At 44.8% G+C, this 144,179-nt stretch overlaps 1 protein-coding gene across 10 annotated transcripts; it reads right to left on the reverse strand.

The window, feature by feature from the left end:
- Positions 1-48,513: 48,513 nt before the first annotated feature.
- On the reverse strand, positions 48,514-103,197 carry LOC125449150 (gastrula zinc finger protein XlCGF7.1-like). Of its 10 annotated transcripts, none has more exons than XM_048524807.2 (5): positions 103,096-103,197; positions 101,463-101,592; positions 61,612-61,766; positions 54,026-54,166; positions 48,514-50,437 (listed from the first exon to the last, which is right to left on the reverse strand). In XM_048524807.2, exon 5 carries the CDS (start codon positions 50,031-50,033, stop codon positions 49,272-49,274), a length of 762 nt encoding a protein of 253 aa, XP_048380764.1. In that variant the 5' UTR covers positions 50,034-50,437; positions 54,026-54,166; positions 61,612-61,766; positions 101,463-101,592; positions 103,096-103,197; the 3' UTR covers positions 48,514-49,271. The 10 variants fall into 10 exon arrangements, 9 of the variants coding, with proteins under 9 accessions (XP_048380764.1, XP_059497718.1, XP_048380770.1 ...); XM_059641735.1 differs by lacking the exon at positions 103,096-103,197 and adding an exon at positions 102,644-102,867 and having other exon boundaries at positions 61,618-61,766; XM_048524813.2 differs by lacking the exon at positions 103,096-103,197 and adding an exon at positions 102,644-102,867.
- Positions 103,198-144,179: the final 40,982 nt, after the last annotated feature.

Below are 144,179 nucleotides of genomic sequence, written 5' to 3' on the forward strand. Positions count from 1 at the left end.
CCTACTTTCTGCATCTATCTCTTAAGCAGTCTTCAATACATGCTAGGATATTACTCTCATTCTGGGCACTTTAATTTTATTTCCTTTCTGAAAAATAAATACACCACATCCACTGGTTCCCACTTCTAGACTCTGCTGATAACACCCTGAATGAACACATGTAATATCTCTCAAACATGACTTTCCCTTAATAAATCTGTCCACTTTATCCAAACAGATCTTTGTTTTCTAAATATCTGGTGATCACACCCTATGTAATAGGTTCTGGTATTTTTCTTCTACTAATCCCAGGTTGCAGTTCCCTATTTTCCCTCTCCCTCCTTTTACATTGTAGTGATGTTTATAATCACTCAGTCTGAAGGCTCCATTGCAGAACTAATTGGATTTTCAAAGATGGTGACTAATGTATCCAGTATCTCTGTAGCCATATCTGTCCACACTTCAGGATGGAGGTCATTGTCTCTTGCAAATTTCTCAACTCTGTACCATTGATTTCTCCAATTCTACATTTTATGAATACTAGAACATTCCATTTTCCTTTCAAGGAGATCACTTGTATCTTCTTCTGTGAAGGCAGAGACAAGTGCTCATTTAGATTCTTTGCCATTTCTCTATTTTGGATTACAAATTATCCTGTCTTTGTGTGGAGTGAACCCACAATTGTCTCTGCTAAAGTTTTCATTTTTGCATATTTACCTAAGGTTGACAATTTTTTTGTTTTGTATTCACATTACATTCTCAATTCATCGATTTAATTGTCCTCCTTGTGTGACAATATTGTGCCTTTAAGACAGGTTTGTTCTTTGCCGTTTCTCTTGCAGAGAGGTGTTGCAAAAATGGTACCAGAATGTCTGCTTCAGAAGTAAAGGGTTGAGCTCTCAGAATGTTCACTGTTTCTGAAAGTTTTTTTTTCATCACAATAAGGTTATTAATTAGTCCTTTCCCATTCTCTAATAGGAGATCTGAAGTATTCTGTACCCTAGCTGAATTCTTGACATATGGCTCCAGAAAATTATCAGTCACAAATTCTTCCTCCACAGCGTTGTATTATGCCTCATCAGGGTCTTGCACTGGAAATCGAGCCCAACTATTCCCACAGTCAGCACAGAAGGAAAAGATTTTGAGAAGAATGCATTTTTTTCCAAAATTGATTCTTTTCTGTCTTTTAGACCCACATTAACAGAAAGTATTCACCGGGTTTCTGGATTTGACAAGAATGGTGGCGTGGTGGCCCAATGGTTAGTGCTGCTGCCTCACAGCACCAGGGACCTGGGCTTGATTCCAGCCTTGGGCAACTGTCTGTATGGAGTTAACATATTCTTCCTGAGTCTGTGTGGGTTTCCTCCACAGTCCATAGGTGTGTAGGGTAGGTGGATTGGCCATGCTAAATTGCCCACTGTACCTAGGGATGTTGAGGTTAGACGTGGGAACTTAGCGGAATGAATCTGGGTGGGATGCTCTTCGGAGGGGCGGTATCAGAATGTAGCTTCTCGATCTGCCTTGTACAGGTACTTTCATTTGTTTGCATGAGGCACAGAGTAACTGCTTCACACTTACAGAGGTCTTTGACTTATCAAATTAAAACTTACAATCTACAACAACTTGACGTGGGAAGTAAACTACTGTCTTCAGGGTGGACTTCGTTTTTCTCACTGAGGAAATGCAGCTCCTTCTCCTTCAGAGATCCAATAGCTTCTTCCAAAATACTAACATCCCAAGATATTCAGCTTCCTGGGCTCCAGTCACAGAGTTTGTGGCAGGCTTTGTCATTGATAACTGGTCATAAAGAGCAGAACTTAACACATGAAGGGAATGAAGCTTTTCTTTGGGAATTTTCTTAATGCACTGAAAACACAGAGTTAGCATCATTCTGTATCTAGAGAATTGATGACTGAGTGAATCTACTCTCATGCACAGAGCCAGTTTTCTGAATTTTCCTTCACGTGAAAGATCTGTTTTTCTCTGGAAGCTAAATAACTTGCTGTATCCCTTCCCATACAGATGGAGCAGGTGAAAAATCTCTCTCCATTGTGACTGTGCTGATGAGCTTCTTGCTGGGATGGGAAACTGAATCCCTTCCCACAGCCCCCACATTTGCCCTTTATCTTCTTATCGTGGACGTCCTTGTATTTATCCAGCTTGGTCTACCAGTTGAAGCCTTGGATGAGACACAGAACAGAATCTGCCCATTCAGCCCACCAAGTCCATGTTATTATTTTCCTAATCACACATGCCCAATGGAACAGATCCTACCTTCTAACAAGAGGAAGAGATCATGAAGGTGTGGCAGTAGATGAAACTTTCTGTTCTGTTTGAGCAGTTCAGCTCTGATTCTATCCCTGCCAGGAACCTTTCTGCTCACTGATGATGTTACCTAGAATGGTGACGAAACGTCTGAAAACTAACCTTCCAGCTCAGCGAGCAAACTCACATCCAGAACCTATCTGCTAGCTCCACAGTCAACGGCCTATTCAGGGTAGGTCATGAGGGTACCACAACCAACACAACAGCAAGTTGCAGGAGCGCATCAAATGGGAACTGGCCATGTCCATCTCACGGGTGTAAAGTTCAGAGTAATGTTCAACCCGGGGGTATCTGTTTATTTCTGTCCCTGTGTACTTCACCACCTGTCAATTTCTGACAGAGGTAATGTTGGCGATGGTTGTACTGAGTTCTCTCTCGATTATATCACACACAGCGTGTAGATTTCAATCAGTGAAGGTAGTTTGGATTTCCTTGCTCAGATTGACCCAGTGTTCATTTGCAGTGTTTATTTCCTCCAGTATACATGGCTGTCTTGCATCCTTTCAATGAAACTGTTTGGTTTATGTTGTACATCAGGAGGCTTTAGTATTTGCTTCAATGACAGATGCTACCTGTGCTGAACGGGTCTGAAATCAGTCTTTATTGTAAGTTCCACCTTTATCAAATATTGATAAATTGTTATAAATCATTGAACCCAGCAACTTCCAAACTTCATCAAGATCAATGTCAATTAATGAAGCATTTATTGGTGGGCCCGAAAAATCTATCAATATTCTGCTTCATGTTCCTCGATAAATTTCAGCCCATAATGAAGGGGTCACCGTGAAGAATGCACATGTCATTAAGAATTGTCAGCAATGATTAATCAGTACTTTCTCCTTGGTGATGTGTGGAATGTCTCAGAAATTTAATTGGTGATTTAGCATGAAAGATCAACTGAAGCAAAGGTTCAAAACCGTGGTCTGATTGAGTTCAGGGAAATGACCGTAATCAGGGAAAGATCCATAGATGGTGTTTTTAACAAGAAACACTGAAACACCAAAGAGCTGAGACACATCCAGAATATTAAACTCCAATCAGTTACAGGAGATGTTAACAAACTAAACATTGTCCGACTAACAGTTCTGGGTGTGATTAACAGCAGCAGTAACAGCAAAATCTAAACGCTGCACTAATACGTGAACACACTGTTGCGTTAGCAAGTGGGATGACCCAGTGTATCCCTTCCCACACTTGGAGGAGGGGAATGGTGTCTCTCGAGGTGAGAGTGTTCATGTAAATGCAGGCTACAGGATTGAGTGCATCCATTTCCTCACCCTGATCAGTTGAATGGTTTCTCTCGGTGTGGACTAGTAAGTGTACAATGAGGTTGGAGGAGCACGGTAAGCTTTCTACAGTGAGTGAAACTGAAAGGCCTCAATGTGAACTCAGTGATGTAAGAGCAGAATAAATTCCTTGCTATATTCTGAACAGATGAACAGCTTACAGGGTGTCCAAGATAACAAAGTGTGGGGCTGGATGAACACAGCAGGCCAAGCAGCATCTTAGGAGCTCAAAAGCTGATGTTTCGGGCCTAGACCCTTCATCAGAAAAGCATTTTTTTGAGAAATTTCTCATCCTCCACGTTCACCACACCAAATATTGATGAGATCACGTGTCTACCACAAGGCATACATGATGAGGTGGTTGAGAAGTTAAGGTGATAGGCTGCTAATCCATTGTGCATGGCACGATGAGTTTAAATCACACTCTTGTTGCTGTTCCAACTGATTACCACTATTGCCAGATTCGATAGCTGGAGAAGCACAGCAGTTCAGGCAGCATCAGGGGACCAGGAAAGTTGATGTTTCGTGTCATGTGTAGAAATTGGAACTGAAATCCTCTTCTCGTCAATTTATCTCACTGGAGATTCTTGAATTGTGGACACTGCAGTCAAGTCTAAATCAAAAATTAGAACCTGTCACCTAAGCTTTATTGACAAATTGAAGTGTGGTGATGAAAAGGAATGCCATTTTCTCTCCCATCTTTCACTTTCTATGAATTCACATTGAGTATAAAAGAAAACAGAAAAGCAAATAATGTTAGATCGGAAGCACAGGTTTATCCAGGGGAATTGTTGATGAGTATTTTAAACAAACACTCGATGCAAGATTCTATTCAATATTTCAAACAGTATTTATGAAACCAAAGTAAGAAATCAACCACAACTGGAACAGCAGAATACTTCTCCAACAGAACAAAGGAAACAGATACCTTATACACCTTTCATTCAGTGACACTCCTTTTTGTTGTGCTTCAGTCATACCGTGATCCATCATCCTGCATGATCAGTGAACTGCCAACTGTATAAGGTTCATCAGTTGTCTTGAACAATCACAGCTTGTGCACATATCCATTGCACAGGATATCTGTGGCAGGCAAAGTGCCGTTCATTGTCTCCATGTCACAGCACTTGAGCTGATGAGCCTCGTTACTGATCTGTTTGCTCAGTTAAGGACAACTTTTGTATCACTTTTTGCAAAACCCTCAAAATTTTGAATGTATCAATCAAGAAGACCATAGACTGGATGACGTAGCACCAGAAGTAGGCCATTCGACTCATCGAGTTTGCTCTACTCTTCAGTGGGGTAATGGCTCAACAATAATCTTCAACTCCATTCTCCTGCCTTACCTGAATAGGCTGAATTGTCTCACTGATTCAACATCTGTCCAGCTCAGCTTGAAAATACCGACCAACACATCCTCAACAGCCATCTGTGGGAAATAATTCAACAGATTCATTGGCCCCTGAGCAACAGAATTCCTCCTAATTTCAGAATTAAATGGGCAACATCTTCATCTAAGATCATGTCCTCTGCTTCTCAACTCACATGCTAAGGGAAATCGCCTGTCCATATTTATCCCGTCATTATATGATTCTAAATGTCTCCTCAGTCTCCTTTGTTCTAAGGAGAATAATCCCAGCCTAACAAAACATGTCTCCATTTCATTTAATCCATTGCAAAATCTTTGTAAATCTCTGCTGCAACTTGCAGAGTGCTTGAATACTTTTAAGGCAGTTGGTGAAAGGTTGTGTTAAGCAAGGGGTTTAAAGTTTGTCAGGCAGAGGTGGAAATGGCGATTCAGCATCAGAATCAGATTGGCCCTGACCATATAGATTAGTTAAGCAAATTTTCTCCGATTCTGGTGCTGGGAGCTGGGATCATCTACAGCAGCAGTGACTTCATTGTGTGAGGGAGCTGATGTAGAGACCAGCGTTAAATTAGATTGCTAATTGAAAAATACATCCATGATTATACCCCAGCAAAAGGCTGTCATTTCCACCTATATATCAATTATAATCACCAAGCGAATATAAGAAAAAATGTTTTAATTTTAGAATGTAAGAAATAGGAGTGTGATGCAGCGCTTCACCCTTCAAACACCCCTTGCCTTTCAACAAGATCATGGACAACCTTCTACTTCAACACCATTTTTTCTGCACTACTGCTTGAGCTTGTGATGGTTTAATTCTGTAGAAATAGGGAAGCACTGGTGTAGTGGTATTATCATGAGACAGTCAATCCAGAAGCCAGATAATGTTCTGAGGACCTGGGTTCAAATCTTGCCATGGCAGATGGTAGAATTTGAATTCAATAAAATATCTGGAATTAAAAATCTAATGATGACCATGAATCCATTCTTGGAAAAGAAAAAAACTGCTTTGCTACTGTCCTTTAGGGAAGGAAATTGCCATCCTTACTTGATCTGGCCTCCATGTGACTCCAGACCTACAGCAATGTGGTTGATTGTGCCTGATGGGCAGTGATGCCTTCATCCCATGAATGAATAAAATGAAATCTATCTCTCTCATTCTTTTACAGAGTCAGTACTGAGAATTCACAACCTCTACGGTCCCGAATTCGAAAGATTCTCCCCGTTCTGAGTTCGTTCGGCTCAGCCTGCTTTTTGGTAAGTATTGCTGCTGTCTGTCTGGTGCTGCTCCAGCACTCTACTTATTCGTATTTTGGGTGATACATTATGTAGCACTGTGGTCATACCATAGTTTGTACTCTGCATCGTGGCCACAATAATCTCAGTTCAAATCCAAGTCACAGCAGTAATTGTTGTCCCCATTTTATTCCTCTTAACACGTGCTAAAATAACACAGTAACGGATCAATTAATCATGCCAAGTTATTGATGGTTCATTGATCTAGGGGTATGATTCTCACTTTAGGCCTTCTAGGGTGGCAGTGGTATGAGAGAAGTGCTGGGTTTCAATCCTGTATGAGCCTTGGCTATTCACATTGCATTTTTGCCAAATAACTCGACCAGCTTTTGGAACAAAGCTGCACTCAATGAGAAAGGACTTCCTGAGATTGGGGTTTGACTTCAGGACCAGAGGTGTCATTAGAGCGAATACATCAGAGCAATGCATGTGGAGAAAATTAAAATAATTGTTTCTAAATGTTTCCCATGAATGAATCCTCCAGCTGAAATGTTGCCCATTTCTGGGCACCAAACATTAAGGAAAATAGGAAATGATTGGATACAGCACTGAACAGGTTTACGGCAACGATGAAAGAAACAGACTCGGCAGGTCTGGCAGCATCTGTGGAGAGAGCTGAGTTCTAAAGAAGGGTCAATGGAATCAAAATTGCTTTCTATTTGCTGGTTGATGTAGGGGTATGATTCTCCCATCTGGTGGGAGGCAATGGCCCCAGTGGTATTATCGCTGGAATTGTCAATCCAGAGACCCAAATAATATTCTGGGGACCTGGGTTTGAATCCCACCATGGCTGATGATAAAATTTGAATTCAATAAATATCTTGAATTAAGAGTCTAATTATGACCATGAATCCATTGCTGATTGTCAGAGGAAAAATCCACCTGATTCATTGTTGTCTTTTAGGGAAGGAAATTACCATCCTTACCTGTTCTGGCCTACATGTGACTCCAGATGCACAGCAATGTAGTTGACTCTGAACTGGCCTCTGGGGCAATTAGGGATGGGAATAAGTGCTGGCCTAGCCAGTGATGCCGTCATCCCCTGAATGAATGAAAGGGTGGAGTAAGTGCAACTTCAATGATGCCGAGGTCAATCTGGGATCCCTAAGGTTCATTTTTGTTTGTCATTAAAAAAAAATTTGGATGAGAATATAGCAGGCATGGTTAGTCAATTTGCAGATTACACCAAAATTGGTGGTAAAGCGTGCAGGGAAGAAGGTTATCTGATATTACAAAGAAATATTGATGAATTGGGTAAATGGACTGATGAGTGGCAGATGGGAGTTACCTTGGATAAATGCGAGGTACTATATTTTGCTAATACAACACTACATCACACAAGGAGAAAAAGGAGGCAAATTTGAAAGAACCTTTGGATGTGAGTTTGCTCGCTGAGCTGGAAGGTTAGTTTTCAGATGTTTCGTCACTTTTTATTTACTTGAAAAAATATACTTTATTCACAAGATGTACAAAAAATAAAACATATTTATCCACCAACCCGGGCATGCAAGCCGCTCTAGGTTACCCAGGAGGTATGTACACCAACTAAAGGAAAAAAAACAAACAAAGAAGAAAATACCCCAGCAGTTGTCACCCCGCACAGTCCCCGTTGGCCCCCTGACCAGTTGGGGAAGGCGCCAGCTGGGCCCAGTTACCAGATAGGCCCCTTTTTTCTATTCTGGACGAGGGGTTTCATACCGTGGTCTTCCTCCACCGCACCTTGGCGGCGGCTGCCCCAAGCTTTAGCGCGTCCCTCAGCACGTAGTCCTGGACCTTGGAGTGCACCAGTCTGCAACACTCGATCAGGGTCAGTTCTTTCAGCTGGCAGACCAGCAAGTTGCGGGCAGACCAAAGAGTGTCTTTCACCACATTGATGGTCCTCCAGGCGCAGTTGATATTGGTCTCGGTGTGCGTCCCGGGAAACAGCCCGTAGAGCACGGAGTCCCGCGTCACAGAGCTACTCGGGATGAACCTCGACAAATACCACTGCATCCCCCTCCAGACCTCATGCGCATAGGCACACTCCAGAAGGAGGTGATCGACAGTATCGTCCCGCCCACAGCCACCTCGAGGGCAGCATGTGGTGGCACAGAGATTCCGGGCATGCATAAAGGATCTCACTGGCAGAGCCCCTCTCACCACCAGCCAAGCAATGTCCTTGTGCTTGTTTGAAAGTTCTGGCGATGAGGCATTCTGCCAAACAACTTCGGCAGTCTGCGTGGGGAACCACACGACGGGATCCACCCTCTGCATTTCCTGAAGGGTCTCGAGGATACTACGTGCTGACCACTGCCTGATGGCCTTGTGGTCAAAGGTGTTTCCCTTCAAAAATTTCTCCACGGAAGACAGGTGGTACAGGATGGTCCAGCTATTCAGAGCATTCCGCGGCAACGAGGCCAGGCCCATCCTTCGCAACACCGGGGACAGGCAGAACCTCAGTAAGTAGTGACACTTGGTGTTTGCGTACTGAGGATCTACGCACAGCTTGATGCAGCCGCACACAAAGGTAGCCGTCAGGGCGAGGGTGGCATTCGGTACGCCCGTTCCCCCATTTTCCAGGTCTTTGTACATGGTGCCCCTGCGGACCCAGTCCATCCTCGACCCCCAAATGAAGTGGAATATGGCCTGGGTGACCGCAGCGGCACAGGTCCAGGGAATAGGCCAGGCCTGCACCACAAACAACAGTACCGAAAGCTCCTCGCACCTGACAACCAGGTTCTTACCTGCGATGGAGAGGGACGGGAACGTCCACCTGCCCAGCTTCTGCTTCAGTTTGGTGATACGCTCCTCCCAAGTCTTAGTGCACGCCCCAGCTCCACTGAACTAAACACCCAGCACCTTCAGGTAGCCTGTCCTGACGGTGAAGTGGATGAAGGAGCGGTCGTCCCAGTTCCCAAAGAACATGGCCTCGCTCTTACCCCTATTGACATTGGCACCCAAGGCCAGTTCAAACTGGCCGCAGATGTCCAACAGCCTACTCACCGACCGACGATCGGTGCAAAAGACGGCGACGTCGTCCACGTACAGGGAGGTCTTGACCTGAAGGCCTCCGCTGCCTGGGATAGTCACGCCCTTCAGGCTCACGTCCTTCCGATGGATGCGGCGAAGGGCTCCACACAGCACACGAACAAGGCAGGAGAGAGCGGGCAGCCCTGCCTGACTCCAGATCTGATGGGAAAACTGTCCGATTCCCACCTGTTGATCGAGACTGCGCTAACGATGTTGGTGTAGAACAGCCGGATCCAATTGCGGATGCCCTCCCGGAAACCCAATTTGGAGAGGACGTCCGTCATGTAAGCATGAGAGACCCTGTCGAATGCCTTCTCCTGATCCAGGCTGACGAGGCAGGTGTCCACCCATCTGTCCTGCACATAGGCGATCGTATCCCTGATGAGTGCGAGGGTCTCAGTGATCTTCCTGCCCGGCACAGCACAGGTTTGGTCAGGGTGAATCACCGACTCCAGGACAGACCTGACCGGGTTGGCTATGACCTTGGCCAGGATTTTGTAGGCCACGTTCAATAGTGAAATGGAACACCAATTCTTAATTTCTTCCCTCACCCCCTTCCTCTTGTAACTGAGGGTGATGATGCCCTTCCTCATGGACTTGTACATTTCCCCTGCCCGAAGCGCTCTATCATACACGTCCAGCAGGTCCTGGCCGAACAGGTCCAACAGAGCGGAATACAACTCGACCTGGAAGTGACAGTCAGCCAGCAGGAGGCAGTGGTCAGAGAAGAACACCGGCTCGATGCCGGTGGACCTGAACGAGAATGCCCGTGACACAAACAGGAAGTCTATCCTTTAGCGGATATACCCGTCTGGCCGCGACCAGGTGTACCTCTGCTGCGCTCCGTCTGCAGGGGTGCTGAAGACGTCAAGCAGCTTGGCGTCCTTCACCGTGCCCATCAGGAATCTGGACGTGACTTCCAGTTGACCCCCCACCCGCTGTCCCCACGCCGGATCTTCCATCTGCATCAATGATGCAGTTGAAGTCTCCGCCTAGGATGACCGGCCTGGACATAGCCAGCAGGGGTGGAAGCCACTGCAGGACAGCCAACCTCTCACTCCGTACAGCTGGGGCGTACACATTGATCAGCCTCAGGGGAGTGTTCCTGTAGGTGACATCAGCCACTAGGAGGCGCCCCCCACAACCTCCTGAACTTGAGAGATGGTGAAGTTGCGCCCCCGCAGCAGAATAGCCAGGCGATCGGCGGGAGCAAGGGCTACCTGACCTACTCAGGGCAACCTAAAGTCTGCCTGCCTGTTTGTAGGTCAGGTCATGTGGCGGCCGACTGCAAAGCCACCATCTGCAGGGAGGAGGGACACCTTGCCAAGGATTGTCCTCAAGATAAAAGCTGCAACCTTTGCGGGAAAGCGGGACACCTCCATAGGGCATGCGCGCGGCGGGGGACCACCTACGCCCGGGTCGTTAACCCACCGACCAGATCGAAGGCCCACAGGCCCAGGTGCCGGACCAATTCCCGTACCTGCTCAGGTGCAGTATCCCGCACTCCTGCAGAAACAGGAGGTCGGCCTTGACGGTGGTCAGGTAGGCCAATGTGGACACACATCTTGCGGTGGACTTGACACTGTGCACATTAATGCTCGCAACTCGTACCCCCATTTTGGGCAGTGACCGCAGTACCCTCCCCAAGTCCAAGGTCCAGCCCATCCATCTGTCCCTTCATGCCCATTGCCCGGGCTAACTGCTGGACCCTCTCCGGGCTCAGGAAACCGTCTGTGTTGCCTTCTGGGTGGCATCCCCCCGTCGGGGGTACGGAGGCAGGAGAGTCCGGCTGTGGGTCAGGCTGGGGATGCGCTGTTTCCTCCTTCCCGCCTGGAAGTTCCGGGGGCACTCCAGGGCCCCAGCGGCACGTGGCTGGGTGTCGGAGGGAGCCTCAGGACACCTCCCGTCGCCTGGAAGCGGGGTGCTGCTTTCCTTCTCCCTTGAGATCTTTAGCCAGTGCTTTGGGCGGGCCTCCTCCGAATCTCCCTCGTCAGAGGAGCTCTCATAGCCCCCCGTAGCTGCCTCTTCCCGCCTGATGGTTGCGCTGCCTGGGCCCGCCAGCGCGCCTCCTCCTCGTTTTCCGGACCGTCGTCCACTCCCCTGGGTCACCTGTTGCCGCCTTCATCGACTCCGGGTTGTCGGTGGGGAGCGGAGCCTGCAGGGGTGCTTTGCTGGCCTCGGGTCCATCCTGTAGTGCTGGGCCCTCCTGCACGACCTGGCCCTCCTGCACATTAGGGGGGTCCTTGCAGGGCCCTGGTGCCTGCCTCTCCTCCGGGGGGGGGCTTGCCCCGCATTGCCCCTGCCGGCGACCCGGGCGTAGGTGGTCCCCCGCCGCGGGCATGCCCTATGGAGGTGTCCCGCTTTCCCGCAAAGGTTGCAGCTTTTATCTTGTGGACAATCCTTGGCAAGGTGTCCCTCCTCCCTGCAGATTGTGGCTTTGCAGTTGGCCGCCACGTGACCTGACCTACAAACAGGCATGGCAGACTTTAGGTTGCCCTGTGTAGGTCAGGTAGCCCTTGCTCCCGCCGATCGCAAAGCTGGACAGTGGGTGTACAATGTTCCCGTCTGCGCCCATCCTCAGCGTCACCTTGACCTGACTCTTACTGGTCCGGATCCCAAAGGGGTCCATTATGTTGGTTAGGTCCCCTTCCACCTTCACGGACCTTCCGAGGAAGGTCAGGACATCAACTGCTGGCACATGCGGGTTGTACATGTGTACAGTCACCATACGGATCCTCTGCGCTGGCATCACGAACAGCGGGACAGCGGTCAATACAGAGAGGGGGCCCTCACCTCCTTTCTCCTTGAAAACCTCCAGGAAGCGCTCGCAAAGCTTGGCACTCCTGAAGGTTACATCAATAAAACCTCCTCCAGGGAAATCCTGCAGGCAGTAAATGTCCGCAGCAGCGAACCCACAACAGTCCAACAGGACCCTCTTCACGAAGAAGGTGTGGTCCACAGGTGCACCTTCATCCACCTTCTTCACAGAAACGCGGAGTGTGTTCCGGACCCCCTGACCTGGGGCATGAGCACTCGCCGCAGCCGTCATTGCAGGTTGGCTGGTCTGATGAACCAGCGTTAGGCCGAAGCCAGCATTAAGATCCACCGGTTGCAAGGGTGCACAGCCAACCTGACATCTTCCTTCCAGCTCCAACACAGTCATGCTCTCCTCTTCTCGGTCCACAAAAGAGTGGGTCTTTATTTTGTTCCGGATGTAAGCTAGTTCACTGAGCGGGAAGGTTCGTTCCCAGATGTTTCGTCACCATTCTAGGTAACATCAACAGTGAGCCTCCGACGAATCACTGCTGTTATGACCCGCTTTCTATTTATCTGTCTAGGTTTCCTTGGGTTTGGTGTTGTCATTCCCTGCTTTGGTGATGTCATTTCCTGTTCTTTTTCTCAGGGGATGGTAGATTGGCTCCAAATCAATGTGTTTGTTGATGGAGTTCCGGTTGGAATGCCGTGCTTCTAGTAATTCTCGTGCATGTCTCTGTGTGGCTTGTCCTAGGATGGATGTGTTGTCCCAATCAAAGTGGTGTTCTTCCTCATCTGTATGTAAGGATATGAGTGATAGTGGGTCATGTCGTTTTGTGGCTAGTTGATGTTCATGTATCCTGGTGGCTAGCTTTCTGCCAGTTTGTCCAATGTAGTGTTTGTCACAGTTCTTGCAAGGTATTTTGTAGATGATGTTCGTTTTGCTTGTTGTCTGTATTCGGTCTTTTAAGTTCATTAGCTGCTGTTTTAGTGTGTTGGTGGGTTTGTGGGCTACCCTGATGCCAAAAGGTCCGAATAGTCTGGCAGTCATTTCGGAAATGTCTTTGATGTAGGGGAGAGTGGTTCTGGTTTCTGGGCCCGTTTTGTCTGTTTGTTTGGGTTTGTTGCTGAGGAATCGGCGGACTGTGTTCATAGGGTACCCATTCTTTTTGAATACACTGTATAGGTGATTTTCTTCTGCTCTTTGTAGTTCCTCTGTGCTGCAGTGTGTGGTGGCTCATTGGAATAATGTTCCGAAATGACTGCCAGACTACCCGGACCTCTTGGCAGGGGGATGCAGTGGTATTTGTTGAGGTTCGTCCCGAGCAGCTCCGTGACACGGGACTCCATGCTCTACAGGCTGTTTCCCGGGACGCACACCGAGACCAACGTCAACTGCGCCTGGAGGACTATCAATGCGGTGAAAGACATTCTTTGGTCTGCACACAACTTGCTGGACTGCCAGCTGAAAGAACTGACCCCGGCCGAGTGTTGCAGACTGGCGCACTCCAAGGTCCAGGACTACGTGCTGAGGGACACGCTAAAGCTTGGGGCAGCCGCTGCCAAGGCACGGTAGGGAAAGACCACCATATGAAACCCCTCGTCCAGAATAGAAAAAAGGGCCCTGTCTGGTTACTGGGCCCAGTTGGTGCCTTCCCCAACTGGTCAGGGGGCCAACGGGGACTGGGTGGGGAGACGACTGTCGGGGTATTTTCTTTGCTTTGTTTTTGTTTCTTCTTTGTTTTGTTTCTGCCTTTAGTTGGTGTACGTACCCCCTGGGTAACCTGGAGCGGCTTGCATGACTGGGTAGGTGTATAAATATGTTTTATTTTTTGTACATCTTATGAATAAAGTATATTTTTTCAAATAAAAAAAATGGTGATGAAACATCTGGGAACAAACCTTCCAGCTCAGTGAACCAGCTTACATCTGGAACAAAATAAAGACCCACTCTTTTGTGGACCGAGAGGCGGAGAGCGTGACTGTGTTGGAGGTGGAAGGAAGACGTCGGGTTGGCTACGCACCCTTGCAACCAGTGGATCTTAATGCTGGCTTCGGCCTAATGCTGGTTCAGGGGAGCAGCCAACCTGCGAAGCTGGCTGCGGCGAGTGCTCGTGCCCCAGGTCCGGGGGTCTGGAACACCATCCGTGTTTCCGTGAAGAAGGTGGATGAAGGTGCACCTGTGGACTGCACCTTCTTCGTGAAGAGGGTCCTGTTGGACTGTTGTGCGTTCGCTGCTGCGGACATTTACTGCCTGCAGGATTTCCCTGGGGGAGGTTTTATTGATGTAACCTTCAGGAGTGCCATGCTTTGTGAGCGCTTCCTGGAGGTTTTCAAGCAGAAAGGAGGTGAGGGCCCCCTCTCTGTATTGACCGCTGTCCCGCTATTCGTGATGCCGGTGCAGAGGAGCCGTATGGTGACTGTACACATGTACAACCCGCATGTGCCAGCAGCTGATGTCCTGACCTTCCTCGGAAGGTACGTTAAGGTGGAAGGGGACCTAACCAACATAATGGACCCCTTTGGGATCTGGACCAGTAAGAGGCAGGTCAAGGTGATGCTGAGGATGGGCTCGGACGGGAACATCATATATGCACCATCCAGCTTCACGATCAGCGGGAGCAAGGGCCACCTGACCTACGCAGGGCAACGTAAAGTCTGCCATGCCTGTGGTAGGTCAGGTCACGTGGTGGCTGACTGCAAAGCCACCATCTGCAGGAACTGCAGGGAGGAGGGACACGTTGCAAAGGATTGCTCAAAGGAAAAATGCTGCAAACATTGCGGGGAAGCGGGCCACCGCTATAGGGCATGTCCGCAGCGGGGGACCACCCACGCCCAGGTCGCTGGCAGGGGCAATGCGGGGCAAGCCCCCTCCGGAGGAGAGGAAGGAACCAGGGCCCTGCAAGGACCCCCCTAATGTGCAGGAGGGCCAGGTCGTGCAGGAGGGCCCAGCCCCGCAGGATGGACCCGAGCCCAGTAAAGTGCCCCTGCAGGCTCCGCTCTCCCCCGACAACCCGGAGTCAATGGAGGAGGCGAGAGGTGACCCAGGGGAGTAGACGACGGTCCGGAAAGCAAGGAGGAAGGTGCGCCGGCGGGCCCCGGCACCGCAACCATCAGGCGGGAAGAGGCAGCTACAGGGGAGGCTATAAGAGCTTCTCCGATGAGGGGGATTCGGAGGAGGCCCGCCCAAAGCAGAAGCTAAAGTTCTCAAGGGAGAAGGAAAGCAACACCCCGATTCCAGGTGACACCCAGTCACGCGCCACTGGGGCCCTGGAGGCCCCCCCCCCCCCCGGAACCTTCGGGCGGGAAGCAGGAAACAGCATGTCCCCAACCTGACCCAGAGCCGGACTCTCCTGCCTCCGTACCCCTGATGAGGGGGATGCCACCCGGAAGGCAGCACAGACTGTTTCCTGAGCCCGGAGAGTGTCCTGCAGTTAGCCCGGGCAATGGGCATGAAGGGACAGATGGAGGGACTGGACCTTGGACTTGGGGAGGGTACTGCGGTCACTGCCCAAAATGGGGGTACGAGTTGCGAGCATTAATGTGCGCAGCGTCAAGTCCACCGCAAGATGTGTGTCCACATTGGCCTACCTGATCACCGTCAAGGCAGACCTCCTGTTTCTGCAGGAGTGCGGGATACTGCACCTGAGCAGGTACGGGAAATGGTCGGACGCATGGAGCTGTGGGCCTTCGATCTGGTCGGGGGGGGGTAACAACTGTCGCTCCTTCGGTTTAGCTATTCTGCTGCAGGGGCGCAACTTCACCATCTCTCAAGTTCAGGAGGTTGTGTGGGGGGGCGCCTCCTAGTGGCTGACGTCACCTACAGGAACGCTCCCCTGAGGCAGATCAATGTGTACGCCCCAGTGGTACGGAATGAGCGGTTGGCCATCCTGCACCGGCTTCCACCCCTGCTGGCTACGTCCAGGCCGGTCATCCTAGGCGGAGACTTCAACTGCATCATCGATGCAGATGGAAGATCCAGCGTGGGGACAGCGGGTGCGGGGAATCAACTGGACGTCACATCCAGATTCCTGATGGGCACGGTGAAGGACGCCAAGCTGCTTGATGTCTTCAGCACCCCTACAGACGGAGCGCAGCGGAGATACACCTGGTCGCTGCCAGACGGGTCTATCCGCTCAAGGATAGACTTCCTGTTTGTGTCACGGGCATTCTCGGTCAGGTACACCGGCATCGAGCCGGTGTTCTTCTCTGACCACTGCCTCCTGCTGGCCAACTGTCACTTACAGGACGACCAGCAGGCCGGCAAGGGGACGTGGAAGCTCAACACGACTCTGTTGACCCCAGAGAACTTAGAAGAGCTTAAGAGGGAGTACGCTGGTTGGAGAACCGTGAAACCCCTCTTTGAGTCTCTGGGCGACTGGTGGGAGACGGTGAAGGAGAACATCAACAGCTTCTTTGTCCTGAAGGGTGTTTGGAAGGCGAGAGAGAGGCAGGGAAAGCTGTCGCAACTCCAGAAAAGGGTGCAGAACCTGCTCCTTCTGCAGTTTATGGGGTTCGATGTCACGGAGGACCTCCGGGAGGTGAGGGGCCAGCAAGCCTCGCTCTTCGCCGTGGAGGCCTCCAGGATAATCTTCCGGTCCAGGGTCTACTCCATGGAGCAGGAGGAGACGTGCTCGCGTTTCTTCTTTCAGAAGGTGCACAAAGAGACCTCTGTGCTGAGCCGGCTGAAGGAGGACGACGGCTCAGTGACGTCGTCTTGGCCTGACATTTTGAGGATCAGCAGATCCTTCTATGCCAGACTGTACGACGTGAAGCCCACGGACAGCACGGCCTCCGAGTTGTTCCTGTCATCTATCAGAGGTCTTAGACAACGGCATGAGGGAGTGGTTGGACTGGCCGATATCTGTAGATCACCTCCTTCTGGAGTGTGCCTATGCGCAGGAGATCTGGAGGGGGATGTAGTGGTATTTGTCGAGGTTCGTCCCGAGCAGCTCTGTGACGCGGGACTTCGTGCTCTACGGGCTGTTTCCCGGGACGCACACCGAGACTAACATCAACTGCGCCTGGAGGGCCATCAATGAGGTGAAAGACACTCTTTGATCTGCCCGCAACTTGCTGGTCTGCCAGCTGAAAGAACTGACCCCAACCGAGTGTTGCAGACTGGCGCACTCCAAGGTCCAGGGCTACGTGCTGAGGGACGTGCTAAAGCTTGGGGCAGCCGCTGCCAAGGCACGGTGGGCAAAGACCACAGTATGAAACCCCTCGTCCAGAATAGTAAAAAAGGGCCCTGTCTGGTAACTGGGCCCAGCTGGCGCCTTCCCCAACTGGTCAGGAGGCCAACTGGGACTGTGCGGGGAGACGACTGCTGGGGTATTTTCTTTGCTTTGTTTTTCTTTTCTTCTTTGTTTTGTTTTTGCCTTTAGTTGGTTGTACGTACCCCCTGGGTAACCTGGAGCGGCTTGCATGACTGGGTAGGTGTATAAATGTTTTTTTTTGTACATTCTATGAATAAAGTATATTTTTTCAAATAAAAGAAAGGTGACGATACGTCTGAAAACTAACCTTCCAGCTCAGCGAGCAAACTCACATCCAGAACCTCAACCTGAGCTACAAATCTTCTCAAAACTTTAAAGAACCTCTTCCCATGGTCATTGGGTTCATCACTGGTGGTGAAAAGTGCTGTATAACAGGAACTCTGCCTGTCTTCAATGTTCTAAAATCCCAATCCTCTGTTTATTGGTCCCGGTCTGTGAAAACAGCTTCTCATCAGCTTTTCCATCCAAACACCAGCACCATGAAGTCTCTGTTTAATCTTCTTCATTCTAAAGTGAATAATCCCATTCTCTGGAATCTCTCCACAACACTGAATTGCCTCATCCCTGGGCATGATGAAGCTGGAAGATTGCAACAAGGTTTTTGGGAAAATAATAATGTCAGTTGGTGAGTGGAAACATGGAAAGGAAACAAAACTGAAACCCAGTCTTCAGTTTTGTGAATATTTCAAAACTCTGTGTTTCGAGTGGAAGAAAATTGTTGAATAATCCACCAGAGGAGAGAGCTCTGTGCCAGGGAAAGGGACAAACAACACCATCCCAAGAGCAGGGAGACAGAATGAGATGTTTTTAAAATTCTTTGCTGCTTGGAATTCCTGGACCAATGTGGAATGTAATTTAGCAGAGTTCTGCATGGTAGGCTAATTAGCAAAGTTCAATCACATTGGATTCAGGGTGAGCTTGCCAATTGGATACGTAATTGTCTCTACACAGGAGACAGAGAGTGGTGGTTGGGGGTTGTCTTTTGGACTGGAGACCTGTGACCAGCTGTGTTCCACAGGAATTGGTACTGGGTTCACTTTTGTGTATTATTTATATAAATGATTTGTATGAGAGTATAGGAGGCATGATTGGTAAGTTTATGGATTACACCAAAATTGGTGGTACAGTGGACAGGGAAGTAGGTTATTTGAGATTACAAAGAAATATTGAATTGGGTCAATGGACTGATGACAGGCAGATGAGGTTTAACTTGGATAAATGCGAGGTACTTCATTTTGCTAATACAACAAAGACAGAAGTTCTGATGAAGGGTCTAGGCCCGAAACGTCAGCTTTTGTGCTCCTGAGATGCTGCTTGCCCTGCTGTGTTCATCCAGCTTCACACTTTATTGTCAAAGACAGAAGTTATACAATTAATGGTAGGATTCTGGGAAGGGTTGTAGAACAGAAAACCCTAGGAGTTCAGGGGGATGATTATTTGAAATTTGCTTCACTGGTAGACAAGGGAGTTAAGAACATGTTTAGCCCACTTGCCTCCATTGTTCAGACCTTTGAGTATGGATGTTGGGACGTCATGTTGAGGATGTGCAGGAAGTACATCTTCTGGAGTGCTGTGTGCAATTCTGGATGCACTGTTACAGGAAGGATATTATTAAACTAGAGCGGGTTCAGAAGAGATTACTAAGATATTGCTGGGGATGGGAGATATAATATAGACTGGAAAGCCTGGGAATTTTTTAATGCAGCGCGGCAGGCTCATAAAATCACAAGGTATGTATATAATGTGAATGGCAAGGGTCTTTTCCTTAGGGCGGGGGAATGCAACGCTCGGCGATATATTTTGGAGATGAGAGGAGGAAGATTTGAAAAGGTCGAGGGACAACATTTTTACACAATGTGTTCATGAGTAGAATAAACTGCCAGTGGAAATTTTGGATGCAGGTACAGTTACATTTAAAAAAACATTTAGATAAGTTCATGAGGAGGAATGGTCTGGAGAGATATGGGCCAAGTACAGTCAAGCAGGACCAGTTTAGTTTGGGAACATGGTCAATATGAACTTGTGCACCAAAGGGTCTGTTTCTCTATCATGGTCTAATTCTACTCCAGTATGAACTGAGCTAACACTGCACACCAGAGCTGTCAACAGAAAGCGTTAACTCTGCCAGTCTGAGAAGAGGTGGGACTCAGGTCACCATGTGACATTGTACTGTATTTTTATGTTCTTTTCATGTCTTTCAAACTGCAGCTCATCTGTAGGTTTTGGGAACAAAATAAACTTCTCAACTACAGAAATTTTCTTTTGATAAAAAATAGCTTTGAAATGTCAATTCTTTTCTTTTTTCCATCAAATCAGTTTTATATCCCCAAACAATATCAGAAATCAGACCAAGATGAAGGAGCGTCACTGACTCAAAACGTTAACTTTGACTTCTGTCCGCAGATGCTGCTAACCTGCTGAGTTTTCCAGCAATTAATTTCTTTGTTTCTGCTTTCCAGCATCTGCAGTTCATTTTTTTTCGTATCACTGGAGGTTTGTGAATAGTTTTAGCAAAGGGATGATCTGAAACTGAGGTGTGCTGTCTTTGCTTTCCAGTGAATTCACCAGTGTTCAGGGTGAACTAGGTCATGCAGTGAAGATGAATCTCTTGCTTAATGTTCAGCTTGTGGAATTACCATTGTTGCTCATTTACTCATCAAAACCACAACTTGGCAGAGAGGACTCATATTCTGCTATTCATTCCTGTAGCGTGGGCCAGCAGTGTAATAGGTAATGTGTCTGAGTATGGATTAGAAGATTATAGGGTGTGAATTCCACCTGGCTCGAGTGAGTTTTATCAACTCAGAACTGACACGTTAACATACCTGTTAAATGGAACTCACTGAAAAGATCTCTGTGGATGCCTGTTACTATATGCCCTGATTAGTGGTAGGAGAAGTGATGAAATCCATAATGTTAGATGGATTTTAGTTACTCAGACATGTACAGGACAGGAGTGATTTTCTGAAAACAGGTTTCATCAAACAGGATCAGAGGGAGTGGGAATGGGACAAGTGAAGACACTTTTTGGAGGCAATGTGAATAGCAGAAGAGCAATTTCTTGAATGCAAATTAAAGAAAATAATCAAGAAAAGTGGGGAAATAAAAAAACAATAAACAGCAAGGATAAATTGGGGTAAGGATGATGAAGAACTCAATTTTGAAATCTGAAAGTAAGTGCCCTTTTCACTAATTAGACATATTTCCATTTTTTTCCCAGTTCAAATGAAAGGCTACCGACAAAGATTGACTCTGTACCTCTGACACAGTTACTGTCTGGGCTGCTTATTATTTCTAGCCTGATTTGCTTCACGACGTGACTGTGGTGTGGCGAGCAGGTGGGGTGGGCGTGGGGTTGGGGGTTCGGGGGGTAACTTATGCACTCTAAAACTATAAGAAAAGTCCATCTCGGTATGAGATATCTTTTTTTTCCACGAGGCTCCTGCTCAGCACTGTTCAGGTCAGGAGACTCTGGGAGGAGAAAAGTTCACTGTTTAATATTTTGATCTGAAGAGGTAATGTTCTCAGTTTTAGAGTGCGGTCTAGGGGATAATGTTCACTGCATTAAGTTGGAGTCTGTAATCATTGCATCCCGACAGTGTGGAAGCAAGTCATTCATCCCATCGAGTCCACACCAAACTTATGAAGAGCATCCCACCTAACCCAGCCCCTACTCCATCCCTGCAACCTTGCTTTTCCCATGGCTAATCCACCTAGCCTGCATATCCCTGGACACGATGGGCAATTTAGCACAACCAATCCACCTAACCTGCATATCTTTGGATAGCAGTGCTAACTGCTGAGGCACTGTGCTGTTCACAATCACTGAACAATTGTGCCACCCACATTTTACTACGATTTGGAGCTCTCCTGCCATGCTTTACCCCTTTAACTTCATCAATACTCACAATGTGACATACTTTCAATACTAAATTGAAGGTACTGGTACTCTCTGCTCCAATTACAATTTCTAAAAACTTACCTAGTAGATACCAACAACAATTTCCAATCTGTCCACATAGCTGACATGACTCATTCCCAGACTGATTCTTGGGAGTGTTCTCTGGATTCTCTCTAAAGCCTTTTACTTTGTCTTAGAATGTGGAGCTCAAGTCTCAATAAAATGTTTCAATTCAGACTGAACCAGTTGTAGCAAGATGGAGGCGGTGTAGCAGCACATCCTGCAGGCTCCTCAGCTCAGGAGCTCATTGACTCTGTCGCCCTTTTTAATTTTTCTCTGTTTGGTGTGGGGTTTCCAGGTTTGGTGGCCTTGACCCAGCGTAGAGGTCCTCAGCCAGACTTTAGGATACTCCAGCAAACACGGTCTTAATCAACTATCCGCAAGTGAAATTGATCTGAGACCAACTGTCTTAATTTTCACTTTTTACTTCTTATCATTGGTTCTATCATTAATACATGTGCAATGATAGGGCGATTCATAAAGTATTTTTGTAAAAATACACATGACAATAAATTGCTATTCTTTTCTATTCTCATCCAAAGTCAGCCTTTGTATTGTTTGTGCATTTGCTCCACTCCCGCACATGAAACAAAAAAAAAACAGCAGAAATAGCTGGTGACATTCAGTAGATCTGGCAACATCTATGGACACAGAGCACAGTCAATGTTTCGACCCAACTTGGGTTACAAAAAGCTCCAGCTTTATCCTGGATAACAAAGTGTGAAGCTGGATGAACACAGCCGGCCAAGCAGCATCTCAGGAGCACAAAAGCTGACGTTTCGGGCCAAGACCCTTCATCAGAGAGGGGGATGGGGACAGGGGACTGGAATAAATAGGGAGAGAGGGAGAGGCGGACCGAAGATGGAGAGAAAACAAGATAGGTAGAGAGGAGAGTATTGGTGAGGAGGTAGGAAGGGGGTAGGTCAGTCTAGGGAAGACGGACAGGTCAAGGAGGCGGAATGAGGTGGTAGGTAGGAAATGGAGGTGCTGCGTGAGGTGGGTGGAAGGGATGGGTGAGAGGAAGAACAGGTTAGGGAAGCAGAGACAGGCTGGGCTGGTTTTGGGATGCAGTGGGGGGAGGGGATGAGCTGGGCTGGTTTTGGGATGCAGTGGGGGAAGGGGATATTTTGAAGCTTGTGAAGTCCACAGTGATACCATTGGGCTGCAGCGTTCCCAAGTGGAATATGAGTTGCTGTTCCTGCAACCTTCGGGTGGCATCATTGTGGCACTGCAGGAGGCCCATGATGGACATGTCGTATGAGGAATGGGAGGGAGAGTTGAAATGGTTCGTGACTGGGAGGTGCAGTTGTTTGTTGTGAACCGAGCGGAGGTGTTCCGCAACGCGGTCCCCAAGCCTCTGCTTAGTTTCCCTGATGTAGAGGAAGCCACACCGGGTGCAATGGATACAATATACCACATTGGCAGATGTGCAGGTGAACATCTGCTTGATATGGAAGGTCATCTTGGGGCCTGGAATAGGGGTGAGGAAGGAGGATTGGGAGCAAGTGTAGCACTTCCTGCGGTTGCGGGGGAAGGTGCCGGGTGTGGTGGGGTTGGAGGGGAGTGTGGAGCGGACAAAAGAGTCACGGAGAGAGTGGTCTCTCTGGAAGGCAGACAAGGGTGGGGATGTTAAAGTAGCTTGGGTGGTGGAGTCAGATTGTAGATGGCGGAAGTGTCGGAGGATGATACGTTGTATCCGAAGGTTGGTGGGGTGGTATGTGAGAACGACGGGGATCCTCTGGGGGTGGTTGTGGGGGGGGGCAGGGTGTGAGGGATGTGTTGCAGGAAATGCGGGAGATGCGGTCAAGGGCATTCTCGACCACTGCGGGGGGAAAGTTGCGGTCCTTGAAGAACATAGACATCTGGGATGTGTGGGAGTGGAATGCCTCATCCTGGGAGCAGATGCGGCGGAGGCGGAGGAATTCGGAATAGGGGATGGAATTTTTGCAGGAGGGTGGGTGGGTGGAGGTGTATTCGAGGTAGCTGTGGGAGTCAGTGGGCTTGAAATGCACATCAGTTTCTAGCTGGTTACCTGAGATGGAGACTGAGAGGTCCAGGAAAGTGAGGGATGTGTTGGAGATGGTGAACTTGAGGTTGGGGCGGAAGGTGTTGGTAAAGTGAATGAGCTGTTCGAGCTCCTCCGGGGAGCAAGAGGCGGCGCCGATACAGTCATCAATGTAATGGAGGAAGAGGTGGGGTTTGGGGCCTGTGTCGGTGCAGAAGAGGGACTGTTCCACGTAACCTACAAAGAGGCAGGCATAGCTTGGGCCCAAGCAGGTACCCATTGCTCCCCCTTTGTCTGTAGGAAGTGGGAGGAATCGAAAGAGAAGTTGTTGAGGGTGAGGACGAGTTCGGCTAGGCAGATGAGGGTGTCGGTAGAGGGGTATTGGTCGGGCCTGCGGGACAGGAAGAAGCGGAGGGCCTTGAGGCCATCTGCATGAGGAATACAAGTGTATAGGGACTGGACGTCCATGGTTAAAATGAGGTCCTGGAAGTCCTGGAGGAGGTGGAGGGCGTGGGTGGTGTCACGGACGTAGGTAGGGAGTCCCTGGACCAAAGGGGAGAAAATGTAGTCCAGATAGGTGGAGATGAGTCTGGTGGGGCAGGAACAGGCTGAGACAATGGGTCAACCAGGGCAGCCAGGTTTCTGGATTTTGGGAAGGAGATAGAAACGGGTCGTGCAGGGTTGGGGAACAATGAGGTTGGAGGCTGTGGGTGGGAGGTCCCCTGATGTGATGAGGTCATGGATGGTGTTGGAGATGATGGTTTGGTGCCCGGGGGTGGGATCATGATCAAGGGGGCGGTAGGAGGAGGTGTCGGAGAGTTGGCGTTTCGCCTCGGTGATGTAGAGGTCAGTGCACCATACTACCACTGCGCCTCCCTTGTCAGCGGGTTTGATGGTGAGGTTGAGGTTGGAGCGGAGGGAGCGGAGGGCTGTCCATTGCAGAGTCTGGGCTTGGGGTGAGAGGCAATGGGAGGGCTAGATATCATCAAAACACCCCAGGGTAGGGCTGAAACCAGAAAAGGAAGGTACCTATCGCATGTTTCGTCCAATCCCACGTGTTTGCTGCATCTCCATTGACAACACCCCCGACTAACCGCTGTTTCCACTTTGGCGGCGCTGCGGTGCAGTGCACGTGCGCAACCGTCGCGTTCTCCCCAGTGCCTGAAGTTGTGCGCGGGCGCGTTGATACTGACCAGTTGAGGATGTTGAGATTGCCTCTCCTGGATTGGGATTGAACAGTGGCTTTATCCTCAGGATCCTCAGGCATCTGTTAAATGGATGCAAAATGACGTTGCCCTTGTCGGAGATACAGGGTAAAAATGAAGGACCTCCAATTTACGGTTCAGATCACAGAATTGCTGTGGCGCATTCAGCCTGTCATGCCAGCCATGGTTCTATTATCTGATACTAATCTTCTGCCTGATCTCCATATCCTTGCAGATCATTTCTTGTCCAATTAATCGTCCAAAGTTGTGTTGAATGCCTCAATTGAATCTGTCTCCATCACATTCTAGGCAGTGCAGACCATATCCTCACTACTTGCTGTGTAAAAGTGTTTTTTTTCTCACATCAACTTTATTTGAACATCACTTTAAATTGATGCTATCTCGTTCATTTCTCTTTCACAAGTGAGAACAACTCCCTAAATTCCAGCCCATTTTGTATTAAATCTCCTCAGTCTTCTTTTCTCCACGGAAAACAGTCCCAACTTCTTCCATCACCACCTTGCTCTATGCTCCAATAATTAGGTTGAGAACACTATATTCTTTATTAACTGCTCTTCCCATCTGTCCTGTCATGTTCAATGATTTGTGCACATACACACCCAGGTCTCTCTGCTGCTTTAGAACTGTCCTCCCTATTGCATATTCTTTTCCAAAGTTCTTCCAGCCAAAGGACATCACTTCACACTTCTCTGCATTGAACCTCGTCTGCCGAGTATCCATCCACTCCACATTGTCAGTGTCCTTTTTGAATACCACGCTATCTTTTTCTCAGTTTACAATCTACAAACTCTGAGATTGCCCCTGCACATCATGATCTAGATAATTAAAACTTACCAAGAAAAGCAAGAGTCCCAGTAGTTATCCCTGGGGCACTTCACTCCAAATCTTCCTTCAGCCAATGATCTACTGATCATTACTCAGTATCCTCTGAGATCAGGAACAAAAACAAAGTTGCTGGAAAAGCTCAGCAGGTCTGGCAGCATTTGTGAAGGAAAAAAAAGTTTTTGTTCCTGATTTACAGCATTCACGGTTCTTTCGGTTTTTATTTAGTATTCCTGTTTTTTTCTGTTAATGGATACGCCCATGGAACTCAGTTCCCCAAAGAGTAATAATGATAGTCGTGAAAAATATTCACTGTAGAGGGAGTTTAACTTCTGATCGACAACTGAGTCAAAGAATATCATGAGCAGACCAGAAGCTGAAACCACAATCAGATCAGTCATGGCCCTGTTGATGACGAAGCAGATTTGAGGGGCCAAAAGGCCTATCCTTGCTGTTGAACTGCATTTTCTGCTGTACTGGTGTTGGTGAGTAACTTAGTGAGAATAGGGCCAGTGAAGTGGCAGGTGAGAAGAGACTCAGATCATTGTGGGAGACTGGAGGGAAACTTTTAAAAAAAAAGAGTTCAGTAAAGGGCTGATCTATGCCTGTTGTTTTCACCTATCATAAAATGTAGGATTCCAAGTACAATGTTTGAGTTTTGTTGTAAAATGTTTATTTCCGAAAGAACACATGATGCCACAAATTTTAACAATGGAATCTCTAACCTAACAATAGAAACGTTTGGAGGAACTCTGCAGCAGCTGCAGCAGCATCTGTGCAGGGAAAGCAGAGTTAATGTTTCTCTTCACAGATGCTGCCAGATCTGCTGAATTTCTCGAACAGTTCTGTTTTAGTTTCAGATTTCCAGCACCTGCAGTTCTTTGTTTTATTCAAATGAAATCTCCATATTGCCTATGATTGTCTTTAATCCATCATTACAACTGCATCATAAAGTAGCCTTCCTTATTTTGCCAGTTTCTCTATGGCCTATTTTCATTTCTAATTCATGATAACCTGTAATACTTCACACCCAGCTATGGCCAGCTTCGAGCCAGGCCCTTTGTCACTGTAATCTGATCAAAGCTGCATTTTGAGCTTCAGCTTCATTCCATTTGTGTATTTAACTCTCTGTCAACCCATAAAACCCTCTTTCAGGCTGGATACTTTACCTTGTTCTTGTGTGCAGATGCTGCTTTTCCCACACAGTCTGAATTCTCATTTTTCTATCATCTAGATCCTGGACCTTCACTGGAGGTGTGATGACGTACAGGCTGTGTGTTAGAAGGAGCTAGCTGCACTTTTCCTCACACCACATTCCATTTTGGTTTCTTCAAGAATTGACTGTGCAAGAAAGAAAAAAGAACATCTCTGGTAACTAAGATTGCGTGAGGTGAAAAACCTCCATCTGTCCATTTCTCCACATGTAATTGCCAATATGAGACTGTATGGGTACCTGCCAGATTTGCTGCTTCAATGGTCTTCAAGATTTGATTCGCGCCAAAATATTTATAAATTTGAAAGATGCTTTTTGAACTATTCCGTGATAATAATTTCCCATACATTCTCAGAAGATTTCTCAACTTGACTTTTCTAATTACTGATCCCATTTCATCTGTCCCAACTACCTTCTGAAATGAGGAAAAAATATGTTTTGACTCTGTCCTTTTAAATTTAACCACAAAGCATAGATTCTTAGATAAATCAATTCCCTTAATTGAATCTAACCACCCCTCAGTCTACAACCTTTTTCTTCCTTCTCTATTCTAAAGCTTGCTGTGGCAAACTCATGTTCTCTAATTTCCTTATCTCTTTGGAGCCTACTTTTCTCAATCTTTCTTATTTTTCATTTCTCTGCTTTTCTCTCTCCTTTCTCTCCGTTATTCCCTGTTTTTCATTGTCTTCTCATTTCATTACATACTGTTTTTCATTTTCCTGAATTGCAAGTCTTATTTTTATTTCTCTTTCTGGAAGTCTGTCTTTTTTATTTATAACTATACATCAGCTAATCCCAACTGTCACATACTTTCATCCATTTCTAAACGTTGTATAGCTGTTAACTCAAAAACTTCTGGACCCCACAAGAGTTCCATTAACCTCCTTATTTTAGCTTAGCTGGCGAGAGGTCTGCAGTCCACACCAGGGTAACAGTCAAGCTCTCACTTGGTGGACTCTCATCGGACCTCTGTGTACAGCATAAAAGCAGTACATTTCATAGCCCTCGTGTGTGTTTAACATACATATTTCTCTACCCAACATGAGTAAATGTTATCACATCCCAGACTGTTCACATGCGTCATAAACAGATAAGCAGTGCAGTTAACATTGTTTCATTGAATAGAGGAAGCAGCCCCAGCCATGGGAAGAACAGCTGCAACCTTCAGCTTGTTACAAACACAGGCACATGTTCCAAAATTTATGGTACACCGCATTTTCAGCAAAACATCTAACTATTTCTTCCCCAATACTTTATCATGGCGACCTGAAATATTTCATTCTCACAAGATCCTATTCTTTCTTCTACCGTCAATTTATCTGCTAACTCTGAGTTTCACTTTCGTTCAAAGATTTCAGATAATCCACTATTCAATTTCCCACTTCCAGAAAACCCTGAGCCACATCAAAAGCCCACATTTCATCTCTAAACACCATTCTGTAGTTGTTACTTCAACAAGAAAGACACAGCTCCCTTTCAGATTCAGTGAACTCAAATGTCCTGTCAAGCTGCCAGTGGTTCTCCACCTGTTAGAATGATCTCAGATGATTTTATTGTTGGACAAGCCAGACAGAAAACTGATATTTTGATTGAACTTCTCTTTCAATTCCTCCCACTTCCCACAGAAGTACCCGTATGGGCCCAAGCTACGCCTGCCTCTTTTGTAGGTTACGTGGAACAATCCCTCTTCCATAGCTATACTGGCCCAAAACCCCACCTCTTCCTCCGCTACGTTGATGACTGTATCGGCACCACTTCGTGCTCCCACGAGGAACTCGAACAGTTCATCACTTCACCAACACCTTCCACCCCAACCTTAAGTTCACCTGGAATATCTCTGATACCTCTCTCACCTTCCTGGGCCTCTCTGTTTCCATCTCTGGCAACCACCTGGAAACCAATATCCATTTCAAGTCCACCAACACCCACAGCTACCTAGAATACACCTCCTCCCACCCACCTTCCTGCAAAAATGTCATCCCCTATTCCCAATTCCTTCACCTCCGCTGCATCTACTCCCAGAATGAGGCATTCCACTCCCGTGCATCTCAGATGTCCTCGTTTTCCAAGGACCGCAACTTCCCTTCCTCAGTGGTTGAGAATACCCACAAATATGTCTCCCGCACATCCTGCAACTCATCCCTCACATCCCCTCCCCACAATAACAACAAAAACAGAAACCCCGTCATCCTCACGTACCACCCCACTAACCTCCGGATCCATTGCATCATCCTCTGACACTTCCGCCATCTGCAATCCAACCCCACCGCCAAAGGCATTTTTTCACTCCCCACCATTTTCTGCTTTCCGGAGGGACCACTCTGTCTGGGACTCCCTTGTCTGCTCCACACTCCCCTCCAGCCCCTCCACACCTGGCACTTTTCCCTGCAACCGCAGGAAGTGCTACACCTGCCCCTACACCTCCTCCCTCACCCCCATCCAAGGCCCCAAGAAGACTTTCCACATCAAGCAGATGTTCACCTGCACATCTGCAAAAGTGGTACACTGTATCCGCTGTTCCTGTTGTGGCTTCCTGTACATCGGGGAAACCAAGGGCTTGGGGTCTGCTTTGCGGAACACCTACATTCGGTTCACACTAAATAACTGCACCTCCCAGTTGCGAACCATTTCAACTCCCCCTCCCATTCCTCAGACAACATGTTTATCCTGGGCCTCCTGCAGTGCCACAATGATGCCACCCAAAGGTTGCAGGAACAACACTTTATATTCCGCTTGGGAACACTGCAGCCCAATGGCTTCAATGTGGACTTCACAAGCTTCAAAATCTTCCGCACCCCCCCCCCCCCTCCCACTGCATCCCAAAACCAGCCCCGCCTCCCTAACCTGTCCTTCGTCTCACCTAGCCCCTCCTCCCACCTCAAGCCCCACCCCCATCTCCTACGTACTAACCTCATCCCCCATCTTGATCTGTCCGTCCTCACTGAGCTGACCTATCTCCTCCCTACCTCCCCACCTACACTCATCTTTACTGGCTCCATCCCTGCCTCTTTGACCTGTTTGTCTCCTCTCCACCTATCTACTACTCTATCCATCTTTTATTCACCCCCCCCCCTCTCTCCCTGTTTATTTCAGAACCCCCTTCCCTGCGCCCATTTCTGAAGAAGGGTCTAGGCCTGAAATATCAGCCTTCCTGCTGCTCTGATGCTGCTTGGCCTACTGTGTTCATCCAGCTCTACACCTTGTTATCTCGATGTTTTGATTTGTTGTTTTAACAATGCGGTCTCTCTCTTAAACATAAGTGTACAGAACTGCAGGTTTTGCTTTAACAATAAAATTGAAGTTAATTAGCAAAAGAGATGAATATAAAATAGTATAAACTAAAGCACTTATTTATAATAAGTTAGATAGAGTGCAAGAAAATGGAGTTGAGGCAGCAATGAGATTGACCATGATCATATTAAATGGCAGAGGAGGCTCAAAGGGCTGAATCAATTCTAGTTCTCATAAAAATCATACAGTTTACATCAAATGCTGCCTTGATGTCAAGAAGAATGAGTCACCTCAATTTGTGAATTCAGCCTGTTGACCTTTTGACCAAAGGAGCTGAGTGGCCCTGGCAGAACCCAAACTGAATGTCAATGAGCCATTATTGCTGAACAAGTAATGCTTGACAGCATTGTTCATACCCCCCACTTTAAATCGTTGATCAACTATAGACTGATATGGGTGTAATTTGCCAAGCTACAGTTGTCCTACTCTTTGTGCGCAGATAAACACAGGCAATTTTCTCCATTTCCAGATGGGTCCCAGCCTATAGCTGCACTAGAACAATTTGGGTGGGGGTGCAGGTAGATTTGGCACACAAGTAATCCTCTAATATATCTTCAGATTGACATCTCATTTTAAGTTGCGCCCAGTACTATTGCTCGCATGGTCTCCTACTCTCTTTATCTAACCAAGTTTAATCTTCTAACTTGACGATCATGTTAGAGACGGGAGTATGCCAGGTCATGAGGTTATGGATTGTGATTATGGACATGTCTAATTATTGCTTATGGCCCACACTGACTTGATGATGTCAAGTTCTGAAGCAAAGTACCACGAAGTCTAAACCTGTGAAGACTGCGCCTGTTGGGGTAGATGCCCTCGTAGGAGTTGGGAATGTATACTGACTTCGGAGGGTTGACATTGAATAGTGATGCACAGAATGTATAATGATCATGGCAGTGAGCTAGATTAAGTTGAGAGAACTGGATGGCAAGCGGAGGATTTTCCAGAGAGTTGAGAGAATGTGAGCATTTACTTTGTGTATAAAGAGATTTTATAGTGAACACCAAGGACTTAAGATACTACATTTTAGAGACTAAACACAGTTAGACCACGTAAACACACACATCTTCCCCCATAAACTAAAAACAAACCTTTTCCCTTCTGCATTTAGACACTGGTCATGTTCGAGTCCTGATGAATTGAGTGACTCTGTCAGATCTTCCTGTTGATGTTTTCTTTGAGTTTCCCGTTTGTTCATCCTCTGCTTCCAAATGTCTCAGTTCACAGACATATCAGAATACAAAGGTGCTTTAAAGAAAGGGATTGATTTGACATTTAACCAGAAATAAATACCAACTCTCAGAATCAACACTGTCAGTCCTGGATGAAATTAAATGCAGCAGCTGATGACCTGCAGTCACTTGTGAACTCAGTGGTATGTCACCATATTGGATGATTGAATGTGGGAAAAGATTTAGACAGCATGTGAGTAACCTCTTCTCAGTGTGAGCTTGCTGTTGTGTCTGAAGGTCAGATGAACTTGTGAATCCTTTCTCGCTCGCGCACGCACACACATGCTGACCAAGTGAAAGGTCTGTCCCCTCTCTGAATCCGCAGGGATATAGATACTTGGCAGATTGAGTCTATCTCTTTCCATGCTCAGAGCAGCTAAATGGCCTCCTCCTCTGTGAGGGTGGTGGTGGACCAGAAGGTTAGAAGAATGAGTGAATGCCTTTCCCACACATCAAACAGGTGAATGGCCTCTCTCCAGTGTGAATTCCCATGTGCATAAATAGTTTGAATAACCCTGTGAAAATTTTCCCACATGGGGAGCAGGATAATGGCCTCTCCTCAGTGTGTCTGCACTGCTGCGTTTCCAGTTGGTCTGGATAATTAAATCCCTTCACACAGTTGCTGCATTGCCACAGTTTCTCCATAGTGTCAATGCGTTTGGTTCTCACTTTGACCTTTGTTCACATAGCATGTCTCTCTCCACTGAGAAGAGAATGTTGTTATTTGAGGCTATACAACTAGTTAAAGCTCTTTCCACAGTCAGTTCACTGGAATGCTCTCACTCGTGCTGAGGAAAGAGCTTAAGGTCTTTCCACAACCCTGCATTCTGTGGACTGTGTGTCCTGATGGTTTTTTATGTTTCAGTCATGATTGAATATAGAGTAAGGAATATACAAAGCCCAATGATACTTGCTTATTTAAAAAGTAATGTCAGATTTCAACATATAGCTGATTTCTATTCCTGGTCTCCAAATCATCCGTTTCTAATACCCTGTAATAGTAGTTTACCCAGAATTATGCAGGATCTGTAGAACAGAAATAGTCCATCAGATAAACACGCTTCATTGAGTGGCTATATACAGCCATTGATGCTCATTCTTTCGTGCACTTGTCTAGATTCTTTTCAAAGCCAGCTCAGCTCTTTGCCTTAGCCACCTACTGTGGGAGTGAGTTCCACATTTTACATGCACATCCCTAAACTGGGATTCTCCCACAATTGGTAACATTATCCCTGTATCTATCCTGTCAAATCCATTCAAATTTCAAAGATCAGATCCTCGCAATTTTTACATTTTCTCAAGGAAAATCATGGAGCTGTTAACACTTTCTAATAAACCTAATGTCTCTGTTTCAACAAGCAATCAACATTTTTCGGTTTGAAAGTAAGAAAGACAGATATTTTCTTGGTTTGTGCTTGTTATAAACTTTCCCCTTCTACTACCTGTAAAAGTAGTTTCCGAAATCCACTTCCGTTCTCCAATCCAGGTCAGAAATTGGCAGCATCCTGGTCTTGGCTGAACTTTAATACATTTTCTGATTCCACAAATGCTGTCTTATTGATTGAAGAATTGCAATTTTAAAAAAAATTCTATTTCAGATTTCTGGAAATCACCCTGTTTGGCTTCTATTTCAATACAAGCCAAGTAGGAAACACAGAGAGACCAATTAAGGTCCAGTTTAACTCGAATTAAGATGGGTGTTGGATTTAAGAGCAGTTTCAGCTGGAGCAGAGATGAAGAAGAAATTGCAGGATTTAACCCAGAATATTCTGGAACACAGAAGTGCCCAACAAATCCAATGTGAGTCTTTAAAGTGAGATTCTCAGGAAAATTGGTTGCAAAATCTACAGTGTATCTCCATTGCATTAGAAGAAGCATTTTGCTTTCATCAGAAGTATACCTGTGAGGTCTTTTCATCCATTGTCTCTAAAGACAGCATTTACTTCATGCATTTTCTGAGACATGGGTGTCACTGGTGAGACCATCTGTCTAATCGAAGTTACCCATTGAGGTGAAGGTTTCCTTCTCACTGAACTGCTGCAGACAAGTTGGTGAAGATACAACCACAATGCTTTCAAGTAAGGATTTACAGGATCCTCCCCTAGCAACAATCCAGCAATTGCAATTTACATCCAATCTGATGGTGTGTGACTTGAAGTGGATTTGGAGATAATGTTCCCATGCACCTGCTACTTTTGGCAGGTTGTGGAGGTGACAGGTTCTGTCAAACATCACATTGAGGTGCAAAGACAGAAATCCTTCTTTGCTAACTTCCTGACCTCTCTTGTCTAGGTTCAAACCTATTGGCAGGTTCCATTTCCTGTTGGACACTGACATGTCGTCTTTTTCAATACAATCTACCAGTTTCCATAATCTGTTTTGTTTTTCATATGCAGACCCCACAAAATACCAGATTCATTCAGCTCCGTTTCACAGTCTGGTCCTTGTATTGTGGTTTCTCTCTGTCATTCCCTTTTTCCAATTCATTTCACCAGATACTAGAAGGAGAGGATGTACAAATGAAAAACCCAAATATCATGATCTGACAGTGATGCTCAGTTGCTCAGGATCTAAATATCAATGGCTTTTAATGGTGGAAACAGAATGCACCATTCACAGGGGGAAGAAACTGTACACATGCTCTGTGTGCGCAAGAGCCTACAGTGGATCATCTGAATTTTCAAAATGCAAGCAGAGTCACATTGGGGATAAACTATGTAAAGGTGGGGAGTATGGGGAAGGATTCAATTATCTCTGTGAGCCAGAGTGTCATCGATGCAGTCATACAGGGGAAGGCCATTCTACTGATTGAATGCTGTAAAGCACCAGTCGGTTCACAATGGAGAGAGGCCTTTGACCTGTTTTGTTTGTGTGTGTGTGTGTGTCGGGGGTGGGAAAGAGATGCATGTTTTTGTTTGTGATGCTGAGAGACCATCTAACTCACAACGATGAGAGACAGTATCAATGCTCTGACTGGGATAAGAGCTTTAAATGTCCGTATTGAGTGAGGGAGCAACAGTACATTCCCATTAAGTAATCACCATTCCAATGTTCTCACTGCAGCAAGAGATTCAGGCAATCATCCAGACTGTTGATACATCAGCAGTGGTGAGAGACCTTGTGCTTGCTCTGTGTCTGGGAAGGGATTCATTAATTCATCCAACTGCTGGTAGACTGGCGAGTTCACGGTGGGGATAAACCCTTTCAAATGCCTAGACTGTGGGAAGTGTGATAAAAGTTCTAGGGTTCTGGCTCACTATCAAACTGCTCACACTGATGAGAGATCATTTAAATGAACACGTTGTGGGAGTGGATTCTGGCGATCCTCTGATCTCTCACTACACCAGTGGGTTCATACTGGGGAGAGGCTATTCACCTGTTCCTTGTGTGGGAAGAGATTTTCTCATTCCTGCAACCTAAGGAAACACCAATGTTTTCACAAGTGATTGCAAAGGTTGGATTCTGCTGTTATTGTTAATTAAATCCAACACTGAACCATGTTCATTCAGACAGTTGAATCTGTTTCTGATGATTTTAATCATGTCCAGCCCAGCTCTGGTTGTTGGAATTCTGGATATGTGTCAAATCTGTCAGAATGTCAAGCTTTCCTTGGATAACAAGAAGCTTTTTCCCAGAGTGGGGGACTCAATTACTAGGGGTCACAATTTCAAGGTGAGAGGGGAAAAGCTTAAGGGAGATATGCATGGAAAGTTCTTTATGCAGAGGGTGGTGGGTGCTTGGAATGCGTTGCCGGCGGAGGTGGTAGAGGCAGGCATGCTAGCGTCATTTAAGCTGTATCTGGACAAATACGTGAATGGGCAAGGAGCAGAGGGATACAGGTCCTTGGAAAATAGGCGACAGGTTTAGATCGAGAATCTGGCTCAGCACAGGCTTGGAGGGCCGAAAAGGCCTGTTCCTGTGCTGTAATTTTCTTTGTTGTTTTGTTCTTCGATCGCTGGGACAAGTTGATTCCTTTTGAATAACCTCTTTGTTGTTTCACAACAATCAGTGTGTGCACAGCAAAATCCTGAAAATGCCAATGAGATAAGTAACCATTTAATCAAGTTTTTTTTGGTGGTAATGTTATTTAAAACAGTAAAGTTAGTCCCATTACAGAGCCTCCCTGTGGACAGTGTGTAGAATTGTTGAGGTCTCCTGATGTGAAAGTGGAGCTCATTTGAGATGTTTGGTCTGCAATGTACCTTGAAGGACTGCTATGTGGGATAGAATTGTAATGACTACCTACATTGTGGGAGCAGGCATTCAGTCCATACTGATGTTCTGAAACACACCCCACCCTATCCTTGTAACCTTGCGTTCCCCATGGCTAGAGATAATGGGAACTGCAGATGCTGGAGAATCCAAGATAACAAAGTGTGAAGCTGGATGAACACAGCAGGCCAAGCAGCATCTCAGGAGCACAAAAGCTGACGTTTCGGGCCTAGACTCTTCATCAGAGAGGGGGATGGGGAGAGGGTTCTGGAATAAATAGGGAGAGAGGGGGAGGCGGACCGAAGACGGAGAGAAAAGAAGATAGGTGGAGAGGAGAGTATAGGTGGAGAGGTAGGGAGGGGATAGGTCAGTCCAGGGAAGACGGACAGGTCAAGGAGGTGGGATGAGGTTAGTAGGTAGGAAATGGAAGTGCGGCTTGAGATGGGAGTAAGGGATGGGTGAGAGGAAGAACAGGTTAGGGAAGCAGAGACAGGCTGGGCTGGTTTTGGGATGCAGTGGGGGGACGGGCTGAGCTGGGCTGATTGTGGGATGCGGTGGGGGAAGGGGAGATTTTGAAGCTGGTGAAGTCCACATTGATACCATTGGGCTGCAGGGTTCCCAAGCGGAATATGAGTTGCTGTTCCTGCAACCTTCGGGTGGCATCCTTGTGGCACTGCAGGAGGCCCATGATGGACATGTCATCTGAAGAATGGGAAGGGGGAGTTAAAATGGTTCGTGACTGGGAGGTGCAGTTGTTTATTGCGAACTGAGCAGAGGTGTTCTGCAAAGCGGTCCCCAAGCCTCCGCTTGGCTTCCCCAATGTAGAGGAAGCCACACCGGGTACAATGGATACAGTATACCACATTGGCAGATGTGCAGTGAACCTCTGCTTAATATGGAAAGTCATGTTGGGGCCTGGGATGGGGTTGAGGGAGGAGCTGTGGGAGCAAGTGTAGCATTTCCTGCGGTTGCAGGGGAAGGTGCCGGTTGTGGTGGGGTTGGAAGGGAGTGTGGAGCGAACAAGGGAGTCACGGAGAGAGTGGTGTCTCCGGAAGGCAGACAAGGGTGGGGATGGAAAAATAGCTTGGGTGGTGGAGTCGGATTGTAGATGGCGGAAGTGTTGGAGGATGATGCGTTGTGTCCGGAGGTTGGTGGGGTGGTGTGTGAGAACGAGGGGGATCCTTTTGGCCGGTTGTGGCGAAGGCAGGGTGTAAGGGATGTGTTGCGGGAAATGCGGGAGACGCGGTCAAGGGCATCTCGACCACTGCGGGGGGGGGGGGGGGGGGGTGGGGGGAGGAGAGTTGCGGTCCTTGAAGAACTTGGACATCTGGGATGTGCGGGAGTGGAATGCCTCATTGTGGGAGCAGATGCGGTGGGAATAGGGGATGAAATTTTTTTAAGGAGGGTGGGTGGGAGGAGGTGTATTCTAGGTAGCTGTGGGAGTCGGTGGGCTTGAAATGGACATCAGTAACTAGCTGGTTGCCTGAGATGGAGACTGAGAGTTCCAGGAAGGTGAGGGATGTGTGGGAGGTGTCCCAGGTGACCTTGAGGTTGGGGTGGAAGGTGTTGGTAAAGTGGATGAACTGTTCGAGCTCCTCTGGGGAGCAAGACGCGCCGCCGATACAGTCATCAATGTAACAGAGGAAGAGGTGGGGTTTGGGGCCTGCGTAGGTGCGGACGAGGGACTGTTCCACATAACCTACAAAGAGGCAGGCATAGCTTGGGCCCATGAGGGTACCCATGGCCACCCTTTTTGTCTGTAGGAAGTGGGAGGAATCAAAAGAGAAGTTGTTGAGGGTGAGGTCGAGTTCGGCTAGGCGGATAAGGGTGTCGATGGAGGGGGACTGGTCGGGCCTGCGGGACAGGAAGAAGCGGAGGGCCTTGAGGCCATCTGCATGAGCAATACAGGTACATAGGGACTGGACGTCCCTGGTGAAAATGAGGTGTTGGGGGCCAGGGAATTGGAAGTTCTGGAGGAGGTGGAGGGCGTGGGTGGTGTCATGGACATAAGTAGGGAGTTCCTGGACCAAATGGGAGAAAATAGATTCCAGATGGGTGGAGATGAGTTCGGTCGGGCAGGAACAGGCTGAGACAAGGGGTCGACCAGGGCAGGCAGATTTGTGGATTTTGGGAAGGAGATAGAAACGGGCCGTGCGGGGTTGGGGAATAATAAAGTTGGGGGCTGTGGGTGGGAGGTCCCCTGAGATGATGAGGTCATGAATGGTGTTGGAGATGATGGTTTGATGCCCGGGGTGGGGTCATGATCAAGGGGGCGGTAGGAGATGGTGTCGGAGAGTTGACATTTGGCCTCGGCAATGTAGAGGTCAGTGCACCATACTACCAATGCACCACCCTTGTCTGCGGGTTTGATGGTGAGGTTGGGGTTGGAGCGGAGGGAGCGGAGGGCTGCCCGTTCTGCAGGGGAGAGTTTGGAGTGGGTGAGAAGGGTGGAGAGGTTGAGGCGGTTGATGTCTCGACAGCAGTTGGAGATGAAGAGGTCAAGGGAGGGTAAGAGGCCTGGGGGTGGTGTCCAGGAGGACGACTTGTGGTGGATGCAGGTGAAGGGGTCAGCGGAGGGAGGGTTAGGCTCCCAGTTAGAGAAGTAAGCGTGGAGGCGAAGGGGGCGGAAAAACTGCTCTATGGCCAAACGTGACTGGTATTCATTGATGTGTGGTTGTAAGGGCACAAAGGTGAGCCCCTTGCTTCGGACTGACCGTTCGTCCTCAGTCAGTGGGAGGTCTGGGGGAATGGTGAAGATGTGGCAGGGCTCATTGTGTCTGTTCTCTCTGGGGTTGCCGGCTGTGGAGGTTGTGGGCGGAGCGATGAGGTCGTCGGCCGTGGGCGGAGTTCCGTCGGCGCATGGCTAAGCCACTTAACCTACACATCCTTGGACTGTGGGAGGGAACGCACACAGATACAGGGAGAATGTGCAAGCTCCGTACAGGCAGCAACTTGAGGGTAGAATTGAACCTGGGTCCCCAGCGCTGTGAAGCAACAGTCCTTGCCACTGTGCCAGCTCTCTCCTTCATTCACTGATTCAGCTGAATTTGTTTCTTCACTTTAAATGTCAATTCCACTTTAATCAATGGACCAAATCTACAAACCAGCTGTAATCGGAGTGGTCACCCAATCTTTTACTTCCCCTTCCTGTATGCGAACAAGAACTGTCTTGAACCCGTGCAAGTTTTAGCCACAAATCTTCACACCTTGTAATCTCATTATTGATGCAGCTTAGATTTTGCTTGTTTCTGCAAAGAAAGTTCTTTCAGTTTTTCTTCTGTCTTGTCATGGGTAAGTGAGGTTGTTGGCTTCAGTGCTGAATGGGACACCCCGAGAAACCTTTCATTCCGCAATGAACTGGTGTAATCTGTGAGATATAGATTCACGTGCTCACAATCACAGAGTCCGTGGAGACACCGTATTGGAAACAAGTAACTTAAGTTGCCTGAGGCACACACAGGTCAGGGAGCCTCCCCTTTTTATACATCATTTATCCGGCCAGATCCTCCCCTTTTGGCTCCGTCCAATCTGAGCTCCAAGGTGCACAATCTTCCCGTTACTTCCCTTGTCCCACCCTCTTCATACATCGCACGTTATGCTAATTAAGCAGCTTCGCAAGCATGGGCGTAAAAGTTAACATGCATTCTCTTATTAGGCATGCGCTTCAACTATGTCTATTGTGCAAAGCTTCACGGCCGACGCCGACGGAACCCCGCCCACGGCCGACGACCACATCGCTCCGCCCACAACCTCCACAGCCAGCAACCCCAGAGGAGACAGCTACACTGAGCCCTGCCGCATCTTCGCCTTCCCCCAGACCTCCCACCGACTGAGAACGAACGGTCAGTCCTTAGCAAGGGGCTCACCTTTGTCCCCCTACAACCACACATCAATGAATACCAGTCACGGTTGGACATAGAACAGTTTTTCCGCTGTCTTCGCCTCCATGCCTACTTCTTCAACCGGGAACCCAACCCTCCTTCCACTGACCCCTTCACCTGCTTCCAACACAAGTCCTCCTCCTGGACACCACCCCCAGGCCTCCTACCCTCCCTCGACCTCTTCATCTCCAACTGCCGTCGAGACATTAACCGCCTCAACCTCTCCACCCCTCTCACCCACTCCAACCTCTCCCCCGCAGAACAGGCAGCCCTCCGCTCCAACCCCAACCTCACCATCAAACCCGCAGACAAGGGTGGCGCAGTGGTAGTATGGCGCACTGACCTCTACATCGCCGAGGCCAGACGCCAACTCTCCGACACCACCTCCTACCGCCTCCTCGATCATGATCCCACACCCGAGCACCACACCATCATCTCCAACACCATTCACGACCTCATCACCACAGGGGACCTCCCACCCACAGCCTCCAACCTCATTGTTCCCCAACCCCGCACGGCCCGTTTCTATCTCCTTCCCAAAATTCACAAACCTGCCTGCCCTGGTCGACCCATCGTCTCAGCCTGCTCCTGCCCCACCGAACTCATCTCCACCTATCTGGACTCCATTTTCTCCCCTTTGGTCCAGGAACTCCCCACCTACGTCCGTGACACCACCCACTCCCTCCACCTCCTCCAGGACTTACAATTCCCTGGCCCCCAACACCTCATATTCACCATGGACGTCCAGTCCCTGTACACCTGCATTCCGCATGGAGATGGCCTCAAGGCCCTCCGCTTCTTCCTATCCCGCAGGCCCGACCAGTCCCCCTCCACCGACACTCTCATCCGCCTAGCTGAACTCGTCCTCACACTCAACAACTTCTCTTTTGACTCCTCCCACTTCCTACAGACTAAGGGGGTGGCCATGTGCACCCGCATGGGCCCCAGCTATGCCTGCCTCTTTGTAGGTTACGTGGAACAGTCCCTCTTCCGCACCTACACAGGCCCCAAACCCCACCTCTTCCTCCGGTACATTGATGACTGTACCGGCGCCGCCTCTTGCTCCCCAGAGGAGCTCGAACAGTTCATCCACTTCACCAACACCTTCCACCCCAACCTTCAGTTCACCTGGGCCATCTCCAGCACATCCCTCACCTTCCTGGACCTCTCAGTCTCCAACTCAGGCAACCAGCTTGTAACTGATGTCCATTTCAAGCCCACCGACTCCCACAGCTACCTAGAATACACCTCCTCCCACCCACCCTCCTGCAAAAATTCCATCCTCTATTCCCAATTCCTCCGCCTCCGCCGCATCTGCTCCCACGATAAGACATTCCACTCCCGCACATCCCAGATGTCCAAGTTCTTTAAGGACCGCAACTTTCCCCCCACAGTGATCGAGAACGCCCTTGACCGCGTCTCCCGTATTTCCCGCAACACATCCCTCACACCCTGCCCCCGCCACAACCGCCCCAAGAGGATCCCCCTCATTCTCACACACCACCCTACCAACCTCCGGATACAACGCATTATCCTCCGACACTTCCGCCATCTACAATCTGACACCACCACCCAAGACATTTTTCCATCCCCTCCCCTGTCAGCTTTCCGGAGAGACCACTCTCTCTGTGACTCCCTTGTTCGCTCCACACTGCCCTCCAACCCCACCACACCCGGCACCTTCCCCTGCAACCGCAGGAAATGCTACACCTGTCCCCACACCTCCTCCCTCACCCCCATCCCAGGCCCCAAGATGACATTCCACATTAAGCAGAGGTTCACCTGCACATCTGCCAATGTGGTATACTGCATCCACTGTACCCGGTGCGGCTTCCTCTACATTGGGGAAACCAAGCGGAGGCTTGGGGACCGCTTTGCAGAACACCTCCGCTCAGTTCGCAATAAACAACTGCACCTCCCAGTCGCAAACCATTTCCACTCCCCCTCCCATTCTCTAGATGACATGTCCATCATGGGCCTCCTGCAGTGCCACAATGATGCCACCCGAAGGTTGCAGGAACAGCAACTCATATTCCGCCTGGGAACCCTGCAGCCATATGGTATCAATGTGGACTTCACCAGTTTCAAAATCTCCCCTTCCCCTACTGCATCCCTAAACCAGCCCAGTTTGTCCCCTCCCCCCACTGCACCACACAACCAGCCCAGCTCTTCCCCCCCACCCACTGCATCCCAAAACCAGTCCAACCTGTCTTTGCCTCCCTAACCGGTTCTTCCTCTCACCCATCCCTTCCTCCCACCCCAAGCCGCACCCCCATCTACCTACTAACCTCATCCCACCTCCTTGACCTGTCCGTCTTCCCTGGACTGACCTATCCCCTCCCTACCTCCCCACCTACACTCTCTCCACCTATCTTCTTTACTCTCCATCTTCGGTCCGCCTCCCCCTCTCTCCCTATTTATTCCAGTTCCCTCTCCCCATCCCCCTCTCTGATGAAGGGTCTAGGCCCGAAACGTCAGCTTTTGTGCTCCTGAGATGCTGCTTGGCCTGCTGTGTTCATCCAGCCTCACATTTTATTATCTTGGAATTCTCCAGCATCTGCAGTTCCCATTATCTCTTAACCTTTTCACCCTCTGGGTATCTGCTAGCAGTTTTGGACTGGTTCATTCTGGTTTCTAACCACTTGGCCCTCACCTCCTTTTCTTATCACTGGGCTCAGTACTAGATGTCTTTTTGTTCAAAGCTAAGTAATTCTTTTCACTGCAGTTTAATCATCCTTATTTCTCACAATCTGGAATACAGTGTCTGAAGGTTTGGTGCTAGAATAGGTACTTTGAAAAGGAAATTGGATAAGTGCTTGAAAGAAAGCACTTTTAGGCTAATGGAGAAACAGCAGTGGCGTGGGCGGAGTTAGAGACTCAAAGGTCACTTCAGCTGCACATGGGTTGCCATGACAATAGTGGTAAAACATTCTATTCCAGATTGACATTCCACTGACTCATGGGAAATGAAGGTAAACTCTTAAGGTACTTGGATATTGAAGAAAATTGAGGCGTGAGGAGAAAGTAAGTGGTTAATGTATCTCAGTTCTGAGGACCTTAAATATTAACTTTTTTTCCTTTGCAGATGTTGCTAGATCTGCTGAGCTTTTCCAGAAACTTTTGTTTTTATTGTGGTTAATATCTGGAATGTGCTGCCTGAGAGGGTGGTCAAGGTAGAATTAATTGAGATATTCAAAATGAAATTGGTTTATTATCTGAACGGGAAGAAGCTGCAGGAATGTCACTTGGTGAATTTCCTAGTCAGAGAGCCAGCCAGTGTTACAGGAAGGAGTTGAGGGATTGAAGCTCAGTGAATTGATGATTAAGACGGCATCCTACAGCAGCCAAAATGCCCACTTCCTCCCCGATGTAATGGGAAGAAGCAACAAAATTGACACTGAATTGATACCTCATTCAGAAAGCTCCTTAGCACAGATGGTTAACTGGTACCAATGCTTTCTTTTCCCCCGATGATCTTATTGTTGCCACAGTAAGGACATTGTAAAATGGAGGTTGGTGCTTGTTCATCTGTAGCTGCCACAGTGCAGTTTCTGTTCTGCAGCCCCTGATCTGAGCTGAATGGCCTGAAAGGTTGCTGTTGCCCTGCTCTTACTTGTAATGTTTGGGCCCACCACCTTCCTTAGTGGATCAGGTGAAAAACATTGTTCACTCGACATGACACGTGTGTGTCTCTCACGGTGTTGTCTGCACTCATCAGGGCTGTCCTCACAGTAATCCTCCCTGCAGCTTGATTGCGAGGCTTCACCTCAAAGCCCTTCACCTGCTGCTCATCTTGTCAGGCATTTTCTTGCTGCTAACCTCCATTTCTCTGGGTGTGGGCACCCCGACTCCAAGTCTGAATATTGCTAGCGGCTTCTGAGAGCTTGGGACAGAATGGACAGAAAACAATACCATTGAAAACTAGCATCATTGTTTACTATAAATCATGTACAAAAGCATCTGACGGGTAGAATTGTTTCCTCTTGTGTTGCATTAACATTTCATGTCTTTTTAAATGTATTTATTTTTCTTTATTCTAGTATCTCACAAAATACAACAGGGATTTCCTGTAGGTCCTTCTTTATCTGGAGATTAACTGTCTCTTACATAATAGTAACTGAGGTTAACAGGGTCATGTGAATTCTCCATCTGCTATTTAAAGCAGACTTTAAACAATTTCCAACAGGTCTGGTTTAAGAGTTACCACCAGCTTTGAGGTGGTGATTACTTTGTAGTGGGTATTCAGTTAAAGACTGGATATTTAAACCTGTTGTTTTACTTTCACGCAGAGACAGATTACAGTTTGACACCAGTCTCTGATTTCACAGCGTGTTTCCAGCATTCATTGTTGTTCTTCCTGACTCCAAGCATCATCGTAAAGGAGCTTCTGTTCTATATTGAAGAGACTGAACCATTGAAAAGTGCAGCTGGGAATCATTTCTTACACCTCAGGATTAACCCACAATGAGACATTGCGGTCAGAGAAGAGAGATGCGAAAGATCAAAGGGCTATTTGTCCCTTTCATTGTGACTCTGAAGGACTATGTCCTGGCTGAAATTCTGTTGCTGCTAATGATCCCTCCCTAAATCATCCTTTCTAAGCTCCAGCAGGTGCACAGTTAAACACTTCGATAGGAAAGAAAAATCCACAGCAAGGTATTTAAGTAAAACTGAATTATTAACCATGTATCCAAAATATCACGTTCTAGCCCGGTTACAAAAAAAATGTTAATGTCAACAGAAGCAAACCTCAACTATCAGAACATTATTCAGTCCTGGATGTGAGTAACAGCAGAACCCAACCCCTGCAGTCACTGGTGAACTCACAAGTGTCTGTCGGTGGAATGACTGAGTCACTATCGTCCCTAACACAAAGCAGATGAACAGCTTCTCAGAGTGTCAGTGGGTGTGTGCGACAGCAATTCCATTTTGTTTTACATGTCTGATCACAATGTTGAAAGGTTTACTGATCAAAATGCGCAAGTTGCTGGAAAATGAATTGGATCACCGATTTGAATCTTTCGTTACACACAGAACAGATGACAGTTTTCTTCCTGGTGTGAATTTGCTGGTGGTTAATGAGTTCACAACATCCTTCAAAGCCAAATCTCACTGATAGTGTCTTGTCTGTGTGAACACAGTGATAGCACATTACCCTCACAGAACTTCCACATCACATCCTGCAATCAATCATTTAAAGGCTCTTCTGCCAATGAGAACTTTGTGGTGTGTCCACAGAATTGTAATCAATATGACAATCAGGTGTTATGGGGATAAGGAAGGAAAGTGGAATTGAGGATTATCAAATCGACCATGATCTCTTTTGATGGTAGAAGACTTGCTGGGCTGAATGGCCTACTTCTGCTCCTATGCTTTGTGTCTGTTTTGCAGTACCATAGCCCAGGCCTTGTCATGACATGGGCAGCCTTCAGCACAGCCAACTCATTTTCACCTACTTATAGCCCCCATTATCAGCATTTCTTTCTCCCTGGTATACGATCACTCACACTTTTTCTCTTCTTCTCCTTGTCCCCACCCTGTCTTCAGCTTATCTACCACTTTTCGTTGACCTTTCAGTTTCTCTTTACATTCCATTTTCTTATATGTGATTGTCTAAATACTCAGCTTATTAGCGAGTTTTGAGAAGATTTGTAGCTCAGGTTGAGGTTCTGGATGTGAGTTTGCTCGCTGAGCTGGAAGGTTCAGCTCCAATTGGCTCCAAATCAATCTATCATCCTCTGAGAAAAACAACAGGAAATGACATCACCAACCCAAGGAAACCTAAACAGATAAATAGAAAGCGGAACATAACACCAGCGCTTCACTGGAGGCTCACTGAAGATGTTATCTAGAATGGTGACGAAATGTCTGAAAACGAACCTTCCAGCTCAGCGAGCAAACTCACATCCAGAAACTCAACCTGAGCTACAAATCTTCTCAAAACTCACTAGATCATTGTGTTGTTGGTATTAAGAACAAAAGCAGTTGATCACAGGAAATTAACAATGAACTGGTCAGAACATTAGAAATAAGCAGAATTATACATTCAGCAGATTGATCACAGTACACCATCCTGGAAAGTTATGACTGAGCTTATTGCCAGTCCCTTTTTGATGAAAATTCTATTCCTCAGCCGCAAATATTTTCAGAAGCCAAGCTGGCATGGCTTCCTCCCTAAACACACAAACTTTTCAAGGAAGAAATTCCTCTTTGTCTCTGTCTTAAACCAAAACCTCTATTCTTAAACAGTTTCCCTCGTCTAGATTCCCCCCTCAAGAGGAGACAATCTGTCAGGTCCCATCAGACTTTTGTTTTTACGAGATCAACGGTCAACCCGAAATTTTTCCTCAAATAAGAAACCTTTCATCCTGGGCATTGGCCTTTGGAACCTCTTAAAGAATAGTTTCCAATGCAAATATAGCCATCCTGAAGGAAGCAGATTCAAACTATTGTTTGGACTGTGACAGGAGGAATATGTTGGTAATCAATTAAAATATGGCCCTGTGACACCACCAGGCTCACTCTGTGAAGTTGCACTGATTTGTTCACCAAAACAGCCAACTAATTCCCAAACATACTATTATAAGGAACAAAGGAGACTTGCACCAGGCTTCTTTTAAAGAAATTTTCAAAGTAATCCATTCATTATAAATCAAAACTGACGGCAATCTTTGGTTAACATCTAAACTATAATCTGGAATAAAAACTATACTCCTTTAAAGACACAGAACACAAAGGACACTGCAAAGATTACTATTTTTAAAAGAAGGTGCAAGACTCTGCAATGAAAGGACAGAATATCATGAATCTTCACGGTCCACTTGCTGATGAAATTGAAATCAAGCTGGATCAAGTAGTTGAGAAGTGGTAATGTTCAACTTTTCAGGAATTAGAAAGTAGTCAGAAATACTGATATTTGGAAACTATATCAGGTTCCTCATAACTTCTATTGATAAACTAAGTGAGAGACTTGCAACTTCTGGGGTTTCCTTCCTTACTGACCACCTCACTCAGTGAAAACACAGAACAAGACTCAAAAGGGTTAATAGGCAATCAGAATACCCCATAGTCTTTTAAAAAGTTGTGTTTTCCAGTAATTAATTTCCATAAATCCCATCTCCCAAAAAGCTTTCCTTGTCTTTTATTAAATCTTGAAAATCATTTGTCTTTCTGTATTTAGCAAGTAAACTACAGCATATTAAATTTGACCCAATTTTCCAAATAAATAACTAAAAATCCTTTACATTCTGCATATGTCCAAACAGTTCCATATTTTGGTATTTTTCACAGATGTGACTTTTATTTCTAATGCCGTCTACAATATCCGAGGGCATTCCACCAATACTTTGTGCAATCACAATGTGACTTGTAATTTAGGGTTAACAATCCATTCGCCTTCCTGAATACTTGCTCTACCTGCATACTACTGTATGCAATCCAGACACCCAAAGCTCTCTGCAATGCATCATTCTGCTGCCTTCTCCACTGAAGGACGACTCTGCTTTTCTATACTCCCTGCCAGAGTGGACATCCACACATTTCCCCACGATTAAGTTTGAACTGTCATTTTGTTTGTCCCAATATATTTCTTGCTTTGCAGGTTCAGTCTAACCTCCTATCTTGCTTGGTAATTTTGGTTACAGTACAATTGACTCCTTCATCCAAGTCAGTGGTATAGGTTGCAAATAGTTGAAGTCCCACCACTGATCTGTGATACTTCACAAGTTAAAGTTTGCCATCCTAAAAAAAACATTTATTCCACCTCTCAATCTGCTGTTAGTGGGCCAAACCTCTGTCACGCTAACTGCCAACACCATAAGTTATTATTTTGTACAGAAACCTTTCACTTGCCAACTTATTGAATGCTGGTTGGAAATCCAAATACACAACTTCTAGTCTTCTTTCTCCACCCTCCTGGTCACATCTTCTAAGAGGTCAAAGTTCCTTACACTTGGTGGTGAGGATGAAGGAGGCAGCAGAGAGGGAAAGCTCTTCACAAGAAAGTGACTTATGTGAGAGATACTATTGTCTGGATTCTCGTACACAAATTACAAAGCTAAGGTACTGGTGTCACCAAATAATAGGAGGACAGCAGATAGGTTGCCAGCTATTACCAGGGGTTGGGATGAGGAAAGTGAGAAGTCTTGCTGTGATTGTACCGGGCACATGGTCACCATGAACCAACTCAAAGAGGCTAACAAATGAATGTGGCAATTTACAGATATTCCTGGGAGAGGAGAGAGAAAAAGAGACACATTGAACAAGGGACAGACAGCAACAGAAGGATATTTGGATTTTCAACAGGCATCAGTCTTTAATTTAAAAATTGAATTTTTTTTGCTAAAAATAATTTTGGGGGGGTATGTCATTTGTGAAGAGGCTGCAAAACCTGGCCAGGGTCTGCAGAGAGAGAGGGAGTGAATGAGAGATATGGGAGAATAAAAAGAGGGGAACAAAGAAGTGGGTTGGGGAGGCACAGCAGCTCAATGGTTAGCACTGCTGCCTCAGCATCAGAGATCCAGGTTCGATTCCACCCTTGTCTGTGCAAACTTTGCACATTCTCCTTGTGCCCATGTGGGTTTCCACTGGGTGCTCAGGTTTCCACCCACAGTCCAAAGATGTACGGGCTAGGTGGATTGGACATGCTAAATTGCCAGTGGTGTTCAGGGATGTGTAGATTAGATGGGTTATGGGGTGGGTCGCCAAGGGTTGGTTTGCACTTGTTGGGCTGAAGGGCCTGTTTCCACACTGTAGGGATTCTATGAACAGAGTCAAAGGCAAATAAGAGGCAAGAGTCAGAAATAAGAGAAAAGAAACAATGAGAAAGAGGGAACAAAAAGCTAAGGAGAGGGGAGTTAGAAAGACATGGAGACACTGAGGAGGGAGTACTCATCATTCCAGCTCTCTCATTTCCCCTCCTTCCACAAGGGACAGACCCTGCTCTTGGGGTTTGCTTTGGAGGTGGGGGGGGAGCGGTTAAACAATCAAAACAAGCTTTAAGAATTCAACAGTACCCACATACTCTCTCTCTTTCACTCTCACACTTGATTCTCACCTCCTGCTCCATCTGCACAACAAAAAAGGGAACTACAGCTGCCAACGCCTACTTCAAATACCTTCAGGTCTGTCACTCAAAGTCCCCTCTCTGCCCAAATACCAGCTCATTTAAATCAGCTTCCAGCCCCCTCTCTCTGGAGCACACCAAGAGGCATCTTTGGGAGATTATGGGGGCAGGAAGGAGAGAGAGTTCAATAATTTAGTACAGACTGCTTCTGTTTGTTCCTCTCCTCCCCCCTTCAACTCTCAGACACAGGCCCCAGACGCAAAATCCAACACAGAACTGGCAGCAATCACAACACAGGGTCAATAAGACAACACGACACAGGCTTCTGCAATCAATGGACACAAGTTTATTCCACAAGGGAAACAAGATTTTCACATAGATCAACAGAAGGTGGAAGTGGGACTGAATGAACAAGTCAGCAAGTTCACCTCTAATAAGTTTGATAATTCTACAAATGAGTCAATCCATTTAACAAACAGTAGTCACACAGATCTACTGCATAACCCTGACCATATTCTGAGGGACAAAAACAAAAAGTTGATGGAAAAGCTCAGCAGGTCTGGCAGCATCTGTGATGACAAAAAAAAAAATTAACGTTTCGGGTCCAGTGACCCCTCCTCAAGACAGTTCCAGCAACTTCTGTTTTTGTTCCGGATTAACAGCATCTACAATTCTTTCAGTTCACATTCTGAGGGACATGGTGTCTCTTTGTATCTATACAGTCGTGTTCGAGTGTCTACAAATCTTGTTTTGTGCCTTTCTGTATGTCAGTGTGTTGGGTATCTGTGTGTGCCCAGCTCTGTCTGCAGTGGGATGCTCTTTTTTGAATGAATGAGTTATAACATGGTGAACCAAAGTTACAGTCTGTCTCTTCCTCTATCGCTTCAGCGTTTAAAATAATGCAATGCCAAAATCTGCTGAGCTCCTCATGACGCATCACAAGCACCACATATTTCCCCATTCCACTGCATCTGCTTCCTTGCCCTCCAGGGGATAGATCAAGGTTTTATCGAGAAAAATAACAGTAAAAGATACTTGCCCTACAAATCACTTGTGAACTCAGTGGTGTCTCAGTAGGTGGGATGACTGAATAAATCCTTTCCCACAGAGGGAGTCGGTAAGAGCTTCTCACCAATATGTATTTGCTGGTGTTTCAGAAGGTTGTTTGAACGGACAAATCGTTTCCCACACTCAGAGCAGGGAAATGGCCTCTCCCCAGTGTGAATGCGTTGGTGTATCAGCACATCACATCTGCTTTTAAAATTCTTCTCACAGTGTGAACATTTGAAAGGTCTTTCATCAGTGTGAACAAGTTGGTGTGTCTTAAGGTGGGATAACTGGGAAAATGCCTTACCACACTCGGAGCAAGGGAATGGCCTTTCTCCAGTGTGAATTCGCTGATGTGTCAACAGGTGGGCTGACTGAGTGAATCCCTTCCCACACTCGAGGCAGATAAACGGTCTCTCCCCAGTGTGAACTCGCTGGTGTGTCAGCAGGTGGGCTGACCGCGTGAATCCCATCCCACACTCGGGGCAGATGAATGGCCTCTCCCCAGTGTGAACTCGCTGGTGTCTCCACAGGGTGGATGAGCCACTGAATCCCTTCCCACACTCAGGGCAGATAAATGGCCTCTCTCCAGTGTGAGTGCGTTCATGTAGCCGAAGGGCAGATGCCCGAGTGAATCCCTTCCCACAAACTGAACACGTGTGTGGCCTCTCCCCAGTATGACTGCGTCTATGAGTTTCCAGCAGGGACGGGCGTTTGAATCCCTTCCCACAGTCCGCACATTTCCATGGTTTCTCTATGCTGCAGCTGTACTCGTATCTCTCCATATTGGTTGATTAGCTGACTCCTTACCCAAACACAGGGCAAGGATAGTTTCTCCCCAATGTGAATGGTAGTGATGTTATTCAGGCTGTCTGAGTCAAGCTCTCTCCACAGTCATTCACTGGAACACTCACTTGGGTATATGTGCCTCAGTGCATTTTCTGTTACGGTGAGTTTGCAAGGTTTTCTCAGACAAAACAGACAATTGTTGAATATAAGATATAACACGATATGAAGCTGGATGAACACAGCAGGCCAAGCAGCATCAGAGGAGCAGGAAAGCTTGATGTTTCAGGTCGAGACCCTTCTTCAGAATCGTTGAATATCAATGGTTTTCAACACCTGATGAATCGAGTCACTCAGATCTTGATGGGATGTTTGTTTGGAATTCGTGCTGATAAATGTGCCTCTGTAAAACAGATTTTAAATTAGGAAAAGGTGTATGGGAAATAAAGTAGTTCAGACACTAAAGTTGAGAAATAGAGTACATTAAATCTGTTAACATGTATAAAAGATGCACAGAAATGGTGACCATGAAAAGTTACTGGATTGTCATAAATGCTCAACTATTTCATGAATGACCTGCAGGGAAGGGGACCCACTGCATGTCCTGGGCCTCCACAAGACTCAGCCCTCAATGGGAGGGGAGATAGTGTCAGCTGTGGGACACTTAAAGACACAGATGTAACGTAGCTCTTTAACTGATATGCCTGTGATTAGAGACTGGGTTCTGGGAACAATCACTACAACAGACAAGAATTTACCGCAGAGAGAAATCTGCAAGGAAGTGAAAGTGCTGCAAATACTCAGCTGGTCAGGCAGTATCTCTGGGACAGAAAGACGGCAAGTTCCAGCTCAGAAATCTTTCACGGTACGGAAAGGCCATTCATCTGCTCAGATTGTGAACGGATTTGCTCAATCATCCACTCTGCTAACATACAAGAGCGTTGACACTGGGAAGAGACTGTTCATCTGCTCTGACCTTGGGAAGACATTCACTAACTCATCCCACCTGCTGAGATACTAGTGAGTTCATAGGCATTAGGTTTCAACTGGATTGGATTTCGCTGGGAATCACATCCAGGACTGAACCATGTTCACAGAGGTCTGGTTCTACTGATGTTAATGAACTCTAGCTCAGTCACTGGTGTTAATGTTCTAGCAAAAAAAAAGTTCAATCATCTTTTCATTAAATGTAGCATGTTAAGTAATTTTATTTTGTATGATTAATGCTTTCTCAATGCTGTCCCTCATTCTGTCTTCCCTATCTCCACCTCCAGCATGTGTGAGGAGCTCAAGGGTCCTGTCATTAAGGTGGAGATAGTCTGATCAGTTGCCTCGGCTGCTTCCCTCACCCCATTTGCTACTGGGCCAAACAGCCCATAATGCTCCTCTCTAAGCCTGATCCCACATCTTTCTCCAGATTGGTTTCTCTTTCCTATCCTGTCCTTTCAAAGCTTGTCTGGCCTAAGTCCCAGCTTCTACTTTATGGACCTTCCTCATTCAAAATTCCCAACATCACTGTCATTGTGAACAGATTCATTTCTTCAAGACTGTCGCCCTGTTCCTCAAGGAACAAACTACATTTTCCAATATCTTTGAATGTTTTGTCGCTGTACAAATCCATGCTCATTTATCCACCAACTCTACTTCTCTCCCTGTACGGACCTGAGCTTTTGCAGCATCACTGATCATTTATATCCAGGTCCGTACATTGCTCAACTCTGCCCCAACCTCAGTACATTCGTTGCTGAAACACATACTCAAGTCAAAATTTGTTCATTTTAATGAACCGCGGGCAGTGTTCCACACCTTACTCTCTGCTGCCTGTGTCCAAATGCATTAAATTCCATACCCAATCACATGTGCTCACTGGCCTCCATTGGCCTCTTAAAAAGAATACCTTAATTTCAAATTCCTCAGTCTTGGCATTGATTATTATGTGCCTCACACTACTCAAGCTCTGTAACGTCCTCCAGCTCAACATTGTCTGAGATCAGTCTCCCTGCAGATTTCAGGATTTATTTCCACCACCAGTGACAGCTGTGCTTTCAGCTTCCTGGTCTCAAAGCTCTGAATTTCACTCCTAAACTCCCTCTCTTCCCCTTTTTAAGATGTACTTAAGATGTAATCTTTTGACAGTCTTTGATGATCTGTCCTAAGTGTTTCTTGTATTTTTAAGGACAAGCTTTGAGAGAATCCTTTCCCCATAGATACAGAAGATAAATGGCCTCTCTTCACTGTGACTCGAGTTCATGACCTTCAAGTTATGATCGGAAACTGAATCTTCCTTTAATCCACATGTTTACACATTTTCTACCTGCTCAGGATGTCATTAAGCCTCATGAGTTTGAGTGATCAGTTACAACACAACTTGTGTGTGGACACCTCCCCCCCACAACACACACACACACACACACACACACCATGATGCTCCTTTCACTATTAGCTACTGGTACACACTCATTCTTCCACAGTAATAAAATAAATCTTGCCCCACAAACAAATATTTCTCCCTCCACAGGCTGAAGCTGATCGTATTTGTATGAAGATAGTCTGAAAGTATTACTGAATTTTTAGTTAGAGCCTTCTGTATGGAAATGCTGTCCATTTATCAGGTATGCTGTATGAAATGATAAAGTTATTCAGACACTACAAAAATGTGCTGGCAATATAATTTCTAAATCTTTTACATTATTTTCCTGTTTATTCATCATTTGAGTCCCCCAAACAAATGTCTGATTCATGCACACTCAGGGTCACATAACTTTAAAAGAGTACCTTCAACTCACTGTATCCATGTCAGACACCAATCCCTATTCATTCTAGTCCCATTCTCCACTTGGCCCATAACATGTAGGCTATGGTACATCAAGTGATCATGGAAACACTTCAGTCACGTGATAGTTTCCGTTTTAACCACCTTTTCACACAGTCAGTTCCAGATCTGATCAATCTTCTGGTGAAAAAAAATTATTCCTTCAATCCTCCCAAAAGATCCTTCCCTTTACCTTAAAAGGTACGCCGCTCGATCACTGACACTCTAAGGAGAAATGCTACTTTCTATCTGTCCAATCTATGATCTGTACAAGATTGAAAGTCAATCAGCCTTGCCGTCAGCCTTCTGTTTTAAGGAAACAATTCCAGCCTATCCAGTCTCTCTTCGTAATGGAAATGCTCCAGCCCAGGCAATATCCTGGTCAATTTCCTCCACCATCCATTCTAGTGCAATCATATCATTCCTATTGTGGCGTGACTAGAACTGAACACAGTATGCCATCTATGACCTAACATCTTAATGCAACTCCATCATTACCATCTAGCTCTATATCCAATTTCTCAGGTAATAAGGGCAAGTATCACATATGCCTGAACTCACTCGCACTGTTACTCACACACTCACTCATTCAGAAAAAGTTGAAAGAATTCACAGAAGAAATGTTTGGTCACCTGCCCAAAAATCTCCTGAAGTTACGCAGCGTCAAACATTGCTTTATCACACTCCTGTCAATCATCTTGGACTGTTCAGTTCTTTGAAAGGTGAAACACAAATAAAATTTGACTTTTTGGATTTGGACATTGATCAATGTTCCTTCATCATCGCTGGGTAAATAACCTGTAACTCCTCACCCAACAATAATCAGGGACCACCTTCACATGACTACAGTGGTTCAAGAAGATCAAACATCATCTCCACAGGCAACTGAAAACTGGCGATATCTGCCGATTTTGCTCACGAAGGGAAATAGGGACTGGGCGAAGCTGAGATAATAAGGTTTACAGTTGGATGAACACAGCAGGCCAGGCAGCATCAGAAGAGCAGGAAAGCTGACGTTTTGCGTCTGGACCCTTCTACAGAAATTCGGCAGTTCCTACTATCAGAGTGGGGGAAGCTGATCTACTCAGACAGCCAGCACCAGCAAGATATGCTAAATTATTTTCTGTTGTAATAACTGAATGATTCTGTGACTCAATTTAAAAGAAAAGACTTTTGTACCTTACATTCAGCCTGGTATAAAGCAGCTTATCATTGGTGCATCAGTGCTTCTAGACTCAGTCCTTCGAGAAATGCCTGCAACACTTTCATTGCAAGATACTACCACAGTATGCTGGAATAAATCAACAGGTCAGGCAGCATCTGCAGTGAGAGGAATAAAGTGAATGTTTTAGGGTGTGCACAATGAAATCAGGGAATAAAAATGGAGTTATATTTGATGTTCATTGAGATAGCAGGAGCAGAAGAGAAATGGAATACAGCTGTGGAAAACCCATTGAGACATGGTTGGCAGGAGTTACGGTAAAGTAGCAAACAGGGCTAACTAAAATCCATGATAACAAACTGTGAGGCTGGATGAACACAGCAGGCCAAGCAGCGTCTCAGGAGCACAAAAGCTGACGTTTCGGGCCTAGACCCTTCATCAGAGAGGGGGATGGGGAGAGGGAACTGGAATAAATAGGGAGAGAGGGGGAGGCGGACCGAAGATGGAGAGTAAAGAAGATAGGTGGAGAGAGTGTAGGTGGGGAGGTAGGAAGGGGATAGGTCAGTCCAGGGAAGACGGACAGGTCAAGGAGGTGGGATGAGGTTAGTAGGTAGCTGGGGGTGCGGCTTGGGGTGGGTGGAAGGGATGGGTGAGAGGAAGAACCGGTTAGGGAGGCAGAGACAGGTTGGACTGGTTTTGGGATGCAGTGGGTGGGGGGGAAGAGCTGGGCTGGTTGTGTGGTGCAGTGGGGGGAGGGGACAAACTGGGCTGGTTTAGGGATGCAGTAGGGGAAGGGGAGATTTTGAAACTGGTGAAGTCCACATTGATACCATATGGCTGCAGGGTTCCCAGGCGGAATATGAGTTGCTGTTCCTGCAACCTTCGGGTGGCATCATTGTGGCACTGCAGGAGGCCCATGATGGACATGTCATCAAGAGAATGGGAGGGGGAGTGGAAATGGTTTGCGACTGGTAGGTGCAGTTGTTTGTTGCGAACTGAGCGGAGGTGTTCTGCAAAGCGGTCCCCCAGCCTCTGCTTGGTTTCCCCAATGTAGAGGAAGCCACACCGGGTACAGTGGATGCAGTATACCACATTGGCAGATGTCCAGGTGAACCTCTGCTTAATGTGGAATGTCATCTTGGGGCCTGGGATGGGGGTGAGGGAGGAGGTGTGGGGACAAGTGTAGCATTTCCTGCGGTTGCAGGGGAAGGTGCCAGGTGTGGTGGGGTTGGAGGGCAGTGTGGAGCGAACAAGGGAGTCACGGAGAGAGTGGTCTCTCCGGAAAGCAGACAGGGGAGGGGATGGAAAAATGTCTTGGGTGGTGGGGTCGGATTGTAAATGGCGGAAGTGTCCAGGGCTAACTAAAATCCATGCCTGTCAACCCAGGGAAGAAATTTGAAAGTGACAAACATTCACTGGATTTGAGTTTGCTGTGTGTAAATGCTCTCCCCTAAACCTCACGTAAATAGAGTTTCTCAAAACTGTCTCCATCAGTCTAAGACAGACACCCACAACATCGTGTCCAGGTGCAGAGAATCTGACATGTGCTCTGCTACCCCCATAAAGATAGCAGCCATTATCTCAGCGCCTAGAACCAATGAGAGTCGAAGTCCCGCAACTGCCTCCCACGCTTACAAACAAGGAGCAGTAGCCTCTAATCTGGGACCCTGCTGCTCAAACATCATTATTTCTGAATCCTGTCTCCTCACCATCCAGATCCTTTACTCATTAACAGAATGTGGGCATCACTGATTAGGCAGTATTTATTGCCCATCCCTAATTGCCGAGGGCAGTTCAGAGTAAACCACATTGCTGTGGGTCTGGAGTCACACATAGGCCAGATCAGGTAAGGATGGCAGCTTCCTTCCCTAAAGAATACTAGTGAACCAGATCGGTATTCCCAACGGTCAACAATGGATTCATAGTAATCATTAGATTTTTAATTCCAGATATTTTATTGAATTCAAATTCCACCTTCTGTTGAGACGAGATTTGAATCTAGGTCCCCAGAATGTTAGTGATAATGGGAACTGCAGATGCTGGAGAATCCATGATAACAAAGTGTGGAGCTGGATGAACACAGCAGACCAAGCAGCATCTCAGGAGCACTTTGCAGAACACCTCCACTCGGTTCGCAACAAACAACTGCACCTCCCAGTCGCGAACCATTTTAACTCCCCCTCCCATTCCTCATACGACATGTCCATCATGGGCCTCCTGCAGTGCCACAATGATGCCACCCGAAGGTTGCAGGAACAGCAACTCATTCTGCTTGGGAACCCTGCAGCCCAATGGTATCAACGTGGACTTCACAAGCTTCAAAATCTCCCCTTCCCCCACTGCATCCCGAAACCAGCCCACCACCCCCCCCACTGCATCACAAAACCAGCCCAGCTCATCCCCTCCCCCCACTGCATCCCAAAACCGGCCCAGCCTGTCTCCACTTCCCTAACCTGTTCTTCCTCTCACCCATCCCTTCCTCCCACCTTAAGCTGCACCTCCATTACCTACCTACCACCTCAATCAGCTTTCAGAGCAGAAGACACCTGTCGTACAAGAGAATTGAGAGAGATGGGGCAGAGGTGAGCATAATGGCCATTACGAAGGAAAAGGCATTGGGGAGACTGAAAGGTCTGAAGGTCGATAAATTACCAAGATCGGATGGACTACACCTCAGACTTCTTTAGGAGATAGCAGTGGAGATTGTAGAGGCATTGGTGGTGATCTTTCAGAAATGACTGTAGACAGGGAGGGTCCAGATGACTCAAAAATGGCTAATGCAACACCCCTGTTTAAGAAAGGGAGGAGGCAGAGGCAGGAAACTATATGCCGAGTAGCCTGACCTCAGTTGTTGGTAATGTTTTTTACGAGTCCATTATTAAGGATGAGATTGCACAATATTTGGAAACACATGGTAAAATAGGGCAGAGTCAGCAGTTTCATCAAGAGCAAGTCATGCATGACAAATCTGCTCGAATTCTTAGGAGGTAATGAGCAAATTAGACAAAGGACAGCCAGTGGACATAATCTATTTGGATTTCCAGAAGGCCCTTGACAAGGTGCCACATAGCAGGCTGCTAAATAAGACAAAGGCATGGCGTCAGTTGCAAGATAGAGGATTGGCTGACTGACGGAACGCAGAATCAGATAAAAGGGGTCTTTTACAGGATGGCAGCCATGACTTGTGGACTTCCACAGGGGTCAGTGTTGAGCCCACAACTATTCATGTCATCATTTAATGATATGGACAAAGCATTATTGCCACATTCGCAGATGACACAAAAGCAGGTGAGGGACAGGTAGTCTTGAGGAAGCAGGAAGGATTCAGAAGGACTTGGACAGGCTAGAAGATTGGGCAAAGATGTGGCAGATAGACCATAATGTGGGAAAGCATGACGTTATGCACTTTGGTCAGAAGAACAGAGGCATAGACTATTTTCTAAACCTTGAAAAGCTTCAGAAATTTCTAGTGTAAATGGCATTTTTGGGGTCCTAGTTCAGGAATTCTGTTGAGGGTTACATGCAGATTCAGCTGGCAGTTGGGAAGGCAAATGCCATTTTAACATTTATTTCAAGGGGCTGAGAATATAGGTCTGGTCAGTTGGCATTTGGAATTGTGAGCAGTTTTGGGCCTTGTATCTAAGGAATGCTAGAGTTATAGAGTTTAGAAGGTTGAGGGGAGATCTAATAAGATAATGTATGGCTTAGAAGGGGTGAACGCTGGGAAGTTGTTTCCGTTAGGCGGGGAGACTAGGACCCGTGGGCACAGCTTTAAAATTAGAGGGCGTAAATTTAAAACGGAAATGAGACGACATTTCTTCAGCCAGAGAGTGGTGGGCTTGTGAAATTCATTGCCACTGAGTGCAGTGGAGGCCGGGACGTTAGATGCCTTCAAGGCAGAGATTGACAAATTCTTGACCTCACAAGGAATCAAGGGCTACGGGGAGACTGCAGGGAAGTGGAGTTGAAATGCCCATCAGCCATGATTTAAATGGCGGAGTGGACTTGATGGGCCGAATGGCCTTACTTTCACTCCTATGTTTTATGGTCGTATACAGCATAGAAATAGACCCTTAGGTCCAACTAATCTATGCCGACCATGATCTCAAACTAAACTGGTCTCACCTGCCTGTGCTTAGCCCATATCCCTTCAAGACTTTCCTATTGATAAACTTATTCAAATGTTTTTTAAAACATAACTGTACCTACATCTAACGATTCCTCTAGCAGTTCATTCCATATACTAACTGCTGTCTGTGCAAAAACATTGTCCCTCATGTCCTTTTTAAATCTTTCTCCTCTCCCCTTAAAAATATGCCTCAAGGTTTTGAACATTAGAGAAAGGGCCTCTACTATTCACCTTATCTATGCCTCTCATGATAAAAATTTTATAAAAATTTAATAAGGTCACCACTCAATATCCTCCATGCCAGTGAACAAAGGCCCAGCCCATTTTGATAACTCAAACCCTCCATTCCCAGCAATATAAAACAGTACAGTACAGTACAGATCCTGGTAAATCTTTTCTGAACCTTCTCCAGCTTAAATAACATCCTTCCTGTAACAGGGAAATTGATGGGATTAAAAGCCAACAAATTCCCACACCTGTTAATCTACACCTCAGAGTACTTGAAAGTGGCGCAAGGTATAGTGGACGCATTCTGAAACTAGGGGCTTGAATCTAAATAGACTAAATTAATGGTCATCTTTCAAAATTCCATAGGAACTGTTCCACAGTCTATTAATTGGAGGGTAGCTCATGTAACCCCTCAATTCAAAAAGGGAAGTAGAAGAGAAAATGTGGAATTATAGACCAGTTCGCCTAACAATGAAAAACAGTGACAGGATCGGACAGTCAGCCAGCACAGGCTCACGAAAGGGAAATCATCCTACTTCCAGAATGTAACATATAAAATTGAGAAGGAAGCAGTGTATGTCATTTATTTGGGCTTTGAGAAGGCATTCAAAAGATCCCATACAACGGATTAGCATGTAGAATTGAAGCTCTTGGGATTAGGGTAGTGTATTGATGCAGGTACAGAACTGGCTAGCAAACAGGAAGCAAAGAGTCAGAACAAATAGGTTTTTTTAAAATGGCACCCAATGACCAGCATAGAAAAGCAGGGATCAGTGCTTGGACCCAGCCATTCGTTATTAATTCATGGGATGCATCAACGGCTAGGCCAACATTTATTGCCCACCCCTAATTACCCAGAGGGCAGTTACGTGTCAACCACATGCAGTGGGTCTGGAGTCATGTATAGGCCAGACCAGGTAATGATGGCAGTTTCTTTCCCAAAGGGACATTAGTAAACCAGACGACAGTTACCAACAATCGACAATGGGTACATGGTCTTCATTACACTTAATTCCAGATTTTTTTTTTGTTGAATGGAACACAGATTCCATCATCTGCTATGACCAGATTTGAAGACATACCCAGAACATACCACTAGGTCAGTGCAACCCTATTCACAAAATATAATTATGATTTAGATGAAAAATCTTAAATGTAGATGACTTCAAATGAAGAGGCAGAGCAGTGGATGCGGTCTATGTGGACTTCAGTAAAGCATTCGACAAGGTTTAGCATGGCAGACTAGTTAGCAAGGTTAGATGACATGGATTACAAGAATTAGCCATTTGGATACAGAACTGGTTCAAAGGTAGGAGACAGCAGGTGGTGGAGGAGGATTGCTTTTCGGAACAGAGTCCAGCGGTGTGCCACAAGGATCAGTGCTGGTCCACTAATATAGTCATTTATATAAAAGATTTGGATATGAACATAGGAGGCATGGTCAGTAAGTTTGCAGATAACAACAAAATTGGTGGAGTAGTGGATGGCAAAGAAGGTTATTTCAAAGTACAACAGGACCTCGACCACATAGGCTGAGGAGTGGCAGATGGAGTTGAATTTAGGTAAATGTGAGGTGCTATATTTTGTTTAGGCAAATCTGGGCTTGTACACTTCTTTGTAAGGTCCTGGGAAGTGTTGCTGAACAATAACCAAGGGATGCAGGTTCTTAGTTCCTTGTAAGTGGAACTCATAGCCAGAAAGGGGAGTGAAGGAGGCAGTTTGTACGCTTGCTTATAGGTCAGTGAATTTATATAGGAGCTGCAATGTCATGTTAGAACATACATGATATTGGTTAGGCCACTTTTGGAATACAACATTTAATTCTGGTCTCCTTGCTGTAGGAAAGATGTTGTTAAACTTGAAACGGTTCAGAAAAGATTTACAAGGGTGTTGCCAGTCTTCAAGTGTTTGAGCTAAAGGGAGAGGCTGGATAGGCTGGGGCAATTTCCCCTGGAGCTATGGAGGCTGAGGGGCATGGATAGGGTGAATAGTCAAGATCTTTTTCCTTGGGTAGTGGAGTCTAAAACTAGAGGGCTATTGGTTTAAGGTAAGGGGGAAAGATTTAAAAGAGACCCAAGTGGCAACTGTTCCCCACAGGGGGTGGTGCAAATATGGAATGAACTGCCGGAAAAACTGGTGGAGGTGGGGACAATTACAACATTTAAAAGACATCTGCACAGGTATATGAATAGAAAGGTTTAGCGGAATTTGGGCCAAATGCTGGCAAATGGGACTAAGTTAATTTAGGACAGCTGTTCAGCATGGACAAGTTGAACTGAAGGGTCCGTTTCCAGGCTGTCCATCTCTATGGCTCTATGACATGAGCTGAGTAGAACAGTCAACTGAAGGGAGCATACAGATATGCTTCAGCGTGATTTAGACTTGAACAAGTGGGCAAAAACGCAAGGCAGATGAAGGATAAATGAAAGGTTATCCAGTTTGATTGCAAAAACAGGAAGGCAGATTAGTACCTGAACGGCGATAAATTGAGAAAGGGGGAGGTAAAACAAACTTGGATGTCCTTGTACACAAGTTGCAGAAAGTTAACATGCAGGTGCAGCAGGAGGTGAAGGTGGCAAATGGTATGTTGGCCTTCAAACCGAGAAGATTTGCGTACAGGAGAAGGGATGTCTTGCTGAAATTGTCCAAGGTCTTATTGAGGCCACATCCGGAGTATTGTATGCAGTTTTGGAATACTTACCTAATGGAGAATTTTCTGGCTGGGAAGAATGTATAAGAAAAAGTTTAACCGACTGATTGCCACCATGGCACAAATGATATACAAGGACATTGGTTAGAAGGAAATTCACTGGCATTTAGAGGAAAGATCTCAAAAGAAATACTAAAATTTTAACATGACTACAAAAGGTAAATGCAGGAAGGATGCTCTCAATGACTGGGGAGTATAGAACCAGGTGGTCACAGTTTATGGATAAGGGTTAGGCAGTTTAGGGCTGAGATAAGGAAATATTTCTTCAATCAGACACGGCTAAGCTTGTTGAATTCACTGCCACAGAAGGTGGTTAAGGCGAAAACACTGAATGTTTCCAAGAAGAATGTAGATGTAGTTCTGTGGGCTAAAGAGAATGGGTCTAAAGTGTGAACAGGCTACTGACTAGAACAATCAGCCATGAACATAGAGTAATGCAGCAAGATCAAATACCGTAAAGACCAACTCCTGTTCCTATTTTCTATGTTCTGTTAAAGGTGGGATGTTAAAACAAAATGATTGTAACTAATACATACCAGTACCTGATCACCACTGGATGTAAATCCTGTAAGTCCTTGCTGAACAGCAATCTGGGAGTAGCTTCACCACATGGACTGCAGCAGTTCAAGGTGGTCAAGGACAGCAGAGCAATTTTGGAAGATTCTGGACTGGCCACTGTCACACTCGTTTTCTATTCAGTTATCAAATTAAGAAAATCCACATAGTATGTCAGAAATAAGACAATATTTAAGGAAGTTTGCTGAAATTGTTTACATTCACTGCTGACTTAGAAATTTGATGTTCTACTGTCTGCGAACAACTCATTATTCATGGACTGCACAAAGGCTAGGCATCCACTGATTGAAATTATTTGAGTGAACTGCCAATTTACTTTTTAAAAAAATATTTAATATATCCCTTGTCTGTGTCTCAGTCAATCTATGAGGAATTTCAGATCAGCCACAATCTTGTTGAATGGTGGAACAGGCTCAAGTGGCCAATTGGATTCCTTCTGTTCCTTTGATATATAGTCTTCCACTAGCCTGCAGAAAGAGCCGTAATCAGTTACACAGCCTGAGTGACAGTGTTCCAATGAACTGACTGTGAAGAGAGCTTTAAAATTTACTATAAAATAAAATCTCACCACATACAGTTGAGACAAACTATGGATTTTCTGTCCATTGGATTAGAATTTATCTGATTGTCCAGCCAGGGTAGACATTAGATCCCTACACTATGAGGATCCTGTGGAAATATCAGGACAGTGACAGCGACACAGTTGCCCAACCAGCGGCGCAGTTACACCAGAGATGGCCCATTCCCCTGCTCCATGTGCAGGAAAGATTCAGTCAGATATCCAGCTGCTGAGACACCTGTAACCACCCCCCTCCCACTGTAAACTTACAGGAGTTGGATTCTGGTGGGATTGTTGCTCCTTAATCACATCCAGCTTCATCTCCCCTTCATATTTGCACTTTACCACAGTAACCCTTCCTACCAGAAGTAATTAAACAAAAAAGCAGATCCCCTGGGGACATTGGGGCAGAATGGGGACAGAGTAGGGGTGAAGGGAAGAGGCTGCTCAGGATCAGAGGGTGGGGCTACACATGGCACTGCCATTCACTGTTACATCACTGAGCTAACTGCATCTGTGCAAGCCCCGTCCTGCTGAACCAAGATGACAGCCATTGGCCGGGGCCAGTTTTTAGGAAGAAGCCTAAGGCTCCCTGTGGCTTCAATCGTGGCACAGGAAAACCCATGTTGGAGACTTGAGGTATAAACCGAGCGATCATGAAACCTTATTCTTGGAGTATTGCAACAAGCAATTCCCTAACTGCCTGTGATAACAAGTTTCAGAGCTGGATGAATACAGCAGGCCAAGTAGCATTAGAGGAGCAAGAAGGCTGACATTTCGGGCCTAGACCTTTCTCCAGAAAAGATTTCTGAAGGAGGATCCAGGCCCGAAACGTCAGCCGTCCTGCTCCTCTGATGCCGCTTGGCCTGCTGCGTTCATCCAGCTCTGCACCTTGTTATCTCCAGCATCTACAGTTCCTGCTGTTCCTAACCACCTGCGATGTGACAGACAAACATGTCTTTCCAGCCATCACTGGCAGTGCACATGCTCTGGGACCCTGCCTGCCTGAAAGCAAAAGCTGGAAATAACAACAGGTCAGGCAGCATCCATGGAAAGAAAGCAAGCTAACGTTTCCAGTCTAGATAACTTTTCATCAGAGCGGATGTAAATTGTGGAGGTGGAGTGCTGGGGGAAAATGGGTGCTAATAGAGCTGATTAAGTGATTGGAATTTGAGAATGGCTGAACAACGGTGCATCTAAATGCCAAACTTGAAAGAACAGACTGATTAATTTGTTGTCTTGTGTACCTCAGTACAGTAAAAAGCTTTGTTTGCAGCGTGTCATAGTAATCAAGGATATGCAGATGATAGGATGTAAAATAACGTGAACAGTTTAAGAAAGGTTACACCACACAGGAGGCGCGATAGGCAAGATCAGCATTATTTGAAGTAGTGTCTATTCATCTAATAATGGTAGGGAAGAAGCTGTTCTTGAACCTGCTGGTGCCCTTTCAAGATTCTGTATCTTCTGCCTGCTGGAAGAAGTTGCAGGACAGTAATACAGTCCCACTGGAGTTGGGGGAAGAGAGAGAGAACATGGTGACAGAGAAGACAACCAGTAAAACTACAAGAAAAGAAAGGAGTGACAGTGGGTTCACAATCTGAAGGCGTTGAATTCAATACGTTAGCTAGAAAGTTGTAAAGTGCTTATTTGGAAGATGAAATGGTGTTCCATTGCTTTACACCACAATTAGCTGGAGCACTGCAACATGCAGAGGACAGACAAGTGCACGTGAGCAGGATGATGCATTAAAATGACCAGCTGTGGGAACGTTACTTGCACACGTTATTCTGCGAAGTGGTCACCCAGTCTGTGTTTGATTTCTTCAATCTAGAGTAGGCACTGTAGACAAATGGAGACACTTCCCTTCCTTTCCTTGATCTCTTGTCTCCATTTCAGGAAATAAGCTGCCATCCACTACAAAGCATCTAATTACCGTTAGCTACCTGCACTACAGGTCTTCACAGCCCACATCCTGTAAGGATTCTATCCCATTTTCCCAGTTTCTTCACCTACATCATATATGTTTATATGATGCGACCTTCTAAATCAGCACTGTTGACCTGGCTTCTTCCTTCCATAACTGCAGTTTCCCACCCACTGTGGTTGACAGGGCCCTCAGCCACATCTGATCTATAACTCGGGCTTTAGCCCTTGCCCCTTCCAATCACTCAACAGCAAGATCAGGTTCCCCTTGTCCTCACTTTCCATCCCACCAGACTCCGCATTCAAACAATCATTCTCCACCATTTCAGATAGCTCCAGCAGAATGCCAACACCAAACACATCTTCCCCTCACTCCCCCATCTGCATCACGCGGGGATTGTTCCCTCCGGGACTCCCTAGTCCATTCCTCAAACACCAACAGCACTCTCCCTCCCATGTAACTGCAGAAGCTGCAACACCTGCCCCTTCACCTCCTCCCTGCAACCATCCAAAGGCCTGAACAGTCTTCCAGGTAAAGCAGCATTTCACCTGCACTTCCTCCAACCTGGTCGATTGCATTTGTTGTACTTTTGATGTGGCCTACTCTACATGAGAGAATCCAAAGGTTGACTGGCTGACCACTTTGCAGAAAACCTCAAGTCCGTACGCAAGCACGAACCCAACCCTCCCGTAACTGGTCATTTTAGCACAGCATCCTGCTCACATACCTACTTGTCTGTCCCTTGCATACTGCAATGCTCCTGTGAATCTCAGTGCAGACTGGAGGAACAACATATCATCTTCAGACTAGGCACTTCATAACCATCTCGACTCAATATTGAGTTCCAACAGCCTTCAGATTGTGAACCACTCTCATTCCTTCCCTTTCTCTTAGCTACATTGTTACATTCTCTTGTGACCATGTCCTCTTACCCTGTACTTCAGTGGAACTTAAGTTTTCAGTCTGACAGTTAGACACACCATTGTTCTGCTGTTCTCATATTCCAATCATAATCTGCTTTATCAACACCCTTTCTCCCTTAGCACTCCCACTTACCACCCCCTCATAAATGCTGCCCCTTCCACGCATCAGCACTGAGGAGTCATCTAGACTCAAAACATTAGCTTGCTTTCTCTCCATGGATGGCATCTGACCCACTGTGATTTTCAGCATTTTTGTCTTCAGAACAGATACTCAAAAGATACTCACTCATTAAAGCATGGAATCTCTGAGTGGTCTGAGGTGGTTTGTGCCCAGAGTCACAGATATCCAGGAGCAAATACCAGATGACAATCTAATTGAGGGGATCAGGGGTGACTTTTACATAGAATAACAGATACTCCAGACTGAGTTAAGAGACTAGATTAGGAAGGGAGCACAAGTGATTTTACGTAGAATGCCGGATCTCAGGAGTGCGATACAGATTGGAATCAAATTGAGGGGTCTGGGATAATTTATCTACAGACTCATTGATACAGAGGAGTGAGTTAGAGACTGGAATTCTAATCAAAGGATTTGGGTCATTTAAAAATTGGGGGCAAATTTGAGAGGTATAAATTTGGGGAGTATAAGGGCAAAGACAGAAGGAAGTGGCAGCACAATACATGGGTTATGTGTAAATTAGGAATGGGCTGCAATATGGGATGGGGCAATATTTGGGGGAGGGTCAATAATGTAGAGGGCAGGTAAATGCCAATTCTGAGAGAACGTTTGGGGAGGTGCAAAACTTGGGGGCACAATTAAAGCCCAACACCAGCATCTCCACTTCATGAAAAATACTTGTTCGGTTGGGGGTAGGGCTGCAAATTAAGGGGGGCACAATTACAGGTCTTGGGCATAATTGGGGTGGATGCAACATTTGTGGAGGTGTATAATTTCCATGGACATGCTTTGGGAAGGCCTGCAATCCCCGAGGGGTGTATGCAAGGGCAATAAGTAGGGGGCAGGGTCGGGGAGAGTTGCATATTAAGGCGGGGGATGCAAACGGGGGAATGTAATATTTTGGCAATAAACATTTGCAATGCAATTTTGGAAGGGGCACAAAACTTGGGAGCGCGCAAAATCTTTGGGACATGTGGGTCTCAGCAAAGTGGTGGGTGTTATATAATTGTGGGCAGGTGAAGAGGTGGTGTGGTGCAAAATGAGGCAGAGTATAATGGGGACCAATATTGTGGGGGCTGCAAATGGGAAGAATATTGGAGTGTAAAACTGGAGGGGGAGACCCAAGATTGGGGAAGCAAAACTGGGGGTATGAACAGTTGGAGTAAAATTTGGGAGAGTGCACATTCTCGCTTTATGAGAGGAATATTTGGGTGGGAGGGACATAATGGAGTATCCATTTGGGGGGGGGGAATTCAAATCATAGGGATGGTCAAGATTGGAGAGGAGGTGCAATATCGGGAGACTACAAAACTTGATGGGGTAACAAAACTTGGGGGTGTGTGTGAAGGACTGCATAATTTTGGAGGTGTATAATTTGTCGAGGGGCTACGGGGCTTTGCAGAGACCGCGGAATAAAATGAGGGAAGAAAAAACTAAGGTGGGAAAGGACAGGTACAAAGGCAGTGGGAGAGCGAGAGCGGGAAAGGGAAAACAAGGCCAGGGAGAGACAAACAGGATTTAAAGAGACTCGGGCGGGATACTCACTATTCCGGTGGGGTCCTGGTTCTCTCGAGGGTTTCCCACACACCTACTTTCGCATGAGGTATAGATCCTGCCACTAGAGTTTGTTTCAGCCTGGCTCTTTCAGAAATTGGGGGGGGGGGGGGGGGGGGGGGGGAATGGTAAAGGGTACAGAACCAAAACAGGTATTAAGATTCCCTACATGCGCGCGCGCGCGCACACACACACACTCTGATACTCACCTCCTGCACCGTCCACATGGCAAAAAGAACTATGGCTGCCAGGACCTACTTTAAATATCTTCTGGCCTGTCACTCAAAGGCCCCTCTCCGCCCAAACCCCAACTCATCGAGTCAGCTCCCAGTTCTCTCTACCTACAGCACACCTCCCCCAGGTACGGGGTCCACCAAGAGACAGCTTCATGAGATTAGAGGGGAGAGAGAAGAGCTGCGAAAGAAAGCAACTGTTTAATCCAGACTGCCTGTCTATCCCTCCTCCCCCACCCCCTCACCTCACACATAGTGGCCCCAGACTCAAAATCCACACAAAGCTGCGGTTTCAAACCAGCAGCAACCGTAACGTGGTAGTCAGACGACAACGGAACACAGTCTTCTACAACTAATGGACACAAACTTACTCCACTCGGGAGCACAAGATTTTCACACGGATTAACAAAAGGTGTAAGTGGGACTAAATAGAACAAGTCAAAAAGTTTACCTTGAATGAGTTTAATTCCATAGATGAATCAGTCTGTTTTACAACGAATGGTCATTACAAGATCTATTGTGGGAAGTAACGAGTTAATTTTATAAATGAACTTGAGTTTCTTATCCCACTATTCCCCGCCCACCCCGGGCAGTCCCTTCAACCTAGCTGCAGTTCATTACTTTTAGCAGAAACGGACACAGTGGACATGAGATAAAGGGAACTGCAGATGCTGGAGAATCCAAGATAATAAAGTGTGAAGCTGGATGAACACAGCAGGCCAAGCAGCATCTGAGGAGCACAAAAGCTGACGTTTCGGGCCTAGACCCTTCATCAGAGAGGGTCTGATGAAGGGTCTAGGCCCGAAACGCCAGCTTTTGTGCTCCTCAGACGCTGCTTGGCCTGCTGTGTTCATCCAGCTTCACACTTTATTACAGTGGACATGATTTAATCATCGATTAAGAAATAAGTAAAAAAAAACAAATTGGTCTGACACAGCTCCATGGCAGGTGGGACTTTAAACCAGATCTTCGGCTGAGACAGATGATGTGGAGGTGCCGGTGTTGGACTGGGGTGAACAAGGACAAAAAAAAAATCGCACGGCACCAGGTTAAAGACCAACAGGTTAATTCGAAGACACAAGCTTTCGGAGTCTCACTCTTTCTGCATGTGTCAGTGAGACGATTGGCATCAGATACAGAATTTATAAGCAAAAGACCAAAGGGTATTAGAACTGATGCAAACTCAAGATTGCTATTAAATATTTAATCAGCTGGAAAGGATTAATATGCAAATTCGTGAATTTCTTTCAAGTCACTGCCCCGAGATAACTGAAGGTTTTACTAGTTCCCTCAGTTCACCAGAGGTGACATCCCGGGTCAGACTATGAATTGAATAGAATAATTTATTGCCACGTGTATTCAATGTAAAAATGCAGCAAAAATGTGCAACTTCACTGTACATACATAGCGCCATTCAGATTGACTTAGGAAAAGATTTTAATAAATAACAAAAGACTCAGAGCTTTCCAGCTCTCGCTATGCTTCCACCAGCGTCTCAGTCCCACCGGCCCACTCTAGATCCGCTGTCGCTGCAGGACACAACCTGCACGTTCAGCTCCTGCTATGTGGCTCCTGGTCACGATGCGGCTCCTTCCTGGGTTCTTAGGTAGTTAGTTAAAAGGAGAGGTGGGGTGGGATAGAGATAACAAGGTGTAGAGCTGGATGAACACAGGGGAACAGGAAGGCTGACGTTTCGAGCTTAGACCCTTCTTCAGAATTAAAATTACTACGGGTTGAGAAAAAAAAGAAGAAAACTAGTATGTGGATTGAAGCTCTGAAGGGAGCGACTTACCCGGCCACTATGTTGCCGGAACCTCATTTTAAGCGGAAGGTCTTGTTTAGAATCCGGCTGTGTATCTACTTGGAGTCAGGTTGGTTTTGTTCCCGAATAAGAAATTTATGAAAAGCCACATTGACTGTCTACAAATTGTAAGCTTTTTGAACAAAAAAGAATTTGTTTGCAATTATAAATCTGCAAATACAAATTCACCCAATAGGTTTTATGCGTGTGCGCACGTGTGTACAGGGAGAGAGCGTGTATAGTTTGGTGGAATTATTTATAGTTGAGGCCGTCCTCATAAGTACCGAACTTGGATGTCAGCCTCTGCGTGGCGACTCTGTTGTTGTCCCCACTGGGACGGAACATTGCTGTCTGGCTCAGAGATAGTAAGAACTGCAAATGCTAGAGTCAGAGATAACACAGTGTGAAACTGGAGGAACGCAGCAGGCAAGGCAGCATCAGAGGTTTCTGAGGAAGGGTCCCGACTGGAAACGTTAACCTTCCTGCTTCTCTGATGCTGATCGTTGCAAGGTGTCCATTCATGCATTGTCATAGCATCCGCATGGGTTCGCCGATATACCATGCCTCTGGGCATCCTTGCCTGCAGCATGTGAGATAAGACAGTGTTGGCCGAATCACATGAGTATCTGAGATGATGGGAACTGCAGATGCTGGAGAATCCAAGATAACAAAGTGTGAAGCTGGATGAACACAACAGGCCAAACAGCATCTTAGGAGCACAAAAGCTCGTCGAGGACCGAACAGTCAGCTTTTGTGCTCCTAAGATGCTGCTTGGCCTGCTGTGTTCATCCAGCTTCACACTTCGTTATCTCACATGAGTACTACTGTGCATGGTGTTGCCACGTGTGATGGTAGTGTCGATGTCGATAATCTGACATGTTTTACAGGGGTTGCCATGACAAGGTTATATGCTGTTGTGGTTGATATTATGCTAAAAAGCATTGACTGACCTGGGATGTCACCTCTGGTGTACTGAGGAAACTGGTAAAACCTTTAGTTATCTTGGGGTAATCTTGAAACAAATTCTTGAATTTGCATGTTAATCCTTTCCAATTGATTAAAGATTTAATAGCTATCTTGGGTTTGTTCAAAGCATTTGCTCAGTTCTACGACCCTTTGTTTTTTTTTGTTTACACTCTCTCACAGAGAGTCTGATGCCAACCCTCTGACACCTGAAGAAAGCGTGGGACTCCGAAAACTTGTGTCTTCAACTTAATCTGTTGGACTATGGCTGAGATGGGGGGACACTATACAGATTGCAGGACACATTGAGAGAGCGGTGAGCAAAACACATCGAACCTTGAACTTCATAAATCGAGATATCGATGGGAAAAAGATGCTGACCTCTTAAAAAAGCGCCCATTAGGACAGAACTAGAGTTTAGTCCCTGTATCATGACTGAAGTGTGAGTTTTGGACAGGAATAGAAATAAAAACCTACTTTCCGTTCGGCGATGGTTTATTCGCAAGGGGCGGGGCTGGAGGTTCGAGTTTAGGCAGCTGATCTTTCAACCGGAGATGGCGAGGGGCGGGGCGCAGAGCCCGACCAATCCGAAAGTGGGCAAGGCTGAACGTCCAACCTATCGGAGGGAATAGAGGGCGGGGTAGTGCTCCAACCAATCGGTGAGCGAGATGCGGGTCTGGAACCGTGGCTAGTGCGTGGGCAGTAGGCGTGCTGGGGCCAGACCAGTGTGTCCTGGGCTGTGGGGGAGAGGGAATTCGTTTCGTTCCATATCGGGAGAATATTTCCGAGATCAGTGTCACTGGAAAAGCTCCGAGAGATTCAAAATCGGGTGCACATCAGCGCCGGAGGATGTTTCTGGGTACCACTTTTGAGGAAGGAGAGACTGGACCTTCCTCGGGGGAGCAGCGCAGATTAATCGTAATGATGCTTGGACTCGAAGGTATTATAAGCAGTGGCTGCAGAAATCAGTCTCAGATTTCATAATGACCCAAAGAAGTAATTCAGCCTTCTTCATTCATGCCATCTTTCTGCACAGAAATACAGTCTCTCTATTTCGCCTGCACCCTTCCCAAAGCTCTGCCATATTATTTCCCTTAAATGGTTGTCTAATTTTATTTGTTATGTCATTGATTCCACCGGTAAAGAGAGAGAACTGTGTACTACCATTGTTTCTGCCGGGGGGGGGGGGGAAAGGACCTTTATTCCCCCCTGTAACTGTTGTTGCTGAAACAGCTCAGTTGGAAATATATTAGCTTGAAGATATAAAGGTTCCTGGTTCAATCCCACGTTTCACCAGTCATTTTAGGGCATTATGGTGGTTCGGTTATTAGCCCTGCTGCCCCATTCTCCCAATAACCTAGATTTCATTACCGACCCAGGTGAATACCTGTGTGAAGTTTGCACATTCTCCCAGCATCCATGTGGGTTTCTGCCAGGTGCTGGTGTTTTCTTCCATGGTTCAAAGACGTGCAGGTTAAGTGGACTGGCCATGCTAAAAATTTCCCTGTAGTATCCAGGGATGTGCAGTTGCGGTGGATAAGCTATGGTAGAATCCCATGTGGGTCAATGGAGATGTGGTGAGGAAGTGGAGGGTGGATGAGACTGGGTGGCACACTCTTGGACTGTCAGTGCAGACCTCGTGGGCTGAATGGCCTAGTGAATGGATTATACTGAATGGCACCGTAGTGATTCTGATTCTATCTCTTGCCCAACTTGGAGATGTTTGGGACCAATACACTACCCAACATTTCACAGCTTCCATAATACTCTTAGATGAGGGGTTTGAAGGCAGGGTAGCTAAAGATAGAAAATTATGTCGTGATAAAGATATGAGTTTGCACGCAGATATAGAAAGGGCAAAATACCTTACAGCTGGACTATAATGTAGGAAAATGTGAAGTCAGTCTCTTTGGCAGGTAGGGTAAATGAGAGCAGAATACTCCTTCAATGAAGAATGAGTGCAGAATTCTGAGGTCCAGAGGGATTTAGGGGTTATTAAGTATGAGTCACAAAGTTAGTATAACATGTCATCCTAGTCATACAGCATGGAAACAAATCCTTTGGTCCAAGTAGTCTATAGCAACCATGTTCCCAAACTAGTTTCACCTGCCTGCGTTTCATCCATATCTTTCCAAACCCCTCCTATTCACACACTTGTCAGATCATTCCCTGCACCAATCCTCTCAACTTATAAAGAGACTCCATACTTCTGGTCTCTGCGCCTTAGAAAAGAAATTTGCTGTTCACCTTATCTATGCTCCTCATGATTTTATAAACATCTATAAGCTCACCCCTCAACCTGCTGCACTGCAGTGAAAAATGTCCCAGCATACCCAGGCTGTCTTTTTCACACAAACCCTCCAATGCTGGCAACATCCTGGTAAATCTTTTCTGAATGCCCTTCATTTTAATAATATCCTTCCTATAACAGGGCAACCAGAACTGCATGCAGTTCTCCAGAAGAGGCCTCACCAACATCCTGTACAACTTCAATATGACAACTCCTCTACTCAAAGGTTTGTGCAATGAAGGTAAGCATGCTAAACACCTTCTTAACCATCCTGTCTACCTCTGCAAATTTCAAAGAATTTTGTACCCAAACCTGAGGTCTCTTTGTTCTACAAAGCTAGCCAGGGTTCCACTAATATTTGTATAAGTCCTGCCATTGTCTTTTTTAACCAAAATGCCATACTTCACATTTATCCAAAATGAACAAAATCTACCATTCCTCAGCTCATTGATCCAATTGATCAAGTTTTTTTTTGCAATCAAGAAGCTAATACAATATATCCGCTTTTATTAAAGAATTTGAGCATAAATGTAAGGATGTTCTTCTTCTTTTGTGCAGGGAATTGTTGAGACCATGTCTTGAATATCATGTGCAGGCTTTGATCTTCTGTAATTTATTGGAGTTGGTTCAGAGGAGGTTTAAGAGATTAAGATCAGTTCAGCAGGCAAAAAGGAAGAGGACGTGGGTTAGAACTGCTGATTTAAAACAGGAAAGTGATTGTGAGCAGGATATAAGCTCTGGTGAAGTAGAATCTGTATGGGTTGAGCTTAGAAACACCAATGAGCAGAAAGTCACTGTATACATACGTCAAACAGCAGTAAACATATTGCGGAAGGCATAAGAATGGAATTTAAAGATGCAAGTTCTGAAGTTATGGCTGTATTTATGAGTGACTTAAATCTGCATATAAATCTATTCAGTGGCAATACGATAGCAGAGTAATTCTCAGTGTAACTATGAAGCAGTTTTATGAACTAATACATTGAAGAAGCCAAAACAGAAGTTGCTGGAATGGCTCAGCAGGATGAATAGCTATTAACGGAGACTGTGGCTAACAATGGGTTGTAATGTAACAGCAGACTAAGTAATAACAAGGCCTGGTATGGGGATGTTGCGGTAAGGGTGTGGGAGAACTTAAGCCCTAAAGTTATTGAAATCGATATTGATTCCAGAAGGCTAAAGTGTCACCAAGTGGAAAATTAGGTGCTGTTCTTCCAGACTGCACTGAGCTTTGCTACAGTACTGCAATAAGCCTGAGACAGATGTTAGCTGGGGAACAGAGTGGTATACTAAAGTGGCAGACAACTGGAAGCTCAGGGTAATTTTTTTGTGGACAGACATAGGTGTCCTACGAAGCAGTCACCCAGTTTACATTTCGTTTCCCAAATGTACAGGAGACCACATTGTGGCCAGTGAATTAGCTTGTGGGAAGTGTAGGTAAAGCGCTGCTTCTCCTGGAAGGTATGTTTGGGCCCTTGGATACTGAGAAGGGAGGGCACAAATGGGCAGGTGTTACACCTCTAGTGAAGGACGAGTGGACCAGGACGTCCCTAAGGGAATGGTCCCTGCATACTTCTGACAAGGGAGAGAAAGGAAATGTGTGTCTGGAAGTGGCATAACACTGGTGATGGCAGAAATAGTGGCTAATGTTCCTCTGGATGTCGATGCTTGTGGGATGGAGGACTCTATCACTGTTGTGGTAAGTAACAGAGGGGTTTAGGGCTGAAGTGTGGGAGAAGGCTCAGATCTGGCTGAGGGCCCTGTCAACAACAGAACTGAGGAATCCTCAGTTGATGAAGACGGTGGATATTTTGAAGGGTCCCTTGTTGAAGTTGGCATCGTCATAACTGGGTGAATGGAAGAGAGCCTTTACAGGAAGTGGGATGTGAGGAGGTGTAGTCAAGGTAACTGTGGATGTCAGTGGGTTTCAAGTGGATATTGGTGGCCAGGTTACCCAGAGATAGAAACCGATGGCAAGGAAGGGAGGAGTCAGGGATGGAACAGGCAAAGGTGACAGTGGCGTGGAAACTGGAAGCAAAGTGGATAAACCTTTCCAAATCCAGATGAGAAGAAGCTACTGGCTATTGGGTAATGAGAAAAGAACAATTGATGATCAGGTTGAGCATGGTCCTTAAGGAAGAATGACTACAATAGGATCAAATTCTTCACTAAGATGGAGAGGGATGTTGTTTCCAAGACTAGTATCCTGTCATTATGGAAAGAAAATTATAATGGCATGAGATAGTCATGATCAATTGTTGATCAGTATTTAAATGGATGATAGGTAATGACAAACGTTTAAAGACCACATGGACAAGCTACAAAAGTTCGTCATCCCAGCCTGGCGTAAGAACAATACAGGAAATATGGTCAAACCATGGCAAAAAGAGAAAAATGATAGTATTAAGAGCAAAGAAAATTACAGCACAGGAACAGGCCCTTCGGCCCTCCAAGCCTGTGCCGATCGAGATCCTCTGTCTAACCTGTCATCTATTTTCTAAGGGTCTGTGTCCATTTGCTCCCCACCCATCCATGTACCTGTCCAGATAGCTCTTAAAAGACCCCAACGTCTACCACCTCCACTGGCTACACGTTCCAGGCACCCACCACCCTCTGCGTAAAGAACTTTCCACGCACATCTCCCTTAAACTTTCCTCCTCTCACTTTGAACTCATGACCCCTCATAATTGAGTCCCCCACTCTGGGGAAAAAGCTTCTTGCTATCCACCCTGACTATACCCCTCATGATTTTGTAGACCTCAATCAGGGCCCCCCTCAATCTCCGTCTTTCTAATGAAAATAATCCTAATCTACTCAACCTCTCTTCATAGCTAGCACCCTCCATACCGGTCAGCATCCTGGTGAACCTCCTCTGCACCCTCTCCATCTTTTTGGTAATGTGGCGACCAGAACTGTCCACAGTACTCTAAATGTGGCCGAACCAAAGTCTTATACAAAAGTAACATGACCTGCCAACTCTGGTGCTCAATACCCCGTCCGATGAAGGAAAGCATGCCGTATGCCTTCTTGACCACCCTATTGACCTGTGTTGCCACCTTCAGGGAACAATGGACCTGAACACCCAGATCTCTCTGTTCATCAATTTTCCCAGGACTTTTCCATTTACTGTATAATTCCCTCTTGAATTAGATCTTCCAAAATGCATCAACTCGCATTTGCCCAGATTGAACTCCATCTGCCATTTATCTGCAGTCTCTCCAGTCTATATATTCTGCTGTAATCTCTGACAGTCCCCTTCACTATCTGCTACTCCACCAATCTTAGTGTCATCTGCAAACTTGCTGATCAGACCACCTACACCTTCCTCCAAATCATTTACGTATATCACAAACAACAGTGATCCCAGCACAGATCCCTGTGGAACACAACTTGTCACAGGTCTCCAATTTGAGAAACTCCCTTCTACTACTACTCTGTCTCCTGTTGCCTAGCCAGTTTTTTTATCCATCTAGCTAGCACACCCTGGACCCCATGTGACTTCACATTCTCCATCGGCCTGCCATGGGGAACCTTATCAAACATCTTACTGAAGTCCATGTATATGACATCTGCAGCCTTTCCCTCATCAACTTTGTCACGTCCTCAAAGAATTCTATTAAGTTGGTGACCTTCCCTGCACAAAACCATGTTGCCTATCACGGATAAGCCCATTTTCTTCCAAATGGGAATAGATTCTATCCCTCAGTATCTTCTCCAGTAACTTCCCAACCACTGACATCCGGCTCACTCGTCGATAATTACCTGGATTATCCTTGCTACCTTTCTTAAACAAGGGGACAACATTAGCAAGTCTCCAGTCCTCTGGGACCTCACCCATGTCTAAGGATGCTGCAAAGAAATTTGTTAAGGCCCTCGCTATTTCCTCTCTCGCTTCCCTCACAAAACCTGGGATAGATCCCATCTGGACCAGGGGACTTGTCCACCTTAATGTCTTTTAGGGTGCCCAACACTTCCTCCTTCCTTATGTCAACTTGACCTAGAGTAAGCAAACATCTATCCCTAACCTCAACATCTGTCATGTCCCTCTCCTTGGTGAATACTGATGCAAAGTACTCATTAAGAATGTCACCCATTTTCTCTGACTCAGTGCATAACTTTCCTCCTTTGTCCTTAAGTGGGCCAACCCTTTCTCTAGTTACCCTCTTGCTCCATATATATGAATAAAAGGCTTTCGGATTTTCCTTAAACATGTTTGCCAACAATATCCCATGTCCTCTCTTAGCCCTCTTAATCCCTCATTTCAGATTCGCTCTACATTCCCCATATTCTTCCAAAGCTTTGTCTGTCTTCAGTCACCTAGACCTCATGTATGCTTCCTTTTTCACTCTTGGCTGGTCTCACAATTTCACCTGTCATCCATGGTTCCCTAATCTTGCCTTTTCTATTCCTCATTTTCACAGGAACATGTCTCTCCTGCATGCTAATCAACCTCTCTTTAAAAGCCTCCCACATATCAAATGTGGATTTACCTTCAAACAGTCCCTCCCAATCAACATTCCCCAGATGCTGCCGAATCTTGGTATATTTGGCCTACCCCAGTTTAGAACTCTTCCTTTAGGACCACTCCCATCTTTGTCCATGAGTATTGTAAAACTTACGGAATTGTGATCGCTATTTCCAAAGTAGTCCCCTACTGTAATTTCAACCACCTGGCTGGGTTCATTCCCCGACACCAGGTCCAGTATGGCCCCTTCCCGAGTTGGACTACGTACATACTGCTCTAGAAAACCCTCCTGGACACACCTTACAAATTCTGCTCCATCTTGACCCTTAACACTGAGTGAATCCCAGTCAATGTTGGGAAAATTAAAATTTCCCATCACCACCACCCTGTTTCTCCTACACCTTTCCATTATCTATTTACATATTTGTACCTCTATCTCACGCTCACTGTTGGGAGGCCTGTAGTACAGCCCCATCATTGTTACTGCATCCTTCCTATTTCTGAGTTCTGAGTTAAATTTAAGGAAGCATCATACAAATTGGCCAAATAAAACATCGGACCTGAGGATTGGGAACAGGCTAGATTTCAGCCAAAGGAGTCAAATGGATTGATGAAGAGGGAGAAAATAAGAGTATGAGAGTATGCTTGCAGGGTTCATACAAATAAAACATTGTTTAAGTTCATTTACAGGATTTGCATTACTAGCTAAGCCAGAATTTGTTGCCCATCCAGTCAGGAGTCAACTGTGGGGCTGGAATCATACAGGCCAGACCAGGTAAAGGATGACAATTTCTTTTCCTAAAGGACATTGGTGAACCAGATGCGTTGTTTCCTGATGATCAACAACAGTTTCATGGTCTTCATTAAATTGTTCATTCAAGATTGACAGTAAAAGAATAGTAAAGATGAATAAACGGTCTCCTACAATCAGAAACAGGGGGATTTCTAATGATGTACAAAGCGATATCTTAAAAAAAAGGACATAAATAACATCTCAAAAATAATGCCGATCACAGGGCCGAATGGGAAGGAAGAAGTGAAAGAAATTAGTAATATTAGGAAAATGATATTGGGGAAAATAGTAGGATTAAAAGCAGAGAAATCCCCAGAGCCTCATAACCTCCATCTCAGAGTACCTAAAGAAGTGGCCCGAGAAATAGCAGATGTGTTAGGGGTTATCTTCCAAAATTCTCTAGATTCTGGAAGAGATCCTAGGGACTGGAGTGTAGCTACAATAACTCCAGTATTTAAAAAGAAAGACAGAGAGAAAACAGGGAATTTGCTTGATGCTAGTTAAGGGGAAAATGCTTGAGTCCACTACAAAAGATGTAATGACAGAGTACTTGGAAGATAGTGACAAGATCAGATGGGGGCAGCGGGGCCTTTTCAAATGTATTAGATCTCTGAGATTCTTTGTTGCGTATGAATTGCCTCCAAGCCATTCACCATCCTGACTTGGAAATATATTGACATTCCTTCTCTATTGTTGGGTCAAAAACCTGAATTTCCTCCCTAGCAGCATTTTGGGTATAGCACATTTCACCTGTAGCACATGGACTGCAATGGTTCAAGAAGGCAGCTCACCATCACCTTCGCAAAGGCAACTAGGGCCAGCTGGTGATGCCTGCATTCCATGATTGAATTTTTAAAAAAAGATGTTTTCAAGGTCACGTTTAACATGGAATTGACGCCTAAATCAATCGGCTATGAAGTCTGAGGCTCAAGGGGCCGAATGGGTACTTCTGTTCCTATTTCATAATTTCCCCACCCCTTCTATCAAAATGCATCATCTCACCAGGAATGCTGCATCCCCTGGAATTTAGAAGATTGCGGGATGATTTGATTAAAAATTTTAAAGATGTCAATTGAAGTTGGTCAGGTACATAGAAAGGAACTATTTTCAGACGGTGGGTGAAATGGGAACTCAAACACACTCCTCACCCGAAGTAACCCAACAAGACTCAAGTTTCTTTGTTCACTGGTTTATTCGAACATATGACAGAGGAATGGGAGTAGGCCACTTGGTTGTTCGAGCCTGCTCTGCCACTCAGTAGGATCATGGTTGATCTGATTTCAACCTCACATCTACGTGCTTGCATCTCCCCAAGAATCTTCCGTCATCTTGATCATCAAGAATATGTCTGCCTCTGCCTTAAAAAAAATTCAAGATTCTGCTTTCACTGTCTTTTCTGGAAGTGAATTCCAAAGATACCAAGCCCTCACAGAAAATAAATGTTTGCTGTCTTCCTAGGTTTTAAATGGTCTCACCTTTAATTTTAAACAATAATCTTTACTTCTAGATTCTCCCAGTACCTGCCTGATTTGGTCCCTTCGGGATCTTTCATGTTTTACTTCAGTCTCCCCTTTCTCTTCTGAAATCCAGAGGATATGGGCATAGCCTGTCTAGTCTTTCCCCATAAGGCAATTCTCTTATTCCAGGCATTAGTCCATTGAACCTCCTCCAAACTGCTTCCAATGTATTAACAACATCTCATAAGTAGTGACCAGTACAAAACACAGTATTCCAGATGCAGTCTCATCAGTACGCAGGGGGGGATTGTACATATCTGAAGGGGGCACATTAATTCCCACTTGCTAACAGTAATACTTTTTCAGCACGACCAGGTCATTTACATTTATGCAATTACAGACAGACACAGGTTATGATCAGCCAGTTGTATAGTTTGTATTGTTACACAGACTGCATTGTTGTTGTATCACTCAAACCGCTCACTGGCTCTGCAGAAATAACGACAGCTGCAGCCAGTTGACACAGCCTGGTTTGTCCTTAATTTTTCAACTTCTGTCCTTTCAAAGACATTAGTGATCCAGGTGGGTTTTTATGACAATCCAGCAGCTTTCATTCCACTTCCGGCTTTCAATTTATTTTACAGGTAATTAGAAAGGAAGCTCAAATCAAACATGAGATCAAGAGCTGTTGGCAATGCTCAACTCTCAGGGGCTGAATGTGATTGACCCTTGAACTTGGAAAGAAAAATCATCGTTCACAGCGAAGAGAAACCAAGCATGTGGTCTGTGTGCGGACAGTGCTTCAGTCCATTATCTGGCCTGTCAAAACGTAAACGTGATCTCAACAAGGAGACAACAATGATATTAAACAGCATTTGCTTGGCAATATCGTGCTTGTGGATCTCAGTGTGAGCTAAGGTTCACTCCAGATCTCCCTACATTCTTGGTCAAACATAGGACAACTAGCTGAATTCTAGAGGTGCCAGCGACTATCCTCTACATTTAGGCTCCATTTGACAGACTATTGTATCAAGCAATCGTAAAATTAGAGTCAATAGAAAATATTAATGTGATTGTGAGTTTTTACAAATGTCAAGTCTTCAGACTTATGTGGATCATAAAATGAATTGTACCAGATATGTGGAAGAGGTATGTGAATCTAGCTGGGGAGACATTCTGCCATTAATAGCTCAAAATAGAACGTTAATACATTTTCATGTCACAGCAGCTACATCTAATATTGGTATAAAATAAACTTTTTTTGCAGTAAATGATTGATATGAACAGGATGCTGTTCTCTACTTTCAACAAATAATGCACTTTTGTATTATCTTCAGAGCTTGTCTGTCCCCACCACTTGCTCACAGCACCCATGCCTTCCTCCAGAAGTAACACTTGTGACTATCTTAAAATATACAGATGATCTCTGAACCCTAAGTAACTGCTGACTTCGCTGTTCTTGATATGCAACTTTGACTCCCAGAAGCCTGTGCATCATCTTCAAAGCACAAGTCTGGAATGTAATGGGACACTGTCCAATTGCTTGGATGGTTGAAGCTCCAACAACGCTCAAGAAGCTCAAAACAGTTCAGGACAACTCAGTGCACTGAACTGGCAGCGTATTCAGTACTTCCAATATTTACTCCCTTCACTACTGAGGCACGGTGGCAGCAGAATACACCATCTATAAGATGCACTGGAGGAACTCACTCAGCCCATAAACCTGGAAGAACAAGAACAGAAGATTTAAGGATAGTAGTGGGAAGTTGTGTGTGGAGTCAGAGGAGATAGGGGAAGCACTAAATGAATATTTTTCGACAGTATTCACTCTAGAAAATGACAATGTTGTCGAGGAGAATACTGAGATACAGGCTACTAGACTAGGTGGGATTAAGGTTCACAAGGAAGAGGTATTAGAAATCTTTCAGAGGGTGAAGATAGATAAGTCCCCTGGGCCGGATGGGATTTATCCTCGGATCCTCTGGGAAGCCAGGGAGGAGATTGCCGGGCCTTTGGCATTGATCTTTAACTCGTCATTGTCTACAGGAATAGTGCCAGACGACTGGAGGATAGCAAATGTGGTTCCCCTGTTCAAGAAGGGGAGTAGAGACAACCCTGGTAATTATACCAGTGAGCCTTACCTCAGTTGTTGGTAAAGTGTTGGAAAAGGTTATAAGGGATAGGATTTATAATCATCTAGAAAAGAATAAATTGATTAGGGAAAGTCAGCACGGTTTTGTGAAGGGTAGGTCGTGCCTCACAAACCTTCTTGAGTTCTTTGAGAAGGTGACCAAACAGGTAGATGAGAGTAAACTGGTTGATGTGGTGTATATGGATTTCAGCAAGGCGTTCGATGAGGTTCTCCACAGTAGGCTACTGTACAAAATGCAGAGGAATGGGATTGTGGGAATTATAGCAGTTTGGATCGGAAATTGGCTTGCTGAAAGAAGACAGAGGGTGGTAGTTGATGGGAAATGTTCATCCTGAAGACCAATTACTAGTGGTGTACCGCACGGGTCGGTGTTGGGTCCACTGCTGTTTGTCATTTTTATAAATGACCTGGATGAGGGCGTAGAAGGATGGGTTAGTAAATTTGCAGACGACACTAAGGTCGGTGGAGTTGTGCATAGTGACGAAGGATGCTGTAGGTTGCAGAGAGACATAGATAAGCTGCAGAGCTGGGCAGAGAGGTGGCAAATGGAGTTTAATGCAAACAAGTGTGAGGTGATGCACTTTGGTAGGAGTAACCAGAAGGCAAAGTACTGGGCTAATGGTAAGGTTCTTGGTAGTGTCGATGAGCAGAGAGATCTCGGTGTCCATGTACATAGATCCTTGAAAGTTGCCACCCAGGTTGACAGCGTGTTAAGAACGCATGCAGTGTTTTAGCTTTTATTAATAGAGGGATCGAGTTCTGGAACCAAGAGGTTATGCTGCAGCTGCACAAAACTCTGGTGCGGCCGCACTTGGAATATTGCGTACAGTTCTGGTCACTGCATTATAAGAAGGATGTGGAAGCTTTGGAAGTGGTGCAGAGGAGATTTACTAGGATGTTGCCTGGTATGGAGGGAGGGTCGAACGAGGAAAGGCTGAGAGACTTGAGGCTGTTTTCGTTAGAGAGAAGGTTGAGAGGTGACTTAATTGAAACATATAAAATAATCAGAGGGTTGGATAGGGAGAGCCTTTTTCCTAGGATGGTGATGGTGAGCACGAGGGGGCATAGCTTTAAATTGAGGGGTGAAAGATATAGGACAGATATCAGAGGTAGTTTCTTTACTCAGACAGTAGTACGGGAATGGAACGCTTTGCCTGCAACGGTAGTAGATTCGCCAACTTTAAATACATTTAAGTCATCATTGGACAAGCATATGGACGTACATGGAATAGTGTCAGTTAGATGGGCTTCAGATTGGTATGACAGGTCGGCACAACATCGAGGGCCAAAGGGCCTATACTGTGCTGTAATGTTCTATGTTCTATGTAGAAGATGTTTTGAAACAACACCACGTACTAGTTCCCCTCCAAGGTGCATACCATCCTGAGTTGGAGTGGTGTCAGCGATGATCTCCCTGACTGGTGGAGCAGACGTGATGGGCCAATTGGCCTATTTCTGCCCTCTTTCTTCTGTCTTATGTCTTTTTGAGTTGACTAATGCAGTGACCGGAATTGTGTTCAGTGCTGTAGCTGTTTCCTGAATCAATGACAGCTAAAGTTCAGCATCATCTCCCTGCTGTTATCTTCCAGTTTGTGGTCAAAAACAGAAAGTACCCCAAAACGCTCTTGACTACCTAATTTTCCTGTCCAATGACCTTCTGGGATCTGTGAATGTCCACTACAAAGTCTGTTTTCTTCCTTTACACCACTCAGTGTTCTCACTTTTATTATTTATCCTCCCCAAACTCATTATTACTGATTTCTCTGGATTGAATTCCTGTTACCATTTTTCTTCCCAATTGTTTGATATCTCCCTGCAGCCTATAGCTTTCTTCATGGTTAACTACAAGACCAATTGTATCATCTGCAAAATTCTAAATATTGGCCCCCACAACTAATTCTAAACTATTGATCTGCATCAGAAAACAGTGGAACGCATAGAAGGCATGGTTAGTAAGTTTGTAGATGACACCAAAATTGGTGGCATTACTGACAGTGAAGAGTATTCTGTAAGATTACAAAGAGATTTGATGAAATGTGTCAATGGGCTGAAAAATAGCAGATGGAGTTCAATTTGGATAAATGTGAAATATTGCATTTTGGTACAACAACAAGGGTAAGCCTTATACAATCAGTGCTAAGTCTTGAGAAGTATTTAGGGATCTAGGGGTGCAGGTACATACCTCTTTGAAATTTGTGTCACATAAAGGCGTTTGGCATGCTTGCTTTCATTGTTCAATCCTTTTAGTACTGGAGTTAGGAAGTCATGTTGAGCGTTGTACAGGACATTGGTGAAGCCTTTTCTGGAATACTGTTTCCAGATATAGTCACCTATTTATAGGAAGGATATTATGAAGCTGGAGAGGATTCAGAAGATATTTACCAGGATGTTGCTGCGTATGGAAGATTTGTGTTATAAAGACTGGATAGGTTGGGACTTTTCACTGGAGAGATGACCTTTCGAAGTTTATAAAATAATGAGGGGTATGAATAAAGTTGATGATAGTTGTCTTTTCCCTAGAAGTGGGATATATTTTAAGATGAAAGGAGACAGATTTTAAAAAGATATGAGAGGCAAATCCTTTACAAAGAGGGTGGTTCGTGTTGAAATGAACTTCCTGAGGAAGTGGTGGATGTGGGTAAAATTATAAAATTTACAAGATATTTGGATAGGACGTGTATTTCGGAAAGGGTTGGAGGGGTAGTGGCCAGGAACAGGCAGTTTAGCTTTGGATTATGTTCAGCATGGACTGGTTGTAGACTGAAGGGTCTGTTTTCATGCTGTATGACTCGATGGAACAGGCACCCAGACACAGTTCATTCCTGGATAATAAAATGTGAGGCTGGATGAACACAGCAGGCCAAGCAGCATCTCAGGAGCACAAAAGCTGACGTTTCGGGCCTAGACCCTTCATCAGAGAGGGGGATGGGGGGAGGGAACTGGAATAAATAGGGAGAGAGGGGGAGGCGGACCGAAGATGGAGAGTAAAGAAGATAGGTGGAGAGGGTGTAGGTGGGGAGGTAGGGAGGGGATAGGTCAGTCCAGGGAAGACGGACAGGTCAAGGAGGTGGGATGAGGTTAGTAGGTAGCTGGGGGTGCGGCTTGGGGTGGGAGGAAGGGATGGGTGAGAGGAAGAACCGGTTAGGGAGGCAGAGACAGGTTGGACTGGTTTTGGGATGCAGTGGGTGGGGGAGAAGAGCTGGGCTGGTTGTGTGGTGCAGTGGGGGGAGGGGATGAACTGGGCTGGTTTAGGGATGCAGTGGGGGAAGGGGAGATTTTGAAACTGGTGAAGTCCACATTGATACCATATGGCTGCAGGGTTCCCAGGCGGAATATGAGTTGCTGTTCCTGCAACCTTCGGGTGGCATCATTGTGGCAGTGCAGGAGGCCCATGATGGACATGTCATCTAGAGAATGGGAGGGGGAGTGGAAATGGTTTGCGACTGGGAGGTGCAGTTGTTTGTTGCGAACTGAGCGGAGGTGTTCTGCAAAGCGGTCCCCAAGCCTCCGCTTGGTTTCCCCAATGTAGAGGAAGCCGCACCGGGTACAGTGGATGCAGTATACCACATTGGCAGATGTGCAGGTGAACCTCTGCTTAATGTGGAATGTGTAATGCGGCTTCCTCTACATTGGGGAAACCAAGCGGAGGCTTGGGGACCGCTTTGCAGAACACCTCCGCTCAGTTCGCAACAAACAACTGCACCTCCCAGTTGCAAACCATTTCCACTCCCCCTCCCATTCTCTTGATGACATGTCCATCATGGGCCTCCTGCACTGCCACAATGATGCCACCCGAAGGTTGCAGGAACAGCAACTCATATTCCGCCTGGGAACCCTGCAGCCATATGGTATCAATGTGGACTTCACCAGTTTCAAAATCTCCCCTTCCCCCACTGCATCCCTAAACCAGCCCAGTTCATCCCCTCCCCCCACTGCACCACACAACCAGCCCAGCTCTTCCCCCCCACCCACTGCATCCCAAAACCAGTCCAACCTGTCTCTGCCTCCCTAACCGGTTCTTCCTCTCACCCATCCCTTCCTCCCACCCCAAGCCGCACCCCCAGCTACCTACTAACCTCATCCCACCTCCTTGACCTGTCCGTCTTCCCTGGACTGACCTATCCCCTCCCTACCTCCCCACCTACACCCTCTCCACCTATCTTCTTTACTCTCCATCTTCGGTCCGCCTCCCCCTCTCTCCCTATTTATTCCAGTTCCCTCCCCCCATCCCCCTCTCTGATGAAGGGTCTAGGCCCGAAACGTCAGCCTTTGTGCTCCTGAGATGCTGCTTGGCCTGCTGTGTTCATCCAGCCTCACATTTTATTATCTTGGAATCTCCAGCATCTGCAGTTCCCATTATCTCTGATACAGTTCATTCCTGGTTGGGATAACAGGAGCAACATGGCAGAATCTAACCCCAGCTGTGATATGTGAACTTGCTGGTATCTCTGGAGGTTGTTTTTGTGAGTGATCTCTTACCACATATGAGGCTGATGAACAGCCTCTTCTCAGTGTGACCGAGTAAATGAGTTTACACCTGAGCGGGTAATTAAAACCTGTCCCACAATCCCCACATTTTCCTGGTTTCTCTGTTGGTGTCCTTGGGTCCACCCTGGATGGACCTATCAGTTGATCTACAAAGGCACTAGTTCCCAATTTCCCCTGTTGTAAATGTGTTTTTATTCTTGCTCATTTTCCCATGGGATGTGGGTATCACTAGCCAGGACAGTATTTGCTGTTCGTCCCTAATTAATGTTGAACTGATGTCAGAGGGTGGTATGGTGACTCAGTGGTCAGTACAGCTGCCTCACTGTGCCAGGGACCCAGGTTTGATCACAGCCTCAGGCGACTGTCTGTATGGAGTTTGCACATTCTCTTTCTGTGTGGACTTTCTCCCACAGTCCAAGGATGTGTAGTTTATGTGGATTAGCCATGGGAAATGCAGGGATATGGGATAAGGTAGTGGGTGTGGATCTGGGTGGGATGCTCTTAGGAGGCTGGGTGTGAACTCAATAGGCTAAATGGCCTGCTTCCACCCTGTAGGAATTCTCGGATTAAGGGTCAGGCATATTGTTGTGGTTCTGGTGTCATTTGTAGGCAGGACTGGGTTCAGACGGCAGATTTCCCCTCCCGAAGGGACATGAATGAATGGGGTTACAGGAAATCTCTGTTCCTGAGATAAGGTTTGCATGCCAGATTTCATTCATCGAATTTGAAAGTCACCAGTTACTAGTCCCAGACCTGAAGTATGACTAATTCAATACGTCATCACTACACTACATTCTCCGACTGATGTATTTACCGGGAGCAAGAAGCTGGCTTAGAACTTTGTCAGCAAAAGCAGCTGTTGTTGTGAAAGTGGCAAGCATCATTTTGTTTAATGTAAATAGCAGAGGCTGACTTTGATTAATCTACCTGAGTAATGAGCCAAGCTCCCTCCCCCGTGCCACTCTGCTGTCTGAGCAAGTACTGTTGCTGATTATTAATGATATTGTAAAATGAGACAACTATTCACTTTTCCCTCACCTCTGAACAGGAGCATTCGCAGCCTCAGTAGTCACAGAAGGGAAGCCACAGAATAGCTCTGCGTGCTCATTCTGAAGGTTGTATCTTCACGGGTGCAGCACTAAATTTCTCTGACTCTGGGTCTGGGAACTGGGATTATATGATTGTCGGCAACAGTGGGTATTTCCTTGTGTAAGGAAAATGCTGACGTAACTGACATTAAACTCTCTGAAGAAGGGTCTAGGCCCGAAACGTCAGCTTTTGTGCTCCTAAGATGCTGCTTGGCCTGCTGTGTTCATCCAGCTCCATACTTCATTATCTCAGATTCTCCAGCATCTGTAGTTCGCATTATCTCTGACTACCTGCAAAGACTTGTTATTCAGCCAGTCTACACTCTACTCATACCAATTGCACTTGATGCTTTTTATCACCTAGAATTCTCCCCCTATTGTCTGTCCGCCTATAAATTCTGTGTCAGTGCGCCTCTCTCCAGTTCACCTGAGAAAGGAGCAGTGTTTTGAAAGCTTGTAATTTTAAATAGACCTGTTGGACTATAACCTGGTGTTGTGAGACTTCCAAAAGCATCCGGAGCACGAAATTTCAACAATTCTCCTCAGTCGGAGTTCTCTCATCTCTGTCCGTTGCCTTGCAAGTATTCTTGTTGTGGGTAATGCACTTTTCTGTGGCTGGTGCTGCTCTTGGACATTGTACTTATTTGTATTTATCAACACAGTGTACATTGTGGCACTGTGATTGTTTCATGATGAGCACCCTGCGTTGTGGCCACAGCAAGCTCGCTTTGAGTCTGAGCCACTGTAGTGAATGCTTCTCCCCAGTTTATTCTCTGTCACACGTGCTAAAAGAATATGGTAAGGAAGCCTTTTTTTTAACATGAATATTTCTCCAAGGCGATTATTTTGCTCCTTCAAACCCCACTCTCTGGCAATCTATGGTTAATGCTTTAGAATTCAAAGGTGACTTTTTCCCCCCCTCCCACAGTCGCTAACCCTCCCTCCCTTTGTCTGCAACTTCACTGCAGCATCATCTCATCTCATATTCACTATCACATTGGCACTATTCAGTCTATTTCATTGTAGTCTCTGTTGCAGAGTTAACATCTCCCAATCCCACCATTGAGGACTTTAAGCCAGTCGATTCACTTAAATGTTGTGAGACCAAGCCTCAAATCTTTGTTGACACAGACTAATGCTTATTGGCACACCAGACACAAGGAAAACGCAGAAGAGTGCAAAAGGTCACAGAGCAAATAGACTTCTTTTTAGATATGTGGACTTTAGACACAGTTTCTGTGGCTATCTGCATTGTTTAACTCATTTGTGAATTCTTGTCTCATTTAGGATTTTGAAATCTCCCGCTCTGTTCATAATGTGAGTCACTAATATCTGCCCAGAAGAGAGTCGCCCGAATACTGACTCTGGGGAACAGTACTTAGCAACCTCCTCGAGTCTGGACAAACGCAAATGTCTGTGATTGTAATGTACAAATGTAAATACCTGGAGATGTAATAACATTTCTTTGAATAATTCAGTACCATATGACTTATATTCAGATTTATGAATATGTAATTCACATTCACGTTCCAGGGACCAGCATCATTGTTGCATCACAATAGTTGAAGGCCATCACTGCTCATGTAATATGGCGTCACAGTGTAGGTAGAAGCCCCAGGGACAGTTTATTAAAGAAAGCTCGCCGAGGGTCAGATAGCCCTGCATTGGGAAGCATTTGGCTGGCCAACCGCAAACATTTTACACGAACATTAGGTCTCCACAATTGGCAGTGAATGCAGGAGCAGTTGATTAGGTACTAAGGATATTGGCCAAAGGTAGTTAAATAGAGTTAGGCCGCAGATCAGCCATGATTTCATTGAATGGTGGAGCAGACGCGACAGGTTGAATGGCCTATTCTGGTTCCTATTTTCCTATAAACTTTTCTGTTTACTTGTCACACATTTTCGACCTCTAAATGGGGACATTGGCTGCAAGAAAATATTCTCGAATTATTGACCATTCTGTAAGTATTCAGTACATTTATGCCCAGTCATCTTATACCAATATTCTCATAACCACAATAACAACAGAATTAACTGACCATATTCCTAAATAATTCATTTGAAATCCGTACATTCTTCATTCCAAACAAGCTTTCTTCAGCTCCATAGGGAATAACACAGGGAAATGCAGAAAACAGCAATGCTCTACACTCTCCAATCTTCTGCTACTGACAACTGCAGCTTCCGTCAGTAGGCTATGGCCTTTGGCTTAAGATACTCCCACCTGGGTCATTACCTCTCAATACACCGAGCACAAACTCAGGAAAATGGAGGGAGATTATGTCTTGATCAGTAAATGTCTGAGCCGCATTTACAAAGTTCGCAAGTACAAAGTGAGTTATCTATAAAAGTCACTCACCACCTTTCTATAAGGTTTCAGCTGTGTAATTCCTTCATTTTAGTAAAATGCCAGCCATTGCAAATCTGAATGTGAGCACTGAAAACGTGTCAGTGAGTAACACATTTTTTGTTGCTTGTTTGTCAGGTTTGTCATTTAATTTTTGTTGGTTATTGAAGCCAATCTGTTTTCAAAATGAAGGCATAAATCATTAAATCCAGGCAAAGATGCTGATGAAACTGGATGTCAAGTTTGAGAAGGAAGCAAAAGTTGTGATTTTACTGATTATTGAACACAAAACATCAGAGCTGTCGGCCCTGGTAGTCAATTTATTTTTCTGCATGGCTTTTAAGCAGTAACCTCACTTTGATGAGAGATGTGGTTACAGCCTGGCTGTGTGTCCGGCAAGCTCAGTTGTAGAGCAAGGTTTTTAATATCAGATCATGTGTTTGATACCCACATTGGGCAATGTTCCTCTGAAACCTTGCTTTTTGTGTTGAACTATGGCACTTAATTCCACTGGCAGTGTCAAGTCATCAATTTCAAAGCAAGTTCTTCTCCTGTGTGGTTTTATTAATATCCCAGTTGTTGGTTTATAAGTTTAAAAACTGGGAATGACCGAGAAACAAGCTTGGAGGTGTGTCTTAATGTTCACTAAAATATAAAAGTGACAGATTCTACTTGTTCTAAGACCAATAAATGGCTCAATCACAGAATTAGAATGGCGTGTTGCTAGGTGAATCGATGGCAACACTCCTCCTATCAAAGAATACCCAAATAAGAATTTGATTCATACATTAGAACAAGGAAATTAGGGAACTCCTCTGGAAAATTCTTCACAGGAATGATGTGAGATGAAACATTGGACACTCCCTGTTTAAGAGTAATAGCGATAGTGGGATGATCATTCCTTGGATTCACGAATGTTTGAATATGGCCGAGTGAGAGCGCGATGAAGCTGCCAGTTGCTCCAGAAGGATAAGTAAACATGTTGTGCAAGTCTCTTTCAAACCCCAGTAGGGAATTTATTTCTCCCTCTGTGTACACAGCGGGGTGGGACTACAGCTCCCAGAACTGGACAAGGGCTAAAGGCTAACCACCATCTTTATTAATTAAAGAAAGAAAGCAAGAAAGCAAGAAAGCAAGAAAGCAAGAAAGAAAAAGAGGAAGAGCTCTGAAGAAGTTAGACTCAGATGTTCACTCTCTTTCTCTCTCCACAGGTGCTCATATCTGATGAGTTTCTCCACATATTTTATTTCATTTCAAATTATCGTTTTATTGCCATCATTCGCATATTGAAATTGTTTGAATCTCTAAAGTTCCTTCTATTCAAAGCTTTGATCTTGCATCTTCCGTGTCTCCTATTCTGCCCTTTCAGAATACGTCTTGTTCATCTTCAACTCATTGGCCTTATTCCCATTAAAACTGTCAACGATCCAACTCCGCCATATTCACTGATATTGTAATGGTCCTCTCTCTCTCTCTCTCTCTCTTTTTCCTCTCTCTCCCCTTTAGATCCACTGTCAGCATCTATCCTTAAACGCCGTCCACCACCGTCCTCACAGACTACTGCCCCATCTGATTGTGACCATACATCCAAATCACCCCAGTACCAGATATGCCAATCTCCAGATCACCACCTTTAACCACCTCATACTAGCTCACCTGCAGCTGAAACGCTGATCGATGCCTGTGTTAGTTTTAGGTTTAATGATTCTAATATATTCCTGACCCACCTCTCACATTCACCACAACCCACTTAGAAATGTGAGACTGTCCAAAACTCTGCTGCCAATTTGCTTCCTCGCATCAGTCCTGTTCATCCATCATCCCCTGTATTCGCTGAAATAAACTGGCTCCTGGTTAAGTTATATTGCAGTTTAAAATTGCTTCATTTCACATGCCACGCGGCCTCACCCCTCTCTATCCCTGTAAGGTGGGAAACAGAGGAGTGAACACAGTTCAGGGTGTATTTCCCTCACTCATGGCCTCACCCCTTCCTCCTTCTGAGATGTAGAGCATAAGAGGTTAATACAGCTTTTTTTGTTATGTAATTGGACTTTATGTAACCCGCGCCATGGACTGATTACAATGAGAGCACTTCACAAAAGTGAACAACCTTGCATATCAGATCGAGGACTGACGGGCAGAGTTACTGAGATTAGACATGGCTTGAATCACTGAGATCAACATACCCTGTGCCAACTCAAACCGGATAGAAAACTTCAAAATCAATACTCTTGGATTGTAGTTAAACTCATGTGGAATATTTCTGAGTTGGTGCAGTGGACAGATCGGTGGCAGATGAGATTCAATGCAGGGAAGTGTGCGGTGATGCGCTTTGGTCACAAGATTGTTGAAAAGCTGATCTAAAATAGGGAGCACAATTCTAACAATGGTACAGCAACAGAAGAACATGGATGTATACGTACATGATTGAAGGTGGCAGGACAGGTCGAGAGAGAGAGAAGGTAATGAAACATACAATATTTTCAGCGGCATGGAATACAAGAGCAGGGAGGTAATGTTGAAGTTATACAAGACACTTTTTAGATGTCAGCTTGAGTATTGTGTAGTTGTGGATGCCAAATTATAGGTAAACTATGAATGCACCGGAGAGAGTGCTGAAGTGATTTAACAGATTTGTTCCAGGAATGAGAATCATCAGTGGTGGTGATAAGATTGAACAAGCTGGAACTCTTCTCCTTAGAAAGAAGAACACTGAAAGGAGTTTGATGCAAGTTTTAAAAATCAAAAGCAGGCTGGATAGAGTAGATAAGGAGAAGCTGTGCCCACTTGTTTAGAAAAAAAGAAAGAGGGCATAGATTTAAAGCATTGTGTAAAGAAATGAGGGTGGTGCCAGAAAAAGCTTTTTCACGTAGCGAGTAGTAAGGGTCTGGAATGCGCTGCCTGGAAATGTGTTGGAGGCAGGTTCAATTGAGTCTTTCCAAAAGAGATTGAATGATTGTATGAATAGAAATGGTGTGGAAAGATATGGGGAAAAGGCAATTGATTGACATTTTAGAATAGAAGTGGTGCAGGCATGATGGGCCAAACGGCCTGTTTCTGTGCTGAAACAATTCCATGATTCTATGAAGTGAAATTAGAATAACATTGTGATATGCTAGACTGAAACTGACAGACAGTGTGATGGAGCGGGAAGTGTACTGAAACTGACAGAATAGTGAAACAGAGATTGTGTACTAAAGAGGTTCAGAAAGGAACTGTTGAGTTGGGAACAGTCTGTAATAATTTGGTATTTTTATCCACATTTGCATTTTTTACAGTTGACTAAAGAGAGTTATGACAATTAGTACATCTAGTGTGAAAGAGAAGTGGTGGTTAGCAAGAAAGTGCTGTACAATACAACAGAATGCATTACACAGGGAAACAAACCCTGTTATTAAACTGATAACTGGAAATGGAAATCAACGGAGACAGAAAATAGTAAAATAAGTGACAATGAAGCAGGAAGTGAGTTACTTAGAAGTGGTGTCAACACCAAGAAAAAGAGAGATGGATGAACAATGGACTGAAACAGTAGCTAGACTCCAATCCAATAGAGTGGTTGAAAGGATTAAACGAACTTTGAAGAATACACTGGCCAGAAACCACTTGGCTGATGGTGCTTCCTTATGTCCTGATGATAGTAAGAAGCACTGTAGCTTCCTATAGAGGACTGAGACAGAGGACCTCCCACAGTCCAAAGATGTGCAGAGTAGATGGATTGGCCATGCTAAATTGCCTGTAGTGTTCAGGGTGTGTGGGTTATAGGGGGCTGGGTCTGGGTGGGATGCTCCAAAAGGGCAGTGTGGACTTGTTGGGCTAAAGGGCCTGTTTCCACACTGTAGGGAATCTAATATAATCTTACCTCTAATAGGTTAATGGTGGATTGAGAGATATGAAGACACTGCTACAAATAGACCTATCTGAGCCAGAAGTAGATGGAATAATGAAAGAAACATGGGAACAACAGCTGGCCAAGAGTATAAAAAAGTGACTTGCAGCCACAAGTAACATGGGAATGAAGAAACAATATTTTAAGGCCCACTTTAACTCTAAGACAAACCCAGTGGAGCTGCAGGTGGGGCAATTGATAATCATACCTGTACATTAAACAGCATCCTTCGCTAGCTTTGCAAACCGTTTGAAAGGCTTGCTTTGTCAATCACATCAGTATACAAGGTGCAAACAGCCCCTAACTAGAGTGGCTGGTATCATAGTAACCAGTGAAAATCATTTGGAGGGGGGCCAGATAATTATCATTTACACATAATGTTGGAAGAATGTGATGCCCCAAAGTTAGGAAACTTAGAGTGGAACTGGTTTGAAACCCAGGCCAGGGTATTCATGGGACCAAAACAACCGGAGCAAAATGTACATCCATTACCTCTTAAGCCTGAGGAGTCCGTCTGACCCCTAAGGAGTTATCAACGGAAATGAAAAAGAAGGAACAATGAAAAGAGGAATTCAATGGATGAAACATCCACCCTCCAACCAAATGGATGAGGGGAAGTAATGGAAAGCTGGAACCGGCCTTTGACGTACATGAATTGGCTGAGAAGATTAACACTCTAAATACAATTACAGGTATAGACCAAACCATAAATAAGTGCAGAAACTATGCTTGTTTCACAGGAAACTAAGATAATATGATAAAATAGAGGAAGACACTGACATGGGAAAATTGATGGTCATTGTCATCTTCCTTGGAATTGCGACTACTGTACCCGCAAAATCCTGGGATAAGCGGCTGGCAGACTTGACTTATGGAGGGGCGGGGATGGTGATGTTCGAGTGTGAGTGAAAACATTAAATATTTGAACAAATGTCATGGTAACAATCACGTATTAGGATAAGATGTGGGTCCCCACCAAGAAGACCATTAATAAACATGTAGAATTAGACCCTATATATACACAGCACTGCAAAGAAAAACCAGAAATGAGGTAAGCAACTCCAACGGACCCCAGAATTTATATAATAAGCAGGAAAACATAATAACGCTTCACTAGAGGCTGCACTGATGATGCTGCCCAGCAGGGTAATGAAATGTCAGCAAACTAACGAACCAGCTTGGTGAACAAATCAACCACAGAGCCTTAGCCCTTCAACTTGGCTAACAAGTTTGAGATACTTGCTCCCTCTGTGGATGAGACGGGGGCTGTAGAGAGGATGAGCAAACTGACCACAGCATGTGACAGAGAGTGCCATTCAAAAGGGGATGTGGAGAAAAGAGAAATGTAGTTGTAATCAGGGAGAATGTAGTCAGGGAAATAGATACTCTTCTCTGTTGCCAGAATTGAAAGTCCTTACGGTTGTGTTGCCTGGCTGCTGCCTGTGTTCAGGATATCTCATCTGGGATGCAGAGGAACTTGCAGTAGGAGCGGAACGACCTAGTTGTTGATATAGGCAGAAAGAGGAAAGAGGGTCTGCTGAAGGAATATGAGCAGCTTGGGGCTAAGTTAAAAAAACAGAACCAAAAAACGTCATAATCTCTGGATTACTACCTGAGCCATAAGAAAATTGGTATAGAGTCAGCAAGATGAAAGAGGTAAATGCGTGGCTGAAAGATTAGTGTGGAAGAAATGTGTTTGAATTCATTGAATGTTGGAATAGTACTGGGGAAGGGAGGGCCCATTCAGATGGGATGGGCTCCACCTGAAACACACCGGGACCAAAGTCCTGGTGAATCACACAAATGAGGCCTGTGGATAGGACTTCAAACTAAATCATCTGGGTTGGTTCCAGTTTCATAGAAAATTGTGGGAAAAGGTAAAATTGGGGGAGGGCTCAGCACAGGTTAAAGTTTCCACAACAAGTACTAGGTCAGAAAGTAATGGAAAGGGTCAGGAATCTAACTTCAGGCACAGCATGGGACAACTACGAGAAGAGGAGCAGTCAACTGAGAATATCGTACTTATATGCACACAGTGTATGAAACTAGGTAAATGAGCTTGCAGTGTAGATTGAAATTGGCATCTACAGTGTTGTGGATATTACAGAGAATGTGGTTACAAGGGGATCAGGGCTTGGAACTAAATATTCAAGGATACACATCCTATCGAAAGGACAGTCAGAGGGGGTGGGGTTGCCTTGTTAGTAAGAAATGAAATTATAGAATTGGAAGGGATAAAAATCTGTGTGGATAGAATTAAAGGACAGCAAAGGAGAAAATGATGATGAAAGGAGTTGTACACAAGCCTCCTAGCTGTTGTCAGGATGTGGGGAAGGAAATAAACTAGGAGATAGAGGTGTGTCAGGAAAGCATTATTACAATAATCATGGGAGACTTAGATACGCAAGTGAACTGAGAAAAATCAGACTGGCAGCGAATCTCAAGAAATCACATTTGTGGAATGTCTATGAGATTTTTTTTGGAGCAGCTTATGTAAAGACTAATAAGGAACAGGCAATTCTGGATTTAGTGATGTGTTATGGGGCAGACTCAATTAGCACAGGGGAGGTGGAGGAATGCCTCGTCTGGAGTACTGTGTCCAGTTCTGGTTACCCTGTTATAGGAAGGATGTTATTCAGCTGTAGAAGGTTCAGAAGAGATTTACCAGGATTTTGCCAGGAATGGAGGGTTTGAGATTTAAGGAGAGGCTGGATAGCTGGGACTTTTATCACTGGAGCATAAGAGGTTCAGAGGTGACCTTACAGAGGTTTACAACATCATAAGGAGTGTGGATAAGGTGAATGACAGGTGTCTTTTCCCTAGAATGGAGATTTCAAGACTAAGGGGGCATTTTTTGAACCTGAGAGTAGAAAGATTTCAAAAAGATACGAGGGGCAATTTTGTGCGTGGAAAGAACTTCCAGAAAGTGTGGTGGATGCAGGTACAGTTACAATGTTTAAAAGACATGTGGATTAAGTATACGAATAAAAAATGTTTGGAGGAACATGGGCCACGCACAGGCCGGTGGACTTACGTTGTGGCCTGGGATTATTGTCAGAATGGGCTGTTGGACTGAAAGGTCTGTTTCTGTGATGTATGACTCTATAGCAATGACCATAATACAATAGATTTCACACTGCAGTTTGAAAGGAAGAAGATTGAAACCGATATTTTATGATTGAGTAAAGGTAACTCAAAGACATGACAGAGGAGCTGGCCAGAATGGCATGGAAAGGGGAGCCTAGCAGGGAAGTCAGTGGAACCGCAATAACCAGAGTTTCTTGGGTTATTCAAAAGACACTGCAGAAATTCAGCCCAAGGAAGAAAAGACATTCTAAGGGACTGAAACAACCATATCTGACAAGGAAAGTCAGAGAGAGCATAAAAACAAAAGGAAAAGCATACAATGTGGTGAAGATTAGTGGAAGTCAGAGGAATGGGAAGCCTTTAAAAGCCAGCGCAGGATAACTAAAAAGCAATGAGAGGAGATAAGATGAAATATAAGAGTAAGCTAGTTAGTATTATTGAAGGAGGCCACGAGATTTTTTTAGTTTTATGAAGGTTACAAAGAGGCAAGAGGGGACATTGGACCATTGGAAAATGAGGCTGGACAGGTAGAAATGGGGAACAATAAATGGCGGAGGAACTAAACAGGTACTTTGCAGAAGTTTTTACAGTGGAAGACATTAGCAGCATAGCAGAACTTCAGAGGTGAGTGAAGTGGTCATCATGGAGGAAAAGGCACTGGGGAAGCTGATTGGTCTGAAGAAGGGTAAATCACCGAGAGTGGATGGACTACACCCCAGATTTCTGAAGGAGATAGCAGAAGAGATTGTAGAGGCATTGGTGATGATCTTTCAGAAATCACTGGAGTCAGGGAGGGCCCCAAATGACTGGAAAATGGCTAATGCAACACCCCTCTTTAAGAACGGAGGGAGACAGAGGCAGGAAACTACAGGCTAGGTAGCCTGGCCTCAGTTGTTGTTAAGGTTTTAGAGTCTATGAGACTGCACAGTACTTGAAAGCGCTTGGTAAAATAGGGCAGAGTCAACACAGCTTCATCAAAGGGAGGTCATGTTTGACACATCTGTTAGAATTCTTTGAGGAGGTAAGTAGCATGTAAGATGGAGGAAAACCAGTCGCCATAACCTATTTAGATTTCCAGAAGACCTTTGACAAGGTACCACACAGCAGGCTGCTAAATAAGATAAGAGCATGGTGTCAGTGGCAAGGTAGACTATTGGCTGACTAGCAGAAGGCAGAGAGTCAGGATAAAGGTCTTTTACAGGACGGCAACAGACTTGTGGACTTCTACAGGGACTAACGTTGAGTTCACAACTATTCATGTTACGTATTAATGATCTGGACAAAGGAACTGAGGGCATTGTTGCTAAATTTGAAGATGACACAAAGGTAGGTAGAAGGACAGGGAGTGTTTAAGCAGAGGGAAGGCTGCAGAAGGACTTGGACAGGCTTGAAAATTGGGGAAAGAAGTGGCAGATGGAATATAATGTGGGCTAATGTGAACTTATGCATTTTGGTTGGAAGAATAAAGGCACAGACTATTTTCTTAACAGGGAAAGGCTTCAGAAATCTTAAGTGCAAAGGGACTTAGGTTCAGGAATTCTCTTAAGGTTGACATGCAGGTTCAGTTGGCAGTTGGGAAAGCAAATGCCATTTTTACATTTATTTCAAGGGGCCATGAATACAAAAGCAGAGATGTACTCTGAAAGCTGTATCAGCTCTGGTCAGACCGTGTTTAGAATATTGTGAGCAGTTTTGGGCTGGGTAGCTAAGCAAGGGTGTGCTGATCTTGAGGGGTCCACAGAAGGTTTACAAGAATGATCCTGAGGATGAACAGCTTTCATAAAAATAGTAGTTGAGGACTCTGGGTCTGTATTTGATGGAGCTTAGAGGTATGATGGGGATATGACTGAAATTGACAGATCACCGAGAGGCCTGGATAGAGTGGACATGGAGAAGATTTTTCAGCTAGTAGGAGAGATTAGGACATGACGGCACAGCCTCAGAGTGAAGGGATGACCCTTTAGAACTGAGATGAGGGGATGTTTCTTCAGCCAGAGGGTGGTGATTCTGTGGAACTCATTGCTGTAAAGGGCTGTGGAGGCCAAGCCATTGGGAGTATTCAGGACAGAGAGAGATAGGTTCCTGATTGGTAAGTGGATCAACGGTTACAGGAGAAGGCAGAACACAGGAGAATGGGTTGAGAAATATATCAATTACGATCAAATGGTGGAGCAAACTCAATGGTCTGAACTGCCTAATTCTGTTCCTATATCCTGCGGCCTTATGGTTATTATGGGTGATTTCAATCCTCACATAAATTGAGTAAATCAAATCAGTACTAACACCACTGAGGAGAAATTCCTCTGGTATCTACAAGATTGTTTGCTGATTCGATACACTGTGGCCCCAAATGGAGGATAGGCCATCCTGAACTGCATGCTTCGTAATGGCTGGGGGTGGGTTAGCTCATATTGGTGGATGGCTGGGTTGTGATGCAGTTATGCCAACAGTGTGTGCTCAACTCCTGTACTGGCTGAGGTCCCCATGAAGGCCCCATTTTCTTAACCTTGCCCCTTGCCCAAGGCATGGTGGTGACCTTCAGGTTAAAGCATCATTAGTCCTCTCTCTCTCTCTTTCACACACACAAGTGAGACAGCAGTCTGGTGATCTTCTGGGATGATGGCAACTCTAATTTCAAAATTTTAAATTATGCAATGGGAAGGGAATAACTGGCAATCCAGCTGTGTGAAGCCCCTTGTGGAACAGTGAAGAACTCAGTAATAAAAGTCTTCACTAAGATGAAGAATGACAGAGTTGATTCTGAGACTACGGGCTGAACTCTAAACAGAGGAAATTACGATGCTATGAGGCACTGACAGGGTACAATAAATTGGGGAAGATAATTTAAATGTATAACAAACATGTAAAGAGCACCTGGAGGAATCACAACTGTTGTTCATTCCCGTCTGGCACAAAATAAAACAGGAAAGGTGGCCCTGCCAAGACTAGCAAGGGATATTACGGATAGTACGGTACTGATTCCAAGGAAGAGGCATACAAATTGGCTAAAAAGACCAGCAGAGGTGAAAAAATTTAAAAAGGGACCCGAGGGACAACTTTTCCACACAGAGATTGGTGCATATTTGGAATGAAGTGCCAGAGGAAGTAGTGGAGGCTGGCACAATTGTAACATTCAAAAGGTATCTGGATGGGTAAATAAATAGGAAGGGTTTAGAGGGATGTGGGCCAAATGCTGGCAAATGGACTAGATTTATTTAGGATAGTTGGTTGGGAGGGACAAATTGGACCGAAGAGTCTGTTTCCATGCTATATATCTCTATGACCTGATGACTGGGAGCAGTTCAGATTTCTGCAAACGTGGACTAAGGGATTGAAGAAGAGGGGAAAAATGAAGTATAGTAAGCAACCTTGCACGGAACATACAAACTAATTGTAAAAGCTTCTAAACGTATAGAAGAGCAGAAAAAAATTTATGAAAACAAAATCGCTCACAACCAGAAACAGGGGAAGTTATAACGTGGAATAGAGATGGCAAATCAATTAACTACATATTTTATGTGTGTCATCCTTTGAGTGACAGACCCATCACTAAAATGCTGAGGAACAGATGACAGGGAGAAACTGAAGGAAATCTGTAGAGTATTGGTGTTGGGGAAATTGATGGGATTAAAAGCCAACAAATCGCATCGCCTGGTAATCTACACCCCAGAGTACTTAAGTAAGTGGCCTAAGAAATAGTGGACACAGTCTGAAAGTTGGGGTTTGAATCAAAATAGAGGAAATCAATGGTCATCTTTCAAGATTCTGTTGACTCTGGAACAATTCCTATGGATTGGAGGGGAACAAATGTAACCCTACTACTTGTTAAATAATGGAGGCAGAGAGAAAACATGGAATTATAAACTGGTTAGCCTAACATTGGAAATCATGACTGGATTGGACAAAGTCAGTCAGCATGGATTTACAAAAGGACAATCATGCTGGGCAAATCTGCTCAAATGTTTCAAGAACGCAATGTTTTAGAGTTGATAAGGAGGCAGTGGATGTTGTTTACTTCAGCTTTAAGAAGCCATTCAAAAGGTCCCATAGAAGAGATTAACATGTAAAATTAAAGCACATAGGATTGGGGGTAGTGTATTGACACACATACAGAACTGGCTGGCAGACAGGAAACAAAGAGTTGGAATAAACAGGGAACTTAGAGTAGCAGACAGTGGCCAGTGTGGTACTGCAGTGATCAGTACTTGAACACCAGCTATTCAGAATATACATCATGATTTAGTGGAAGAAACTTAGGTGTCATATCTCCAAGCATGGAAAAAACATGAAGGTGGGTGGAACAGTGAACTGTGAGGAGGATGCGGATATACCTTATTCCGATTTGTATTTGATTGCGTTTGCAAAAATGCAAGGCAGATGAAGTATTACATAGATAAATGGTATCCTGTTTAATCGCAAAAACAGGAAGGCAGATTGTTGAGATACATTGGGAAAGGGGGAGTTGAAGTGAGACCTGGTGTCCTTGTATACAAGTTGCTGGAAGTAAGCATGCAGGTCCAGCAGGAGGTGAAGAAGATAAATGTATGTCGTCCTTCATAGAGAGAGGATTTGAGTACAGCAGCAGGGATATCTTGCTGAAATTGTACAGGATTTTGGTGAGACCACATCTGGAGTATTTTGTGCAGTTCTGAAATATTTACCTGATGAAGGATGTTCTGGCCATGGAGGTAGTACTAAAGGTTTACCAGACTGATTCTACAAATGGCAGAACTGGTGCGTGAAGATAGAATGGATTGGTTAGGACGAAAATCACTGGAGTTGAGAAGAATGAAGAGGATCTCACACAAATCAATAAAATTGGAAGAGATAATGGGAACTGCAGATGCTGGAGAATCCAAGATAATAAAATGTGAGGCTGGATGAACACAGCAGGCCAAGCAGCATCTCAGGAGCACAAAAGCTGACGTTTCGGGCCTAGACCCTTCTTCAGAAACCTGGGTTCGATTCCACCCTTGGGTGCTCCAGTTTCCTCCCACAGTCCAAAGATGTGGATCGCCATGCAAAATTTTAATAGTGTTCAGGGATGTGTAGATTAAGTGGGTTCTTGGAGGATGGTTCTAGGTGGGATGCTCTGAGGGTCAGTGTGGCCTCATTGGGCTGAACAGCCTGTTTCCACAGTGTAGGGATTCGATGAAAATTCTAACAAGAATAAGGCAAATGCAGGAAGAATGCTGTCAGTGACCAGGAAGTCCAGAATCAGAGGGGTCACAGTTTAAAGAAAATGGGGTAGGCTGTACAGAACCTGAGGTAAAGACAAATTTCTTTACTTAGAGTGTTAAGTCTGTGAAATTCGCTGTCACAGAAAGCAGTTAAGACCAAAACATTGAAAGCTTCCAAAAAGGAGACAGATATTTTGCGAGGGCTAAATGTATTGATGGGTATAGATGTAAAGTGGAAACAGGTTAGTGAGTGGGATTATCAGGCATGATCACACTGAATAGAGCAGGAGGATCAAATGCCACAATGCCCCTATTTTCTATGTTTATATTACATTATACATGGGATAGAAAAATAACAAAAATAATATTATTGTCACTGACAGAGAGATCAGCACTACATTATCACCAGTGGATGAAAATTCTGTCATTCCTTACCAAACAGCAATCTGGGAGTAGCTTCACCACACAAACTGCAGGTACAGGAGGTGCGGGGTGATTTTGGAATCTCCTGAACTGGCTGTTGTGCCTCTTCATTTACTCTCCAGTTATCAAATTGCTGAATATTCTGAGAAAAAGTAACATATATGGAGGAAATAAGTAAATATATCCAGAACTTTGCTGAAACTGGTTACATTCACCGCTGACTTAGAAATTAGATAAAGTTTTCCACACCTGCGAACCACTCATTATCCAAGGCCTGCACGAAGGCTTGGTTTCCATTGTTTGAAACTGTTTAACTGAGCTGACAATTTACATTTATTTTATTTTCTGTTCAATATATCCCTTATCTGTGTCTGTCAATCATTGAGTGACAGTTATGAACATAGAAAATTATGTTTAAATTACAGATATTGACTAGATTGCCTAGTTGTTTACATTTATTTTGTTCAGGTTAGTGTTATTTCTTAATACTGAAAGAACTATGAATGCTGTAAATCCGTCAGATTAAAACATTGAATTACCCTCAAAACTGCACACAACATCATAACCAGACTTTATGAATAACAGAACTTGGTCAGCCAGTTTATAGAAAGCGGAAATAGCACTAGCCAGCAAGAGTTGCTGGAAAAGCTCAGCACTTCTGTGAAGAAAAATCAGAGTTAACGTTTTGGGTCCAATTCTGAGGGAGGGTCAATGGACTCCAAATGTTAACTCTGATTTTTCTTCAGAGATGCTGCCAGACCTACTGACCTTTTCCAACAACATCTGTTTTTGCTAGTGCTATTTCCCCCTGCTATAAACTGGCTCACCAAGTTCTATCATTCATAAAGTCTGGTTACGATGTTGGGTGCAATTTTGAGGGTCATTCAATGTTTTAATTTTAGTGTTACAAATCCAGTAATAGTGAGGCTAAGATTACGAAGTGTGGAACTGGATGAACACAGCAGGCCAAGCAGCATCTCAGGACCACAAAAGCTGACGTTTCGGGCCTAGGCCCCTCATCAGAGAGCCTCTCTGATGAAGGGTCTAGGCCCGAAACGTCAGCTTTTGTGCTCCTGAGATGCTGCTTGGCCTGCTGTGTCCATCCAGCTCCACACTTTGTTATCTTGGATTCTCCAGCATCTGCAGTTCCCATTATCACTCGTGGTGAGGCTAATATGTTTTAGGTTGCTAACCTTGTATCTGATGGTCAATATTAGCTCAGTAACAGAAATTATCTCCAGTGCAAGGCAAACAGCTCCGGACCGTGGGGAGATAAAGCTGTGAAATCAACAGCGTAACCTGCAGGTAGTCTTACGGTCTAATCCTTCCCACCGGGAGTAATGAAACAAGACTCGCGCGGGCGGCCCACTACAGAAACTGGGATGTCGGGGGTGGGTGGGCTACACACGGCCCCACCCGCTCATTGTTACTTCCACACACTAACCGCGCCTGCGCAATCTCCCTCCCGCTGAAGCAAGTGGCGACCGTTAGCCGGGGTCTGTTTCTAGGAAGGACCGTGAGGCTCTCTGCGGCTTAAATCGCAGCACCAGAAAACCCCTGTTTGGGCCTTTAACCTCATCCAGGCAAACACAAAAACTTCTTGCCTGAATATTGTGCCGAACGCTGCCCTCTTACTTTCACTCACCGCCTTTGCGAGTGACAACCAAACATTCCTTTCCAACCATCACTCGCAAGCACGCATGCTCACAATCACAATTAACCACGCGCCGAACCAGCCTTGTTGATGACGTTCACGACCAATAGAAACCATGGGGTGGGGCTGGAAGATGGAACTGGTGACGAGAGGCGGGGTTAGTACTCCAACCAATCAGTGAAAGAGGAGAGTGGAGGCAAACCTGTGACTGTACGAACACAGCAGGTCAGGCAATATCAGGAGCAAGAGATAGTAGGAACTGCAGATGCTGGAAAATCTGAGGTAACAAGGTGTAAATCTGGATGAACACAGCAGGCCAAGCAGCACGAAAGCTGACGTTTCAGGCCTAGACCCTTCTTCAGAAAGTTATCTTTCTTCAGGAAGGCGGGGCTGGAGCTGTGACTAAAGCATGCGCCGTAGGTATGGTAGAACAAGAAGAACAGCTTCTGCTCACTCTTTACACCGCATTGGTTGGAAGCAATTCCAACCATATATCTCAACAAGATCTAACAGAGTTACTCAATTTACCAGCACCATCAGTCTTTCACTCTACAAAGTAGAAGTTTTGTTTATTGTGCCAATAGGAATTTATTGTGCCAATGGGAAAAGATTTTCGAGATCAGTGCGGCTGGAAAAGCTCGAAGAATTTCACAATCGTGTGCGGCTCTCGAGGATGTGCCTGGGTATCAAGATTGTGGAAGGAGAGACTGTGGACCTTCCTGCGGGAGCTGCCCAGATTTTCCCCAATGATTCCTAGACTCAAGGGTTATATTATGAGCAGAGGTTGCAGAAATCAGTCTGTGATTCGTTATGGCACAGAAAGAAGTCATTTAACCTATTTCATCTATCCAACTTTCTGTGTAAAAATGCAATCTCCCTGATTCCCCTGCTCCCTTCGCAAAATCCTGCAAATTTAAATTTCTTAAATGCCCATCTAGTTTCCTTATTTAAGTCATTGATTCCCTGTGTTTCCACCCACAAGATAAGGGACTGTGTACCACCACTTTTTCTGTGGCTAAAAAGAGTTTATTCTTTGAGTATTTGTTGTGGTTGAAAGAGTTGCGCGTATGTTAGCCTGAAGATATAGAGGTCCCTGCTTCAATCCTGGGTTTCACCAATCAATTTTGGGCAGCACAGTGACTCAGTAGTTTGCACTGCTGCTTTGCAGTGCCAAGAACCTGAGTTTGATTCTAGCCTTTGGTGAATGTCTGCATGAAGTTTGCACATTCTCCCTTTGACTGCATTAGTTTTTGTTTTCCATGGCCCAAAGATGGGCAGGCTAGTTAATTTGCCATGCTTCAAAAAGCCCCATATTCTCCAAGGATGTGCAGGTTAAGTGGGTGGGTGGAAGAGCCTGGATGGCATGCTCTTCAGTGGGTCAGTACTGACGTGATGAGTGGAATGGCCTCTTCCTGGGCTGTAGGGATTCTAGGATTTTCTCTGTTGTCCATCTTTGAGTTGTTTGGGCTGAATGCACTATCCAACATTTACAACTTCCATACATCACTCAGTTGAGGGTACTGAAAGCAGGGTAGCTAAGAGATAGATCAAAAACTATGCTGTGATAAAGACATATCAGAGATGATGGGAACTGCAGATGCTGGAGAATCCAAGATGATACAATGTGAGGCTGGATAAGCACAGCAGGCCAAGCAGCATCTCAGGAGCACAAAAGCTGATGTTTCGGGCCTAGACCCTTCATCAGAGTGGGGGATGGGGTGAGGGTTCTGAAATAAATAGGGAGAGAGGGGGAGGCGGACCGAAGATGGAGCGAAAAGAGGATAGGTGGAGAGAGGATAGGTGGGGAGGTAGGGAGGGGATAGGTCGGTCCAGGGAAGATGGACAGGTCAAGGAGGTGGGATGAGGTTAGTAGGTAGATGGGGGTGCACCCCCCATCTACCTACTAACCTCATCCCACCTCCTTGACCTGTCCGTCTTCCCTGGACCGACCTATCCCCTCCCTACCTCCCCACCTATACTCTTTTCTCTCCGTCTTCGGTCCGCCTCCCCCTCTCCCTATTTATTTCAGAACCCTCACCCCACCCCCCTCTCTGATGAAGGGTCTAGGCCCGAAACGTCAGCTTTTGTGCTCCTGAGATGCTGCTTGGCCTGCTGTGTTCATCCAGCCTCACATTGTATCATCTGTGATAAAGACAAGTTTGCAGGGAGATATAGATAGGTTTAATGTAAGGGTGAAATATCTTGCTGATGGAGTGTAAGGCAAGAAAATGTGAAATCATTCACTTTGGCAGGAAGAGTAAATACAGCAAAATATTCCTTTAAATGGGGAACGATTGCAGAATTCTGAGGTGCCGAGGGATTTAGGGGTTATAAAGTACAAGTCACAAAGTCAGTTTGCAGATTTGGCATGTAATCAAGAAAACTAATAGGCTGTCTCTTTTCTTATGACAGGAAAGAACAAAAATGTAAGGGTGTTCTGCTTCATTTGTGCAGAGAATTGGTGTGACCACATCTCAAGTACTGTTTCCAGGTTTTGGTCTTCTGCAAATTTATTGGAGGTGATTCAGAGGATGCTTATGCAGTTGATACCTGCAATCAGTGGGTTGTCTGAGGAGCTTATGTTGGGCAGGCAAGACGAAAAGGCAGTGGGTTAGAACTGCTGATTAAAACAGGAAAATAAGTTGATTGTGAGCAAGGATATTGGCTCTGATGGAGTAGAATCTGTATGAATTGAGCTTACACACAAATGGAGAGAAAATGCTAGTAGTGTTGTATATTGACTCCAAACTGCAGTAGCAATATTGGGGAAAGTAGCAGAATGAAGTTTAGAGGTGTGATTAATAAAGTTATGGCCATGATTGTGGGTGACTTCACCTGCATATAAATTAGGCAAATGAAATCAGAAGCAACACCATACAGGAGGAATTCTTAACATGTTTATGGAACAGTTTTTATGAATAAAATGTTCAAGAGGCAACTGGGTGTTGGGTAATGAGAAAGGAATAATTGACAATCTAATTGAGCATGGGCCCTTAGGGAACAGTGACCACAATAGGATAGAATTCATCATGAAGATTGCGAATGATGTCATTGTTAGGTTAGGGTTCTGTAATAAAGGAAATTATAATGGTATGATACATGAGCTAGCTGTGATAAATTGTGAATCAGTATTTAAATAGATGATGAGAGATAGGTAATCATAAACATTTAAAGAGCTTATGAATTATGAAAGTTCTTCCTCCCATTCTGGCATAAAGGCAATATGGGAAACATAGTCAAATCATGGTTAAAACAGGGAAATGATGGTTAGTATTAAATCTAAGGAAACAGTGTGCAAATTGGTTAGATAAAACAATAGACCTGTGAAATGGGAACAGTTTAGATTTCAGCAAAGGGAGACAAAGGGATTGGAGAAGAGGGAGAAAATAGAGTATGAGAGTATGCTCGCAAGGACCAAACAAACCAAAAATTTGTTTTATTCATTTGCAGGATGTGGGCATTGCTGGCTAGGCCAGAATTTATTGCACATCCCTGATTGTGCTGAGAGCTGTTAAGAGTCAACTGCACTGCTGTGGAGCTGGAGTTACATCTAAGCCAGACCAGGTAAGGATGACAGTTTCTTTCTCTAAAGAACATGAGGGAAATAGGTGGTTTTTTTTGATGATTAACAAGGCTTTCACAGTCATCATTTAACACTAAGATTGATAGTAAAAGATTAGTATAGTGTCTCCTACAATCAGAAACAGGGCTATTTATAATGCGTTTTGGAATGATGGCAGACCAATTGAACATGTCTTCATGCTTTTAAAAGGAAGGATACACACTAACGTCGCAGAAATAAGGGGGATCACAGGGTTTAATTGGAAGGAAGAAGCGAGAGAAATTAGTATTAGTAGGAAGACTATTTTGAGGTAATTAATGGGATTAAAAACATATACAACCCCAAAGCTGGATAACCTTCATCCCAGAGTAGCTCAAGAAGTGGATCTCAAAACAGCAGATGCACAAGTGCTTATCTTCAAAATGTACACTCTGGAACAGCTTCTATTTATTGCAGGGTAACAAACATAACCCCAGAATTTCAGAAGGGAGACAAGGAGAAAACACCGATTTTGCATGGCATTGGTAAAGAGGAAAATGCCAGTGAATACTATAAAAGGTGAGTCAAAATCCTGAATTCCCATCCTTGCAGCATTGTGGGTCTACCTATAGCACATGCATCACAGCAGTTCAAGAAGGGAGCTCACCACCACCTTCACAAAGGCATCTAGGTTCAATCAGGGATGCCACATTACTTGACTGAATTTTTAAAAAAAACATTTTTAGGTCAGGTTTAATGTGGAATTGAAGCCTCAATCGATCAGCTGTGACCTTTGAGACCCGAGGAACCAAATGGACTACTGCATTCCTTATTTTGTATGGTCTCTACCCCTTTCTACCCAAAATGCATCATTCAACCAGGAAAGCTGTATTTGCTGGAAATTAGATGGATGAGGGATGATTTGATTAAAATTGTCCAGATGTTAATTGAAGCTGGTCAGGTAGATAGAGAGCAGCTATTTCCACTGGGTGGGTGAAGGGGGAACTTGGATACCTTCCTCACCTGCAATAATCAGACAAGACTTGAGTTTCTTTGTTCATTGGTTTATTTGAACATACACATGACGAACAGAAGTAGGCCGCTTGGCCCTTAGAGATAGTAGGAACTGCAGATGCTGGAGAATCCAAGATAACAAGGTGTAGAGCTGGATGAACACAGCAGGCCAAGCAGCATCTTAGGAGCTTCCCCCATTTCTGATGAAGCGTCTAGGCCCAAAATGTCAGTTTTCCTCTTCCTAAGATGCTCCTCACTTGGCCCTTAGAGCCTGCTCTGCGACTCAATAAGATCGTGGCTAATCTGATTTCAACGTCAGCTCTATGTGCCTGCATATCCTGATAATCTTTCATCATCTTGGTCATTGTTACATTGTTGGATAGAGTATTCATGAATTGGAAGGCAGGAAGTTAGAATTTATTGGTAAAAATGATGGTAGAGAAAAGAGTGCTGTGGTCCCTTTAAGAGTGACATGGTGGTTCAGTGGTTAGCACTGCAGCCTCACAGAGCCAGGGACCCGGGTTCGATTCCAGCCTCAGGCAACTGTCTGTGTGGAGTTTGCGTACTCTCCCCATGTCTGCGTGGGTTTCCTCTGGGTGCTCTGGTTTCCTCCCACAGTCCAAAGATGTGCAGGCTAGGTGGATCAGCCATGCTAAATTGCCCATCGTGTTCAGGAGTGTGTGTGTTATAGGGGGATGGTTCTGGGTGGGATGCTTCAAGGGGTGGTGTGGACTTGTTGGGCCGAAAGGCCTGTTTCCACACTTGGGAATCTAATTGAAGAGTTTGTGTTTTGTCTGCTTGTAAGTTTATAAATGCAGGTGTACAGAGAGTGCCCAAATAGAAACATTTTGTACAGAACTGGTGAGTAGCATTTTTCCAAGACAACAAGTTTGAATTTAAACAAAGCACCTAGATACAGAAAGCCGATTGAATTTAAATCTGACAGTGTTGACAACCTGAAACCAATCATAAGAATTGATTATGTCATTACGTGTATATAAGATGAGGGCATTTGGAAAATTGGGGAGAGCCAACTGCCATCTGAAAGAGAGAGACAACTGTCACCTGCCAAGTTAGTACCATTCTGCTCTCAGAGACAGCCCATCTAATTGATCAAAGGTACTACAGTATTTTAGCTCAAAGTCCTCATTGAAGACATTATAGAGATAGAACATGCCTGACTGCAGAATTAATGGAAGAAACCGGAGATGACAGAATATTCCAGAGGACAGTCTGTGTGAATTTGTACAGATTACATTATAATTTATTGCTTGTTACTAATTGGGTTTATATTAGTTGGACTTGTTTTTATTTAAACAGCATTCCCATTAGAGAGTAGTTAGTAGTCTAAGGGGTTTGTAAGTAATTTTGTTAATTTGTTCATTGTTGTGTTAAATAAATAAATTGTTTCTTATTACTTGTATAGCGGATATAACAGATTTTCCTTGTTTAAAATCACTCTTTTAATAGATGAAGAGAGAAAAGGTGAACTTCTCTGGATGTTTCAGGAGTATTTATTGGAACAGAATCTCTACTGCCATCATAACATATCAGGGCATGTGTTTACCTTTAATTATCAGAGGGGTTTGGCCATTCCCCTGCTGTAATGGTCATTAAGAATTCTACTACCACTCTACAATATTAGGAGATTCTGCATCCACTACCTTTTAAGGAAGCAAACTCCAAAGACAGTAAACCCTCAGAGAAAAGAAGTGTTTTCCTCATCTCTTTTTTTTTAATGTGCTCACCCTTATTTTTCAGCCAGTTCTAGATTCTTCCACAGAAGGGAACATGTTTTCAATATCTGCCTGGTCAGGTACCTCAGCATCTCTTATGTCTGTCTTCTCTTTCTCTTCTAAACTCTAGAGGACACAGGCCTATCTAGCCTGTCTAGCCCTTCCTCCTGAGGCAATCCAGGTATGAGATAACAAGGTGTAGAGCTAGATGAACACAGCAGGCCGAGCCGGAAGGCTGACATTTCGGGCCTGGACCCTTCTTCCTGATGCTACACCTTGTTATCTCGTATTCTCCAGCATCTGTAGTTCCTACTATCTCGTTCCAGGTGTGAGTTCATGAAACCTTTTCTGAACTGCTTTCAACATTTCAACAACCTTCTACAAGTATGGTGGCCAGTAGCGAACACAATACTCCAGATGCAGTCTCAGCAGTATATAAGGGAGATTGCACATATCTGAAAGTGGTGCATAAATTCCCACTTGCTTATGGTGACATATTTTCAGCAAGACTAGGTCAGTTACATGTATCCAGTATCCAATGTCCTCCGAACTGATAGCAGCTAGGGAAATGTTGGTTTGTATGCAGAAGATGGAGGGGGAGGGGTTTAAAAAGTAAACAATAGGTAGCGATAGACCCCAAAGAGAGAAATGAACAGTTGGACAGACAAAAGAGTGCATGACAATCTGGCAAGGATGAGTACCTATTAATGGGGACTGTTAGTGGCTAATGATGGGTTGTGTGTAATAGCAGACAGTGGTAACAAGACCTGGTGTGTGGATATTGGGGTAAGGACATAGGAGAGCTCAAGCCCTAAAGTTATTGAAATCAGTATTGATTCCAGAAGGCTACAGGGTCCCCAAGTGGGAAATGAGGTGCTGTTCTTCCAGCTTATGCTGTGCTTTGCTGGAGTACTACAGCAAGCCTGAGACAGATGTTGGCCAGGATATATGGCGATAAGTTCAAGTGGCAGGCAACTGGAAGCTCAGGGGTTTTGTTTTGCAGACGGAACAAAGGTTCTCTGTGAAGTGGTCACTGAAGACTTCATTTCCCCAATGTAGAGAAGGTGACATTGTGAGCAGTGAATGCAGTAGACTAGTTTGTGTGAAGTACAGGTAATGTGCTGCTTCACCTGGAAGGTATGTTTAGGACTTGGGTGCTGAGGAGGGAGGAAGTAAACAGGAAGGTGTTACACCTTCTCCAGTTGCAAGCCACATTTGTGCATGTTTATGGAAGGGGGTGGGGTTTGCAGGCGTTGTAAGAGAGGACCAGGGTGTCTCAGACGGAATGGTCACAGTGTACGTCTGACAAGGTAGGGGAGGCTTCTCATTAGAGGTGGTGGAAATGGCAGCTAATGTTCCACTGGATATGGATGCTGGAGGAATGGGGAACTCTATTGCTGCTCTAGGAGGGAAGAGAGGGGATGAGGGTGTGAGTGCAGTAGATGTGTCAGGCTGAGGGTCCTGTCAACAACAGTGCTGGGGAACTCTGTTGAGGAAGAAGGTTTACATTTTGGAGGCTCACTTGTTGAAGTTGGCATCATCAGAACAGTTGAAACTGAGAGGGATGAACGAGGTGAATGGAGTAGTCTTTAGAGGAGGTGGGGTGTGAAGAAGTGTAGGCAAGGTAACTGTGGGTGTCATTGGGTTTAAAGTGGATATTGGTGGCCAGCATATACCCAGAGATGGAAACCAATGGCAAGGAAGGGATGAGTCAGAGATGGATCAGATGAAGGTGAGAGCAGGGTGGAAACTGGAAGTAAAATCAATAAATCTTTCCAAATCCAGATGAAAAAAAGTAACTGGCTGTTGGGTAATGAGATAAGAACAACTGACAATCAAGTTGAATGTGCATCCTTAGGGAAGAGTGACTACATTAGGATAGAATTCTTCATGAAGATGGAGAGTGATTGTTATTGTTTCTGAGATGAGGGTCTTGTAATTTAAATAAAATTATAATGGCATGAGGTAGTCATGATAAGTTGTAGATCGGCATTTAAGTGTATGATGGGAGGTAGATAATGGCAAACATTTAAAAGGCACACGGACAAGTGACAGAAGTTCTTCTTCCTGTCCTGGCATAAGAACAATATGGGAAATATGGTCAAACCATGGAAAATAAAGGAAGAGGAAACTGAAATTTAAGGAAACAGCCTATAAATTGACTAAATAAAATGTCAGACCTGAGGATTGGGAACAGATTAGACTCCAGCAAAGGGAGTCAAAGGCATTGATGAAGAGGGAGAAAACAGAGTATGTGAGTTCACTTGCAGGGTCCATACAAACCAAAACAGATGTAACAGAGAGGGAGGTTTCTAAAGTTTTCTAAAAATCATTCACAGGATTTGGGCATAGCTGGCTAAACCAGAATATGTTGCCCATTGAGTCAGTAGTCAATTGCATTACTGTGAGGCTGCAGTCACGTGTAGGCCAGACAGGATAAGGCTTTCAATTTCTTGCCGTAACAACATTAATGAAACAGGTCGATTTTTTTTTTTCCCTGATGATCAGCAACAATTTCATGGTCATCATTAAACTCTTAATTCAAGATTGACAGTAAAAGATTAGTAAAGACAAATAAAGGGTCTCCTACAATCAGAATCAGCGTAACTAATTAGGAGGTGCAAAGTGATGTCTTCAAAGAGGACACAAACAACATGTCAAAAATAAAGAGGATCACAGGCTATAACTGGAAGGAAGAAGTGAAAGAAATTAGTAATATTAGGAAAATGATATTGGGAAAATAATGGGATTAAAAGCAGATGAATCCCCAGAGCCTGATAATCTTCATCTCAGAATATCTCTGGAAGTGGCCTTAGAAACAGGAGATGCATGAGTGATTATCTGCCAAAATTCCAGACTCTGGAAGAGTTCCTGTGGATTGGAGGGTAAATAACAGGACCCCAATATATATGAAAGGAGGCAGAGAGAGAAAACGTGGAATTTGCATTACAAAGTGTGGAGCTGGATGAACACAGCAAGCCAAGCAGCATCTTAGGAGCACAAAAGCTGATGTTTCGGGCCTAGACCCTTCATCAGAAAAGGGGGATGGGGAGAGCGTTCTGAAATAAATAGGGAGGGAGGGGGAGGTGGATCGAAGATGAATGGAGAAGATAGGTGGAGAGGAGACAGACAAGTTAAAGGGGTGGGGATGGAGCCTGTAGAGGTGAGTATAGGTGGGGAGATAGGGAGGGGATAGGTCAGTCCGGGGACGACGGACAGGTCAAGGGGGTGGAATGAGGTTAGTAGGTAGGAAATGGAGGTGCTGCTTGAGGTGGGAGGAGGGGATAGGCAGGAGGAAGAACAGGTTAGGAAGGCGGGGACGAGCTGGGCTGGTTTTGGGATGCAGTAGGGGGAGAGGAGATTTTGAAGCTTGTGAAATCCACATAGATATCGTTGGGCTGCAGGGTTCCCAAGCGGAATATGAGTTGCTGTTCCTGCAACCTTTGGCTGGCATCATTGTGGCACTGCAGGAGGCTTAGTATGGACATGTCATCCAAGGAGTTGAAATAGTTTGCGACTGGGAGATGCAGTTGTTTACTGCGAACCCTGCAGGTGTAGCACTTCCTGCGGTTGCAGGGGAAAGTGCCGGGTGTGTTGGGGTTGGAGGGGAGTGTGGAGCCGTCAAGGAAGTCACGGAGAGATTGGGCTCTCCGGAAGGTAGACAAGGGTGGGGATGGAAACATGTCTGTAGCGGTGGGGTCGGATTGTAGATGGCGGAAGTGTCAGAGGATGATGCATAATATCTGGAGGTTGGTGGGGTGGTATGTGAGGACTAGGGGGATTCTCTTTTGGTGGTTATTGTGGGGGTGGGGTGTGAGGGATGAGGTGCGGGAGACACGGTTGAGGGCGTTCTCGACTGCTTTGGGGGGGTGGGGAATGTTGCGGTCCTTGAAGAACGAGGACATCTGGGATGTATGGGAGTGGAGTGCCTCATCCTGGGAGCAGATGCGGCAGTAGCGAAGGAATTGGGAATAGGGGATGGAATTTTTTGCAGGAAGGTGGGTGGGAGGAGGTGTATTCCAGGTAGCTGTGGGAGTCGGTGGGCTTGAAATGGACATCGATTTCTAGGTGGTTGCCTGAGATGGAGACACAAAGGTCCAAGAGGTGAGGGATGTTTTGGAAATGGTCCAGGTGAACTTAAGGTTGGGGTGGAAGGTGTTGGTGAAGTGGATGAACTGTTCGAGCTCCTCTTGGGAGCATGAGGCGGCGCCGATACAGTCATCAATGTAACGGAGGAATCAGGTACAGCAGTAGACCACTTGGCCCTTTTGAGCTTTCTTTGCCACTCAATAACATCATGGTTGATTTGATTTGAACCTCAACTCTATGTGCCTACATATCCCTGATAATCTTCGTTATCAAGAATCTATCCACCTCTGCCTTGAAAATATTTAAAGACTCTGCATCCACTCCCTCTTGAGGAAGGAAATTCCAAAGACACTGAACTCTTTGAGAGAAAATAAATATTTCCTCATCATTTTAGAAAGTTCACCCTTTTTCAACAATGACCCCCAGTTCTAGATTCTCCCACAAGAGGAAACATATTTTCAACATCTATCTGATTGGGTCCTCTCAGGATCTTTTATGTTTCAATTTAGTCTCCTCTTCTAAACTGCAGAAGATACAGGCCTAGCCTTTCTTCGTAAGGTAATTTAATCATTCTAGGTGTTAGTCTACTAAACCTTCTCTGAACTGCTTCCAGTTTATTACTAATCTTGTAGAAGTACCATGACCAGTACTGAACATTACTCTAGATGCAGTCTTATCAGTATGCAAGGGAAATTGTACATATCCGAAGGTGGTGCACAAATCCACACTTAATTACAGTAATATATTTTGAACAAGACTAGGTCATTTACATTTATCCAATTAAAGACTGGCACAGGTTCTAGTCAGCCAGTTGTACAGTTTGTATTGTTGGACAGCCAACATTATTGTGGTATCACGTGAACCTCCCACTATCATCACAATCCAGCAGCTTTCATTCCACTTTTACCAGTTTTAAGTTTACTTCATAGGCAATTGGAAAGGGAGGATCTACAGACAGGAAGCTCAAATGAAATGTCGGCTCAAGAGTTTTCAGCGACACTTGATTCTGAGGAGCAGAATATTATCAGTCTTTGAACAGAGATGAAAAAAGCATCATTCACAGTGGAGAGAAATTGTACGTATGTTGTGTGTGTGTGTGTGTGTGTGTGTGTGTGTGTGTGCGCGAGGCTTCAGTAATATGAGAACTGTGGGAAGGGATTCCATTACCCATCTGAGCTCTCAAATCAATGGCGCAGTGATACTAGGGACAGACCATTCATCTGCACCAAGAGTGGGCAGGGATTCACTCGGCCATCCACCCTGCGCAAACACCAGTGACATCACACTGAGAGAGCCCATTCACTTGCACTGAGACAACAAAATGTGGAGGTGAATGAACACAGCAGGCCAAGCAGCATCTTAGGAGCACATGCTGCTTGGCTTGCTGTGTTCATCCAGCTCCACACTTTGTTGTCTCGGATTCTCCAGCATCTGCAATTCCCATTATCTCTGATCACAATTGCACTGAGCGTGGGAAGGGATTAATTGAGTCAGCCCAACTGCAGAGATACCAGCGAATTCACATTGGAGAGAGATCATTCACCTGCACTGAATGCAGACAGGGATTTACTCTGTCATCCGATCTGCCGAATCATCCGAGTTCACAGTGGGGAGAGGCTGTTCAACTGCTCCATTGGTGGGAAAAAATTCACTCTGTCATCCAATCTGCTGGTACACACCAGCAGATACACTCTTGGCGGGGGGGGGGGGTGGGGGAAAGCTGTTGATGTTCACACACAATGCATTGTGTCTTTTAAATATCTCTAAACAGTGGATCGCTCCTTTTCAAGCTCTCTCAATGTCCTCCATCCTCGCCTCCAAACACAATAGTGAGGAACTCATGGAGCTTCTTTTTCAGGAGAATGGAAACACTGTGATTTACTCTCCCTGCTGCTTCCTTTTCTTTCACTCTCTCCACTCTCCCAATGGTCCCCAGGTTGTCTCTGAACTCCTTTGCGCAGGTTTCCTATTGTCATTGTTGGTGATACAGTTAGTTGCAGCCTCTTTCCCACATACACTGACCTAGTGAGTGCAGTGATGCAAGTGAGGATAGAGGGTGGATTTTGTCTCCGGTCAGATTGTTAGAGCAGGGACAAAGGAAGCTGTTTCTGAGTTACATTGAAACAGACTCACTCAGCCCCTTAAGCCTGCTCCTCTATTCTAGATCATGCTGATCATTTCCCACAATACCACATTCCCATCCCATCCCTTTTGTATCATTTATAAAAATTACTTAATGACTGAACTTCCACAGCCCTGTGAGAGAAGAGAATTTCAAAGGTTCACCACCTCGACTGTCCTCTTCATCTCAGTCTGAAATGGCTTGCCTTTTATTCTGAGATTCTGTCCTTATTTGTGCACCCCACAGACAGGGAAACCATTCTTTCTGTACCTATTCTCTTTATGCCTTTCAGAAATGTGTACGTTTCGATAAGCTCTTCTGACATTCTTCTCAATTTCAGAGAACAGAGGCCTAAACTGCTCAATGCCTCCTAATACGATAGTCTACCATCCCAGAGCAGCCTCTGTACAACCCCTGCGACAGCTACATCATTACCAAGGTAAGGGGACCAGAAATCCTGGTGTGGTCTCACCAGTCTTCTGTTCAATTAAATAAGACTGCTTCAGTTCTTGAATCCTTTTGCAATAAAGGAGAATGTCCTGATTGGTTGCTGGACCTGGCATACTAGCTTCCAGTGAGATATGAACATTTTTGGACATCTTTCCATTCTTTGAACATTTAAGAAACACCTTGCATTTTTTCCAACCACAGTCAATAACCTCTTCCCCATGTTATACACTATCTGCCATGTTCTTACCCACACTCTAACAGTCTGAACCCCTTGAAGCCTCTGCAGATTCCTTGCACATTCCCACTAAGATTATGTCATCTGCAATGCAGATAAATTATAAATCCTCCCCTCCACCCTCCAACATCATCACCACCAGCTTCCACATTATTGATATTGATTGTGACTAGCTAGAGACCATGCACTGATCCTTGTAGTAACCTATTGGTAACAGAGAATGACCCCTGTTTTTCCTTTTATTTCCTTTATTCATTCATGTGACGAGGGTGTCGCTGGCCAGGATACATTTACTACCCATCTATAATTGCCCAGAGGGCAGTTAAGAGTCAATCAAATTGCTGTAGACCTGGAATCACATGTAGGCCAGACCAAGTAAGGATGGCAGTTTCCTTCCTAATGGACATTAGCAAACCAGATGGGTTTTCCCCCTGACAATTGGCAATGGATTAATAGTCATCATTAGACTCTTAATTCCAAATATTTATTGACTTCAAATTCCACCATCTCTCATGGCAGGATTCAAACCCAGGTTCCCAGGCCATTATTTGGGTCTCTGTGTTAACAGTCCAGTGACAATACCACTAGGCCATTGCCTTCCCTCCTCTGTATTCCTGCTCTCTGTATTCTGCTTCTTAACCAGTCTTCGACATCCTAGTGTATTCCTCTCAATCCATCGCTGTTTAGTAGTGTCCTGTGTGGAATATTAGCAAAGGCCTCTGAAAATCGAAATACATCACATCCACTAGTTCCCACTCCTTGATTCAGCTGGTAACATCCTTAAAGGACACACCTCCGGTTTCTCAATCTGACTTCCCCTTAATAAATCGGTCCTGTCTATTCAGACAATTATCTTTACATAAATATCCATTAACACATCCTTTATAATAGACTGTACTATTTTTCACTAATTGATATGAATCTAACAAATCTGTAGCTCTCTGTTTTTCCCCCCCTCTCCTTAAAAGTGCAGGAACATTTACAACCTTTCAAACTACAGGCACCATCTCTGAACTATTCATTTTAACAGATTATCATCAATATGTCTATTATCTCCATAACCATCACTGTTAACGCTCAATGTTAATGGTCATGGACTTACTCAACTTTCAGTCCCATTGATTTCTACTTCTACATTAATACTTGAACTTTTCATCTTAATTATTTTTGGGAGATTTCTTGTATCTTCCTCTTTGAAGATAGACACAAGTACTTAGATTGTCTGCCGTTTCTCTATTCCCGATTTATAGATTCTTCTGTCTCTGCCTGGAATAGGCCCACAATTGTTTTTGATGATCTTTCCATTTTTGCAAGCTTTCAGAAGTTTTTGACAATCCATTTGGCATCCTTTTTTAGTCAGTTGAAAAGGGATCTGCATTCAAGTCAATCATGATAGGAAACTGCAGGAAATTGGGGGATGTCTGTCTCACAAGAATACAGTTCAGTGATATTCAACCCAGTGGGGCCTTTGTTTATTTGTCCCTGCATACTTCCATCTGAAATTGACAGATGGTGTTGGTGTTGGTTGTACCAAGTTCTTTCTCGATTGCATCACACACAGCATGTAGATTTCAGTCATCAAAGGCAGTATGGATTTCTTTGTATTGACCCAGTGTTTATTTTCACCATATCTCCCTGCAGTATACATGACTGTCTCAGCTCATTCCAAATGATGTAGCAATCTAGCTGTTGGGTTTTGGGTGCATATCAGGCTGACTTTAGGACATACTTGAAAGACAGATGCTATCTCTGCTGAGCAGGTATAAAATTAGCCTGTCTTGAGTGCCACCTTTTATCAAATGTTGATAAATCTGTAACAAATTATTGAACACAGGAACTTCATCAATATCAATGTTAATTTATGAAGCGTTTATTGATGTCCATGGAAATATTTATTTTTCTGTTTCATGTTCCTTGATAATTTCAGTCCACAATGAAGGTATCACTGAGAAGAATATGCAAGTCAATAAGAACTATCAGCAAGAATTAATCAGCACTTTCCCCTTGGAATTGTTTATCAATGGAACATCTCAAAGATTGTATTGTAGATCTAACACCAAAGATCAACTGCAGTTCAGAACAGTGGTGTTATTGGGAAAAATCCACAGATGGTGTTTTAAAAAGAGACACGGCAACAGTGAAAAACAGCAACACATCCAGAATATTAATCTCCAGTCAGTTATAGGAGATATTAACAAGCCAAACATTTTCAGCCTATCGGTTCTAGGTGTGATTAACAGCAGAATCCAAACCCTGCACTAACATGTGAACTTGATGTGTCAAATGGCATAACTGAGTATATCCCTTCCCACACACACAGCAGGGGAATGGCTTCTCTCCAGTGGAGAGTGTTCATGTAAATACAGGCTGCCAGACTGAATGAATACACTCCCACACTCTGAGCAGCTGAATGATGTCTCCCCCAGCGTACATTCGTTGGTTTTCAACGAGGTTGGGTGAACACAAAAACCTCATCCCACAGTGAGTTCAGCTGAAAGGCCTCTCCTCAGTGAAAACCCGATGGTGTAACAGCAGCTGGGAGGAAATAGTGAATCCCTTGCCAAGCTCTGAACAGATGAATGGCTTCTCCCCTGAATGACTGTGGCAATGGTTTTCCAGCTGGGATGGATAATAGAATCCTTTCCCATAGTTCTCACATTTCCACACTTTCTTCAATGGTACCTTTTGTATTTCTCCAGTTTGGATGATCATTTGAAGCCTGGACCACACACAGAACACAAGTGAGGTTTCTCCCCGCTGGGAATGGTGTGATTTCTTTTCAGGCTGAATAACTGGTTAAAGTTCTTTCCAAAGTCAGGAGACACCATTTTGGCAGGTATGCTAATTGTTCTCGGTCCATTTCAAGTCACACAGATATTTGAAATTGCCTTCCATGGACACAATTTCTCCTTCTACATTCAAAGGCCAATAATGTTCATGTCATGCCAAATCAAGCAAATTTTTCAGATCTTGACGTGAAGTTTAGTTTGAATTATCTTTCTATGAATCCTTCCCTTACGCTGGAAAAGGAACACAAAACAAATTCAGGAAAAGCAATTCTAGTTACTATACGACAATTTCTCCTTTCTTCTTCTGCCAGATCTGTAAATCCCTGAACCGTACCTTCTCCCTGGGCTGAAATTCAAATTCGGTTCCAGCATTTTTTTTCTCTACCTCCAGTTTTTACCCTCCTTGTACTATGGCTGGCTCCAGTTCCCCAGTTGGTAGAGGGGAGGGAGGGGAAGACACTGGAGGGAGCCAGCCATTGAAAAACAGTGATCTTGTGTTAGAGAAATTAGAAGACTCATAGCATAATCTGCTTCAAAACAAAGTGAATTCATTTTATGTTCACCAAAAGTATCAGCGTCTGTGACTGGGCAAGATTCAATTTACCCAACAGAAACAGGGTTTCAGGATATGAGAAATTGGGATACTCTGTCAGATCGTGATGGGATGTGTGGTTTACGTCTCTGACCTGTAAATCATTACTTTCCAATGCTTTATGTAACTGATCTGAAACAAACAAAAAGAGTGACTGAGAAATCAGAAAATCACAAAGACCTGAATTATTTTGATCATTTGTGGGGTCAAAAATAGGAAATAGTGACCATAAACATTGACGGATTGTCACTGATTCAATTATGTCCTTCAGTGAAGAAAATCCACTTCCTGGTCTGGATTTACACACAACTTTAATCCCAGAAGAAGGGAAGATAGTGAGAGATGAGAGAGATAGGGAACAAAGGATGGACATTTAGGTATCATTAAAACAAGATGTTTGACAGAACTTGCCAAATCTCATCCAGAGAAGCAGCTGTGTGAAAATCATTTTCTCCACATTTCTCTCCCAGTTTCAAACTGTCTTGATTTGCCTAAGACACAGTTCTAGATACTTAGAAATCTTGCACAGTTAAATCAAATACATTATGTCAAAATCCCATTGCAAACACCACTCTCTGGCCAACACCTCCATCTCACTTCATGCCAAATGTATAAGGCTAATCCAACTGCTTGAAGGCTTGGTAAATGAATTGCCTCCAAGTTGAGCTACGAACTACGTGTCCACATTTTCGTTATGACCACTTTAAATCTCAGGAATTACACCTAACTCTGTTCCACCTCAGCTCTATTGCTTCTGAAAATTACATCTTTGCATTTGTCATCTCGGAGTTTGATTCTTCTGTCTCTCTCCAGACAGGCTGCAACATTCTGCTCCCCATAAATCTGAGATAATCCCGATCACTTAACAAGAAGCAAATAACTGCAGATGCTGGAAATCTGAAACAAGAACAGAAATTGTTGCAGAACCTCAGTAGATCTGGCAGCATCAATGGAGATCTAGCAGAGTCAACTTTTCAGATCCACTGACCTCGCTTCATTCCAGATCACTGCTGGGTCTCACCTCACTCACATGAAATCCGTCCACTGTATGATCTCTATGCCTGCTGACCCACACAGGCTCCTCAAAATGCAACAGTTCGGCCCCGCGCTATCTCTATCATCTTCTCCAGCTCTGCACCTCCAAATCCAATGAACTCCGTAAATGTCCAACATTCTCATTCAAGCTGACATCAAACACATGGGTCTGAAGTCTGGAACTCAGCGTAGCACAATTAGGGATGGAAAATAGATCCTAACGATGACGACGTCCCATGTACGAGTAAAATACAGGAAGAAGATTGAAGACTGCAGCCATACATTCGCAGCGAACTACAAATCACCAGAAGTACCAAGAGAGTGAGACAGGGATTAGAAAGACTCACTACCCGACTTCCACTAAAACACTCCTCGAGGAAAAAGCCTGGAAATGCTCCCCAAATTGACGCTGTGAAAGGAATTTCCAGGAGCCACCACGATCAGCGAAGAACTCAAATCGACATCATTCTCCCTTCCTACTTTCGGGTCATCAGTGCGCATGCTCCCAACTCCGCCCCCATGAGCCTGTGGGTGCGCCTGCATTGCGAATAGGGTACTAACACTTTCGCAGGTCAGTTTGGGTAAAGTACGCACCATTAAAGATCGTCTCAGTCGTCAGAACCAGTGATTATTGATAATGTGAACTGCAGATGCTGGAGAATCCAAGATAACAAAGTGTGAAGCTGGATGAACACAGCAGGCCAAGCAGCATCTCAGGAGCACAAAAGCTGACGTTTCGGGCCTAGACCCTTCATCAGAGAGGACCAGTGTAGCCGGTTTAATATGTAAAATTAAAAATGAATAAACACAATAATTTTTGGAAGGGTAACTGGAATCGGAACGTTCACTTTATTTCTTCTCTTCGGACGTGGCCGCACCTGCTGTTGTTCTCCCAGCTGTCTTCGTTTTTGTTTGCTATTTCTTAATGAGGAGGATCCGAGAAAGGAAAGTCTGTCACTCGCCCGGTCTCCAGCCGTCGTAAGGAGTTTTGTTACCAATGGTGGACTGACCAAGTGGGATTGAATGCGGCCTACATCAAAACCGAAAGAACTGCAGATGCTGTAAATCAGGAACAAAAACAGAAGTTGCTGGAAAATCTTAGCAAGTCTGGCAGCATCTGACAGTACTGAGGTCCTGATGAGCTAATGCCAAGACTGGCAGCCACTGGGCTCACGTTCAGCTTTCAAGACCTGCATAGCAGACAAGCCGTATGCGGGTTGGGGCCTCCTAGAGCTTGCGTAACGATGCTCTGGTGATGGAATTAAGCCGCATTCAACAACAAAAACAGAACTTGCTGGAAAAGCTCAGCAGATTTGGCAACATCTGGCAGTTCTGACGTTCTGATGAACTTCTCCAGCAACTTTTGTTTTTGTTGTTGAATGCGGCCTAATTCCATCACCAGAGGATCATTGCGCAGTCGCTAGGAGGCCCCAACTCGGATATGGCCTGTCGGCATGTAGCACGTGTGATGCAGCTCTCGGAAGCTGAACGCAAGACCAGTGGCACCCAGCCTGAACATTTCACAGAAACTGAGACAGAGGTATGCACAACGGGGGCCAGCAGCCAGAGTTCTGGATGTTTGGGGCACCATGGAGCGGCTGGTTATTTGCAGACAGAATATACCTGAACTGGAATATTCACTTTCTCCACTGGTACAGCCTGAGTTACTAAGGATCTGTATTAGCGTGGTTCAAGCACACTCACTCTAACACACATAAGCACACACACTTGTACAATCACGCATGAGAAATCTAACACGTACACATACACACACTCACACTCCTGCAATCTCACTCTCTCACACACATTCACACTTAGAATTTCATACTTCATACACATCGCTCACACTCCACTCACTTTCACAATCTCTCACACATTCATTCACACTCCCACCCAGTGTTACACTCATACACCCTTCCATATGCAGACACACACTCTCACTCATATTCACACATATAATGCAGACACCCATGTGCACCCTGCCTCAATCACACATGCTTGCAGTCTCACTCACATGGACTTCCTCACACATGCAAGCACAATCACACACTCCTCTGACATCACACATACTGAAATATTCACTGTCAAACAGTCAACCATGCTCTCACTCCCATGCACACACTCCTGCACATGCACGTGAACACTCATTTATCTACACATTTGGGGCAGCACAGTGACTCAGTGGTCAGCACTGCAGCCTCACAGCGCCAGGTACCCGGGTTTGGTTCCAGCCTCAGGCAACTGTGCAGAGTTTGCACATTCCCCATTCCCCATCCCCCTACAACCCACACACCCGTGAACACTACGGGCAATTTAGCATAGCCGATCCACCTAGCCTGCGCATCTTTGGACTGTGGGAGGAAACCGGAGCACCCGGAGGAAACCCACGCAGACACGGGGAGAATGTGCAAACTCCACACAGACAGTTACCCGAGGCTGGAATCGAACCCAGGTCCCTGTTGTCTCAATGTAACTGGTCAAGTAATCCATTACCCCAGGATGTTGTTCCATGGAGACGTGTTCAAATCCCACTGTGCTCACTGTTTAGGGAGGGAAATCTGCCATTTTTCCCCGGTCTGACCGACATCTGACTCCAGACCACAAAAATGTGACTGACTCTTCACAGTCCTTTGGCCAGTTAGGGATGGACAATAAATATTGGGCCTGCTCAGGGATAACTACATACCATAAATTGATTTTTGAAAAAAAACTCTCCCTCCTTCCTGAACTGAATGACCTGGTCGAGGTTGTTTCTACTTGAATTAGTACTGAGCCCTGGGAAACACTTCTTGTATGGGCTAAGGTGAAAGGATTTACACATAGCAACATCTAACCAAGAGAGAGGTTTGCCGCTCCTGGACTGAGAAGGAAACACTTTGGAGATAACAAGGTGTAGAGCTGGATGAACAAAGCAGGCCAAGCAGCATCAGAGGAGCAGGAAAGCTGATGTTTCGGATCTAAACCCTTCTTAAGAAAATTCTGGACCCGAAACATCAGCTTTCCTGCTCCTCTGATGCTGCTTGGCCTGCCTGCTGTGTTCATCCAGCTCTACACCTTGTTATCTCAGATTCTTTGGCATGGGCAGTTCCTATTATCTCTTTGGAGAGGCTGGTTATTGCAGACCGACAGTCAGTGTGTTACATTCTATCTCACTATCTCCAAGATCTACTACCCGAGCTGCTGAGGATTTGCAGCATCCTCACTTTCTTGCAGATTTCCTGTTGCTGCACATTCTTGTGCCTGTTGTAGTGAGAAGAATCTGCTGTGTTTAACATGCAGCACTGCTGGAACTGACTGGCTCCACTAACTTCAAATGTGAGACTGTCGGAGGAGGTATCACAGGGTTACTTGCTGAACTGAAAGTGTCAGTGCAAAGTTCAGGAATTTGTTTTAGGAAGAGATATTTCTCAAGCATAGTTCTAACCTAATTTACATCTAATTTTAATACTGGGACATGAGCAAGGCTAAGGAGGCCAGCATTGACTGCTGTGCACTGTGACAGTTCTCCAACAGTACTGGGGGAGGAGAATTTATATGTAGTCGTTCCCCATACACACTATTTTTGACCACATATTGGAGGGAGTATTTGTCACAGTTATTCCTGAGATGTAGTTGGAGGAAGTAGTGTCCTTAAGTATCCCATTGCCCTCGCTGCCCCTCCCCTAATTGAGGGCTGACTCCTGGGGAGGCCTAGAACAGGCAATGAGTCCCCCTCTCAGAAGGACATTCATGTACTAGTGGTTTTTAGTGACTGTGAAAAGTTAGTGGATTGTCATTATTTCTAAATATTTTCCTTTAATTACCTGAATTGATGGTTCACTTTCACAATCTCCTCTAGTGCCTTAAACCGTTCTAACATACTCACCTTTTCCTGATTTAATTTTTATTAACACAGAATCACAGAGGCACATTTAGAAATTTAGCAATAATTCTAAACATATATCCCATTATGAACACAGACTGAGTCAATTCATCAGGGCTTCAACAATTGGATTTTCAATGTTTGTGGGAAAAGATTACAAACATCAGTGTGACTGGAAATGCACCAAGACACATCCAACCTTTGGAGACACTGCGTTCACACTGGAGAGTGGCCATTCATCTCCTCTGTGTGAGAAGGAATTCATTGACTCATCCTACCTGCTGAAACACCAGAAAATTCACACTGGGGAAAGGCCATTCTGTGTGTGCCAAGGCATTGTCTTATCCAACCTCAGGGCACACTGACTGGCTGACACTGATGGAAGACATTCAAGCATTCAGATTGTGAGAAGATCTTTAAATGCAGATGTGACATGTTGACACACCAACACATTTGCATTGGGGAGAGTCCATACCCCTGCTCTGTGTGGGAAATCATTTGTCCGTTCAACAGCCTTCTGAAACACTAGCAAGTACACATTGGTAAGAAGTTGTTACTGGGTCTCTGTGGGAAAGCATTCACTCACTCATCCCACCTGCTGAGACACCAGTGAGTTCACAAGTGACAGCAGGCAGGTGCCTGTTGCTGTTGTGCTTCTTAAAACTTTGATTGATCCAGCTCTTAGGAGAACTGGTTGATTGATGTGATGGAGGATTCCTCCATCCCGAGGACCAGGAGGCAGATGCAGTGGAACAGGGAAATATGTGATGCTTGTGATGTGTCATGGGGAGGCCAGCAGAGGGTGGCATTGTATCACTTTAAACACCAGAGTTGTTGGGGGTGGGGGGTGGCGTGGAAACGGATGATGAGAGGATCAGAGAGGAGAGAAAGGGAGAGAGAGAGACTGGGATTCATCACACACACAGGCACTGTCAAACACAGGCATAGAGATATACAAAGTCCCTCTGTATGCAGTCAGGGTTGTTATATTTGATAAACTCGAGTTCATTTGTGCAATAAATTGCATAATTACTGCTCATTTGGAAAAATGACTGATTCATTTGTAGAATTATCAAATTCAATAAAGGTGAACTTGTTGGCTTGTTCATTTTAGTCCCACTTACACCTTATATTCATCTGTTTGAAAGTCTTGTTCTCTTGTGAAAGCCTATGTTCCATTGTCTGAATGATTATATAGTGGCTGCTGCCAACTTGAAACTGCAGCTTTGGCTCTGTGTGGATTTTAAATCTGGGGCCAGAGGGTGTGAGGATGGGGGTGAGGGTGCAGAGTAACAGCAGAGGCAGAATGGACTAAACTTTTGAGTTGAAAACAACAAATGCTAGAGCTCACAACGGATCAGGGCGCATCCGTGTAAAGAGAAAGCTAACATTTTGTGTCCAGATGACTCTTCATCAGAGCCATCTAGACTTGAAATGTTAAGCTTGCACTTCCTCCATGGATGCTGCCTGACCTGCTGTGATCTCCAGCACTTTTTCTTTTCAGTATCTGATCCAGCATCTGCAGTAATTTTCTCAAACGACTGAGCTGCTGCTTTTTCTCTTCCTCACCACCTCCTTCCCATCTCATTCTAGCAAAGATGCCTCCTGGTATCCATGTCTAGGGGAGGTGTGCTCCAGGTAGAGGCCGCTGGGTACTAACTGGATGAACTTGGATCTGGGCAGAGAGGGAGCTTCGAATGATGGACCTGAAGGTATTTAAGGTAGGTGTTGGCAGCCATAATCATTTAACCATGTGGACAGAGCAGGAAGCGAGTGTCAGAGGATTCTGTCCAGTTGTGTGAGGAGGAGTATGGGCACTGTTGGTATCTCACTGCCTGTTATTATCCTTTTTTCTGCTCCCCCCCACCCCACCCCTCTCTTCACCAGCCAGGCTGAAGCAAACTCCAGGAGTGGTGTGTCCCCCAACATGGAAAGCGGTGCAACCTGCTGGAATGATGAGCCTCCCCTCCTCGGTCTCTCCAAAACCTTCCTTAACTCTTAGTCGTCTCTCCCTGACATTTCCCCCCCTTTCTCTCTCTCCCTCCATGTGTCTCTCTTTCTGCCTTTCTTTCCCTCTGTCTCTCTTACCACTTTTATTCCCCCTCATAGTCTTTCACTTTTTTGTATTTATGACTACTGCCTCTTCTTTCTGCCTTTGACTCTGTTCTTTCCCACTTTTTTTTGTGTTCCCCTGCCTTGCTGCATTTCCTCCAAGTAGTTTTGCAGTTCCTCCACAAGTTATACACCCCCAAAAAATGCAATCCTCTGCCTAAGTTTTGTGTCCCCACCAAAAATTGTAGTCCCATAATATTTTAACCTATCTCAAATTTTGTCCACACCAAATTTTTGCACACCCCCTAACATTGATTCCTCCTTGCCTCCCCACCACCCCCCCTCAAATTGTGTGACCACTTCCAATTTGGCAAACCTCAAAATCTTGCTGCATCCCACGCCCATGCTTTGCATTCTGCCAAAAGCGGTAACCCCATTATTTCTCCCACAGAACTGTTGCCTCCACCCAGATATAGCACATTTAAAAAATTGATGTGCACCCCAAAATTTTTGCCCCCTCAAACTTTGTGCCCCAGCAAATAGTGTGCCCCACCCTAATTCTTCACACCCCCAATCTTGTGCCTACTGCTCCAGTTTTACACACCCAATATTGTTCCTGCTTGCAGCCTCTACAATTTTGCCCTGCCCCCAATTACAAAAAACATACAATTTGTGGGTCCCCTCAAAACATTTGCACTCTTCCCTCAAGTTTTTCCCATTGCCAAGTTTTGTGCCCCAGCCAAATTTTGCACCCCAAATTGGAGCCCTAAGGTGTTGCACTTCCACATTGACAGCCCCAACACTGAATTATGCAGCCCTCTGCAACCTCCTCCAATTTTATGCCCACCCCTATTATCATCCCCAATGCTGCATGCTCTCCAATTATGCACATCCACCCCAGTTGTGTCCCCCATAATTGGCAACCCCCTCCAAATATTTTACCAGACCTCAACTTCCCCCTGTTCTTGTGCCCCCAAATTTTCCACCTCCCCAAAAGCTACCCCTTCAGATTTGGCACTTATCACTCCCTCCAAAATTTTGCCTTCCCAAATATTGTCCCTGCCCCATTTTAATGCCCTTTCCCAATTATACCCACTTCACTTTGCCCTGCCACTCCTCCACTGCACACACTCCCATTTTTGCCCACCTCCAATTAATCACAGATGCCCTACAGTGAGGAATCAGGCCCTTCAGCTCAACAGCTCTACACTCTCCCTCAGAATATCCACCCACACCCATCCCCCTGTAACCCACCTAATCTATATATCCCTGAACACTACAAGCAATTTAGCATAATCAAGCCACCTAACATGCACATCTTTGGATTGTGGGAGAAAACCGGAGTACCGGAGGAAACCCGCGCAGACACGGGCAGAAGGTGCAAACTCCACACAGTCACCCAAAGGTGGAATCAAACCCGGGTCCCTGGAGCAGTGAGGCAGCAGTGCTAACCACTGAGCCACTGTGCTACCCTAATTACACACCTCAAAATTTTACAGCTCCCAAGTTTGCCCCCCAATTTTAAGACCACCCCAAACCCTTTGATTAGATTCCAGTCTCTAACTCACTCCAGTATATTTGTTATTTTACATTAAAAACAACCCTGACCACCTTAATAAGACTGCAATATGTAATTCACTCCCATATTATCTGTTATTCAAAATATAAACCATCCCGAACTCCTCTAAGTTTCCAAACTATAAGTCACACCCATGTATGTGCGACTCCACACATAAAGCATCCTGAAGCCCTTGATTAGATTAAATTTTGTATCTGTTATTCCGTATATAAACCATCCTGAACTTTTTGATTCGATACCAGTCTGTGACTCACTCTTGTGTATCTGTATTCTATACATAAAACACCCTGATCCACTCAAATAGGTTCTACCCTGTAACTCACTCCCAGGTATCTGTGACTCAATGTAAACCACTTCAAACCTCTTGATTAGATTCCATACTGTAACTCACTCCCTACTATCTGTTAATCTAGATATAAAATTACCCCAAATCCCTTGATTACATTTCAGACTGTAACATATATCTCAGTGTGTGTTACACTCTATATAATATCCCAGATCCCTTCAATCAACTTCCAGTTTGTAACTCATTCCCCATTGTGTTATGTTCTATGTAAACTCAGTGAGACCATCAATGAGATTCCAGTCTTCAGCTCAGTAGAAACTGAATGGTTGAATGTTAAACTGGAACAAGAAAACAGAAAGCTGCAGTTTAATTTCTGCTCCAAACTATTTCCCAAAAAGAAAAAAAAAGATTGGAGTGTAGTAGTTCAAAAAGGCAGCTCATTATTACCTACTCAATGGCTGTTGATAATGGGGGTGAGTGCCGAGCCAGCTAGTGATGCTGTCATCCCATGGACAAATGAAAGAAAACAATCCATTTGCCTTCTTAATCACTTGCTTCCCCTGCAGTCCAACTCCATTTGTGATTCCTAGCCCAGGGCACCTACATTTCATTGTATTTCAGAGTCCTGCAACATTTCCCCATTTATATTTGAGGGTCTTTATCATTTTCTTCTTGACAACCATCATAATCTCCACTTTATACCACATCAGACAATGTCTTACCCACTCACTGACCATCTCTACATTGCTCAATTTGAATACGCATTACATCCTGTTCACAACTTACCTTGCAAAATTTTTTCAACAAGAAAATGTTTAATTTTTAAAATCGAAGAGTGACCTGCACTGATGCCTGTTTGAATTCCAAATGTCCTTCTGTTCTTCTCTGTTCCTTGGTCACTGCGTGTGTCTGTCTGTCTGTTTCTCTCTTCTCTCCTGGAATATCTGTAAATTGAGGCATTCATTCATTAGACCTTTTCAATTGGTGTATAGTGACCATGTCCCCTGCACAATCACAGCTGGATTTCCTTGCTTCCCTAGTGCCATCCTTGGTACTAACTGATAACTCAGCAGTTGACCTCCAAATATCTGGCGACACCATCACGTTAGCTTTCTGTGATTTGTGCATGAAGGATCCAGATAATAATATTTCCCAAATAAGTTACTTCCTTGTGAAGGGCTTTCCTTCTCTGCTGTCTTCTCCATCCTTAACTCCAACAAGATTGAAAAGCTTTGACTTCTTAGAAGATGTGACAATGAAGGTGGAGAAAAAAGACTAGATGTTGTGCATTTGGATTTCCAGTGTTCAAAAAGATGCCAAGTAAAAGGCTTTTGTACAATGTAAGAGCTCACTGTATTAGCAGTTACTATGGCAGTGGTTTGGCACACTAATAGCAGCCTCATATTTGGGATAAATGATTGAGTTTTAGGTTGGCAAACTTTAACTCGTGGAGTACCACAAATCAGTGGTGGGTCTTCAACTATTTGCAACCTGTACTACTGACTTGGACAAAGGATTCAACTGTATTGTTGTCAAACTTGTCGAGCAAGTGCGAGGAGGTTAGACTGAAACTGAAAAGCAAGAAACACTGGGGAAAACAAAATGACAGATTGAGCCTAATTGTGGGATAATGTATGAATGTCCACTCTGGCAGCAAGTATAGTAAAGCAGAGTAGTCCTTCAATAGAGGAGGCAGCAGAATGGTGTATTGCCAAGGGCTCTGGGTGTCCTTGCATCATATATAGTGGTATGCAGGTACAGCAAGCAATCAGGAAGACAAGTGAATTTTTCACCCTGATTTACAAGTTTCATTGTGATTGTACAAGGCATTGGTGGCAATGCCCTCGAGTACTATGGACAGAGTCACTATTGAAATTTATATACATGTAAGAAATAGGAAGTAATGGAACTGTTTGGACAGTTTGTGGAATTTAAAGAGGTTTTTACAGTTATTTATTTGGAAAGTGAGGTCGGATTTAACATCTTCTGTGGTTTACATGCCAAATTGGGAAAGGCAAATGACATAAGATATTAGTAAAAAGTCAAGCTTTTTAGGAGACGGGATTTATGAAAATTAATTCCTGGAGAACATAGCTTTTTAAAAGACGATGGGAAATTCTGAGTACTGATGGTTATCCGAGCAACCCTTTCTAGTCTTGATCTAGCTGGTCGGTGAAGAAAAAAACCTCACAAGCTGCAAGTCTCACTCACTTAGCCTCGCAGGAGAAGTTATTAGGAACCTGATAAATTATCCAAATATCAGTTTTCTGACTACTTTATAATCCCTGAAAAGCTGAACTGTTGTTGATTCTCAAATACTTGATTCAGCTTAGTTTCAATTTGAACTGAAGATCTTCCAGCCTATGGCTATCAGCAATTCAATTTCATTGACAAGAAGTGGACAATGAAGATTCATGAAATTTATCCTTTCATTGCAGACCCTTGGTCTGTGTGTTTTTTTTTATAAAAAAGGTAATCTCTGCAGTGTTCTTTGTGTTGAGAGAGTGTGTCCTTAAGTTATTCATCCAGATTATAGTTTAGATGTTAACCAGAGTTTGCCACGAGTTTTAAGAGTCAGTTTTGAATTATAAATGAATTACATAAGAACTAGGAGCAGGAGTCGGCCATCCGGCCCCTCGAGCCTGCCCCGCCATTTAACAAGATCATGGCTGATCTTTGAGACTCAGCTCCACTTATCTGCCCACTCACCATAACCCTTAATTCCTTTACTGTTCAAAAATTTATCTGGCCTTGCCTTAAAAACATTCAGTGAGGTAGCTTCAACTGCTTCACTGGGCAGGGAATTCCACAGATTCACAACTTTTTAGGTGAAGAAGTTCTTCCTGACCTCAGTCCAACATCTGCTTCCCCTTATTTTGAGGCGATGCCCTTTAGTTTTAGTTTCACCTGCTAGTGGAAGCAACCTCCCTACTTCCACCTTATCTACTCCTTTCATAATCCTATATGTTTCTATAAGATCTCCCTTTATTCTTCTGAATTCCAATGAGTACAATCCCAGTCTACTCAGTCTCTCCTCATAATCCAACCCTCTCAACTCTGGAATCAACTGAGTGAATCTCCTCTGCATCCCCTTCAGTGCTAGTATATCTCTTCTCAAGTAAGAAGGCCAAAACTGCACATAGTAGTAGGCTGCACAGGTGTAGCCTCACCAGGACCCTATACAGCTGCAGCATAGCCTCCCTGTTTTTAAACTCCATCCCTTGAGCAATGGCAGAAGTAATTCCATTTGCCTTTTTGATCACCTGCAATCCCACCTTCAGCAATTCATGCACAAGGACACCCAAGTCCCTTTGCACAGCAGCGTGCCGCAATTTTTTTTACCATTTAAAACATAGTCCGTTTCGCTGTAATTCCTACCAAAATGGATGACCTCACACTTATCAACATTGTACTCCATCTATCAGACCTTTGCCCACTCACTTAGACTATCTATATCCCTCTGCAGACTTTCAGTATCTTCTGCACACTTTGCTCTACCATTCACCTTTGTGTCATCTGCAAATTTTGACACACCACACTTAGTGCCCAACTCCAAATCATCTATGTAAAGTGTAAACAATTTAGGTCCCAACACTGATCCCTGAGGCACACCTCTCACCACTGACCGCCAACCAGAAAAACACCCATTTACCCCTACTCTTTGCTTTCTAAGGTCAACCAATCCTCTATTCATGCCAATATATTACCTGTAATACTGTGCAAATTTACCTTATATAGCAGCCTTTGGTGTGGTATCTTGTCAAATGCCTTCTGGAAGTCCAGATACACCACATCCACAGGTTCCCCATTGTCCACCATGCAAGTAATATCCTCAAAAGAATTCCACCCAAATGAGTTAAACATGACCTACCCTTCATGAACCCATCCTGGCTGTTCTCAATGGGACAATTTACATCCAGATGTCTTGCTATTTCTTCCTTAATGATTTTCCCCACTACCGAAGTTAAGCTAACTGCCTATAGTTACCTGCTTTTTATCTACTTCCTTTGTTAAACAGTGGTGTCACATTAGCTGTTTTCCAATCTGTAGGAATCACCCTAGAGTCCAGTGAATTTTAGTAAATCATTACGAGTGCATTTGATATTTCCCCCATCACCTGTTTTAGTACCCTGGGATACATTTCATCAGGGCCAGGAGACTTGTCTACCTTTAGCCCCATTAGCTTGCCCATAGGTTCCATTACATATTGTTCAAGGAAATCATCGCGGATGCATTCTATGAACCCCTCCTCAAGGATGCCATGACCGATCTGGGGTTTGATCAATCGATATGTAGATTAAAATCCCCCACGATAATTGCTGTACCATTTTTACATGCATTAGCTATTTCTACGTTTATTGCCTGCCCCACCACAATGTTGTTATTTGGTGGCCCATAGACCACACATAGCAGTGACTTCTCCCTGCTATTCCTAATTTCCACCCAAATGAATTCAATGTTTTGTTCAGTAGAACCTATATCATCTCTCACCACTGCCCTGACATCATCCTTAAAAATCAGAACAATGCCACCTCCCTTACCTTCCTGTCTGTCCTTCTGAACAGTTTGATACCCCTGGATATTTAAATCCCAGGCATGACCATCCTGTAACCATGTCTCTCTCATGGTCACTAAATCATACCCATTTGCCATTGATTACTTTGAACTTTTGTTTAAAAGAATTCTGGTGAAGGTCTTCTTTATTCTGCATAATAGTACAGTGGGAATTAATTGGCAGTTTTGGTGAAAAAAAAATCACCACAACACCACAGATTTTGTCACTGTGGTGTCATGTGGCTGTACTGCAATTCATTACCAGCACACTTTTCTTATCACAGTCCAAACAACAGTTCTAACCACCCTCCTTGAGGACTATATTTGCTTTGGGAACTATTCAAAAGTGGTTCAGAACACCAATGCCCAGGTTGAAAGGATAATCGAGGAAAGATCTGAGTTTGTATCCATCGGCGCTTCGAAAAATGGCTGTTGATCTGTTGGGATCTGAAAAGTTAATTGCTGATAGGATGTTTTTGCTTGTGGGAGAAGCTAGAACAAGGGAACTCTGTTTAAGAATAGAGTTTTGGTTTAAAACAGAGACAAAGAGGAATTCCTTCTCTCAAAAGGTTGTGTGTGTTTGGCAAGACAGAAGTGCAGGCTCGGTTATTGAAAATATTTGAGGCTGAGGGACAGAATTTTCATCAAAAAGGGACAGGCAGTAAGCTCACTCATAAATTTATTGGATGGTGCAGCAAGGTCAATGGACCAAATTGCTTTGTCCTATTTCTCATGTTCTGATTAGTCTATTATTAGCTTCCTCTCATCTACAGCATTCATTATTAATATCAAGCACTTGCCCATCTTTTGTATCATCTTATGTCCCTTCATCTCATCTGCATCGATAATATAATTCAGGAATGAAAGACACAGAACGGAGTCCAGTGGAACTTCACAGGAAACAACCGTCCTGTCACATAAACAAACACCCAGTGACCATCAATCATTGCTTCTTGCTATCTAGTCAAATTTGGATGGAAGTTGTAACTTGTGCTAGAATTTTGAAAGCTTTACTTATAGTCCTAGTCTACCATGTTGGACCTTGCTGACCTGGAGATAATGCAGTTTGAAATTCTAACTTCACTTATCCATAAGGAGACTGAAAACAAACTGCAGGAGTCACTTGTGTATTTGTCAGTGTCTCCATAGGTTGCAGGCATGAGCAAATCTGTTCCCACACAAGGAGCAGGTGTACAACCTCTCCCCACTATGAACCTACTGGTGTACAAAGAGATCAGATGATTGTCTGAATCCAGTCCCACAGTGAATGCACCTAAATGGTCTCTCATCAGTGTAAACCCATTATTGGTGAGCCACACCCTCACAACTTTTATAACACTTCCCACAGTCTAGGAATTTGAAAAGGTTTCACCCCAGTGTGGGCCCGCTGGTGTGTCAGCAGGTTAGATGAATGAATAGCCTTACTGCATTCAATGCAGCAGAATGGCCTTTCCCCTGTATGATGGCAATTATGACATGTTAGCACATGGGGATACTTGAATCCTTTCCCATAGTCCCTAAATTTACATGGTTTATCCCCAGTGTGATTCCACTTGGATTTTGAAAATCCAGATGATCCTCTGTCATCTCTTCCGCGCACAGAACACGTATGAAGTTTATTCTCACTGTGAATGGTGCTTTCTGTTTCCATCAAAGGCTGTGGATATTCAGATCCTGAGCAATCGAGCGTCACTGTCAGATTCTGATATTTGGGTTTTCCATTTGTACATCCTCTCTTTCTGTTATCTGGTGAAATGAATTGAGAAAAAGGAATTGAGACAAACCACAAAAATACAAAGACAGATTGTGAAACTGAGCTGAATTAATCTGGTATTTCATCTGGTCATCATGTGAAAAGGAGACTGTGAAAGCTGCCAGATTATCATAAGAATGCAACTATATGTCAATGTTCATCAGGAAATGGAACCCGCCACCACATTTGGGCCTACTCAGCAGACGATGGAAAGTCAGCAAAGAAGGATTTATATATTTGCACTGCTAAATAACATTTGACAGAACTTTTCACCTGCGCAATCTGGAAAGCCAAGAGCAGCAGGTATTTGTAAACATTATCTCCAAATCCCCTTCAAATCACACACTATTCTGATTCAAAGTTATATTGATAGATTACTGCTGAATGAAAATCCTGTAAACTCTTACCTGAAAGTATTGTGGTTGCACCTTGATCACCTTGTCTGCAGCAGTTCAAGAAAGAAAGAAACAATCACCTTCTTAATAGGTGACTTAGACTAGACAAATAGTCTCACCAATGACAGCCATATCCTAGGAGTGAAGTGCTGTCTTCACAGATAAAATGGATGAAAAGGCCCCACAGATATCTTAATGAAAACAATGTGTTTCTTCTAATGCTGTGTGAGTGCAGTGTCCATTTAGTAACCAGTTTTCCCAAGAGTCTGCCTCCCTTTGAAGTCTCACATTGGAATTTGTTGAGCTGTTCTGTGTTCCAAAGTACTCTGGGTTAAACCCTGCAATTTCTTCTTCTCTGCTTCAGCTGAAATTGTTCATATCCAACACCCATCCTAATTCAAATCAAACTGAACCTTAATTGGTCTGAGGAAGGATCATTGGACCCAAAACATTAACTCTGATTTTTTTCTTCACAGACTTCACGAACTTTTCCAGAAACTTGTTTTGTTTTTCTGATTTACATCATCCATAGTTCTTTTGGTTTTTACTTAATTGGTCTTTCTACATTTCCTACTTGCATTTCCTACTTGGCTTGTATTGAAATTAAAACAAACAGGATGATTTCTGGAAATCGGAAATAGAAAAGAGAAAATACTGTACCTTCTCACTCAATAAGACAGCATTTGTGGAAACAGGAAGAAAGTTGTTTCAGGCCATCAGGTTACAAAACCACTTATTGACAGCTTTGACCAATGGTAATTTCCATTTCCAGAACGTCCTGCGCTCCAGGAACCACTCCAAATGTGTGATCATCACCCCAGATACTGAGTGTAGAATGAAGGGGAGTCTTCAAATGTAAACAACAGTGATACTCTACCTACTGCTGCAGCATGTGGGAACTTCCGGACATGAAGGTGATCCAGAGCAAACATCTGAATAAAATGTTTGCACCTCGAGGAAAAAGGGTATAGGAGCAGGGGCATGTTATTTGGCCATTCGAGACTGCTCAACCATTCAAAGTGTTTCTGGTTGATCACCTAACTCAGTTCTTTGTTCCTGCCTCCTCCCCTTGTTAACCTATAGAGCAATATTTGGCTTCTTCTTGAAAAATTAAAAATTCAGATCTGATTTGAGGATGTACAGTCTGAGTTGTTGATGATGCCCCACGCTGATATGGCACAATCAACCAGGTTGATCCATATACTGAAATAGCAGCACAGCCGCAAGCCGGAGGACAGCCACACAGATGTTCCACCTGAGTGAAAGGATTATCTTAGTTTCCTTATGTGTAAAACTTCAAAGCATGTGATCTATAATCAGTGTATTCTTACTAGCAGCATAATATATAAATATTTCTCTATCACTTGTTCAGACACTTGCTGAGACTCCAGTCATGACACATCTAGCAGGAGGCATGTGTGCTGCTGTTAATACATTCAGGGCAAGACAATAGTGGAGGATCTGTGCACTTTGGTTGCTGTATCTGTTGATTCAATTAGGTTTGTTCAAGACCCCAGATGACCTCAATATACTCAGACTGAGAAAAAAATAATTATATCCAACACCACCACCTTTAAATAGCAGGCTTCCCACTCAGCATGCTCTGCAGGACAGTTTATGCCCTGCCTTCATCACTGGTAGAGACTTTCAAAACTCCCTTTTATGAAACACTGAAGGAAAATGCCAATTAGATCAGAGAGGGAGATTTGAGGTTTCAGTTTTGAGCATTGCCGTCAGGTTTTTTGAAGAAAATGGCTGTGCAGAAGTCTTCTAAATAAGGAAGCAGATATAATGAACTTGGTTTTCTCAGAATGAACAGTTAGTGCTTGTCTGAGACCAGAAGTGTTGGGATTATCCCTGAAGTGGTTATGTAAAGCTGAGTATATCTAAGGCCAGGTATAGGTGGTGATTTAATGAGAGGTCAGCCTGCTGGATATCCAAATATTTTGTGGATATGCCATTTACCAAGATGACCAATAAGATGGAAAACTAGTAAGGAACACTTAGAGAACTTGGATATAGTCCTAAGGCACTTTTCCTTCAGGAAATAAAGCATGTTCCAGGCCTTCCAAGTGACCTACTTGGGCTGCAGGGTCAACAAGGTAAGGTTACACTCATTTGAAGATAAAGTGAGGGTATTCAAAGTTTCCCCGACCCCCTCACCCCAGGAGGTTGTCATTTCTGGGTCTGGTAAATTCTTCCAGAAGAGTTCATACACAACCTGGCGCCCATGCTGGCACCATTGCAGCAACTCCTGAAAAATAAAAGGAGTTGCCTTCAGAAATGGTCTCATAGACAGCCCCAATCTTTCGATGAAAGAAAGAAACAACTATCATCCTCTAATGTGTTGGCACTGTATGATCCCAAGAAAGATCTGGCACTGACAAGTGATGCCTCCCTGTATGGTATCAGGTGGTATTAGCGCATGGATTAGCCACTGGAGAGGAACATGCAAAAAACCCCAACTTGGTCTGATTGAAGAGTACAAGGCAATGCCGCTCATACCTTCTGGCCACATTCAGCAGTGGGCTCTAATATTAACTGCTTATAATTACAAACTAGAACACTGATCCGGGAGACCAGGTGGTGAATGCAGATGTGTTGAGCCACCTTTGTTTCTCCTTTTGAGGTCTATCTCCAACTATAGTTTATTCTTTACACCCTGCCCCTCCCCCACCCTATCTTCTGCATATAAACAAACACTTTCCTAGCTGTTGTCAGTTCTGAACAAGCGTCACTCAACCTGCAATGTTAACTCAAATTTCTCTCCACAGATGCTATCAGGCCTGCTGAGCTTTCCCAGCAACTTTTGTTTTGGCTTCTTCGATGTATTGATATGTAAAAGTGTTCCATACTCACACTAAGAATTGCTCCTCTGTTGTATTGCTACTGATTAGATTTATATGCAGATTCAAAACACCCATAATTACAGCCATAACTTCAGAACTTGCATCTTTAAATTCCATTCCAATGCCTTGCTCAATATTATTACTGCTGCACGGTAGCTATATCCAGCGCTATTGTCACTTTCTGTTGATTCGTGTTTCTAAGCTCAACCCATACAGATTCTACTTCACCAGAGCATGTACCCCACTCACAATGATAGTACTTTCCAGTTTTAATCAGCAGTTCTAACCCATCTCCTCTTCATGTTTGCCTGCTCAAGTGACCCTCCTTTGATACCTGGAATCAATAGGTTCTCTACCTCTTAAACCTCCTCTGAACCAGCTCCGATAACTTTACAGAAGACCAAAAGCTGCAAATGGTATTCCAGACACAGTCACAACAATTCCCTGAACAAATGAAGCATTTATGTTAAATTCCTTTTGTAATAAAGGATACATCCTATTAACTTTCTTGGTTGCAAAGAAATCTTGATCAATTGGGTCAATGGGCTGAGGAGTGGTAGATGGAGTTCAATGTGGATAAATATGAGGTATTGCATTTTGGTAAAAGAAACAAGGACAGGACTTATACAATTTATGGTGCAGCCCTGGCTAGTTTTGTAAAACAAAGAGACTTAGAGCTTGGGTACAAAATTCTTTGAGATTTGCATCAGTGGTAGACAGGATGGCTAAGAAGGTGTTTAGCACGCTTGCCTTCATTGCACAGACCTTTGAATATAGGAGTTGGGCAGTCATATCGAAGTTGTACAGAATGTTGGTGAGGCCTCTTCTGGAGTCCTGTGTGCAGTTTTGGTTGCCTAGTTACAGGAAGGATATTATTAAACTGAAGCAGGTCCAGAAAGTATTTACCAGGATGTTGCCAAGAATGGAGGGTTTGTGTTATAAAGAGAGGCTGGATAGGCTGGGAAGTTTCTCAGTGCAGCAGAGGTGGTTGCAGGATGAGTTTATAGAGGTTCATCAAATCATGAGGAGCATAGATAAGGGGAACAGCAAAGCTCTTTTCTCTCACGTGAGGAGATTGAAAATAGGGGGCATATTTATAAGGTGAGAGGACTGGTATTTGGAATGAGCTGCCAGGGAAAGTGGTGGATGCCAGTACAGTTGCAATATTTAAAAGACATTTGGACAAGTGCTTTAACTGGAAGGGTTTGGAGAGATATGGATGAAACAGACAGGTGAAACTAGTTTGGGAACACGGTCAGTGTGGACTACTTGAACCAAAGGATTTGTTTCCATGTTTTATGATTCGGATTACATCTATAATGCATACAAAATTTGTGACTCATACTTTATAATCCCGAAATCCCTCTACACCTCAGAATTCTGCAATCAGTCATTCCCCACTGAAGGAATATTCTGCTCATATTTACCCTTCCTGACAAAGTGAATGATTTCACGTTTGCCTATATTACACTCCATCTGCAACATATTTTGCCCATACACAAAACCTATCTATATCATCCTGCAACCTCATCTCTTTACCACAACATAGTTTTCTATACATCTTTACCTACTTTGCCTTCAAACCCCTCATCTAAGTTGTGAATTGTTAGGTAGTGTTCTGGGCCCAACCATCTTAAGGCAGTTGGTCAGTGATTAGCGCTGCTGCCTCACAATTCCAAGGGCTTCAGCTTGATTGCACCCTCAGGTGGCTGTCTATATGGAGTTTGCACATTCTCTCCATATCTGCATGGGTTTCCTCTGGGTGCTCTGTCTTCCTCCCACAGTCCAAAGATGTGCAGTTTAGATGGATTGGCCATGCTAAATTGCACATAGTGTTCAGGAATGTGTGGATTAGGTGGGTTATAAGGGGAATGGGTCTGGGTGGGATGTGTTAAGGTTCAATGTGGACTTGTTGGAATGAAGGGCCTGTTTCCACAGCGCAGAAAGGGGCCATTTAGCCCATCAGACCCGCACTGACCCTCCACAGAGTGTGCACCCAGACTCATTTGCCCCTCCACATCCCCATAAACCCACATGGGATTTTAGCAGAGCTAACCCACCTAAACTGCACATCACCAGATACTACAGGCCAAATTTTAGCACAGCCAATCCACCTAACCTGCACATATTTGGGCCATGGGAGGAAACTCCAGCACCTGGCAGAAACCCATACAGACACTGGGAGAAGGTGCAAACTCCACACAGGTATTCACCTGGGACCAGAACCAAATCTAGAATCTTAGCACTATGGGGAATGACTAAACATGGGATTGAACTCGGAACCTTTATGTCTTCAAGCTAATAAATTCCCAACTGAGGTCTTTCAGCACCAACAGTTATAGATGGAAGTAAAGATCATTTTTCCCCCAGAAAAGGTGGTAGTACAGAGTCTCTTTACAGACGGAAACAAAGAGAATCAATGACATAACAAAGAAAATTAAATAAACATTTAAGGGAAATAAACTATCAGGTCCTGGGGTGGTTGCAGGGGAGTTGGAGAGACTGCATTTCTGTACAGAAAGTTGGCATTGATGAAAGAGGCTAAGTCACTCTTTTCTGTGCCATAACGAATCTGAGACTGACTTTTGCAACTGCTACTGATGATATAACCTTTGAGTCCAGGAAACATTACGGTAAGTCTGCTCTGCTTTCCCAAAGAAAGTCCAGTCACCCCTTCCTCAACAATGGTAGCCAGACAGATCCTCTGGCGCAGCTCTGCACATGGTTTCAAATTTCTCGGAGCTTTTCCAGTGACACTGATCTTGAAAATATTCTCTCACGGACAAGACAGACAAACCCTTTACTTGTATGGTGAAAGGCCGGTGATAGTGAATGCTGGTAGATGTTCGATCTTGCTGTGATATCTGGTTGGAATTGATGACCTGAACCTAAACCCAGTTCTCTGTCCTCAGCCCAAAGCACAATGCTCTGTCTGCAGCACGCTCCATCCACAGTTCCAGACACGCCTTCTCTCTCACCACAGGCCAGGTTTTTCATGTTTTATGATTAGGCTTACATCTATAACGCATACAAAATTTGTGGCTCATACTTTGTAATCCCTAAATCCCTCTACACCTCAGAATTCTGCAATCAGTCATTCTCCACTTTGTTATCTCGGATTCTCCAGCATCTGCAGTTTCTATTCTCTCTCACCAATTGGTTGGAGAACTAACCCCGCCCCCGTTTGCTCCAATAGGTTGACGTGTCTTGCCCACTTTCTGATTGGTTGGTATGCATGCCCCGCCCATCGCCCTCTAATTAGGTGTGGGATCGTTCCTAAGAAATAATAGGAACTGGAGAATCTGAGGTAACAAGGTGTAGAGCTGGGTGAACACAGCAGGCCAAGCAGCATCAGAGAAGCAGGACTCGATCCTCCAGCCCCACCCCTTTTTGCGAATCGACCATCACAGAATGGAAACAAGGTTTTTATTTTCGTACCTGACCGAAACCTGTCAAAATCTCATACGCTTGAATCGTGGTACTGGAAATGGACTCCAGTTCGGTCCTAAAGAGAGCTTTTTTAAAAGGTCAGCATCTTTTCCCCGACTTTACTCCAGATATCTCGATTTTTGAAGTTCAAAGTTCCATGTGTTTTGCTCACCGCTCTCTCAATGTGTCCTGCTCTGCGCATAATGTCGCCCCCACTCTCCAGAAGCCCTGGTTTCAAGTCCTACCTGCTATGGAGCTGCGTTATTTCGTTTTGTTTTTTTCCTTAATCGATTTTTGAACCATGTTCATTGAGGTCTGTTTCTGCAAAAGGTAATGAACTCCAGCTCAATAACGATACCACCGGAGTAGCGAGGGGCGGAATGGTGGATGAAATGGGATAATAAACTCAAATAGCTCCTCCCCAATAACCTCACCGAACGCGGCGCCTTGCCTGAAACTGCAGGAAGTGCTACACCTGCTCGGACACTCACCGCCCCCCGCCTTATCTCCATTCAACGCACAAAACAAACCTCCATATCAGACAGGGGTTCACCTGGGGTACTGTATGAACTGCTCCCCATGTGGGTTCCTCTGCATCGATGAGAATAAAGAACAAAGCAAATTACAGCACAGGAACAGGCCCTCCAAGCCTGTGCCCATCCAGATCCTCTATCTAAACCTGTTGCCTATTTTCCAAGTATCTGTATCCCTCTGCTCCCTGCCCATTCATGTATCTGTCTAGATAGCCTCATTTAAGATGTATCATACCCGCCACTACCACCTCCGCTGGCAACGTGTTCCAGGCACCCATAACCCTCTGTATAAAGAATTTTCCATGCATATCTCCCTTAAACTTCTCCCCTCTCAGCTTGAGATCATGACCCCTAGAAATTGAGTCCCCGACGCTGGCGGGGGGGGAGGCTTCTTCCTATCCACCTTGTCTATACCCCTCATGATTTGGTAAAACTCAATCAGGTCCCTCCTCAACCTCCATCCTTCTAATGTAAATAATCCTAATCTACTCAACCTCTCTTCATAGCTAGCATCCTCCATACCAGACACCAACCTGGTGAACCTCCTCTGCACCCTCTCCAAAACATCCACATTCTTTTGGTAATGTGGTGACCAGAACTGTATGCAGTATTGCAAATGTGGTCAAACCAAAGTTCTATCCAACTGCAACATGGTCTGCCAACTTTTGTACTCAATACCCTGTCCAATGAATGAAAGCATGCCATATGCTGTCTTGACCCTCTATCAACCTGCGTTGCCACCTCCAGGGAACAATGGACCTGGACACCCAGATCTCTCTGTGCATCAATTTCTCCTGGGGTTTTTCCATTTACTGTATAGTTCGCTCTTAGTGTCTTCTGCAAGCTTGCTAATTAGACCATCTACACCTTCTGCCACATCACTTACATACATCAAAAACAGCAGTGGTTCCCAACACAGATCCCTGTGGAAGACCACTGGTCACAGTTCTCCATTTTGAGAAATTCCCTTCCACTACAACTCTGTATCTCCTGTTGCCCAGCCAGTTCTCTATCCATCTAGATAGTACATCCTGGACCTCATGCACCTTTACTTTCTCTGTCAGCCTACCATGGGGAACCTTACCAAATGCCTTACTGAAGTCCATGTATATGACATCCACAGCCCTTACCTTATTTATTAACTTTGTCACTTCCTCAAAGAATTCTTTCAAGTTGATAAGAAATGACCTTCCCTGCACAAAACCAAGCTGCCTACCACTAATAAGCCCATTTTCTTCCAAATGTAAATCGATCCTATCCCTCAGTATGTTCTCCTGCAGCGTCCCCACCACTGATGTCAGGCTCACTTGTCTATAATTACCTGGATTATCCTTGCTACGCTTCTTAAACAAGGGGAAAACATTAGCAATTCTCCAGGATCTCACCCATGCTCAAGGATGCTGCAAAGATATCTGTTAAGGCCCCAGCTATTTCTTCTTTCACTTTCCTCAGTAACTTGGGATAGATCTCATCCTGACTTGGGGACTTGTCCATTCTAATGCCTTTTAGAATACCCAAGACTTCTCTCCTCCTTACGCCGACTTGACCCAGAGTAAACATCTATTCCTAACCTCAACATCTGTCATGTCCCTCTCCTCGGTGAATACCGACGCAAACTACTCATTAAAAATCTCACTCATTTTCTCTGACTCCTCACATAACTTCTCTTCTTTGTCCTTGAGTGGGCCAACCCTTTCTCTAGTTACCCTCTTGCTCCTTATATATGAATAAAAGGCTTTGGGATTTTCCTTAACCCTGTTTGCTAAATATATTTCATGATCCCTTTTAGCCCTCTTAATTCCTCATTTCAGATTGGTCCTACTTTCCCGATATCCTTCCACAGCTTCGTCTATATTCAGTCACCTAGACCTTATGTATGCTTCCTTTTTCCTCTTTGCTAGTATCACAATTTCATCTGTCATTCATGGTTCCCCAATCTTGCCCTTTCTATCCCTCATTTTCACAGGAACATGTTTGTCCTGCACTCTAATCAACCTCTCTTTAAAAACCTCCCTCATATCAAATGTGGGTTTACCCTCAAACAGCTACTCTCAGTCCACGTTTCCTCCTCCCTTAGTGACATGTCTATCCTTGACCTCCTCCGGTGTAACAATGACACCACCAGCAAACTGGATGAGCAACACCTCATATTTCCACCTCAAGAGCCTACAGACCAATGG

The sequence above is a fragment of the Stegostoma tigrinum genome, chromosome 43 (genome assembly GCF_030684315.1).
Source record: "Stegostoma tigrinum isolate sSteTig4 chromosome 43, sSteTig4.hap1, whole genome shotgun sequence".
Lineage (NCBI taxonomy): Eukaryota > Metazoa > Chordata > Chondrichthyes > Orectolobiformes > Stegostomatidae > Stegostoma > Stegostoma tigrinum.

What these genes read in the sequence shown, in the direction of transcription:
- LOC125449150 (XM_048524807.2), bottom strand. Translation starts at nt 50,033, where the DNA reads ATGGAGAGATACGAGTACAGCTGCAGCATAGAGAAACCATGGAAATGT.